Below are 144,179 nucleotides of genomic sequence, written 5' to 3'. Positions count from 1 at the left end.
AGTTTTAACTTCCCCCACTGTTTTTGGTTCTTTCTTTTTCAATTGCAATACAGCCTCAAGATCCTTTGGGTCAATCTCAATGCCTTCTCCTGACACCATCCGACCAAGGTATCTGACCTGCATCTTGAAAAGTTCACATTTTTTTGTCGGAGTTTGATACCATACTCACGCATTCAGCAGAGCACTTGCCTAAGGTCTTCGACATGCTCGTGAAATGTTTTGAATAGCAAAGCACATCATCCAGGTAAGGAGAACAGCATTTGTCTCTAATGCTCTCTAGAACACACTCCATACACCTCTGGAAGGCTGCTGTAGCATTAGTAAACCCAAAAGGGATACGCTTCCTCTCATAGAGTCCCCAGGGGGTGCTAAATGCCGTCATCTGCATTGACTCCTCATCCACAAATCCTTGATGATATGCACTACCTTGATCAAGAATGGAGAACTATGTGAATTCTCCTAGACTGTCCACCAAATCTTGTGTCCTCGGTAGTGGGTGTCTATCTGGAAAAGTCTTCCGGTTCAACTCTCGAAAGTCAACACATAGCTGAAAGATACTGTCCTTCTTCCGGACACAGACTACTGGTGAGGAGCACGCCAAGGAAGATTTCTGAGTCCTTGCTTCCCTTTTTATACCACAGATGTACCACATTTCCTCTGAATCTGCTAATTGAACAACATCATTCACAATATTGTTAGCTATGCCCTGTCTTACATTCATGACTTTACTCTGCAGAATGCTTAGATTTTCAGTGCTATTTGGCTGGTCACTGCTTCCTCTGATCAATTCTTCAATGGCATTAAAACCCATGGAAAAGGTTCCAAATCCATTACTGTTGAGTTTAGAGAGTACTTCAATCCATCTAACAAATGGAATCACACAGCCATCAACAGCAGTGATTAGAAGCTGATGGTTGGAAAGTAAGTCTTCTATAGGCTTGATAGGCACATTTGTAAGGAACTTTTCTACTCACGTCTTTCCTACCATGCTTAAATGTGAGCCCTTGTGTCCCACAGCATTTCAGTAAGAACCCCATTTAACCAACATGACAGCATACATTTTCTGCCAATCAGTTGTGCTGCTTGTTTTTTTGGTGACTGACGGTTTTTCCAACGTAAATTTTTAGAATGGTGTGTAGGCACACAGTTAACTTTTACACGGGACAGACAGCTTGATGTGGTCACTGGTTGTCCTGTACCAGTGACTGCCTCCTGTTTCCCACCTTCGTTCCCTTCTTTAGGCAACCAACTGCTCTGTGTCCTGCCTGGCCGCAGCGGAAGCAATGGCAGCAGTCCTGATTTCCTTGCCGATTTACGCTTGCTTCCAGGTTTGTCTGAAACTTTAATATTCATTAATGGTGCAGCAGTTTGGCTTTCAATTCCAGCAGAGGGTCTCATCATCTTTTCAAGGTTTATAGTGAGAGCAGAAACCTGAGCTATCAGTTCCATTAAGGCAGTGCGATTTGCTCGAGCTTCTCCTTCCATTCTCTTTTGCAATGTGTCATAGCTTTTCTCACTATCCTCTTCGGACTGGGAGGAACTAACAGTCAGGAGTTAAGTGCTAAGATGCTTCTGTCTCTCCGCTTCCTCATTAGCTGATTTAGTCAAGCCAAGTCAACTTTTATTTATATAGCACTTACATTGTGTCAAAGCAACTGAACAACATCCATTAGGAAAATATTAGTGTCACTAATGCAAAATGACAGTTAAAGGCAGTTCACCATTGAATTCAGTGATGTCATCTCAGTTCAGTTTAAATAGTGGCTGTGCAATCATTTGCAATCAAGTGAACGATATCGTTGTAAATGAAGTGACCACAACTAAGCAAGCCAGAGGTGACAGCGGCAAGGAACCAAAACTTCATTGGTGACAGAATGGAGAAAAAACCTTGGGAGAAATTTAACCATAGTCAGAATGTTTACCGGGAGCCAGAGTGCCTGACATTTTGGCAAGTTTAAAAGTGATGGCTAATGCTAAACGTAAATATAGTAAGATTGTTAATGCCGGCGCTAATGATGATCACTAAAAATAACATTAAAGAGGTGTGTGAACTTGAAAGCACGATGTCAGACACTGTAATATGCTCTGGTCCCCCCACTGCTTACCGTGGTGACGAGATGCATAGCAGATTGTCATCACTCAATGGCTGGATGTCTAAGTGGTGCCAGCAGAATAACATAGGTTTCATAGACAATTGGACAAGCTTTTGGGGCAGAAATGAACTGTTGAAAAGAGATGCTCTTGGGGGGTGACGTAGCAACCACGAAGCTATAAAGGCACGTGCCACGCAGCTTACTTCAGCTTCGAGTAGGGAAGCAAGCACTGGCAGGGGTGCCGGGAGTATGGCTCTGCGATGCAACGTCTCGTTCCTTCGAGGAACTAGGGTTACATTCGTAACCTAGAGACGTTCCTCTTCAGGATGTGCCAACGCTGCCAGACTACCAAGCCCCTGCTTAGTGTGTATCCGAGGTGCACAGCTAAGAGAAGAGGACAGAAGAGCCAGGAGCGGCTCCCATATCAAGATTGTAATATCTGGCATATGTAGAGGGTGTGGACCATCCCACAGCATTGCAGATGCCCAAGAGGGACACACCTGCTAGAAAGGCCTTAGAGGCAGCCATACCCCGAGTGGAGTGAGCCTTGGCTCCCAAACCCTTAGCTCCCAAAAACAGATTTTCTCCACTGCTCTGTGGATGTATGCGTTCAGTGCTTGAACTGGACACATACAGTTTAGCTTCTCCTGGTCTGGCTCCCGAAAAGGAGGAGGGCAGAAGGCCTGCAGTACTATGGGTTGTGGCGTAAGAGAGGGAACTTTAGGAACATAACCCGCTCGAAGGTATAAGAATGCTTTGGCCATACCAGGGGCAAAGTCTAAGTAGGTAGGGGCCACCGAGAGGGCCTGAAGATCTCCAACTCTCTTTAGAGAAGTAATAGCCAGTAACAGGGCAGTCTTAAGCGTCAGACGGGAAAGGGTCAGACGGGAATTACCCATGGGGGAATACGGGACCGTACTGGAGGTCTCAGCCTCAGTGCACCGCGGAGGAAACCTGTAACTAGGGGCTGGCTACCCACTGACTGACCGTTGAAAGCGACGTGGTAAGCAGCTATGGTGGAGTGAGTTAACCCCACAGAGAGCCTAGCTTGGAGAAACTCAAGAACTGTACCAACTGGGCAGGGGCCACAACTTCCCCAGCTCCGGGCGAGTGTGGATTATTTTCCCCTTTGCCCCTGAGAGAGTAGATCTGTCCTGGACGGAATCTCCCATGGAGAGCCGTTGAGGAGAGAGATCAGATCTGCAAGCCATACTCAGCCTGGCCAGAACGGGGCTACTAGCAACAGACGGACCCTGTCCTGGCATACTCTCGCCAGAACTCCCGGGAGCAGAGCAATGGGGGGAAAGGCATACTGACGAAGCCTCGGCCAGGTCTGTGTCATGGCATCTAGTCCCAGTGGAGCTGGGTGAACTAGACAGAACCAGAGGGGACATTGCGATGTCTCTTGAGTCGCGAAGAGGTCCACCTGAGCTTTGCCAAATATCTGCCATATCTGCCAATATCTGCCATTCCCCGGGCCTCGGCCCCTGTCTCGACAGCATGTCTGCTCCCACATTCAATCTCCCAGGAATATATACTGCTCTTAATGAGAGGAGTTTGCCCTGGGACCACAGTAGGATCTGGTATACCAGCTTCTATAAGGGGCGTGAACGCAGACCTCCCTGGTGATTGATATAAGAGACCACCGATGTGTTGTCGGTGCACACCAACACATGACGGCCTCTCAGGTCTGGGAGGAAATATCTCAATGCTCGATACACTGCTAGCATTTCTAGACAATTGATGTGCCATGTCAGATGGCGACCGCTCCACAGACCGCGGGCAGGGTGGCCACTCACGACCGCACCCCAACCAGTGAGGGAAGCGTCTATCGCTAGCGTTACACGGCAAACAAGAGCTCCCAGCACCAGGTCCTGATTCAAGAACCAAGGTTTCTTCTCATGTGCAGGGGTCTCATGTGCAGGAGCCCAATGGTATCACATTGGACGCAGCTGCCATAAGCCCTAACAGTCTCTGAAACTGCTTGACAGTGAGTGCCTGGCCTTCTCTAACTCTCTTGACTGAGGTAAGGATTGACTCGATCCGAGCAGGAGACAGACGTGCCTGCATCGTGGTCGAATCCCACACTACGCCTAGATAGGTGGTTCTCTGAACTGGAGAAAATACACTCTTCTTGGCGTTCAGTCTCAATCCCAGCTCCCCCATGAGGGCGAGAACGACATCTCGATGTCGTACCGCCATCTGCTCTGATTGAGCTAAAATTAACCAATCGTCGATATAGTTCAGAAAGCGGATGCCCTGCATACGTAGGGGTACCAGAGCCGCATCTAAACATTTCATGAAATGCGGGGTGAGAGTGCAAGGCCGAAGGGAAGTACTCAATATTGGTATGCTTTGCCCCCGAAAGCGAACCTCAGAAACTTCCTGTGTTGTGGAAGGATGGATATGTGGAAGTATGCATCTTTGAGATCTATTGTGACAAACCAGTCCTCGGATCTGATTTGAGCTACAACCTGTTTGACAGTGAGTATTTTGAACTTCAGTGACATTACTGAGAGGTTTAGATGAGGTAAGTCTAAGATTGGATGCAACCCCCCATCCTTCTTTGGAACTATGAAAAACCAGCTGTAAAACCCGGACTCCCTGTCTAGAGGAGGGACCACCTCGATGGCCGCCTTCCTTAATAGGGTATTCACTTCTTGTTCCATCACCAGAGCCTGCTGGGGGCCGACTACTGTCGGTGCAACCCCACTGAACATCGGCGGTGGACGGCCGAACTGAATGCAATAGCCTCTTTCTACTGTGTGCAGGACCCATTGAGATACATTTGGCATTAGATTCCACGCTGCTTAATAATGTACTAAGGGAAGCAGTCTCTCGAGACTGACCTCTGGTGTAAGAGGCCCCCGAAGGGGTGACCGCTGCGCCCTGAAACACTGGCAGGGTTGGCAGACCGGTCTCCAGAGGGCACTGAGGTGAGACGGGCACCGTAAAATGAGGTGGACACTGCTCTACCCCAGTGGGGGCTACTGTCTGGGTCACTGCGCCTCTGGCATCAGGACCTCTTTGTCAAGGACTTCCTAGCTTCGATAATTGCACGAAGATCTGATTTGGCTTTGGAAGTCCCCGACTCAGAGCGTGGCGATGCTCTGCTTTTGAGCCTCGCGGTCTGAGGAGCTTGCTTGGGGCGTGGGTATCTCCCGCCCAGATAGCCCACGAGATCAATGAGGGAGGAAACTCTGGAATGCCGCCGTCTGTTTACGTGCCTCCTGGAACCTGTCGACGACAGTATTGACTGTGTCGCCGAACAGGCCCGAGGACTGAAGCGGGGCATCCAGGAGGCAGACCCTGTCACGTTCTCTTATTTGAGACAGGGTCAGCCATAAATGCCTCTCCGCGGCCACCAAGGCTGCCATAGACCACCTAATCGCACGAGCGGTCTCTTTGATGGCGGGGAGGGAGAGATCAGTGTTCCTGAAGAGGAACAAATGTTAATGATAAATCCCCTGTGATGTTTGTACTGACTACTGTATACAGGCCACCAGGGCACCATACAGACTTTATTAAAGAGTTTGCTGATTTTACATCCGAGTTAGTTCTGGCCGCAGATAAAGTTTTAATAGTTGGTGATTTTAATATCCATGTTGATAATGAAAAAGATGCATTGGGATCAGCATTTATAGACATCTGAACCCTATTGGGGTTAGACAACACATTTCAGGACCTACTCAATTATACTCTAGATTTAATACTGTTACATGGAATTGATGTTGATGGTGTTGAAATTTTGCAACCAAGTGATGATATCTCAGAGCATTATTTAGTTTTGTGCAAATTCATATAGCCAAAATTGTAAATTCTACTTTTTGTTACAAGTATTGTAGAACCATGACTTCTACCACAAAATAATGCTTTGTAAGTAATCTTCCTGATGTATCTGAATTCCTTAGCATATCCAAAACCTCAGAACAACTTGATGAAGTAACAGAAACTATGGACTCTCTCTTTTCTAGCATTTTAAATACAGTTGCTCCTTTACACTTAAGGAAGGTTAAGGAAAACACCATGTGTTACGGGCCGTCGGACACCACCCTTAACATATAGGAGAGACGCACACAGATCAGCTCATATCACAATTAGGGGTATGTTTATTTAACAGAATGGGTATCAAATGATAGGTTGGTTAACGATAAAGAGACAACCACGAAGGCGGAACGTTTTCTACTGCCGGGTGGATGACTAGACGACAATCTCTCAAAAGACAGGAAGCATGGCTGTGCATCGACTCTGTTCTCAGTCTCTGGGTGCGCGCTCAGGAGCGTAATGAGAAGCCTTTTATAGCACAGGTTGGCTTCGCGCAGGTGTGGCTCGTCATCTGTAATTAAGACAAGGGGAAGGGACATTGCACTCATACATGTGTAGGAACAAACACCAGGGACGTAACACCATGGTATAATGAGTACACTCGCACCCTAAAGAGAGCAGCCCAGAAAATGGAGCGCAGTTGGAGGAAAACAAAACTAGAGGTATTTCGTATTGCTTGGAGGGACAGTAACCTATCCTACAGAAAAGCATTAAAAACTGCTAAATCCGATAACTTTTCTTCTCTTTTAGAAAAAAACAAACATAACCCCAGGTATTTATTCAATACATGTGTTAAATTAACGAAAAATAAAGCATCAACAAGTGTTGATATTTCCCAACATCACGGCAGTAATGACTTTATGAACTACTTTACTTCTAAAATCGATACTATTAGGGATAAAATTGTAACCATTCAGCCGTCAGCTACAGTATCGCATCAGACAGTGCACTATAGATCACCCGAGGAACAGTTCCACTCATTCTCTACTATAGGAGAGGAATAATTTTATAAACTTGTTAAACCATATAAAACCAACATTTATGTTAGACCCTATTCCATCTAAGCTCCTAAAAGAGGTGCTTCCAGAATTTATAGATCCTCTTCTGACTATTATTCTCATTGTCATTAGGATATGTCCCCAAAACCTTCAGACTTGCTGTTATTAACCCTCTGGAGTCGATTAACGCAGATACGCGTTTTGAGTCATTTTCTCCTGATAACCCCGAAAAGAACTTAAATTACACTTTCAGTTTAAATCGTACAGATAAGAGCAATACATCAATCGAATCTGTAAAGGGTCTACTTTTTTTTGGATACAGACATAATAACAAAAAACTTTGTGCACTTATAAAATAAAGATAACAACCAAGGTGTGCTGTCTGCAGCCTTTGTCTGCGCTGATCTTCATTTACAAACACGTCATTAAAATGAACTGTAACTCCGTGAATACTCAACGAAGAGACATGAGAGAGATATCTATAGAAAGCTTTACATGTCTACTTTTAAACTAAACAAGTGCCGCCGAAAACAGATATTCTGTGATAAAGTAATCCATATGAGAACAACGCGATGTCTGTTTTTCATGTATCCCTTCATTATATCTTATGTGACCATGCCCCCGCGCTGAACACGCTATTCAGATTCAAACTGAAGCGCGCGGCTTGAATACGCCCACACAGAAGAAAAAGCAGCCAGACTGTTCTTCAAGTTTTTATTTTACTGTTTGCTTCACGATGAGAGGAATAAGACATAATTCACCCCAAAAAGATGTCATGTGGTTGAGGATTTGAGAAATGGATCATAAACATGAGTAAGTCTCTTTTTATTTATTTATATACTTGTACTAGTTTTCACATATAGTGTAAACATTTTACTAGTTAGACTTTTTCCAAAGACTTTTTCCAAACTATAATTCCTGACTAAATATATAATCAAGTGAAACATTATGAAGTTTCAATAACAATATACAATACTATACCATTCAAAAGCTTGATGTAAATAATATAAATGTAACAAATAAATAACTGTAGGCTAACAAATGTAAAAACAATGCTGTTCTTTCAATTTATTCCCCCTAAAAAAAACTAAAAAATATTCTCAGCTCTTTTCAACATTAGTAATAATAATAATAATGATAATAATAACAACAATAAATGTTTTTTTGTAGAAAAAAATATAAGAATTTCTGAAGGATTGTGTGACTGGAGTAATGATGCAAAACAGCTTTGATTGTTCCTGATAAACTGTTTAACTGCTCCCCCAAGTGGATATTAAAGTATGTTGTGGGATAATTAAATATATTCTAAATAAACTACAAACATAAAATTATATAGATTTATTTTGTCTTCACATTCTCTCTTGTAACTCTTCCCTCTCAGTGGCACAGATGACTGAATGGCTCTTTATGCAGCTCATTATGCAGGCCTTTGTCCTCTCAGGTGTAAATCACAATGATATTCATGATAGTTGATGCCTACTCGCATATGATTTTTACCAACAAAAAGTGTCTTAGAAAATTTAAATCAATATATTGTTTTCTGTGAGTGAGTAAACAAGATGATTTTCACATCATTTAGAAAGAAAAATTCTAGGCTACAAGCTCCAGTTCTCAAAAATCCCGGGAACCATTGTTCTTTATGTGTTTTATGGCCTTATTCAAGTGATTTAACATTTTTAGTTTTTCACTAACCACTAACATTTTTTTTCTCAAAAATACATCCATGTACATGCATGCATTTCACATATTATTATAGCCCAGTTTGTGCTGATTACAGTGAGATTAGACTTTACCCATTTAGATATTTATAAGAAACTGAAAAAAGCACAAATGTCAGGTCAGGGCATGACAAAACTTCTCCAGGCCCCAAAAATACCCTTAGACTCTCATAAAAAAAACTTGACCCCAAAGAACTAGTTAATTATAGACCGATCTCGAATCTTCCTTTTCTGTCCACGATTCTAGAAAAGGTAGTATCCTCACAATTATATTCCTTCTTAGAGAAAATGATATCTGTGAGGATTTCCAGTCAGGATTTAGACCGTATCATAGAAATGAGACTGCTCTCCTTAGAGTTAAAAATGACCTGCTCTTATCATCTGATCATGGTTGTATCTCTCTATTAGTGCTATTGGATCTTAGTGCCGCGTTCGACACTATTGACCACAACATTCTTTTGCATAGACTAGAACACTTTGTTGGCATTAATGGAAGTGCATTAGCATAATTTAAATCATACTTATATGACCGCCATCAATTCGTAGCTGTGAATGAAGAGGTGTCAAATCGATCACAAGTGCAGTATGGAGCAGAGGTGTGGACTCGAGTCATGTGACTTGGACTCGAGTCAGACTCGAGTCGTGAATTTGATGACTTCAGACTCGACTCGACAAAATGTACAAGGACTTGCAACTCGACTTGGACTTTAACATCAATGACTCGTGACTTCACTTGGACTTGCGCCTTTTGACTCGAGAAGACTTGCTACTTCACATGAAAACCTGGGGGGAAAAAAATGTTCACACAGCCGCGCCGCACTCAGTGTATCTGCATCTGTGAAAAAAATTTGCACCACCTGTATGCATGCAGAGAGCACGCGCCCTGCCTGCATGACGCCTGTTTCACACATACTCCGTCTGCGGTGCGTATGCGTTGCGTATTTCTTTACGCATCCACGTTAACGGATTCCAGAATTCACACTGCACACAGTTGCGGTCCGTCAGTGCGTTCCAGGAGCAGTGCGTCTGCAGCAGTGCAGCGATCGTTTACGTACCGAGTCTATTTTTGCTGTGCTGCACGCACTGAATTAAAGTGACAGCGCATTGTTCGTGGTAAAAATGAACAAGGATTGACACGGAAATTCAGTCATTTCACAATAAATTAGAGACTACTGTGTTTCACACGCAACACATGGGTTTGTGCTAGATTTAAAACAAGAAAAAGAGCAACTTTAGAGAAACAAGGCAACATTATATATGCACTTTTATAGAGGCAGAAAAACATTATTAAAAGTTATTTAAGACCCATTGGATTGTGTGTAATAAAGATTTAAATGCAAAACGCACGAGAATCGACTGTTTCTGTCAGTGGTGAATTTTAATTTTAAATGTTTGTCAATGTCAATGTCAATGTCACCTTTATTTATATAGCGCTTTAAACAAAATACATTGCGTCAAAGCAACTGAACAACATTCATTAGGAAAACAGTGTCAATAATGCAAAAATGATAGTTAAAGGCAGTTCATCATTGGATTCAGTGATGTCATCTCTGTTCAGTTAAATAGTGTCTGTGCATTTATTTGAAATCAAGTCAACGATATCGCTGTAGATGAAGTGTCCCCAACTAAGCAAGCCAGAGGCGACAGCGGCAAGGAACCGAAACTCCATCGGTGACAGAATGGAGAAAAAAACCTTGGGAGAAACCAGGCTCAGTTGGGGGCCAGTTCTCCTCTGACCAGACGAAACCAGTAGTTCAATTCCAGGCTGCAGCAAAGTCAGATTGTGCAGAAGAATCATCTGTTTCCTGTGGTCTTGTCCTGGTGCTCCTCTGAGACAAGGTCTTTACAGGGGATCTGTATCTGGGGCTCTAGTTGTCCTGGTCTCCACTGTCTTTCAGGGATGTAGAGGTCCTTTCTAGGTGCTGATCCACCATCTGGTCTGGATACGTACTGGATCCGGGTGACTGCAGTGACCCTCTGATCTGGATACAGACTGGATCTGGTGGCCACGGTGACCTCGGAACAAGAGAGAAACAGACAAATATTAGCTTAGATGCCATTCTTCTAATGATGTAGCAAGTACATAGGGTGTTATGGGAAGTGTTTCCGGTTCCGGTTTACCTAATTAATGCAGCCTAAAAATCCTTTAACGGATTTGGATAATAAAAGCATATTAGTATGTTATGTGTATGCCAGGTTAAAGAGATGGGTCTTTAATCTAGATTTAAACTGCAAGAGTGTGTCTGCCTCCCGAACAATGTTAGGTAGGTTATTCCAGAGTTTGGGCGCCAAATAGGAAAAGGATCTGCCGCCTGCAGTTGATTTTGATATTCTAGGTATTATCAAATTGCCTGAGTTTTGAGAACGTAGCGGACGTAGAGGATTATAATGTAAAAGGAGCTCATTCAAATACTGAGGTGCTAAACCATTCAGGGCTTTATAAGTAATAAGCAATATTTTAAAATCTATGCGATGCTTGATAGGGAGCCAGTGCAGTGTTGACAGGACTGGGCTAATATGGTCATACTTCCTGGTTCTAGTAAGAACTCTTGCTGCTGCATTTTGGACTAGCTGTAGTTTGTTTACTAAGCGTGCAGAACAACCACCCAATAAAGCATTACAATAATCTAACCTTGAGGTCATAAATGCATGGATTAACATTTCTGCATTTGACATTGAGAGCATAGGCCGTAATTTAGATATATTTTTGAGATGGAAAAATGCAGTTTTACAAATGCTAGAAACGTGGCTTTCTAAGGAAAGATTGCGATCAAGCACACCTAGGTTCCTAACTGATGACGAAGAATTGACAGAGCAACCATCAAGTCTTAGACAGTGTTCTAGGTTATTACAAGCAGAGTTTTTAGGTCCTATAATTAACACCTCTGTTTTTTCAGAATTTAGCAGTAAGAAATTACTCGTCATCCAGTTTTTTATATCGACTATACAATCCATTAGTTTTTCAAATTGGTGTGTTTCACCGGGCTGCGAAGAAATATAGAGCTGAGTATCATCAGCATAACAGTGAAAGCTAACACCATGTTACCTGATGATATCTCCCAAGAGTAACATATAAAGCATAAGAGTAGCGGTACTGAGCCTTGAGGTACTCCATACTGCACTTGTGATTGATAGGATACATCTTCATTCACTGCTACGAACTGATGGCGGTCATATAAGTACGATTTAAACCATGCTAATGCACTTCCACTGATGCCAAAAAAGTGTTCAAGTCTATGCAAAATAATGTTGTGGTCAATTGTGTCAAACGCAGCACTAAGATCCAATAAAACTAATAGAGAGATACACCCACGATCAGATGATAAGAGCAGATCATTTGTAACTCTAAGGAGAGCAGTCTCAGTACTATGATACGGTCTAAATCCTGACTGGAAATCCTCACATATACCATTTTTCTCTAAGAAGGAATATAATTGTGTGGATACCACCTTTTCTAGTATCTTGGACAGAAAAGGGAGATTCGAGATTGGTCTACAACCCGAATTCCGGAAAAGTTGGGACGTTTTTTAAATTTTAATAAAATGAAAACTAAAGGAATTTCAAATCACATGAGCCAATATTTTATTCACAATAGAACATAGATAACGTAGCAAATGTTTAAACTGAGAAATTTTACACTTTTATCCACTTAATTAGCTCATTTAAAATTTAATGCCTGCTACAGGTCTCAAAAAAGTTGGCACGGGGGCAACAAATGGCTAAAAAAGCAAACAGTTTTGAAAAGATTCAGCTGGGAGAACATCTAGTGATTAATTAAGTTAATTTATATCAGGTCTGTAACATGATTAGCTATAAAAGCTTTGTCTTAGAGAAGCAGAGTCTCTCAGAAGTAAAGATGGGCAGAGGCTCTCCAATCTGTGAAAGACTGCGTAAAAAAATTGTGGAAAACTTTAAAAACAATGTTCCTCAACGTCAAATTGCAAAGGCTTTGCAAATCTCATCATCTACAGTGCATAACATCATCAAAAGATTCAGAGAAACTGGAGAAATCTCTGTGCGTAAGGGACAAGGCTGGAGACCTTTATTGGATGCCCGTGGTCTTCGGGCTCTCAGACGACACTGCATCACTCATCGGCATGATTGTGTCAATGACATTACTAAATGGGCCCAGGAATACTTTCAGAAACCACTGTCGGTAAACACAATCCGCCGTGCCATCAGCAGATGCCAACTAAAGCTCTATCATTCAAAAAGGAAGCCATATGTGAACATGGTCCAGAAGCGCCGTCGTGTCCTGTGGGCCAAGGCTCATTTAAAATGGACTATTTCAAAGTGGAATAGTGTTTTATGGTCAGACGAGTCCAAATTTGACATTCTTGTTGGAAATCACGGACGCCGTGTCCTCCGGGCTAAAGAGGAGGGAGACCTTCCAGCATGTTATCAGCGTTCAGTTCAAAAGCCAGCATCTCTGATGGTATGGGGGTGCATAAGTGCATACGGTATGGGCAGCTTGCATGTTTTGGAAGGCTCTGTGAATGCTTAAAGGTATATTAAGGTTTTAGAGCAACATATGCTTCCCTCCAAACAACGTCTATTTCAGGGAAGGCCTTGTTTATTTCAGCAGGACAATGCAAAACCACATACTGCAGCTATAACAACAGCATGGCTTCGTCGTAGAAGAGTCCGGGTGCTAACCTGGCCTGCCTGCAGTCCAGATCTTTCACCTATAGAGAACATTTGGCGCATCATTAAACGAAAAATACGTCAAAGACGACCACAAACTCTTCAGCAGCTGGAAATCTATATAAGGCAAGAATGGGACCAAATTCCAACAGCAAAACTCCAGCAACTCATAGCCTCAATGCCCAGACGTCTTCAAACTGTTTTGAAAAGAAAAGGAGATGCTACACCATGGTAAACATGCCCCGTCCCAACTATTTTGAGACCTGTAGCAGAAATCAAAATTGAAATGAGCTCATTTTGTGCATAAAATTGTAAACTTTCTCAGTTTAAACATTTGCTATGTTATCTATGTTCTATTGTGAATAAAATATTGGCTCATGTGATTTGAAAGTCTTTTAGTTTTCATTTTATTAAAATTTAAAAAACGTCCCAACTTTTCCGGAATTCGGGTTGTATAATTAACTAGTTCTTTGGGGTCAAGTTGTGGTTTTTTGATGAGAGGCTTAATAACAGCCAGTTTGAAGGTTTTGGGGACATATCCTAATGACAATGAGGAATTAATAATAGTCAGAAGAGGATCTATGACATCTGGAAGCACCTCTTTTAGGAGCTTAGATGGTATAGGGTCTAACATACATGTTGTTGGTTTAGATGATTTAACAAGTTTATACAATTCTTCCTCTCCTATGAGAGAATGAGTGGAACTGTTCCTCAGGGGGTCTATAGTGCACTGTCTGATGTGATACTGTAGCTGACGGCTGAATGGTTGCAATTTTATCTCTAAAAGTATCGATTTTAGAAGTAAAGTAGTTCATAAAGTCATTACTGCTGTGGTGTTGGGAAAAGTCAACACTTGTTGAGGCTTTATTTTTCGTTAATTTAGCCACTGTATTGAATAAATACCTGGGGTTATGTTTGTTTTCTTTCTAAAAGAGAAGAAAAGTAACCGGATCTAGCAGTTTTTAATGCTTTTCTGTAGGATATGTTACTTTCCCGCCAAGCAATACGAAATACCTCTAGTTTTGTTTTCCTCCAGCTGCGCTCCATTTTTCGGGCTGCTCTCTTTAGGGTGCGAGTATGCTCATTATACCATGGTGTCAAACTGTTTTCCTTAACCTTCCTTAAGCGTAAAGGAGAAACTTTATTTAAAGTGCTAGAAAAGAGAGAGTCCATAGTTTCTGTTACATCATCAAGTTGTTCTGAGGTTTTGGATATGCTAAGGAATTTGGATACATCAGGAAGATAACTTAAAAAGCAGTCTTTTGTGTTAGAAGTGATGGTTCTTCCATACTTGTAACAAGAAGTAGAATTTACAATTTTGGCTATATGAATTTTGCAAAGAACTAAATAATGATCTGAGATATCATCACTTGGCTGAATAATTTCAACACCATCAACATCAATTCCATGTGACAGTATTAAATCTAGAGTATGATTTCGACAATGAGTAGGTCCTGAAACGTGTTGTCTAACACCAATAGAGTTCAGAATGTCTATAAATGCTGATCCCATCCTGTTTGTGATATCCTAACAAGAAAAGTAGGCTAATGTTGTGTTTAAATGTGTTGCAGCTTGTTTCAAACCTAGCAGTCAAATGCATGAGTAATAAGTTGTTTATATTTGAATTTAAATATGTCAATAAAAGATACTGTACTGTGATGAAAGAGTATCACAATGCTGAAAAGCTTTGTGAATTTATTATTATTTTTTTTTTACATGATTTGATATCAAAATAATGGAAAAATTTGTGTTTTGTGGCTTAAACAGCCGCGGATCAGTAGCAGACTGTTAACGCGTCATGTGTGAAAGCACAATGAGTCCGTCCTCTTCAGCACCACATACATAACGCACATGGACTGCAGACACACTGCAGATGGATTATATGTGAAACAGGTGTAACATCTAATCACTGTAGTCCCACGTTGGTTTGATTCGACAGCATCTAAGCAGGCACATTGTAAGACAACCACTGAAGCGCAACAAGCAACAACGCGCTGGTTGGCAAAATGATACCAAAGATAGTTCCGTTTGGCTATAAAAATTACGAGGTAGTTGACAAAAAATTGAGTTGCAATTTGCAAAACATGCGGGTCGAAGATTACAGACGGAGCTGCCACAACGTCCAACTTTGTTCAACAACTGAAGTTGCACAAAGAAAGGTAAGTTTTGAACGAATGCTAAGCACCTTATCGGATGTACCATACTGTATCAACGAGACCGTAAACGCACGTCTCTCTTGCTGGTTCATGCTAACAAAAATAGGGATTATATGAGGTACATGAGTGTAGCTCACTCAGATGGAAAACCTCGCCAACATCATGTCAACGTCCGTTTTAAAGCCGTTTACCATTTCTACCTTGCTGCTAGACGGATAAAGACAAATGTATATCTCAGTCTCTCCAACACACATGAGACAAAAACATGCCATTGTTCTAGTGCAATATGCTGTTGAAATACAAGCATTTTTGTGAAAATTTTAATGTTCCGTTTTTTACTGTATTTGATTAATGTCATTGTATAAAAAGAGGTTTAAATAAATACAAATCTTACAAACATACATGATCTGTATAAATTTTATTTCTGTGGTAAGAGGACTTGAAATGACTCGAAACTAAAATGGTAGGACTTTGGACTCGACTTGAGACTTGTTGGCTTTGACTTTTGACTCGACTCGGGACTTGCCTCATCTTTGACTCGACTTGACTTGGGACTCGAGGGCAAAGACTTGAGACTTACTTGTGTCTTGCATAACAATGACTATGTCCCACCTCTGGTATGGAGTACCTCAAGGCTCAGTACTAGGGCCGCTACTCTTCACGCTTTACATGTTACCCTTGGGAGATATCATCAGGAAACATGGTGTTAGCTTTCACTGTTATGCTGAGGATAGTCAGCTCTATATTTCTTCGCGGCCCAGTGAAACACACTAATTTGGAAAACTAATGGAATGCAAAGTCGATATAAAAAACTGGATGACCAGTAATTTCTTACTGCTAAATTCTGAAAAAACAAAGGTGTTAATTATAGGACCTAAAAACTCTGCATGTAATAACCTAGAACACTGTCTAAGACTTGATGGCTGCTCTGCAATTTTTCTTAGAAAGCCACGTTTCTAGCATTTGTAAAACTGCATTTTTCCATCTCAAAAATATATCTAAATTACGGCCTATGCTCTCAATGTCAAATGCAGAAATGTTAATCCATGCATTTATGACCTCAAGATTAGATTATTGTAATGCTTTATTGGGTGTTTTTTCTGAACAGCTCTGAAAGACAGTGGAGTCCAGGACAACTAGAGCCCCAGATACAGATCCCCTGTAAAGACCTGGTTTCAGATGACCACCAGGACAAGACCACAGGAAACAGATGATTCTTCTGCACAATCTGACTTTGCTGCAGCCTGGAACTGAACCCTAACCCTCCAAGTGAGCCTGGTTTCTCCCAAGGATTTTTTTCTCCATTCTGTCACCGATGGAGTTTCGGTTCCTTGCCGCTGTCGCCTCTGGTTTGCTTAGATGGGGTCACTTCATTTACATCGATATCATTGACTTGATTGCAAATTATTGCACAGACACTATTTAAACTGAACTGAGATGACATCACTGAATTCAATGATGAACTGCCTTTAACTGTAATTTTGCATTATTGACACAATGTTTTCCTAATGAATGTTGTTCAGTTGCTTTGACGCAATGTTTTTTGTTTAAAGCACTATATATATATATATATATATATATATAGAACCCGAATTCCGGAAAAGTTGGGACGTTTTTTAAATTTTAATAAAATGAAAACTAAAAGACTTTCAAATCACATGAGCCAATATTTTATTCACAATAGAACATAGATAACATAGCAAATGTTTAAACTGAGAAAGTTTACAATTTTAAGCACAAAATGAGCTCATTTCAATTTTGATTTCTGCTACAGGTCTCAAAATAGTTGGGACGGGGCATGTTTACCATGGTGTAGCATCTCCTTTTCTTTTCAAAACAGTTTGAAGACGTCTAGGCATTGAGGCTATGAGTTGCTGGAGTTTTGCTGTTGGAATTTGGTCCCATTCTTGCCTTATATAGATTTCCAGCTGCTGAAGAGTTCGTGGTCGTCTTTGACGTATTTTTCGTTTAATGATGCGCCAAATGTTCTCTATAGGTGAAAGATCTGGACTGCAGGCAGGCCAGGTTAGCACCCGGACTACGACGAAGCCATGCTGTTGTTATAGCTGCAGTATGTGGTTTTGCATTGTCCTGCTGAAATAAACAAGGCCTTCCCTGAAATAGACGTTGTTTGGAGGGAAGCATATGTTGCTCTAAAACCTTTATATACCTTTCAGCATTCACAGAGCCTTCCAAAACATGCAAGCTGCCCATACCGTATGCACTTATGCACCCCCATACCATCAGAGATGCTGGCTTTTGAACTGAACGCTGATAACATGCTGGAAGGTCTTCCTCCTCTTTAGCCCGGAGGACACGGCGTCCGTGATTTCCAACAAGAATGTCAAATTTGGACTCGTCTGACCATAAAACACTATTCCACTTTGAAATAGTCCATTTTAAATGAGCCTTGGCCCACAGGACACGACGGCGCTTCTGGACCATGTTCACATATGGCTTCCTTTTTGCATGATAGAGCTTTAGTTGGCATCTGCTGATGGCACGGCGGATTGTGTTTACCGACAGTGGTTTCTGAAAGTATTCCTGGGCCCATTTAGTAATGTCATTGACACAATCATGCCGATGAGTGATGCAGTGTCGTCTGAGAGCCCGAAGACCACGGGCATCCAATAAAGGTCTCCGGCCTTGTCCCTTACGCACAGAGATTTCTCCAGTTTCTCTGAATCTTTTGATGATGTTATGCACTGTAGATGATGAGATTTGCAAAGCCTTTGCAATTTGACGTTGAGGAACATTGTTTTTAAAGTTTTCCACAATTTTTTTACGCAGTCTTTTACAGATTGGAGAGCCTCTGCCCATCTTTACTTCTGAGAGACTCTGCTTCTCTAAGACAAAGCTTTTATAGCTAATCATGTTACAGACCTGATATCAATTAACTTAATTAATCACTAGATGTTCTCCCAGCTGAATCTTTTCAAAACTGCTTGCTTTTTTAACCATTTGTTGCCCCCGTGCCAACTTTTTTGAGACCTGTAGCAGGCATTAAATTTTAAATGAGCTAATTAAGTGGATAAAAGTGTAAAATTTCTCAGTTTAAACATTTGCTACGTTATCTATGTTCTATTGTGAATAAAATATTGGCTCATGTGATTTGAAATTCCTTTAGTTTTCATTTTATTACAATTTAAAAAACGTCCCAACTTTTCCGGAATTCGGGTTGTATGATGATATCTTATGATATCTCCCAAGGGTAACATATAAAGCCCCAGTACTGAGCCTTGAGGTACTCCATACTGCACTTGTGATCGATATGATACCTCTTCATTCAGAGCTACGAATTGATGGCGGTCATATAAGAATGATTTAAACCATGCTAATGTATTTCCATTAATGCCAACAAAGTGTTCTAGTCTATGCAAAAGAATGTTGTGGTCAATAGTGTCGAACGCAGCACTAAGATCCAATAGCACTAATAGAGAGATAAAACCATGATCAGATGATAAGAGCAGGTCATTTGTAACTCTAAGAAGAGCAGTCTCAGTACTATGATACGGTCTAAATCCTGACTGGAAACCCTCACAGATACCATTTTTCGCTAAGAAGGAAAATAATTGTGTGGATACTACCTTTTGTAGTATCTTGGACAGAAAAGGGAGATTCAAGATCGGTCTATAATTAACTAATTCTTTGGGTTAAGGTGTGTTTTTTGATGAGAGGCTTAATAACAGCCAGTTTGAAGGTTTTGGGGACATATCCTAATGACAATGAGGAATTAATAATAGTCAGAAGAGGATCTATGACTTCTGGAAGCACCTCTTTTAGGAGCTTGAATAGGGTCTAACATACATGTTGTTGGTTTAGATGATTTAAAAAGTTTATACAATTATTCCTCACCAATAGTAGAGAATGAGTGGAACTGTTCCTCAGGGGGTCTATAGTGCACTGTCTGATGCGATACTGTAGCTGATGACTAAATGGTTACAATTTTATCCCTAATAGTATTGATTTTAGAAGTAAAGTAGTTCATAAAGTCATTACTGATGTGATGTTGGGAAATGTCAACACTTGTTGATGCTTTATTTTTTCGTTAACTTAGCCACTGTATTGAATAAATACCTGAGGTTATGTTTGTTTTCTTCTCAAAGAGAAGAAAAGTAATCGGATCTAGCAGTTTTTAATGCTTTTCTTTAGGATAGGTTACTTTCCAGCCAAGCAATACGAAATACCTCTAGTTTTGTTTTCCTCCAGCTGCGCTCCATTTTCTGTGCTGCTATCTTTAGGGTGCGAGTGTACTCATTATACCATGGTGTCAGACTGTTTTCCTTAACCTGTTTAGTAACCTACTCTAAGATGAAGTCATCAGTCACTGTCAAGTCAGAGATGTGAGGCTTAATGTCCAATCTGATATTACCATTTTTCTCATTTAGCCCCTGATACAGTGTATGAAAGTACACTCCCTGCACCCGTCTTTTGTCATAGTTAACCTCTTAGCCAGCACCCCGACGCCCTCGTCCTGAAAGCCCCTAAACTCGCACGTGTCAGTGTTTATGAATAGATTAAATGAAATGGGACAAATTAAATCTTGACAAACTATGTATCATTATAAATATCTAAGCCTAAGCCTTGACAAACTATATATCATTATAAAGATCTTAGCCTCAAGCATCGATGACAGATTGCTGTTTTTCAATGGAAAGCTTATAAGGAATGTATTTGCTACATTTTTGTAAGCAGTACACATACAAACATGAACAATGGAAACGCTGTACATACCAGATCCGTCGTGATAACGAGTCATAAACACATCCACAGCTGTGAATCCCGGTTTAGTTAGAAAGGTAAAGGTCCACTAAACGACATCTCATGGAGCACGTTTGGTCCAACGAAGCAATAACGTTGTAATATGGATCATAATTCCTTTGTTTACGTTTCAGTTCTTCAGCGACAGAACTGATTGCGTCCGTTATGGAATAACTCACGGTCGGAAACTGCGTCTTGGTAGTAAAAAAACGGCATAGTTTTACAGCGTACAGTGTCACAAATAGAATGAGATGATCCAGCGGAAAAAAGAATGAATGAAAGATAGTATACTTGAATTTTCGTGCTCCCTCCTGATGGCTCGTGACTCGCACGAATTTATAGCGATCGCCTTTTTGTTTGTTTTTTTTTGTTTTTTGTTTTTTTTCAGTTTTTATATATGTGAGAGTGTGTGTTTTATGTTGAATGTGAATGTATCTGCATGATTACCATCTGTTTGAGTGCAAATCAGCCCTAATCAGCTCGCTATTACTGTATAATCACGGCTATCAAAGTGAACGCGTCTATATGAATAGAGAGAGTGGATTATTTACTCTATGGCACATTTGTGTTATTACCATTTGTATAAGTGGGCATCAGCACATCAGCACTTATTTGCATCGTAATTCATTGTTAATGTTGCATTTCTAGCAATCTCAGGATTTTCTGTAATTGGCAAACAAAGTTAAATATTTTTTTATTTTTCTTACTTAAATTATTCTTATTATATTTTTCTAGTGCTCAAATAAATCATTTACATGATGTCTAAGTTTCTGTCTAGTGTTTTATAATTGGAAAAAAAAACTATGCAGTGGTATGTTTTCTGACTAAATAGTTTGTAGAAGCCTTCAATACTATTGGGAAATAGATTTAAATTTGGGGGGTGGGGGGTCTAGACATAGTCTCACAAAAAGACAAACTGCTGTGGGGTTTCTTTATCGTGCTGCTTAGCATTGCTAAGCTCCTGAAACAATTCAGTGCTACTTCATTTTCTCATAGAGACTTTAAGAACGGTTTAAGTTCTGCAACAGTGAGATCATCTTTGTTGGTAAGCATATATTTAAAGTTACCTGGTTCGATCATTCTTAACATTGTGCGTATGATTTCTGATTCAGATAATTTTTCTTTCAAACCCTCATCAATTAGTTTGCATACACTGTTGTAACTCATATCTGAACTAGCATCTGAAATTGCATTTTGAAATCTCTGCGGGGCAACAAAGCAGTAACATCAGTCAATGTAACCAGCCCAGATACCTATTCTGTCATTGATGACCCATCACTAACATCTTTACCATTGTTTGCAGTGTCCATGTATGATTCACTCCCTTTGCTGGATTTTAGTTCATCTATCTTGTCTTTGATGATCAGCAAACAAGACATACCTTTATCTTCAAGTGTTCTAAGTTGATCGCTTTTCATGTAGTCCACGATGAATTAAAAAAGTTCAGGTTCATTGGTACCTGTCACTTTAGGAACCTCCAAGCCTCTTTCGTCATGCAGTGACGAAGCAAGACTATACAGCTGTTCTTCACTCAGCAGATGAAGCTGTTTTTGGATAACCCATAGCAACACAAAAAGAGGAGCTGAAGACGCCATCTTGACTGGAACCCAGAAGGCTTGCAGTCACAAGGTTTACTGTGATACCAATACTGGTTTCGTCCGGTCAGAGGAGAACTGGCCCCCCAACTGAGCCTGGTTTCTCCCAAGGTTTTTTTCTCCATTCTGTCACCGATGGAGTTTCGGTTTCTTGCCGCTGTCGCCTCTGGCTTGCTTAGTTGGGGACACTTCATCTACAGCAATATCGTTGACTTGATTGCAAATAAATGCACAGACACTATTTAACTGAACAGAGATGACATAACTGAATCCAATGATGAACTGCCTTTAACTATCATTTTTGCATTATTGACACTGTTTTCCTAATGAATGTTGTTCAGTTGCTTTGACGCAATGTATTTTGTTTAAAGCGCTATATAAATAAGGGTGACATTGACATTGACATTGACAAACATTTAAAATTAAGATTCACCACTGACAGAAACAGTCGATTCTCGTGCGTTTTGCATTTAAATCTTTATTACACGCAATCCAATGGGTCTTAAATAACTTTTAATAATGTTTTTCTGCCTCTATAAAAGTGCATATATATAAATAAAGGTGACATTGACATTGACATTGACAAGGTGAACAAACTCACAGCATTCCTTGTAGCTCAATCCAGCGGGTCACACTGGTCTCCCACGTCATCAGTCTCGAAGCTGATACCAAGATCCTAATGGCCGGATGAGCCCCCAAAATGTTACCAGTCTCAACAAAGAAGGATGATATATAGTAACTGTATAAAATGATGAGAAAACACACATTAGTGTCTGCAGCGTTCTGACGCTTTGTTTTAATGACTTTTCCCTTTGACCCTAGCGTCATTCCTCATCACTCTAGTGCAATGCGCCACCAACAGGCCTCTTTCAGAATACACTTTATTTCTTTGTAGCATTAGAATAACTTTTTAGACTCTTTTAAATACTTGAACTGAAGAAAGGGAGCAAAAAAAAATTTTGGGGTACCTATTATTACTCAATACTTTTATCTTTCACTGTAATATTTTCAGTCCGCCACATACTAATAATAATTTAAGTACATACCCGGTCTGACCTACTCTTCTCTTAAATTTCATATAGAATTTAGGCTACAACACAGGGTTGAAACACAGGGTTTGCTAGCACAGATGCAGGAGTCGCTCCTCCAGTGAAATCTACAGAGTGTTCAGAGTTTGCAGCAGGGCTTGTGTGTTCACGGACAGCTCACCTCTGAGGAAACGTCGTCAAGTTTGCTAGTAAGAAACTCACAGCGATTGGTCTCATTGGCATGCTGCTTGTGATGGTGATGTCACGACTAACCAATGTAAGGTGGTCCTGACCTTTTCAGCCCACGGTTGCTTTAAACATGAACTGAATACTGAGGTGAACTATTAAGGATATTAGCTATTTATGCCAAATCAGAAACAAGTAACAACACAAGGAATTTTCATCAAAAATTGTGCAACAGACAAGGGAACACATATCTAGCTATCAGTTACCTGTGTCATATCATATGTAACTTCTAAACACTAATGTGTTTAAAAGTCTGGTTGTGTATGTGTGTGGGCAAGATCTTATTCTGGTAAGACCAGGCCTATTAGTATGTCTAAATAATGATATGCCTCTCTTACCTTAATGAACTGCTACAGACGTGAAACAACTGTGTGTCAGAAGAAAAACTGTATGACAACCTATTGTTACAACTCCAGTGGATCTGAAAAGAAGATTTGTGGGGTGTGTTTTTTTTTTTTGACATCTGGGACCGAGTAGAAAGTTTTACACAGAAGTCTCTAACTGTTTCAGACTTTTAGACACCCATGGAGCTTTATTTGCTTACATCTGCAACCCTTTTATTTATTCTGGCAAAGTTTTTTTATTTGTTTGTTTTTATATATTTTGTTAAATTATTATGCTTATTTGTGTTTGCTAGTAAAATGATTTTGCAGATGAGCTTCTATGACATTGCTAGAAAATGACAAATACAAGAATGCCATACATTTTGGTAACAAGAAAAGCGACCTTATATATAATTATTATTTATGTAAAAAAAATATAAATAATATATTAAATAAAGCAGTTTGCAATGTTTAGTTTGATGTAGATTCTTATTCATGAATTGCAGGCTCTCTTGTGAAATCTTTATTTTTGTCTCTGCCTTTTACACTGTTTCCTTTTGAAAATTGAACAACATTATGATTTTTATACAAGTTTTCTCACCCCTTCTGTTGTTCTTCCTCTGACCATGCAATGCTTTACTTTTAAAGCAATGCTGGTGCTTAGCAGCTAAGAAAGAGATGAGCACAATGCCAAAAATCCTGTGTGGGCATCGTGTGTGTGTGTGTGTGTGTGTGTGTGTTTGTGTGTGTGCTTGTGTGTGTGTGTGTGTGTGTGTGTGTGTGTTTGTGTGTGTGCTTGTGTGTGTGTGTGTGTGTGTGTGTGTGTTTGTGTGTGTGTGTGTGTGTGTGTGTTTGTGTGTGTGTTTGTGTGTGTGTGTGTGTGTGTGTGTGTGTGTGTGTGTGTGTGTGTGTGTGTGTGTGTGTGTGTGTGTCTGCATGTTAGTCACTTTCACAGAATGTCAGATATTTCTTAAAAACTGTCCCATTTTAAGGCATTCGCAGATTTGGATGTTGACTGTTAATTGCAGATTTTATTGAGGAAGAGATGAAATGAGATGTAGAATTGTCTAGGGTGAGCATATAATCTCTTTGTGTGTGCTACAATTAGACTGTGAAGTGACAGACATTGTATTAGCTTCTGAGAGGCACTCAATTACATTTCAAAAGCATGCGTGGATGCTTGACTGGGATTTCATCCTGGTATGAAGACGCTGAAGGGCTGAGTTACATAAACACAGCACAAAGGCTGGATACATACGAGGTCTGATGTGTGTGTGTGTGTGTGTGTGTGTGTGTGTGTGTGTGTGTGTGTGTGTGTGTGTGTGGTGAAGTGTGGACGAGGCGAGGAGAGTGAGGCAGAAGGCTTCATTCTCCCGTGATGTGTGGTGTGGAGCGGCCCGCTGCTCTCAGGGTCCCCAGACTTGCCTGAGCAGGCGGCCCAATCACAGCCTCCCGTGTGTGGGGATCGATGGTGGTCCACACCCCCATCCTCACCCCCTCCAGCCTCTCCTCCATTAAAGCCAAGTAGGCGGCGAGGAAACTGTAATTGGAGAGAGCCACAGGGAGTGTGTGTGTGTGTGTGTGTGTGTGTGTGTGTGGACTCAATAAGATAGAGAGCCATCCCTTAACACTAATGTTTTCCATTATGTGTCTTCTGTTGCAGAGAAAAACAGCCTGTTGTAGCAGTGTGTGTGTGTGTGTGTGTGTGTGCTCTTGTTTTTGTGTCATATCAGGACACAACTCTGTATAATGTCATGCGTATGACACAGGTATTACAAGGAGAGGGTGACTTATGAGGACATAACCCATGTCCCCATTTTCCAAAACGCTTATAAATCATACAGAATGAGTTTTTTTGAGAAAGTAAAAATGCACAAAGTTTCCTGTGAGGGTTAGGGTTAGGTGTAGGGTTGGTGTAGGGCCATAGCATATACAGTTTGTACAGTATAAAAACCATTACACCTATGGGATGAACACACTTTACACAAAAACAAACGTGTGTGTGTTCGGATGTTGATAGATATGTGTATTACTAATTCTTGAGTTGAGGTGGAAAAAATGTTGTGTACCAAGGAATTATTCTTGATTAAATATGCAGTATAATAAACTGAAATATAGGTGATACACTTACATTTAAATTGGTTTAACACAGTCAGATACAAAAATAATGTTTACTCTTATGTCAAGTATTTGTTAGAAGCATCATCAACTCATTCACTTTGATGGATGAATGAATAGAGAACACATGATGTTTCAAAGGATTTTCAGTTCCGTCCACTGGATAGTCTGGACTGGCAGCTTACTTCATATTTTGTATTGCACACATGTATTAAATGAATTCTTGTACTGATTTTGTAGAATGTTTCTAGATACTAATTGAACAGAATGATCTCAAATTACGCAAAGCTCTTTGTATAAGGTGTTTGCGGTGTATGTAAATGTATTTGAAGGTGGGATGTTTGTCCATGTAGTAGCTAATAGCCGGCAGTTTTCATTGATCTCTCTCTCTCTCTCTCTCTCTCTATCCCTCCGTGTTTACAGTGAGATCTGTTTGAGTGTTTCTTTTCAGGCTTTTTAGGTTCAATAGTGGAGAGAGACGCAGTTGTTTACTTGCTTTTAATGGACAGATATGATACTTTCAGCTTTATTTTAACACAAACTATGCTAAAGAATGAAACAAACATAAACCTGTTTATAGCTTAGTAAAGAATAAATCATACAAAAAGTGACACAGTTCTATTAAAGCATAGAAATATAAAGGAGAAGAAGAGTATGGACCAAACATGCAGTGGAAGGACATCACTTTATCTACAGAATGATTGATTGCCAACCCACTGCTCTTATCAGTCAGTTTCATTTACTGTCTGAGCAAAGTGTAACACACAAGCATACTGTATCTTAAGAAAGTTCATGTATATCCTCAGACATTATTGCCATCTTTCAGATATTGTGTTCAAATCACAACATTTGCATGAAAAGAGTACTGAGAATGAATCAACTGTGTTAGAGAATTAATAGGATTTTAGTAACACTTTAGGATACCGTTGCCCTGTTAATGAATAATAACAAATTAGTAATGTGATATTAGCATTCTAGTAACTAATAAGTAACAAGAAACTAACTCTCAGCTCTCAGTTTAATAGGGTAGTTGATAATTAGCTTATCAGTTTTTTCATGTCTACCAAGAAATCATAAAAGGTTTCAAAATGAATTTGAAACGAATCAGTTACTAATGTAGAACAAATTAATTTGGTTTTCTCCACTTCTTTAAATCAACATTTAAACACTTACAGAATCAATAGGTAATTATATGTTACTAATTGTTATATTTGGGATAACTATAAAGAGGTAGCCTCACTCCTGTGGTCAGTTTTCCCGCATCCCTCTGAACTTCACACTGTATGAAGAATTTATTTGTTTTTCACATTATTATTACAGTACTTAAATGAAGAGACGGCAGCTTAGAGTCATCCAACCGTACCCCAGATGATTAATAAAAAATAAAAACTAACCTATAAAATTATTATTTATTTATTTATTTTACATACCTCACAGAGAAATAACATGAATATATAGAAGATTTGGTTTCACTTTATTTTGATGGTCCCTTTAGCACATTCTGTTGAGGAACTTTGCAGCTTTATGTCTACTAACTTTCACTAGGTTGTTAGTAGAGCATTAGTAGACTGGTAGGGTTAGGAATAAGCTGACATGAGTGCTTAGTCAGGAGTCTGGAGACAAAGTGACTTAGGAGTCAGGAGAAACTCTGTGGGGATGACTGAAGTGTCACTATCTGGAACAGAAGGCAACTCTGAAGTGAAGATCATGGTAACCCAGTAGTAATGCCTCAATGTTACCAAACCCATTCACTTCGGCTTTTCACTTTAGAAAACTGTTCTAAATAGTTAGTCATTCCAACTGAAGGATTAATACTTTAGAAATAATTATGCATTATGGATTATTTGCATTAATTCTGAAACTGTGTAGATTTCTTTGTAGCTTTATGGCAGATATGAAAGGTAGTAGTTATTTATTAGAAAGGGCATTCAGCTGAGTACTATTACTTGTAAAAGTAGATATTAGAATGATAATATTGTACTGTGATATGCACACTGCAAATTTTGCTAATTATTTCCTGCAAATTATAATATTGTTTTCCACTACAAACATTTAACATTCTTAAATCAAGATGCATTTATTTGAAAAGCAAATTAATAAAAAAAAAAAAGTTTTTGCTTATTACAAGAAAAAAATATCTACCATTTGTTTTTCAGTGCATTTGTTTCTGTGTAGTTATATAATTAGTGACACATGGTCCCCAGGATTCCTTAGCATCTATTTTATTTTATTTTATAATTTTTTAAAAATTGGCAGATTATGGCTTTAGGTGAGAACATATCATTGCCCCCCATCTCTCCCCCCCCCCCCCCCCCCACACACACACACACTATAAACAAAAACAGTTTAACCTGGCCTAGGTTCAAACATAAATTCTTGTTTATTACTTTAATCTTTAAGTATTGCTAGGACAATACTGCCATCTACTGAACAATAATATATTACCCCGCATGACAGCAAGCTTAAATTGAGACTGAGTAAAATGACCAGCCACTTTGACTTATTTTACCTACCTACTTACCATAGCAGTGACGGGTCAAGTGGCAGGTCTTTGTGGCAGATTTACATTACATTTACATTTAATCATTTAAAGAGACTTACAAATGTGAACAATAGAAGCAGTCAGATCAACAAGGGAACAACAACAGTATACAAGTGCCATGACAAGTCTCAGTTAGTCTAGTACAGAACACATAGCCAGGGATTGAGCTTGGACAAGAAGTTGTGTTGCTTGCTCTGACAGGAAGGGTCTAATCTTCCTAATGTTGTATAAGGCAAACCTGCAGGACCGGGTCGTTGTAGCAATGTGGTCTGTGAAGCTTAACTGATGATCCATCACAACTCCTAGGTTTCTAGCTGTCCTCGAAGGAGTAATGGTTGATGAGCCCAGCTGTATAGAGAAGTTGTGATGAAGCAATGGGTTAGCTGGAATCACCAGGAGTTCTGTCTTCGTAAGGTTAAGCTGAAGGTGATGGTCATTCATCCAGCTAGAGATGTCACTCAGACAGGCTGAAATATGAGCAGATACCCCTGCCTTGCAAAGATTTTACCCTTACTACATAAAGTTGAACAGGAAATTTATAGGAAAGTAATTTTAGAGTGTCCTTTTATTGTGGCTAGTCTAAGGCACACATGTGCAATAATCATGCTGTCTATTCACACCTGTGAGGTGGATGGATTATATCGCCAATGGAGAAATGCACACTAACACAGATTTAGACAGATTTGTGAACAATTTTTTAGAGAAATAGGCCTTTTGCGTACATAGAAAAAGTCTTAGATCTTTGAGTTCAGCTCATGAAAAATGGGGGCAAAAAAAAGTGTTGCGTTTATAATTTTGTTCAGTGTAATTTGGTTGATGCTGCATCACTCATGATGTGTGACAGTGTTACACTAAAGCTATAAAGGATACACTAAATGAAGCAGTGTCAGCTTCTGATTGGCTGAAGGAAGTCAATCACAGGCAAGCTGGGAACCATATTTACAGTCATTCCTGAGATGTATGCCTTTGAACTAAATGCTGCTATTTAGAGGTTCTCTGTACATAAATCTCAAGGGGCCTCACATTGCGTGGTAACTTTAGTCTCTCTAGGTCCATTGACAAAGGAAGAGGATGGAAGGCCTGTAGAATTGTATACTGTGTGGTATCTGATGGTCTATGGCAGGGGTCAGCGAGTAAGTAAAAAAAAAAACAAAAAAAAACAAAACACTAGATGGCAGGCCAAAACATAATCAAAGGATAATTTAAGAAATTAATTGATGAAAAATGCAACTGGAATTACCCGTCACAGACTGTTACAGTGTCTTTTGTAACTGGTAGTGAGCTGTTACTGTGTTAAATCCTGTAGGAGGATAGTCATTAACAAAAAGCCACATTTGTGTGGCAGTGTCCGGCAGAGTATGTGTGCTGAGTGGGGTCAGCAATTTCCCCTCCACGCGCTGAGCATTTACTAATCAATCTGCTCCGGGTTCACTATTTCCCGTACCACTCCTCGCAGAAACACAGCTCTGTCACAGTTCTTTTCATGACGTATATTAAAAAATACAATACATAAAATAACAGCAAAATGGCTTACTAGACCAATAGTTTTAAAACTTTTTTCCTACCACATGACAAGCTAATAACATGGTTGTCAGCATTAAAATGAAAAAAAAAAGTGCTTTTTGCGGTGCAAATTTTGTTTATGATAAAATAATTTGAAACAGTTTGTTTTCATCAGTTATTGTACCTACAGTAAAAAAAAGCTTTAGTAATTGACAACTTAAGTAATTTAAAGGGAACCTTCTTTACTTGCTTTTAAAGTAGGGTAATATCATAATGGCCTAAAAAAATCCCTGTTTTTTTTTTATTTTAGGGGAAAAAAATCTGATTTATGATTTAAACCGATTTTTTAATTAATATTCAAATGACGAAGAAATTTTACAAAACAAGTTTTAATATAGTTCTTTATCATTCATTTAGCAGTCAAATTTATAACTGCAACAAGATGATTAAAGAAACAGTACTGTTATTACCTTAATGCTGGAAAGACCTTTATTTTATTATTATTATTTTTTTATTTGTTAATACTAGCCCATCATGCATCTAACCATCCACTCAGCTTTAAGAGCTGTTCAGATTGCTCCGCAGTGAGTCAGTGTCATGGACGGAGGACCTTTTCATATTTTTTCTAGTTTATATTTCCATCTCGTTATGCCACTGGTTTAGATTTTTTATTTTTTTTAGAACTTATTTGTAAATAGAGCAGTCACTGTCTGTGTCTACACCGGACGCGAAAGTTGTCATCTGTGCCCCACAGCGAAAAGTGTGTCTAAACTTGATGACATGGGGGAAGTCGTGGCCTAATGGTTAGAGAGTCGGACTCCCAATCGAAGGGTTGTGAGTTCGAGTCCCGGGCCGGCAGGAATTGTGGGTGGGGGGAGTGCATGTACAGTTCTCTCTCCACCTTCAATACCACGACTTAGGTGCCCTTGAGCAAGGCATCGAACCCCCAACTGCTCCCCGGGCGCCGCAGCATAAATGATGCCCACTGCTCCGGGTGTGTGTTCACAGTGTGTGTGTGTGTGTGTGTTCACTGCTCTGTGTGTGTGCACTTCGGATGGGTTAAATTGCAGAGCACAAATTCTGAGTATGGGTCACCATACTTGGCTGAATGTCACGTCACTTTCACTTTTCACTTTCACTTTCACATCACACTGTAGTGTCAAATCATCAGTGTCAGAACATTTCATCATAAACAGAACGAGCATCAGTTCACTGATGGGGATCGAGTCCATCACTGTGTTCTGCTGTCTTTTGTTGGATCGTTCCACTTGTGTCCGGTGTAGACCTGGCGTGCGTTTTTTTATTGTTTTATTTTACAGCCCTGCTTGTTTTAATGTTTTTATTAAATATCTGAATTGACTGCATGGTCATATTATCGAATTATTTACTGCCATGATGCGACCTACAAAAGTAAAGCTTGGCGAGTGGATGAACGAGCATTGCTGCAGGTTGATTTTCGGCGGATGTGCTGTGCTTGTGTTCCCGCGGTCGTCTTCATTTCATCGGGTGAAATATGGGGTTAGATTTCAGTCAGAATTCTGCGCGCGCAAGATCACATTTTGAGAATGCAAATATGTCATAATTCCAGCCAATCAGAGATGAGACTGCTCAATTCTGATTGGCTGGCTTGAAAACCAATCACAAGACTGCCTGCATCACTGACTGCGGAAAAGGGTAAATGCCTGTGGAAGAGATATATGTCTATGGGTGGAAGAGATGTTTGTTTGATAACTTTCATCAATTCAATTTAAGTTAAAATGTCTACCATTCGAAGACCACACGTAAGTAGCTTAATTCTTTATTTTTAAATCAAAATCTAATCGTACTATTGCTGTACATAATGGCATGTCCGAGACATAGGCTTCAATTTATGTAATTAATATTAGTGAGGGGTTTTATAAATTGTTTTGCAGTGAGGGAGAATAAGCCTGCATCCCAATGTGCATACTATCCATACTAAATAGTATTTAAGATTACTAATCCAGTCTATTTTTTTTTACAGTAGACTAATATACACAATTAATGCAAAACCGGGCAGCTAATTGTTTACATTGTCATGTTTGCTATTTTGAGTATTATATGACAAATATACACGTGTAATTTTTAAGGCAAATGTAATTTGACAAACATAATTTGACCTTTATTTCACAGGATATTCTGAAACAGCAGTTTCTTGAGAGACTTTTAAACAAATTGCAATCTGCAATAAGTCAGCAACCACTTAACCTTGATTACTTAGAGTTCATGAGCCACCATGAGCTTGTTATACTTGAATCATTTTCTGGACAGATAGACATTCCCCCAGAGATTATAGATGGAGTACGAAATCTTTATCACCTGGTAAGGTCTGAGATTGAATCTGGTTTCAATGGGACACCGTGTTCAATGGTGGAGAATGATGGCATCCATGCATAGAGTCGATGCAGTGGGTATCTTTTCGCGGCTCACACAACTAGGATGTGTAGTACGGAGAAGCTATTCTGTGCGAGGCCCCCTTTCCTTGGTCATATTGATACCAATCATAAACTGATAAGGTATAGTATAATTCCAATGTAAACAGTAATGTATGAAGTAGATGTTGAGGGCATAATACATCTTAAGTCTTTGAGTGTAATATTGTATTTTACTGGTGGTGGAAAATTAGAGGCTACGGCTAGTCAAGTCTAGTTAAAAATCAAAGGACTAAACTTTTGCCTAATAATTAATTTATTCTTATTTTCATCCCATGTAGGTACAATATTGTTGTATTTGGTGGAGTAGATGGCTACTCACGGAAGGTAAGCATTCATGATTTGATTGTTCAATTTTTAAGTCCATTACTGTTTTTTAAGATTATTTCATTAGGGCCCTCAGGGCCTTCGAAATCCACCTCAATTGTGTTTCAAAGAGGAAAATAAGTCATATAGATTTGAAACACAAGGCTGAGTAAACTTTGCCACTTTTCATTTGTTATATAACTGCAGATTATGTACCTGGACGCTGCTACGAATAATAAAGCTTCAACAGCACTCTCATTTTTCCTGAAATCTGTACACCTCCATGGTTTGCCATTAAGGTATTTGGCTCAGTTCAGAAACATAATTGAAATTATAAAATATTAATAAAGTCACAGATTTACATAGTTTTATAGTCATAAAACCAGCATTAATGGCTTTTTTGTATAGTGCACCCAAAATTCTTCCTTACTAGTTTCTGTTTTGTAGGGTTAGGGGAGATCAGGCAGTGGAAAATGTTGACATTGCTCACTACATGTTTTCCACACGTGGAACAGGAAGGGCAAGCTTTATTTCTGGAAAGAGCGTTCACAATCAGCCGTATTTTTTTGCATCCTTTAAATTATTGGCCTTGACAAATTCAGATTTGTATTATTAGCATTAGGAATTTCAAACAGTCCTTCCCTAAAATCTAATTTCAATAAATTAATTTAATTTTAGTATCGAGCGCCTTTGGCGAGATGTCTGGGTGGCTGTCACAAGCAAGTACTATGATGTCCTGCACACTCTTGAGGAGGACGGGCTGCTGGACATCTCGGACATCTTCCACCTGTTTGGGGTACATTACATCTTTCTTCCCCGCATTAGGTTAGACCTTCATTGCTTCATTGAAGGATGGAGCAACCACCCTCTGCGGACAGAAGGACATCTCTCTCCTGAACAACTATGGCTATTGGGAGATGCACAAGATCTGGAAGAGGAAAGACTTCAGGTCCCAAATTTTCTATATTTTGTTTTTACTTGGTTAACCCAAAAATTAAAATTGTAATTTACCCACCCTTAAGTTGTTCCAAACCTAAATGAGGTTTTTTTTGGTTATTTTAAAGAATCTTGGTAACCAGACAGACAGTTGATAGTAGCCATTGACTTCCATAGTATTTTATTTTCTCCTACTGTATAAGTCACAAGTTTTCAACAAAAAGAAAAAAACATGCAGGTTTGGAACAACTTGAGAGTGAGTAAATTATAGAATTTAGATTTTTTTTTTTTTTTTGGGAAGTTGAACTAATTAAATTGAATTTTTTTAAAAGTGATATGACACACAATTGTAAGGCTTTTTAAGCTACATATCAGCAGACTAGAAATTTAAACCAGTAGTTGAGTCTTTAACCATCAGTGAACTATAATATTACTCTATTTTTCTATGAATTTATAGGATCTTCAAGATCCAGGCATAGACTGGGAAAGTGCCATACTGCAAGAGAATGCTACTGATGCAGTTGTGGTCCCTGAAATTGAATGCCCACTTGACGAGCAAGCATTGACCGAGCTGCAAAGAGTTGTTGATCCTCTTTCTCCCTCTCCTTCACATGGTCGAGACTTGTACATCCAATTTCTCAATAGTATAGGTCAATAAGGAACTACTACACACTTTTTTCATACAAACACTGTTTACTTTTTGTTCAAAAAGACTTCTCAATAGTGGTCATTTGAAAACAGTTGTAAAAAAAAAAGAGTTTACAGACCTAAATAGTTTTGGTCAAGGCACATGAATGTATATAGTTAGAGCAGGTCTAATTTGCAGTGATTTAAGTAATGCAATCTCCAGCAATGCACATCTCCAAAGACCTATTATTGTATTAACCACAGAAACAGGATAAAGTGCAACATTGTCTAAAGTGTTTTTTTGTTTTTTTTAACAGCAAAAAAGAAATGCTTTAAAAAGCAAAAAAGAAATGCTGTAAACAATGAGCGGTGTTGATGGATCTGTCTGCCTACGCTGTAAACTCTGAAAAATCCTCAATATCTCACAGCATTACTCATAATTCTTCTAAACTCCTGGTATGTGCTCAACAGGAAATGTTACAGAAACAGGAAAAAGTGCAACATTGTCTAAAGTGCTGTTTTTAAACAGCAAAAAATAAAATAAAATGCTGTAAACAATGAGCTGTGTTGATAGATCTGTTTTGACTACTATGCTTTAAACTTTGAAAAAGCCTCAATATCAAACAGCATTACTCATAATTTGTGTTTAACAGGAAATGTTATAGAAACAGGAAAAAGTGCAACATCATCTAAGTGCTGCTTTTAAACAGCATAAAATAAAATAAATTTTGTAAACAATGAGCTGTGTTGATAGATCTGTCTGACTATGCTTTAAACTCTGAAGAATCCTCCTCCATATCTAACAGCATCACTCATAATTCTTTTAAACTCCTCGTATGTGCTCAGGTGTTTAACAGGAAATGTTACTGTACAAGTGCAGGCACTAACAACTGGATAACATACAGAGTGACTTCCTAGTCTTTCTATGCAATCATGATCAAAATGACATGCTATTTTAAACCGTCTCTTTTCATCTGGAAGGATGGGAATGTGGGACTGCCCTGTCATCCACTGGAGCACCTTTTGGACAGAGAGCGGTTGTGTGTCACCCAGAACTGTATCTCCATCATCAGCAATGGACGCATCAACTTCAAATAGAAAATCGGAACAAAGTTCTTGCTTTAGGTCTTCAAACAAAGCAGTACAACTTTGATAAAAGTAGTGTCTAACCTCGTTTTACATAAAGAAATCAGTACATAAGATCAGTCTGCTAGAAAAGTACAGCAACTACTTACTAATTAAACTAATTACCTGCCACTTCAAGCTCTTGCAGGAAGTCTTGAAGGAAGTCAGTCACCTTCCTCTCAATTCTTTCTTTTGACGTTCCCTTCTCACTGTATAATGGCTGACAGTTCATCATGATGAAGTCTGCATCAGGCTATACAAATAAAAATTGGTTATTACTTTTCTATAAATACAGAAAATTGTACTGGAATTGAAACAATAAAAAAAGGTTAAATACTTGTGTTATCTCTCCCGGAACAAACAGTGGTTTGCATAATTCAGGGTTTTTACTCAATTGAGCCACCAGGCCATACAATTGCATGCCACTCTGAAGCTGCTGGAGAATTGGAATTAGCCTTGTTGTAGTGTGTAAGACAATAGCCCTTTAAAGAAAACAGATAAACACTTTTTAAAAACTAATAAATTACCAAAAAAAAAAATAATAATAATAATAAAACCTCACCGAATGATGCTCTCTTTCTGTTCATGATTGATCGGACTAGTGTACCCACAACTAACAATTTCATCAGCCAACATCATTAGAGATTCTGTATCTGCAGCATCTTCAACCTGCAAAATTCAACAGTGGAAGAGATGGTTAAGATTCATAACTATAATATTAACCTGACACACACTCAACAAATGATTACTTACCCTACAGATGAGAAGAGAAGATTCCAGATCCATTACATCCTCCTTGCTCAGACATCTGAAGTTAACTTCTCCTGCACAAAGAAAGTTGTAGCACCACTCCCTCAGGAATGCAGGAGCAGGGCCCCCTTGTGCAAGACTGACACAAAATATTTCTCCAACTATTCTGTTTTTAAAAGAAAAACCAAAAGAACCAATTATAAAACTACAAAACCCGTTTCATCTTTACAATGTGTTAAATTAACTCTAATAAAAGACTGTTACCCACCTGAAATTTTCATCATCAAGGTCAGTTAACGAGTATTTGGGATTTTTCCCCTGGCTGCCAGCTCCCTCAAAGAACCGTGTTTCAATACCTGAAATCATGTCTTAAGCAAAGAGAAATCTTTTTGTTAATTGCTTTGTTACATCAGATAAAAATATAGAAAATAAGAAAATAACTCACCAGTAAGAAATTCCTTTCTGAGAGCCCCAGTATCAATCCCTGACTCTCCTATAAAGACTGCCTTGAGCAGACTGACAGGAGATGCTTGTTTTTTTCTCTTCCATTGAGCGATGCCTCTCTCTGGAAGACAATCTCTGTCGACACACAACTTGAATTCGGTTGTTGTTTCAACTCTGTCTTTAAGGATCGTCAGAACCTCTTCAAGGCTGTGAAGAACATAATATTAGACCAATTACACATTTCTAAATGTAAATCAAATGATGTGTATTTGGAGTTATTAAAGATATGGTTACTTATGTAATATTAGTGTATAATGCATTGATTAACAGCCTAACTTTTTTCTTCAATGAAAGGAAAGACATGGCAATTTACAAAACCTCTTACCTTTTTGGTGTATATGCAGGTGTGTGCACTGTAATAACTTCATCAGCGCAAGTTGCTGCAGAAGTCACTGTACACAAACTATATAAAACCAAATGCAAAAATACATTCGTAAATTAATTTAGGCAGGCACACATACAAACATGTTATATAAAACACCACAATGCAAATCACCTCTCTCCACAGACACTTGCATGGAGTGTAATATCCTCTTTCAGGAATTCTCTGTAGCAAATTGGACAAGACACCTGAATGGTTTCCCATAAAAACAAATTAAAAAAAGGAATGCATTACAAACAATGACAGACTTGAGAATACTGGCCCAAATAAAAAAACTTCACTTTTAATACTATTGGGCCATTTTTCACAGACAGGGCATAGATTAAGCCAGGATTAGGCCTTAGTTCATAGGGCATTTAAAGGGATAGTTCACCGAACGTTTCACCGAGTTTCTTTCTTCTGTTGAACACAAAAGATTATATGTTTTAAACATTTCTTTGAGCAAACCATTAATGGACCCCATTGACTTCCATATTATTATCCCCATAGTTTGGAGGTCAACACATCCTTGGGTGGTTGTCCATATTCTTCAAGATACCATGTTTTGTTTTCAGCAGAAGAGATTCATTCATGTTTGGAAAAACATGAGAGTGAGTAAATGACAGAAGCTTCATTTATGGTGGAACTATTCCATTAAGTAGCTTTTATAAACATGCCTTAGATAAAAACATTACTGATATATTTTTTAGATTATATCAGTTAAAACATCTCAAACATTAAATTTTGTCTGGGACTAGCTTAAGCATTGTCTGTAAAACTGGAGGTCAATGTGTTGAGATTACATCTTCGGAGGTCTGCAGGATTAAAGACAATTCTTACACTAAAAATCTGTTGCCAGTAACACAAATTAAAAAAAGAGGTTACTTTAGTTGTTCTCACCTGATCCTCATCAGAGGACAATTTTCCAATGCAGGTTTTTATGTGCACTGCTATAATTTGCAGTCTTTCCATCTTTGGATATGTTTGAGTTAGTATTCTTGAGATCTTGAATAATTGCAAACAATATAAAAGAGGTCAAAGAAATATAACAGGATTAAAGGTTGCTTTAATTTATGAGGCATTACATTTAGGCCTGGTTTCATAGACAGGGCTTAGCCTAAACCAGGATTAGGCCGTAGTTCAATTAGGACATTTAAGTAATTTTTATAAACATGCCTTAGAAAAAAACATTACTGGTGTGCATCTTGAGACAAAACAAAGGCACTGATATATTTTAAGATCAATCAGTACAAGTTTCTTTCATTTGAAACAACTCAGACTTGCATTTTAGTCTAGGACTAGGCTTAAGCCTTGTCTGTGAAACCGGGGGTATATGTCCCACAATGTCTCAAAGCATTTTAGTAAACTGTACCTCTGCATGGTCACTGTCTTCAGAAATGGAAACGGTCCGTCTTCCCATCCCTGCTTGCAAGAGTTCAAGCTCCTCATTTGGCAGTGGTGTAATTGAAGTGTTTTTTGGTAGCAGGTAAAAATTTAGTGAAATCACCTTACTTAATTTACTTTGCTTAGGGAAAGATAATGCTCTCTTTTTGGCCCGCTTTATGCCCGGCCTAAAATATCCCGGAAAAGACCTGAGGAAGGAAAATACATGAGGAAGTGCAAATATACATTGTCAATGTTGCAAGAAGACATTAAAATAATGTGAATTACAGTCTTCTTACAGTCTAATAGATCCAATATCAAATTGGAAAAGCATAACCATGTTTCTAAACATTAAAACATTGTTTACTAAATTAGGTTATGAAATATTCCTTTCCTTTCAAGTAAAGCTCAAACTTCAGTGGGACTTCTAAAGTTAATTCTCTCTGCAGAAACTAAACGCAATGTTGACTAAGCTCATAATATCCCTTCAGAACAAAGTGTGAGCATGAACCTAGCCATCTCCTCCTGCACTGTCACACTTGGGCCTGGTCTCTCAGGTTCTGCTGCCTGCATGTCAGAGCTCACTGAGTTGAGTAGCAACGACACAAGGTTCCTTGCTGCTGACTCGATTTCTCCAAGCCCCTAAATCATTTTGATTGACCATTATATTAAAATTATGCAACAAAATGTTCGGTAACACTTTACAATACGGTTCATTAGTTAACATTAGTTAATGTAGCAACTAACATGAACTAACCATGAAAAATCCATTAGTTACTGTATTTGTTCATCTTTGTTAACGTTAGTTAATATAAATACAGCTGTTCATTGTTTTTTTCATGTAAGTTTACGGTACATTAATGTTAACCATATTTAATTAAAGTAACGTTATTAGTAAATGTTGAAATTAACATTAACAAAGGTTAATAAATGCTGTATAAGTGCAGTTTATTATTAGTTCATGCTAACTAATGTAACGTTACCGTTAACTACTGAACACCGTATTGTAAAGTATAACCAAATGTTCCATAACTGCCGAAAAAAAATTTATCTTTACAAGTTGAAAGATATAGCAGCTAACAGGATACTATAAGCTAATCATAAAAATCGCAGTAACGTTACTCATCTGCTAACTTAACTAGACAGCTAGCTAACGTTACCCAAAAGTAAACAAACCAACAACTCACTTGGCGCTGCGGTGTATTACCCTCCTGGTTGGACATTTTATTAGATCGTCTCTCTCCTTTTCTTCTTTTTTTTAAATTAGCACATTAAAATTAAACTCTCCTTTTCAGCACACGTTCTAGCTGGTTCTCGTGTTGTGTGTGTGGGGGGCTTCCTTTTCCGCAGTCGGTGATGCAGGCAGTCTTGTGATTGGTTTTCAAGCCAGCCAATCAGAATTTAGCAGTCTCATCTCTGATTGGCTGGAATTATGAAATATTGTAACGCTGGGTTTGTGTTGAGCAAGCGAGCCGTCTGCGCTTGGAGAGCGCGCACGGCTGGTATGACTGGAGCAAGAAAGTGAAACTTTGCACAGGTGAAAGAGAACGTCCGCGCATATACAAATACTCATTTTAAATACAAAACTGATTTTCGTTCGCTCGTAATATTTTCTTATTTGCGAGACGAAAATTTCTCCGCACAACTCAGTTCACGCGCGTGCGAAATGCCATTTTGCATTCTCAAAATGTGATTGTGCGCGCGCAGAATTCTGACTGAAATGTAACCCCATAGTGAAACATCTCTCTCACTCCGCAGCAGAGTCTGTGAGCAGCAACAACTTCCCCTCCACGCGCTCTGATACCAGAAACACGCTTCACCTTCACTCCGTGAATAAAGTATTTCTGTATGTTTGAAATATTATGTTCATAACATAGCATATAAAATAATAATTAAAAAAAAAACAATAACAGGAGAGTTTCAAAGTGGCTTAAGCTATTTTGTGTAAACTTTTTTCCCTATATCATATGTCAAACTAATAACAATGTAAGCATTACATCTTTAATTGCTGCTTTCTGCTGTGAAAATTTTGTTTGGGATGAAAATAACAGTATATTTTGTCAGTTATTTTATCTAAACAGATCGATTGACTTCTTCAAGATTTCAAAACAGATAGCATGCTGATAATGTAGCACTGTAAGATTACATTTGTTTGAACGCATTATTGCGAAAGCGATTGAGTGTGAATCTGTTTAAATCATGCTTTAACCCGAAAATAATCAGTAAAAGAAAACAGACAAACTCTTAACATCCCGCTGGACTCTTGCAGTCATTGTAACCTTCTGATCAAGCTAAATATGTTTAACATGAATTCTTGCTGAATATGCAGTTATATGGCTGTTGGCATGAATTGTACTCTGATGGAGCTCTTGGAGCGGGTGGAAACCACGATTCATATTCAAGTGTTTGTGCAAAAATTATTAATTAACATAATATCGTGGTGTCTCACATACATTAAAAATATATCTACAGAAAGCTTGAAATGTTTTTAGACGAAAAGGAATAGTGTAATGTGTGAATGTTGCATTTCTCTCGTCGGAGAGAGCCAGCACTGTGAATATAATCAAAACTACAGTCGTATAGAAAACGGTTCAGCAAGTGAAAGCCTCTGTCCATATGAAAGAGCAATTCACACTTTTATCTCGACCCCCACACCCATGAATAACTACCCAAAACCCAACCCCCTCCAGCTGAACAGAATTCGGTCTGTGTTTTGGCTCTGAGGAACAGTGTGTTACTGGGCTGAAACATGCTTGCACTCAGAAGTACTCTTTGTATTCATAATTTTCCTCGCAGCCCATATTATTATTTTCACAAGACCATAATGATAATAACAAATCATCAATTAATAATTAATCATTATTTTACGAAAATCATTGTTATTTGTGATCGTGGATGTTTGCGGGAGGCTTTAAGACCAAGCGGAATCCTCTGTTCCCGCCTCACAGCGAGTCCCGCGCGCTCAGTGATGCAGCTTCACTGTCTGCGGTTTGACTTTACTAGGGCTGCAACTAACGATTATTTTGATAATCGATTAATCTGTCGATTATTTTTACGATTAATCGGTTTATGTACTTATATTTTAGTTTTTTCCATTTTTTCCCCAAGTAAATTATTAATAAATGGTCTTTATCCTTCAGCATAGATTTTTAAGAGATTTTAACCATTTTGCACTGTCATATCCTCATCAAAAATATACCTGGAGTTGTTTTATTGTGTTAGTGATCCTTTGTCGAACTCTTCTGCAATCAGAACACTGACCCATACTCTAGCAAATTTCACAAGGAGATTTCAAATAATGTTTTCACCATGGCAGTCCTTAGAGCTCCTAAAGTACTTTAACATCCCGAACAAAGCTTATTAAGGAATCTTTCAGAACATATTTTCACGAAGAATAAGGATAAAACAGAATAAGATTGCAGTACATTGCATTTTATAATTTACTGGGAAACAGCTTTATAGCTTATGCTGTGAAATTGTAAACAATCCTTCGAATAAAGTGCCAATGGCATGAAACCTGAATGGAACTCACAATTTAAAGTAAAATCCATCAGAAGGTTGTCCAGAAAAAAAAATCGGACACAAAAAAACTGCTGTGTGAAAAAGAGCAGTGAATACTTAGAAAAAAAGTGCATTTCAAATATCTTTAAAAATTTACCCCTCTCATTCAGTCATAATTAGGCTGCACGACTGAATTATGAACTGTTAAACGACAAACTGATCACAGAACATGTTTGTAAAGCTTTAAATGTTAACTGTTAAAAAGCAATGTTATCAGCTTTTACGACTAAACATTTGCAAACAACATTGTACTGGAGAATCTGCACAAATAAAAGTCTTAGGGGCCGTTCACATATCGTGCCTAAAAACACGTGGAAAACGCTAGGCGCACCGTTTTCTCCTCCTTTCCAAAGCGCTCGGGCAGAAGCGCCCCTGAGGCGTCTGCCGTTGCTAAGCAACCATGACGTGCTCTCTCCTTGAAGACACGGAAATTTCAGCAAAGGATAAATGGATTTGCAGCTCAAAAAATCGCTTGCAGTAGCTCTGCTACTAAATTTATTTCAAAATGGAAATCCATATACAACTATGATCAGCTGTTCCTTTCATCTTGACTGAGCTTTTAACGTTGTTACGGGAAAGGATGAAGCTGATTGGTTAGTTCTTGTCACATGACCCGCGGTGCGCTTGCAGCATTCTGAAAAGTTGAGATGTTTTTAACTCGATGCGGTGCGGTGTTGGAAATAACGAACTTGAGCGCGCAAAAGACGCAATATGTGAACGTCCCCTTAAACAGTTCAGTAGTGCAGAGTTTACAGGTTACTCTTCTTTTTTGAAGGCGCAAAGTAAAGTACTCCCAGTCTCCCACATCCCGCTAAATGCTGCAGAGACGCTGTTCGGGAAGCACGTGACATAAAACAAGGCCAGCTATTGGCTATTCGCTACTTCTCCTGCTGTACTGGCTGAGTAAAACCTCCGGTGGCTCATTACTGCCACACTTTGGTCACCGCAGATTTGAAATATGCACGAAATGAGCCGCTTACGGCAAATAAAAGTTATTTAGCAACGAATCGATGAATAAATTAGTTGACAACTATTTTAATAATCGATTTTTATCGATTAAATCGATTCGTTGCTTCAGCTCTAGACTTTACTGAATCAGATTGAGGCCAATACAACTTATTGATCATGAGACCAACATTAACAAGCAGGAAAACATTCATTCTACCTGAAGGAAGATGTATATCATTGAGCTAATGCTGTTAAAGAGAGAGAGAGAGAGAGAGAGAGAGAGAGAGAGAGAGAGAGAGAGAGAAACTAGTCTAGGGCTATTCTTAAAACTTGGAGCTCATTATATTGAAGTACAAATCCAAACACCAGAAACGTTATGCATTTTATGAATAATGAAATGTTATGAAAAGTATGCATTTTATTTATTCACATGCTGTATGGTTGAAATAATATTTTAGTTCACAACTTTAAGTTCCGTTGTTTAAAAAGAATTGCTTTACTGGCTAATGTTTCATAAACCTTCGGTTGTTATGCTCTAAAATCCATGCCTTTATTAATTTCACAGTATTTTTACCACCTAAATGACTAATCTTTAAAGTCACAATTCTATAATCGTCAAAATTACTCAGGCCAATGGTATTTTTAATGACATTATTTTATTATTTTTTATTTTATTCTTTTGAATAATTGTAGCTTACATAAATAGGTAAAGCAAAACACATATTCGGATTGTCCCTTATTTTTTCCCTTATTTTCTTAAAGAATAAACATGTATTTTTTTACAAGAATAAACATGATAACATATTATTAATTAATTAAAATTATTTAAGCAATTAAAACCTTTTTTAAAAAAATTCTAAATGAACATTCTAAATTCTGAAAATTCATTCTAAATGAACTTGTGTTAATAATAATAATAATAATAATAATAATAATAATAACCTTTATTTTCTATAGCGCCTTTAAATGTACATCTCAAAGCGCTGTACAGAAACAATTAAAACAACAAAGAAGAAAGAAAATACGGCACACAAATAGACATAATACACTGTAAAATAAACATAAAAGACAATAGATCAATTAAAAGCAAACTAAAAAAAATGAGTTTTAAGCTGTGATTTGAAAATACCAAAAGATTTAGCTTGCCTAATCTCGATCGGTAGAGAATTCCAAAGTTTTGGAGCTAATGAAGAAAAAGCCCTGTCTCCCATTGATTTTAAACGAGTTGAAGGAACAGTTAAAAGACCAGATTCCGAAGAACGAAGATCACGTTTTGGAATATATGGAGTTAAAAGCTCGGTCAAGTATTGAGGTGCTAAACCATGCAGTGCCTTGTAAGTGAGCATCAAAATTTTGAAGTCCACCCTAAACCTAATGGGAAGCCAGTGCAAAGACTCCAAAACGGGAGTAATATGATCATGTATATTAGTTCTAGTAAGGATTCTGGCAGCTGAATTTTGTAAAACCTGCATTCTGTTTAAGGTAGCTTTTGACACGCCAGCTAACAAGGCATTACAGTAATCAATACGGGAAAACACAAAAGTGTTTATCAATCTCTCAGCAACAGTAAACGATAGCATTGGACGCAATCTGGCAATATTTCTAAGATGGAAGAATGAAATTTTAACAGTATTCAGAACATGTGGCTCAAACGTTAGATTGGCATCAAAAATTACTCCTAGATTCCTCAATTTTGTTTGAAACTCCACATTTGAGCCATCAAGAGTTAGAACAACCGGCTCTGATTTGCGTAGATGGTAGGGTGAACCAACAAGCATAATCTCAGTCTTTTCACTGTTAAGACAAAGAAAATTATCCGTCATCCATTCCTTCATCCTAGAAATACACTCAGAAAGAAAATTAACAGGCACAATTTCATTAGGTCTAAAATGAATATAGATCTGGGTATCATCTGCATAGAAGTGGAATTTTAGACCAAGAGATCTCAAAAGCTGGCCAAGAGGATAGACATAAATATTAAAAAGAAGAGGGCCCAAAATTGACCCCTGTGGGACACCAGACTGCACAACATTAACCTCAGATCTAAATCCACCCATGGCAACGAACTGCTTCTGATCAAAAAGGTAGGACTTAAACCAATTAAGAGCAGTATTTGAAACCCCAAAAACTGTTTCAAGACGAGTAATTAAAATTGAGTGATCAACAGTGTCAAAAGCGGCACTGAGATCAAGTAGGATTAAAACTGAAAGACAGCCAGAATCTGAGGCGATTAACAGGTCATTGGTGACCCTAACCAGAGCTGTTTCTGTACTATGTAATTTACGAAAGCCTGATTGCAGAGGTTCAAAGAGATTGTTCTGAGTTAAATGAGAAATCAACTGAGAAGCAACCACTCGTTCCAAAATTTTTGCAAAAAAAGGGAGATTAGATATGGGACGGAAATTAGTGAAGTTCTCATAGTCAATATTTGACTTTTTAGGCACTGGGGTAATTGCAGCGGTTTTAAACGCTGTTGGTACAACCCCAGTACACAGAGAGTCATTTATAATGCTCAGAACAAAGGGACACAAAGAAGCAAAACATGATTTAAACAGACCAAATGGTATGGGATCTAGTAAAGAAGTGGCTGCTTTCATTTTTGAAACCTCTGCTAAAAGACAATATGAGTCTATTGTACAGAATTTAGACAACTTAGTACCAGAATAAGAAGGAATATGAACAGCAGAAGACAGTAAAGTAGAGGTACAGAAATCTCTACGAACATTTTCAACTTTGGTGACAAAAAAAATCCAGAAACTTATTACAGAGATGATCAGAAGCAGTAACATGAGAGACAGTTTTATGATTCAACAATTTGTTAATTGAATTAAAAAGTTGTCTAGAATTACCCTGATTGTCATCAATCATTTTAGAAAAATAGTCAGATCTGGCAGACACAATTCCAGCCTTATATGCTTGTAAGCAACCCTGAACTTGTGTTAATGAACTTGTGTTAACAATATAATTAGAACTAACAATATAATTCAATTTTATAAAATGAACAATTCCTGTATAAAATGGGACAGCAACCTTTATATCAGTGGTTCTCAACCTTTTTTTCCAGCGGGCCGCACTATGGTCTAAGTGCAAGTCTAATCATATAATTTAAATATTACGTCAGCAATACAAGCCAACCTGATTTATAATATTATAACCTAACTATTATGATATATAATCTATTACATTCATTGAAATAAACAATTCTACTCCCCATAAATAAAACACCTGATGCTGTCGGGAGCTGACCAATTTTGTGAGATTCAGCTCGAAAGCAATAACACATAGAAGTTGTGATTGTAACGCCTGTGTTATACTCTCCGCATGAGCAATCCGGACGCAGACACGGCCAGCGCAGACGCAGACTTCTTCAATTTATACTTCTGAATGCGCAGGCTGATGGTTCGCTCTGCAACAAACATGTTAACAAACAATTGCCCAGAATTATTGCACATCTGACTGTCTTTATATTGTTTTATTGACGGATTGCACAGGTTCGAGTAGCAATGAGCTTCTTCACACTACCTGCACATGTGCAATTGTGCTTTTGAAGCCTACTGACCACGCGCACCTGTCCGCACTGTCATCTGCTCAGAGCCTCGGCACACACTCTCCGATGACGATAAGGATTGTTACATAGTGTATGGTGTTTCCATTTATCTGAACTTCTTCAAGTGAGTTGTGGGGCAAAAAAACGAAAATCCAGCACTTCTCCTTCAATACTGATACTGCGACTATTCACAGTTTGTACATGTTCATTAGCTGGCATTTTTTAATTACTTTTTTTTCTCCCTTAAAAAACAAATTTGTCCATTCTGATGCGCAATTTTACTTTAAAGGCAATTTACCTAATGGCTGCTGATGACTATTTGAATTGAATTCTGCCAAAGTGCGCGCTTGTATGTGTTCGTTAATAATAAGCATAATTTTACAAACTGATAAAGTTTTTTTTTTTTTTATTCAGCATGTGGTGCGGGCCACATTTGAATTCGTGACGAGCTGCGGGTTGAGATCCACTGCTGCTGCATTTTGGACTAGCTGTAGTTTGTTTACTAAGCGTGCAGAACAACCAACCAATAAAGCATTACAATAATCTAACCTTGAGGTCATAAATGCATGGATTAACATTTCTGCATTTGACATTGAGAGCATAGGCCGTAATTTAGATATATTTTTGAGATGGAAAAATGCAGTTTTATAAATGCTAGAGGCATAACTTTCTAAGGAAAGATTGCGATCAAATAGCACACCTAGGTTCCTTACTGATGACGAAGAATTGACAGAGCAGCCATCAAGTCTTAGACAGCGTTCTTGAGTATTAAATGCGAAGGTTTTTGATCCAATTATTAACATCTTTTTTCTCAGAATTATCAGTAGGTAATTACTAGTCATTCAAATTAAATGTAGAAATTAATGCAGCCAGAATTCACCAGATAAGTGAACACGGTCTGGATGACAGGCTGAACTTTTAATAAGCTCCAGTGGGGCTGGATGCCATGCTGCAGATGCGGTCAAGGCTTAGTCTGCACACTTTTCCTTGATTTTTAGATGGTGACAGACAGCTGAGGCCAATCTGCAGGCTCCGAACTCCTTTTTTGCACATTCATAAAATGGACTTCAATCTAACAAAATTACGTTCTTGTTTCCAGCTGTGTGAGGATGGGCCTGTCTACCTGACAGTGTTTGTAGAGCGGTTTCTACAGATGGAGTGGCTGTGTCTTTGACGGGTTTTCCATTTGGGGTCCTAAAGTTTGCACTCATTTGGGCTCTATGGCATATGGGATGTTCCTTGACACGGGTTGCTTGCTGTACTCACTTCATGAGCGGACTCCTTTGGTTATATCAGTTTTACTCTACTGTTCATTCTGTTTAGATTGCTGGGTCAGACATATCTATATTCTCTTGTCAGACTATATATTTGACTGAGATAGAATGATTGTTTGTGAAAAAAAGATGTGTATTCTGAATTATCTGTAATTAGCCAGTTCTTTTATGTATTTTATGTTTATTGTTGATTGTCAATCACTTTGAGCATTGGAAAAGATAAATAAAAATTTTACTTAATTATTATTATTATTATATAAAGGTGACTTGACTTATTGTGCACGGCTACTGGGCCTTCTGATAGGACTGACACATATAACCCTGACAGTGGAAATGAGACTAATGAATGAAACAATACAGCCTTTGCTGTGTATTCTGTATTCTATACATAGAAATGAGGAAACCCATTCAACAGAAGGTACTGAACTTTTCCAGTCATAAGTTCTCTAAACAAGAAGAACAAAAAAAGACAATATCTAACGAAGAAAGACAATGCAATGAGGAAAAGACAGAACTTAAATACACAGATTAAACCAGTTAATGAAATAAGTCACAAATGCAAACACTAATCAAACAGTAAAACACCACAGGAGCAGATGAAAATCAAGGAATCATAGACTGTAAAAAAAAGATGGACGACTCGCCTTCGCTCTCTTCCATTGGTCAAAACTGAAGCCGCCAGTGTCCCGATATGGCGCTGACATCTTGGACTTGCGCCTGCGCAGATAGCGATCTAGGGACCAGTTCTGCGCAGTAGCTATGCGCAGTAGCAAGCAGGAAGTAAAGCCTTAAAGCCGCGAAATCAACGGCCCCGCCCCTGTGCCCCGCCCTCACTCTCCCTCGCAGAATGCACATACCGTAATCTGCACTGTTTTGGAAGTGGAGTCCTGCTCCTGTGAACTCTGTCTGCTCCGTTCCACTCCAATCTCATTAAAATAAGGTAAATACAAGTACCCTACTAACCAGACATTTAAATAGGTCATATTTAAAAAAAGTAAAACATGAATAAACTGTAAAAACACGAGTACTCGTATTACTACAATTAAACTATTATAAACAATTAATCTCAATCTAGCGGACAGCTAAATCAACTTCATATTTAGCTCATGAAGTCTGTTTTAGCCAGGTTAGCATCCTATAATTTATTGTTAACATGCATGCAATATGTTAGCAACTAGTTTATTAATGCAACTCACTTCTGCTTTTTCATACAGAAGCAATATTTTATTGTATTGTTAGTCATTTTCTTAAAAAACTTTTTTGGTATCCACATTTTAGACAAAAATGGCATTAAGAGACACAACATCCTCACAATCATTAATCTGCACAGAGGCCAAGAGTAAGTAAAACTTAAGCGGAAATATCTATAAATAAAAATATTGTATTGTGATTTCACCATGAGATTTGTATTATGAGAATGATCTAAATAAGCAGTAATTTAAATCCAGTTAAAATAATTTAAATAAAATAATTACTGTATATTTGATCAAATATTAAATAATAAATATAATTTAAGTTACATTTAATATTACTCCAGATCCATTTTTAAAAGGTAATGTTGTTTTCTTTTTATTTTTTAATAAACAGGTCCCAAAATATACATTATTGGGGACAGCTACATTCGCCGTGGGGAAAAACGTGCGAGGGAGACCATCGGGACCAACCTTGGCCTGAATGCCCAGGTCCGGTGGTTTGGCTGGGGTGGCATGGTTTGGAGAAATCGCCTCTCCTTCTTCAATCAGTGCCTTCGAGGACGAGCTGTGCCAGATGTCCTGTTGGTCCACTGTGGCGGCAACGACCTTGGGACCACCAAGAGCGTGAAGCTTGTTGTCGGTATCAAGCAGGACTTGCAAGACCTCCATCGGCAGTTCCCTCAGATGAAAATCATCTACTCTGCCATCACCCAGAGATGCCGCTGGAGGTCTTCTCAACCCAAAAAAATGGACAAATCCCGGCGCTATGTTAACAGTGTGATGACTTCTTTTGTTTGTACTCTTGGAGGAAAGATTGTACATCATCCTCAGATAAAGCATAGAGATCCTACACAATTTTTGCATGATGGAGTTCATTTCACCCCTTGGGGAAATGATTTTTTTTTTTTAAATATTGGCCAGTGTCTGGAAGACCAAATCCAGTAGGGTGATGCTGGATTTGGATTTACCACAAAAAAGTTTTGGTATCAAAAGTAGTCAAGGATTTTTATACTTTATGTGATGATTTATGTGCACTATTTTGTTAATGTACAAAGGAAGGCATTACACTGTTCTGTCACAGCTCTTTCTCTCTATTCCTTTTCCTCCTCCTCTAAACCCCTTGCTTTACCCCAGCCATTGCACCTGATACTTGACTTCCTCAATTGTTTCCCCATGGTGAATGTAGTCAGAAGTTTCTATGTAATGCAATGCAAAGTGCAATAAATTATTTTGTGATTTTTGTTTTAAATAAATACTGTGTATATTTGAACTTTTAAGTCTCTTTATTTTTTATTCCAGAGTAAATGTATTGGCTCAACATAAATACCTCCACAAGAGGTTTTATTATCTTCTGTCTGTCAAAGAAAGCATACATTACTAGTACTTTAAAGAAAATCTATTTCTCATACTCCTGGAATGAAGACAAGATGTTCTTGTCTCAGATTAACTATAGGATAAGAAAAAAATATATAAGTTTATGACATTTTTATAATTATTGAATCAGTATCAACTGTTATCTATGTGTAACTTACTACACATATTGCAGGTTTAAATGACAATACATTGTGTGGCTTTTTAGAATATGTTTTTTTTTCCATTTACAAACAGATACTCCAATATAGAGTATAAAGTCCTCCATGTTGTCACGGGCTTGTAGTCTTAGGTGTGTGGTAACTGATGTTACCAACTGGACAGGTTGCATGAATCTGAGAAGCATAAATCAGAATGTTTTTTCTGAGAGTTTGCAGATCAGTCAAAAATGCAATAAGGATTAGTCAACCCAAAGATATATCATGATTAACTCACCTTCATTAAGTATACTTTCTCTTTAGCACCTCCAATGAACCTAAGATGGGAACAGAAACATTTTTAAAATTTTTACACACCAGATCCAACAAACATTTCAACATACAGTAGGTGGCCTGTCTCAGTTGAAAGCCCACTCACCACGACAAGGTGCAGGCCATGAGTGGGAACACAAAACAAGACATACTTGACAAACAAGACAAATGCAGATGAGACTAAATACAAATATATAAATTGAAAGTCCTAATTACATACAAAAATATAAACAATACAACAAAAATATAACATTTACATAGACGTAACATAAATAACGTGAACATTTTCATTTTATCAAACTCAAATGAAAGGAACGCTTATTTTTTTTGGTATAACTTTTATTTATGAACATATAGCCAAGTATAAACAGTAGAAACTGGTGGTTACAAAACTCATAATGTACTCTTAAACTTGAAACTCTTGAGTACAAACTGTATTTCGAAATATACTGTCAAACTATACATTTTAACTTTAGAATAGTATATAATTACATTAAACTTATTTACATGGAAGTGCAGTAAAAACATTAATTCATTCACAAGTGCTTTCTGTACATTTGAGTAATCTAGTCAATGGTTCAGTCCTGTTTAGCGAACTGTAAATCATCACCAGCAGCAACAGAGCTTCAGGAGGATGTGAACCCCCTTCACACCACAAGCAACAATGATGCTTTTATAATGGCTATATGTCTCTAGTGGGATTCTAACAAATATATAGCTGTATAGCATGCATAAGAATTATTTAAATTATTTATATATTATAATATATATAATATATTTGTAATATACTTAATTTATAATTTACTTATTATTGATTTAATTGCATTATTAATAATAACCTATGTGAAAACATATGTATATTCTAATACATAAATAACTAACTTGGCGTCATTACCATGATTGCATGCTCATGGTGTGAATGGGGCTGAAATGATCACTAGCAGAGGATGAATTTGGTAGGTGGTGACAGCGAAAAATATTCTGAAATTACTCGCCATAAAAATGGATCAATTTAGTCAGCTGTCTGCGAACCATCTTGCCAGATTTTGCTATTTCAGTTTTCCTTCTTGCAAAGTGATTAAATCTGACTTTGCAATACCACAAGGAGGCCATCTTCACCAGAACATGAATGTGGTTCACTTCAACACATGTATCAAACATATGGTTGTGGAGATGTGGAAAAAGATCTTTATCTGCACAATCTGCAAGAACCTGATTGACAATGGTCAATGTGACTCCACGTCCACTGGGAAGCTCACCTCCGTTTGTATTGATCCTCCTCTGAATGCATTTCTCTGTGGCCAGACACACAGACACCATGCCTGGTGATGGTTTCTGCAGACCACCTCTGTCTTTTAGATGAATGAAGTCATGTTGAGCACCATCAGTTGTCAATGCATGTGTGCAAGGCAAGCAGGTGATTTTCTCTTTCAATCTTCGGGCAACATTTACAGCTGCAGGTGTTGAGTACAGCATGTAAGTGTTGTCTCGAAGCAAACAGTTGCCTGTGCCTGTTTTCACTTGGTGCCTCACAAGTAGGCGTTTGTATGCTCCCCTGAACTGCCTGGCATTGGGGTTGTCATTGTGCCCCCCCCCCCCTTGCTCTTATGGCTGAAAAGAAGAGCTCCAAGTGGTCCTGACTAAGTTTGTAGGTCAGAAGATATCTACATGGTGCATCAGCCCTCTCAACAAGATCATGGTAGACGTTTAGTGCAATTTTGCCATTAGAAATAAAGCCATATATGGCAGTCTTCTTTTTTGTTGTGTGAAGTGGCACCATCTTGTTGTACTGCTGAACCTTCAACCCACGGAGCAGAGTTTCTGCCTGCTTCAAAATGGTCTCAACGCGGTCTTTAGTTGTGGGCTTGATTGGGGCTTTGAAACCTTTTCCGAGAGGATTACGGCTGTTTAGTACATCAAAAGCTGCATCTACAGTGCGAATAAACTGCACAGTTGCAGCACAACCCTTGAACTCCTCTAACTTCAAGCCTTGCTCACAGAACTCCATAGCATCTGCCACACTGCTGCTGAAGAGCTGTGCTGCCAGATGAACTTTCATTTTTTGCTTCCTCCACTGTATATGAGCCATCTTTAGCTTGTTTCCAAGTCGCAGACCTTCTTTCTCCTGAAGTTCATTGAGGGCTTCAAAGTACTTCCATTTAATCTTACTTCCATCTTCTGTCTCAAATTCCAGTGAAGATGCAAAGGCATTCCGAAGAAGCTTTAGCATGTGGCATTCATCCAAGAACACATGTACTTTATGTGCAGGGTCCTCAGGATGCAAGAAGTAGGGCTTCATGTTGTTGATGTTTAGGTCAGCGCCAAGTTCCCTTATCATGCTCAAGTTGCTTGTGGGGGCATCACATGTAAGTGAGACAACCTTAACACCAACCTCATGAAGCCTGCTAAGGCTCTCCCTTACGACATTTGCCTTCTCTTTTCCATCCATACCTGTGATGAGGAAGTATGCTATAGGAATTTTCCATGACTCGTTGACAGCAACAACCATGAGTACCAAGGCCTGGGTGGCCATTGTGTTGTCAATTTCTCCAGTCCCAATGTCCACATAACCATGGAACTGGTCCCCTGCAAATTCAGTCATCTTGTGAATGTACATTTCATCCATCATTAGGGCACAGACAGTTTCTTTTCCTAACTCTTTGTTTGCCCGTACATGACTTTGTAGTGCTGTGAAAGACGCCACAGTAAAACCAGGATCGGCTGAGATGCTGCTGTACCAATTGCGGATGGTGTGACTATGAGGCAGAGCTTTTTGAAAATTGTCAAGGACATACTCATAAGCCTTTGGGGAATAAAAATGCAGTGTGGTGGCAAACTGCTTCAGCTCCTCTGAGTACTTTGCTGACTTTTTCCCTTGCTGTATTGTCCGCAAGATGTGTTTCGGCACTTCATTAATGGACTCAAGCAAAGAGGCACATTGATTTGATATTAACATCTTCTTCCTGAGTTCTTTTGTGACCCCCTTTAAGGTGCAGACTTTTTTTTTTAAACGAAGCATTGTCTTCTCAGCTTTTTCCTGTATTTTTCAAGAATTTGCTCTGTGGCCTGATTTTTCCATTTCAAAGTCCTTGGAGACTCTAGGTTGTAGCTGTGATCTTCCTGAAAGTTGTTGCGTTTTGCATATTTAGCAGTTGAAGCTGCATAACTGTGATCCACGGTATTTATATCCACTGTTACAGCAGTGTCAGCTTGAAAGATGTCATTGCCAAGCAGGATGTTACCATTGGCATTTTCAGTCAAGGTGGCATGGCTGTAATCGGCAGCAGATTTCACACTAAATTGGCAGTTGTCAACCGTGGAATCCTTTTTGTCCCCTGACATTTTGGACAACAAAGGGGCACTTACCTCTGTATTATTACTGCCTAAAATCTTGCGTCTTACACTCTTACCCTTGGACCTCACTAGATGAGTTGTGAAGATGGTTGGGACTGCTGTGCTCTTAAGGCGAAGATTTCCCTAAAGAACCAAAATAAGGAAGATAAGAAAATACATAAAAATATTCAAATATAATTATGTTTGTTGAACCATACTACTCTAGATGCCATTGAAACGTGTTCTCAGTCTCATATGAATGTTATATTACATGTTAATGTAATTTTAAGAAAGGACATGGATTAGTTCTTTTCTTTTTATTTTGATTGTTTTTTTTTTAATTACTTCACTTGTTAATTTACATAAAAATGTTGACAAAATTATGTCTACTAACAAATGAGGATGTCAAATGCAATTTTGAATATTCTTCAAATGTACAATAAAAATGCCCTATCAAATGCTTAATTGTGTCTTCAGATTTTGCCACCCTAATAACGCTCGAGTCTGTGAGACTATTGAGTTTGTAGGAGCATACTATTGTTCCAGCATTCACACAGTGTTAGGCTTACCTAAGCCTTTAATTAAAATATATTGTAGCGTTTAATTTATCCTTTTCTTTTCTTCACTTAACTATATATATTTTTTTACTTTATCATTGTACACACATTAGTTAACAGCAAAGTACAACATTTATGCGTGTCTCAAACTGGAAAAAAAAAAAAAAAAAACAGGTTTAGGTAGGCAATTTGTTTTACCTTTGAGTCCTTGGTGAAGTCATGCTCTTCAAAATGAGCACTGCAAAGACGGGATGATCTTGTTGGTCTCCAGTTCATCCATCTCATGTTCACCAACCACTTTTTAAGTCGTAATGCTTGATGCTTACCTAAAGGAAAACTGCGAAAATATGTTTTTTTTTTTTTTATGTTTTTATTAGATGCCTTCCTGGAGAAATGCACAATGCAAGATTTGGTCATTTGTAAATATAAGAATTTACATTGTTTTAAATATAAGGTTAATCCAAGTAAAGTACAATTAGGTTAGCAAACGTAAAAACATAAGTAGCTGCCACACAGCAGGGTATTTACGTAACACATGCGATAAAAAAAAAAAAAAGATTTGATCACCGTAGGCTACATCTTAAAAGCAATTGCATCTGAAAAAAGGGACTGATAAAATTAGATTATTTTACTAATTTGGATGCATTTAAACTTATTTTACCGTTTAATCAATACTGTTATCTTCACTCTTATGTTTATTATGTTAATTCAGATTATTATTATTAATTTCAATGTAGGCTACATAAATGTTTCTGGAGCGGCAATAATAATCTTTATAACCGCAAATTCACCAACCTTATTATAAACAGATGTAATTTTACTCTATAAACAGAGTAATTTTTACTCTATAAACAGAGTAATTTTTACTCTATAAACAGACTAAAACAGAGAGATTTTACTCTATAAACAGAGTAAAATCAAGTCCAGGTACAGTACAACCTTTGCTTGTTAAACCTAGACGATATGTTATAGCCTAACTTACATCATGTTTAACCTTAATTTAGAATAGGGCTAATACAAAATAATAGTTATACGATCTAGCTAACGATCACCTGCTAGCTATTAACGTGGCTATTAACGAGGCTTTTTGTCTTTTAGCTAACGTTAACGTTAGCTAGCCTATGCTACATTGATTTACTAATTAAATAGCTTGTAAATTAACTTACCGAAAAAAATTCAAAGATCGATTGGAAATGCCAGATCGGTTAGCACAATCTACTGCAGAACAACCCATTATGTCCGTGTGAAATTATAGAAATTATAGAAATTTAGAGATTAAATTTAAAGCTCCAATCTCCTCAGTCCTCCGAAGATCATGAAAAAAGCCTGTTGACGCTTCAGTGCCTCCTCGGCTCAGAGAGCTGTCAATCACAGCTGTCAATCACAACGTCACACCACCGTTTTTAGAGCATTAAATAACTATCTAAAAAACAACTTATTTTAAAAACGAACACTTGAATTTACATTAGCGTGATACAAACTACAGTAAATACAGACAAAAAACAGCTTCGGAAAAAAGATATTTGAAGGGTAATTTAATTGTTTAGTTGGTCTCGCGTCCCATTGAATAACATGGGGAGGCGGGGTTTATGACCTATACTAGGACCACTCACCAGGGGGCGATCGAGACGTTTTGGCTTCACTTTTCAGGGCTTGTGCAGCACGCTTGCAAGGAATCTACCTGAAGACACAGGAAACTGACTGAAAACTGAGACACATAACTGAAAAAATTATGAGTTTGATACTTACATCTTAAGACAAATCTGTATTGGAAACAACACTGAAAGGCTTAAGTGTTAGAAGTACTTTAAAGAGCAGATCATATCAAAAAATTTTTTTTTGCTGTTTGTAAGGTAGCTATCCTTCAATATAAACAGACTGTGAAGTTGTTTATCAAAAAAAGTGCACAATAAAGATACTGTCTCTCAAAAGAGAGTCGACTTGGAGTCGCCTTAACAAGTCATTATATTTAAGAATCTTCTGTACTGTATACGTCACAAGGTAATACATCGGCATAATCCCTGCCGAACACTCTGACCTGCTCACACACTGCAAAGCTAGTGTGGTTACATCATGTCGAGAAGAACCCGTGTTTTCAGCCTCACTGGGCATTCTTACACAGTTCCCACATGTGCACCTCAAATAAGTAAATAATAATAATGAATGCAATAAAACTGCTGTCACATCAGGTAGAGTACCACATGCAAAGTTTAAACTTACCACTGAGAACCGTCCTGATCAAGTCGTGCTTGTGATGGAGTTTCCGGTCGAGCGACTGCATCAGTATCATCCTCGGGCTCGGGCTCAAATTGATAAGGTAATATCGATGCAATTTTTATAACCTTATAGCATCTTTGTTTATAAGTATCCCATACGTTACTATTGAAGAATAAAACGTCATCAGCATGCGCTAAGAGCATGTCGAATCACAGTTTGGCAGTTGTACTATTTATATGTGCTGAAAAAAAGAGGAAGCTGTGAAAGAGGAGAGGAAAAGAGATTGAAGTAAGCAGCTTTAAGTTTTAGCTCCATGTCTCGTTGATCAACAAGCCATTTCATGTTGCATTTTCATCGGCTGGTCAGTAAACGTGGGTTGTAGCAGCAAACACATTGTGATGATCATGCTGAATTTCTGACACTGTCAGAACATTATCTACGTAGGACTACCGATCAGAAGCCACAATTACAGAAATCGCCACGATTGTTTCACGATGGCATTCTTATCTCTAGGTCAGCTGAAAAGTAGATCACTGTGACCCTTGATAGCAGTGGTTTCTAAGATTATAGGAACATCTGTACTCTTTACATGTTTCCAGATGGTCTGCTAAATTTGTTAGATCAGCTGCACATATTTTAAAGTGTCACCTTGCAGATTTTTTTCACCTGTCATTTTCTTGCGGTTCAATTGCTTGTATAGAAATGTGAAAAAGAGTGCAATTTTCAATGGTAGAGACTGAATAACTATTGGCCAATTTCTATTATCAGTTCTATTGCAACATATTTATTTTTTTATTTTTTTATTTTTTTTGAGAAACTTATTTTTAACCAATTATCACAGTGCATTAATTCATTCAATATTTTATCCCCATTCAAGTCTGGTTTTGGATCTAACTTTTAGACTACCACTTCTTTTCTAAAATTGACAAATTATATATTTTCATCCTTTAAAAAGGACAATACACAGGTGTAAATTTCATTGATCTTTCCCAGGCTTTTGATCTCCTTCTCGATACACTTAATTCTACTGGTTTACTAAAGATGCTTTTCCTTGGTTTAATGCCTACCTTCATTATAGACATCAGTGTGTTGCTTTTTAGGGCTATATTTCGATTTAATTGCTGAAAAGTGTGTTCCACCAGGTTCTACCCTAGGTCCTCTATGTTTTTTTTCGGTTTTTATCAATGATTTACATCTAATATTTTCAAATTGTACATATTTATGCTGATGACACTGTTGATATGTTACAAATCCAGAATTCATTACAGTCTGACTTAATCCTGGTTCAAAACTGAATCATCTCAGATTTTGGATTGACCCTGAACTTTCCTTTAAGCCTCACAATGATATTATTGCACTTAGTATAGATGCACTTAGTGCCATCTAGTGTCCAGAAGTGTCAGTTCAGGCTGGAATCTTACAGGTAGTGTTGTAACAAAAGCACAGGGCCGGCCCTGACCAATTTGCTGCCCTAGGGAAGATTTTACCTGGCGCCCCATGCACCACAGCCCATTTCACCCTGTCATTGTGTTCATGATTTAGCATATATATATATATATATATATATATATATATATATATATATATATATATATATATACACACACATTACAGCAGAACTGTTTCCAACACTCATAATAAATCATTATATTAGAATGATTTCTAAATGATCAAGTGATAGACCGGATGTCACATGTGACACTGAAGAATGGAGTAATGATGCTGAAAATTCAGCTTTGCATCACAGAAATAAATGATAATTTAAAGTATAATAAACAAGCGTGCCGCACAAGCCCTGAAAAGTGAAGCCAAAACGTCTCGATCGCCCCCTGGTGAGTGGTCCTAGTATAGGTCATAAACCCCGCCTCCCCATGTTATTCAATGGGACGCGAGACCAACTAAACAATTAAATTACCCTTCAAATATCTTTTTTCCGAAGCTGTTTTTTGTCTGTATTTACTGTAGTTTGTATCACGCTAATGTAAATTCAAGTGTTCGTTTTTAAAATAAGTTGTTTTTTAGATAGTTATTTAATGCTCTAAAAACGGTGGTGTGACGTTGTGATTGACAGCTGTGATTGACAGCTCTCTGAGCCGAGGAGGCACTGAAGCGTCAACAGGCTTTTTTCATGATCTTCGGAGGACTGAGGAGATTGGAGCTTTAAATTTAATCTCTAAATTTCTATAATTTCTATAATTTCACACGGACATAATGGGTTGTTCTGCAGTAGATTGTGCTAACCAATCTGGCATTTCCAATCGATCTTTGAATTTTTTTCGGTAAGTTAATTTACAAGCTATTTAATTAGTAAATCAATGTAGCATAGGCTAGCTAACGTTAACGTTAGCTAAAAGACAACAAGCCTCGTTAATAGCCACGTTAATAGCTAATAATATTAAATTAAATGTAACTTAAATTATATTTATTATTTAATATTTGATCAAATATACAGTAATTATTTTATTTAAATTATTTTAACTGGATTTAAATTACTGCTTATTTAGATCATTCTCATAATACAAATCTCATGGTGAAATCACAATACAATATTTTTATTTATAGATATTTCCGCTTAAGTTTTACTTACTCTTGGCCTCTGTGCAGATTAATGATTGTGAGGATGTTGTGTCTCTTAATGCCATTTTTGTCTAAAATGTGGATACCAAAAAAGTTTTTTAAGAAAATGACTAACAATACAATAAAATATTGCTTCTGTATGAAAAAGCAGAAGTGAGTTGCATTAATAAACTAGTTGCTAACATATTGCATGCATGTTAACAATAAATTATAGGATGCTAACCTGGCTAAAACAGACTTCATGAGCTAAATATGAAGTTGATTTAGCTGTCCGCTAGATTGAGATTAATTGTTTATAATAGTTTAATTGTAGTAATACGAGTACTCGTGTTTTTACAGTTTATTCATGTTTTACTTTTTTTAAATATGACCTATTTAAATGTCTGGTTAGTAGGGTACTTGTATTTACCTTATTTTAATGAGATTGGAGTGGAACGGAGCAGACAGAGTTCACAGGAGCAGGACTCCACTTCCAAAACAGTGCAGATTACGGTATGTGCATTCTGCGAGGGAGAGTGAGGGCGGGGCACAGGGGCGGGGCCGTTGATTTCGCGGCTTTAAGGCTTTACTTCCTGCTTGCTACTGCGCATAGCTACTGCGCAGAACTGGTCCCTAGATCGCTATCTGCGCAGGCGCAAGTCCAAGATGTCAGCGCCATATCGGGACACTGGCGGCTTCAGTTTTGACCAATGGAAGAGAGCGAAGGTGAGTCGTCCATCTTTTTTTACAGTCTATGATAATAAATTGAAAACAAATTATTTTAAATTATAATAATATATCACAATATTACATTTTTTTCTGTATTTTTGATCAAATAAATGCAGGCTTGATAAGCAGAAGAAACTTCTTTCAAAAACATTAAAAATAGTAATGTTTCCAAACTTTTGGCCTGTACTGTATCCCCCCAAAACTGCAGAACTGTAGACTAAAACATTAATAAAAAAGTGATAAAAAATGCGTCTTAAAACTGACATGATTTTACAAAATCACAGTCTGGGGACTCAGAACTCAGAACAACTGCTAACATTAAGTTTAAGGTAAAAATAACAGCCATGAAATTATAGTATCTTACTCCTATGCAATAAATTGTTCTTTCACTACATCTCTTTACCTCTGTCCTTATCCTCTTCTCTTCTTTTTGGCACTGTATCTATCGCAGACTATGCTCATTTATAATGTGCCATGTAAATTCGGCCTTCCGTCACAATCAGGAAACTTTCACCGTGTCTAGAACTGGCGCGAGCTGCCAGGCCCGTTTCTACGAGCTGTGTGTTAACAAAAGCAGTGCTGTCTATATTGGATGCGGTGTCGGGCACGCTACACAACAAATTACCAACAACTGATCGTGCGCGCGCTCTGTTTCTGACGCACTTCAAGCACTCGATGGACGGGGCAAGATTGAAGAGCCGGACTTTTTTTTTTTATGCTTTATTTGGTAGTATTTCGAACTAATGGTTTTTAAATAGTAGCCTATTATAAATAAAAAAAAAAAAAGTAAAAAAAATAAATAAAAATTCACTCGTTCACTCATTCTGGCGCTCCTATGGATGAGTGGCGCCCTTAGCATTTGCCTATACCGCGGGCCGGCCCTGCAAAAGCATGTTGTGTATTTGACACTAATTTACATATAGTAGTTTAGGGATTTTACTTTTCACATTGTCAAACTATGATCCTAAGAATAAATAGCAATGGACTGAACCGCATAACATATTCATAAAGATGATGATACTTTTGTAGTATTGCTCTCTCTCTCTCTCTCTCTCTCTCTCTCTCTCTCTCTATCACACACACACACAAAAATGCAGTATTGTCATTGGCCCACAGTCTCAGTGGGTTGACTGATGGTCAGTGTTGGTCAGATCATCAGTATGACACGTCTCTCGGGAACTGCGTGACCTAGGTGAGTAACTTCTTGTGTCTTTCCTCTTTGGTATAATTGCCTTTTTGGAAAGTTGTCTGTTCGGTTAGGTTAGGGAACTGCATTAGAGGTGTCATGATTTAAGTTCGCAATTGAAAAAAAGTTAATATAAATGCATGTAAAGTCATCTGGCAGTAATATAATTTGTGTTAAGTATCATATTTTCCTTTTTGTTTGTTTGTTATTTTAAATACAAACATATTTTAAACCACATCTTTGTTGTCTTAGCTTCAGTAGCTCAAGCTGTTAAATAAATTAAACCTTGAAAAGATGTGAACCCATTAGAATCATTTACATTTAGATACTCTACATTAATGTTTTACCATGTCTGGTCTTATTCACAAACATACTGTATATAAGGAAAACCTTAACAAGCATTCTAACAAATGTTTTAAAGTGAATGATTAACAATATGTATAATTCATATTTAGTACACTGGCAGTGATCTCTGTACAATTCAGTTTTTTTTATTATTATGTGTGAATATTAATATCTCTTTTGTATATTTTGTATACTTCAGTCACATAATAATTATTTAATACAAACATGGCAATACAATATTATCATCAAATAGTTTATTATTATATTCTGATTTGAAACCCTCTCCAGGTCACAGCCTCTGTCACAGAAGACACGTGTAACGGCAGTACCACCCTCCTCTCCTCTCTTCTACTCTCCTTCTCCTTCTCCTTCTCCTCTCCTCTGCTCTTCTCTTCTCTTCTCTTCTCTTCTCTTCTCTTCTCTTCTCTTCTCTTCTCTTCTCTTCTCTTCTCTTCTCTCCTCTCCTCTCCTCTCCCTCTTCCTCTCCTCTCCCTCTTCCTCTCCCTCTCCTCTCCTCTCCTCTCCTCTCCTCTCCTCTTCTCTCTCCTCTCCTCTTCTCTCTGCTCTCCTCTTCTCTCTGCTCTCCCTCTCCTCTCCTCTCCTCTCCTCTCCTCTCCTCTTCTCTCTCCTCTCCTCTTCTCTCTGCTCTCCTCTTCTCTCTGCTCTCCCTCTCCTCTCCTCTCCTCTCCTCTCCTCTCCTCTCCTCTCCTCTCCTCTTCCCTCTCCTCTTCTCTCCTCTCCCTCTTCCTCTCCTCTCCCTCTCCTCTCCTCTCCTCTTCCCTCTCCTCTCCTCTCCTCTCCCTCTCCTATCCTCTTCTCTCTGCTCTCCCTCTCCTCTCCTCTTCTCTCTGCTCTCCCTCTCCTCTCCCTCTCCTCTCCTCTCCTCTCCTCTCCTCTCCTTTTCCCTCTCCTCTCCTCTCCTCTCCTCTCCTCTTCTCTCTGCTCTCCCTCTCCTCTCCTCTCCCTCTCCTCTCCTCTCCTCTCCTCTTCCCTCTCCTCTCCTCTCCTCTCCTCTCCTCTTCCCTCTCCTCTCCTCTCCTCTCCTCTCTGCTCTCCCTCTCCATCTCCTCTCCCTCTCCTCTTTTCTCCCTCTCCTCTCCTCTCCTCTCCTCTCCTCTCCTCTCCTCTCCTCTTCTATCTCCTCTCCTCTCCTATTCTATCTCCTCTTCCCTCTCCTCTCCTCTCCTCTCCTCTCCCTATCCTCCCATTTCCTCTCCCTCTCCCTCTCCTCTCCCTCTCCTCTCCCCTCCTCTCCCTCTCCTCCCCTTTCCTCTCCCTCTCCCTCTCCTCTCCCTCTTCTCTTCTCTCCCTCTCCTCTTCTCTCTCTCCCTCTCCCTCTCCCTCTGCTCTTCCCTCTCCTCTTCCCTCTCCTCTCCTCTTCTCTCTCCTCTCCTCTCCTCTCCTCTCCTCTCCTCTCCTCTCCTCTCCTCTCCTCTCTTCTCTCCCTCTCCTCTTCTCTCTCTCCCTCTCCCTCTGCTCTTCCCTCTCCTCTTCCCTCTCCTCTCCTCTTCTCTCTCCTCTCCACTCCTCTCCCCTCCCTCTCCTCCCCTTTCCTCTCCCTCTCCTCTCCCTCTTCTCTTCTCTCCCTCTCCTCTTCTCTCTCTCCCTCTCCCTCTCCCTCTGCTCTTCCCTCTCCTCTTCCCTCTCCTCTCCTCTTCTCTCTCCTCTCCTCTCCTCTCCCCTGCCCTCCCCTCCTCTCCTCTCCTCTCCTCTCGTCTCGTCTCGTCTCCTCTCCCTCTCCCTATCTCATCCTCTCCCTCTCCTCTCCTCTCCTCTCGTCTCATCTCGTCTCGTCTCCTCTCCTCTCCTCTCCCTCTCTCATCCTCTCACTCTCCTCTCCTCTCCTCTCCTCTCCTCTCCTCTCCCCTCCCTCTCCCCTCCTCTCTTCTCTTCTCCTCTCCTCTCCCTCTCTCATCCTCTCCCTCTCCTCTCCTCTCCTCTCCTCTCCCCTCCCTCTCCCCTCCTCTCTTCTCTTCTCCTCTCCTCTCCCCTCCCCTCCCCTCCCCTCCCCTCCTCTCCTCTCCTCTCCTCTCCTCTCCTCTCATCTCGTCTCCTCTCCCTCTCCCTCTCTCATCCTCTCCCTCTCCTCTCCTCTCCTCTCGTCTCATCTCATCTCATCTCGTCTCGTCTCCTCTCCTCTCCCTCTCTCATCCTCTCCCTCTCCTCTCCTCTCCACTCCTCTCCTCTCCTCTCCTCTCCCTCTCCCCTCCTCTCTTCTCTTCTCCTCTCCTCTCCCCTGCCCTCCCCTCCCCTCCCCTCCCTTCCTCTCCTCTCCTCTCGTCTCGTCTCCTCTCCCTCTCTCATCCTCTCCCTCTCCTCTCCTCTCCTCTCGTCTCATCTCCTCTCCTCTCCCTCTCTCATCCTCTCCCTCTCCTCTCCTCTCCTCTCCTCTCCTCTCCTCTCCTCTCCTCTCCTCTCCCTCTCCACTCCTCTCCTCTCCTCTCCTCTCCTCTCCTCTCCCCTCCCCTCCCTCTCCACTCCTCTCCTCTCCTCTCCTCTCCTCTCCCCTCCCTCTCCCCTCCTCTCTTCTCTTCTCCTCTCCCTCTCTCATCCTCTCCCTCTCCTCTCCTCTCCTCTCCTCTCCACTCCTCTCCTCTCCTCTCCTCTCCTCTCCCCTCCCTCTCCCCTCCTCTCTTCTCTTCTCCTCTCCTTTCCCCTGCCCTCCCCTCCCCTCCTCTCCTCTCCAGAATGCTCTGGATCCCTGCCCACAGAGGTGCTGACACACTGCAGCCATTGATGTGATACAGCTCCACACAATGCCACTTTCACACAGCAGTGAATGGCTGATGCAATGCTTTGTGTGTGGGTTAGCTTGGGCCGAATGTAAATCTTCACCAATATAGTAATACTCAAATCACCTACAACCAGCCACAAAAAAAGTTACTGTCAGGCTTTTGGTTCAGGAAATAATATTATTAACTTATTAATTTTTAAAAAATAGTAAATTAGGTGGGTATTGTTCGCAAGATCTACTGTGTAGTCTCAATGTGTTCTGAACTGTTTTATGCTTTATTTCCGTCTCTTTTCAAAGATGTGCATCTTAAGATGACCTCTGCTATGTCAGACTGATGGTAAGTTGTTTCTTCTTCTCTCCTGCTCTGTCTGTTGTGTGTGAAATCCTAATATAGTCAGTGTGCTATGTATTGGGTTGCTCAGTTAAGAAGGATATGTTGAGGATTTTGTCTTTTCCTTTCTAAATATGAATCTTGACTAATAAATAATAATAATAATAAACTTTATTGTATAAAGCGCCTTTAAACACAATGCTTTTTGAACACAATATAATCAATACAGTAAAAAACAATATAAAATCAACAAGCAAATACAAGTAAAAATATATATATATATAAATATATATATATATATACAGAAACAGGACAGGAGCACAGAAAGAGAAAGCCTTTTCACCCATAGATCTTAGACGTGTTTAAGGAACAACCAACAAGTTTGACTGAGAGGAACACAAACTATGACTAGGAGTGTATAGATGTAACACTTCTGTAAGGTAATGTGCTGCCAGACCATGTAGTGCTTTAAAAGTAAGCATCATAATTGTGAAATCCACTCTAAACCTGACTGGGAGCCAGTGCAGGGATTCTCACACTGGAGTAATATGACTGCCAATCCTAGTCCTAGTTAAGATCCTGGAGGCTGAATTTTGTACATATTGCAATTTATTAAGTGTAGATTTAGAAGCTCCAGCTAAAAGAGTGTTACAATAATCCAACTATGAGACGACAAAGGAATTTATCAGCATTTCTTCGATTGAAAAATTTAACATAGGACATAATCTTGCAATATTTCTGAGGTGGAAAAAAGAGGCTTTAACAGTGCTTTGGAAGAAAGAATCAAAATACATAGTTGCATCAAAGTTCAATGAAGCATGATTGTTCTGGTCTTCTCTTTAACATTCATTTACTGATCAATCAGACTGATACAATGCAAAGTCAAGGCTGATGTGTCAGTGTAAATGGTGCTGCTAAATTAATTATAAAGTCATGTTGGTTCAACATCACTTCTTCAGCTGCCTCATTTAATGCTGAAACTATGTTGAATCACTGTGGATCTCACTGAATCAGAGTTACTCCGAGATGTTCACTAAAATCAGCGGTAGTCACATTATTTTTTTATTTATTTATATAATGCTTTAAACAAAATGCATTGCGTCAAAGCAACTGAACAACATTAATTAGGAAAACAGTGTGTCAGTAATGCAAAAAGTACATTTAAAGGCAGTTCATCACTGAATTCAGTGATGTCATCATCTCAGTTCAGTTTAAATAGTGTCTGTGCATTAATTTGCAATGAGGTCAGCGATCGGTGTAGATGAAGTGACCCCAACTAAGCAAGCCAGAGGCGACAGCGGCAAGGAACCAAAACTCCATCAGTGACAGAATGGAGAAAAAACCTTGGGAGAAACCAGGCTCAGTTGGGGGGCCAGTTCTCCTCTCACCAGACAAAACCAGCAGTTCAATTCCAGGCTGCAGCAAAGTCAGATTGTGCAGAAGAATGATCTGTTTCCTGTGGTCTTGTCCTGGTGGCCATCTGAGACAAGGTCTTTACAGGGGATCTGTATCTGGGGCTCTAGTTGTCCTGGTCTCCGCTGTCTTTCAGGGATGTAGAGGTCCTTTCTAGGTGCTGATCCACCATCTGGTCTGGATACGTACTGGATCCGGGTGACTGCAGTGACCCTCTGATCTGGACACAGACTGGATCTGGTGGCTACGGTGACCTCGGAATAAGAGAGAAACAGACAAATATTCTAATGATGTAGCAAGTACATAGGGTGTTATGGGAAGTGTTTCCGGTTCCGGTTTACCTAATTAATGCAGCCTAAAAATCCTTTAACGGATTTGGATATTAGAAGCACATTAGTGTGTTGTGTGTAAGCCAGTTTAAAGAGATGGGTCTTTAATCTAGATTTAAACTGCAAGAGTGTGCCCCCGAACAATGTTCGGTAGGTTATTCCAGAGTTTAGGCGCCAAATAGGAAAAGGATCTGCCGCCTGCAGTTGATTTTGATATTCTAGGTATTATCAAATTGTCTGAGTTTTGAGAACGCAGCGGACATGGAGGATTATAATGTAACAGGAGCTCATTCAAATACTGAGGTGCTAAACCATTCAGGGCTTTATAAGTAATAAGCAAGATTTTAAAATCTATACGATGTATGATAGGGAGCCTGTGCAGTGTTGACAGGACCGGGCTAAAATGGTCATACTTCCTTGTTGTAGTAAGAACTCTTGCTGCTGCATTTTGGACTAGCTGTAGATTGTTTACTAAGCGTGCAGAACAACCACCCAATAAAGCATTACAATAATCTAACTTTGGGGGGTTAACATTTCTGCATTTGACACTGAGAGCATAGGCCGTAATTTAGATATATTTTTGAGATGGAAAAATGCAGTTTTACAAATGCTAGAAACGTGGCTTTCTAAGGAAAGATTGCTATCAAATAGCATACCTAGGTTCCTAACTGATGACGAAGAATTGACAGAGCAACCATCAAGTCTTAGACAGTGTTCTAGGTTATTACAAGCAGAGTTTTTAGGTCCTATAATTAACACCTCTGTTATTTCAGAATTATCAGTAAGAAATTACTCGTCATCCAGTTTTTTATATCGACTATGCATTCCATTAGTTTTTCAAATTGGTGTGTTTCGCTGGGCCGTGAAGAAATATAGAGCTGAGTATCATCAGCCTAACAGTGACAGCTAACACCATGTTTCCTGATGATATCTCCCAAGGGTAACATATAAAGCATGAAGAGTAGTGGCCCTTGTACTGAGCCTTGAGGTACTCCATACTGCACTTGTGATCGATATGATACCTCTTCATTCACTGCTACGAATTGATGGCGGTCATATAAGTACGATTTAAATCATGCTAATGCACTTACATTAATGCCAACTAAGTGTTCAAGTCTATGCAAAAGAATGTTGTGGTCAATAGTGTCGAACGCAGCACTAAGATCCAATAGAACTAATAGGGAGATAAAACCACGATCAGATGATAAGAGCAAGTCATTTGTAACTCTAAGGACAGCAGTCTCAGTACTATGATACGGTCTAAATCCTAATTGGAAATTCTCACATATACCATTTTTCTCTAAGAAGGAATATAATTGTGAGGATACCACCTTTTCTAGTATCTTGGACAGAAAAGGGAGATTCGAGATTGGTCTATAATTAACTAGTTCTTTGGGGTCAAGTTGTGTTTTTTTGATGAGAGGCTTCAAACAGCCAGTTTGAAGGTTTTGGGGACATATCCTAATGACAATGAGGAATTAATAATAGTCAGAAGAGGATCTATGACTTCTGGAAGCACCTCTTTTAGGAGCTTAGATGGTATAGGGTCTAACATACATGTTGTTGGTTTAGATGATTTAACAAGTTTAACAATTCTTCCTCCCTTATAGTAGAGAAAGAGTGGAACTGTTCCTCAGGGGGTCTATAGTGCACTGTCTGATGCGATACTGTAGCTGACGGCTGAATGGTTACAATTTTATCACTAATATTATACATTTTAGAAGTAAAGTAGTTCATAAAGTCATTACTGCTGTGATGTTGAGAAATGTCAACATTTGTTGATGCTTTATTTTCTTTTTATTTAGCCACTGTATTGAATAAATACCTGGGGTTATCTATGACTTCTGGAAGCACCACTTTTTGGAGCTTAGATTGAATAGGGTCTAACATACATGTTGTTGGTTTAGATGATTTAACAAGTTTTCTTCTAAAAGAGATGAAAAGTAATCAGATCTAGCAGTTTTTAATGTTTTTCTGTAGGATAGGTTCCTTTCCCACCATGCAATACAAAATACCTCTAGTTTTGTTTTCCTCCAGCTGTGCTCCATTTTTCGGGCTGCTCTCTTTAGGGTGCAAGTATGCTCATTATACCATGGTGTCAGACTGTTTTCCTTAACCTTCCTTGTACGTAAAGGAGCAACTGTCTTTAAAATACTAAAAAAGAGAGAGTCCATAGTTTCTGTTACATCATCAAGTTGTTCTGAGGTTTTGGATATGCTAAGGAATTAGGATACATCAGGAAGATTACTTACAAAGCATTCTTTTCAAGATTCAAGATTCAGGATTTTTATTCATCACATACACAATTATATAGAGCATATATAACCAGCAGTGAAATGTGGGTCAGGTCCGCTCCATGGACAGTGCAATTATTAAAGAAAACAACAAAGATGAAAATATAAATAAATATAGCTATATAAGAATGAAATAAAAGTAAACAATACAAATATAAGAATAAAATATAAAAAAGATGTATATTGTAGAATTAAATATAGAATGCAAAATAATGTGCATGAAAGTAAACTGTAGTCTTAAATATTAAGATATACAGGGATGTACAATGTGCATATGTGCATTATACTGTAGTCTTAAATATTAAGATATACAGGAATGTACAAGAAGCAAATGTGCAAACAGGGTGACACTGTCAGTGTGTCAATGTGAGGCAGTGAATGATGAATATCTTACTGATAGAGTGTACATTAAGTGGAGGCATAAGGATGTTAAGAGGCTGGTTTTGAGTTTAGGAGCCTGATGGCCTGGGGGAAGAAACTCCTCCTAAGTCTCTCAGTTTTTGCCATCAGGATACGGAAGTGCTTACTAGATTACAGCAAAGTGAAAAGATGGTTACTGGGGGGGGGGGGTGGAGTCTTTGATGATTTTAGCAGCTCTACTTCTGCAGCGTTTGAGGTAGATGTCCTGCAGAGAGGGGAGAGCAGACCCTGAAATGCGCTCAGCTAAGCGCACAACTCTCTGCAGGGCTTTGCAGTCTTGACTGGAGCTGTTCCCATACCACACTGAGATACACTGAGTCAATACACTTTCTATAGCCCCAGAATAGAAAGTTTTCAGGATTGCTGGTGAGACCCTGAATTTCCTCAGCTGTCGCAGATGGTACAGTCTTTGCCTGGCTTTATTAACCTGTGTTTGAATGTGTGTAGTCCAAGTCAGGTCCTTGGAGATGTTTACACCAAGGTACTTGAAGCTGCTCACCCTCTCCACAGGGGTCCCGCTGATCATAAGAGGAGTATAGGGCTGCTGCTGTCTCTTCCTGAAGTCCACAATCAGTTCTTTAGTTTTGCTCACATTAAGAGAGAGACAGTTGTCCTGGCACCATGATGTTAATTTCTCTACCTCATCCAAGTATGCGGTCTCATTATTATTGTGAATGAGGCCCAGAACCACAGTATCATCAGCAAATTTGATTATAGATGTGGAGCTGTGCGAAGACACGCAGTCATGTGTGTAGAGAGAGAAGAGCAGGGGACTCAGGACACAGCCCTGTGGGGCTCCTACGTTCAGGGTGATGGAGTTAGAGGTGTACTGGACTACTTTCACCACTTGAGGTCTGCCGGTGAGGAAATCAAGAATCCAGTTGCAGAGTGAAGAATTCAGGCCGAGGTCTATGAGTTTAGAAGCTAGCTTTATGGGGACTATTGTATTAAAAGCTGAGCTATAGTCAATAAATAGCAGCCTTACGTAGTTCCTGTTATTGCTGTCAATGTGAGTGAGAGAAGAGTGCAGGATGTGAGAGATGGCATCATCTGTGGATCTGAGAACACAGCCAGAAATCCCATCAGGTCCAGCTACTTTCCTTACATTCACTGGCTTTAGTGCCCTCCGAACCTCGTCCTCCGACACAGTGATCACATGATGATCGCTGCTCTGACTGCTGCTTCCTAACGCGCTAATCGACAGACTCACACTGTTTAGATTGCTTTCAAAGCGGCCGTAGAAAGTGTTTAGCTCGTCAGCCAGCGACGGATCTGCTCTCACCTCTGCAGAAGATTTATGTCCAAAGGCACAGATGGTCCTTAGTCCTTGCCACATGCGTCGGGAGTCATTTAGCTGGAAATCTGACTCTATGCGCTCCCTGTATCTGTGTTTGGCGGCTCTTACTGTGCGTCGGAGAGCATAGCACGATGCTTTGTACTCGCTCATGTTTCCCGACAGAAGACCAGCGTTGTAAGCAGCAGTGCGTTTGTTTACTGCTGCATGGATTGATCTGTCCACCCACGGTTTCTGATTTGAGAATGTCCTTATAGTTATTGTATCCATAGCTTGTTCAGCTAGCGTGTTTACAAAGCTTAATGCTACATCCGTGAACTCGCTGACGTCAGATGAACTTGCGCGAAACATGTCCCACTCTACGTCATCAAGAGCAGCTTGTAGCATTGCTTCTGATTGGGCGGACCATCGCGTCACCACCCTCTGCACCGGGGGATCTTGAATGAGCCGTTGTTTATATTCTGGTGTGAGGAAAATGGCGGCATGGTCCTATTTGCCGAAAGCCGGTAGTGAGCGAGCTTTGTAGGCATTCTTAAACTGAGTGTAGCAATGATCCAGTGTATTCGGTCCTCTGGTTGGACAGGATACATGTTGATAAAAATTAGGCATGACTTGCCTGAGTTTGGCTTTATTAAAGTCCCCAGCGATGATAATAGCAGCGTCAGGATTTTTTGTTGATGTTGCCGCTGAGCGCATCGTGAAGCTCAGACAAAGCCAGACCGGTGTCTGCTTGTGGTGGGATGTAAACAGCAGTTATGATGATCGATGGAAACTCCCTAGGCAGATAGAATGGGCGAATAATGGATAAATGTTCCAGATGAGGTGAGCAGGAGCGCGACAGAGTGGAGATATTCCTGGGGTCACACCATTTCTTGTTAATCATGAAACACACTCCCCCGCCTTTGGATTTGCCGGCCTCGGCTGTCCTGTCCATCCGTAAAACAGATAAGTTTTCAGACGGCGTTACAGCAGCGTCTGGGACCAAGGGCGTGAGCCACGTTTCAGACAAACAAAGGATGTTACAGTTCCTAATGTCCCGTTGGAAACTTATCCTGGCTCTAAGACCGTCCATTTTATTCTCCAGAGACTGGACATTGGCGAGCAGAATGCTCGGTAAAGGAGGGCTGTCTGCTCTTTTCCTTAGTCTGTTGCGAATCCCAGCACGTTTCCCGCGGTGTTTCTTTGAACCGTCGCCTCAGGTGGTTATTCAGGTGGACATTGTTCATCTCGGCGTTCCGGAGAATCTCAGATGGCCACGATGGGTTGGAGGATAAAGTGTCCTGAAACAGGTCAGTGAAGCGGTGTCCAATGTCCCAAAGTGTTTCTTTGTCGTATATGATCAGTGCAGAGGTAATGTGTGTAAAAAGAGAAAGCAAAAGTAGGTAAAAAAGTAAATAAAAACATAATCTATGCGGAGCGACCTGGATGGCAACCGGACTAGGCGGCGCCATCTAGAACCACCATCTTCTTTTGTGGTAGAAGTGATGGTTCTTCCATACTTGTAACAAGAAGTAGAATTTACAGTTTTAGCTATATGAAGTTTGCACAGAACTAAATAATGATCTGAGATATCATCACTTGGCTGAATAATTTCAACACTATCAACATCAATTCCATGTGACAGTATTAAATCTAGAGTATGATTTCGACAATGAGTAGGTCCTGAAACGTGTTGTCTAACACCAATAGAGTTCAGAATGTCTATAAATGCTGATCCCAATGCATCTTTTTCATTATCAACATGGATATTAAAATCACCAACTATTAAAACTTTATCTGCAGCCAGAACTAACTCGGATGTAAAATCACCAAACTCTTTAATAAAGTCTGTATGGTGCCCTGGTGGCCTGTATACAGTAGCCATTACAAACATAACAGAGGATTTATCATTAACATTTGTTTCTCTGGATAATGTTATATGAAGCACCATTACTTCAAACGAGTTATACTTGTAGCCTGCCCTCTGAGAAATCCTGAAAACGTTGTTATAAATTGAAGCAACACCTCCACCTTTGCCTTTTAGACGAGGCTCATGTTTATAACAGTAATCTTGGGGGGTGGACTCATTTAAAATAATGTAATCATCAGGTTTTAGCCAGGTTTCTGTCAAACAGAGTACATCTAGATTATGATCAGTGATCATATTATTTACAAAAAGTGTTTTCGTAGAAAGGGATCTGATATTCAATAAGCCAAGCTTTATCATTTGTTTATCCATATTGCATCTGTTTTTTATTTGTTGAACCTCAATTAAATTGTAACTCTTAAATTGGTTTGGACATTTTTTGTATTTTCTAGCTGTAATGCTGTTGAATCATGGTACATGCTGTATGTTAATATAATGTTATTGCTAAAATGACATCTCAGTTGTATTTACAATGTTCTTTTGACAAAAGTGATCGAGAATCAACACTGCTTTTTAACATTAATTGAGTGGCATTAGTATTGATTTTTTTATTTCTATTTTTTTGTATTTAGTCACTATTAAATGTTCTTGTGGACACTAATTTAAGTGGTGTTTAGTAAATTATATAAATGACTGGAGCAAACTGAAAACATAATTCACCAGAGACTAACGTACCACACATTTTGAAAATGGAAATAAGTACATAAACAATTTATGCAAATAGTCTGTTGATTGTATATTTCCTTAACAAACTAACCCCAACCTTTGATCAACATACTGCCATGACCACTTCTCTTTTACTTCCACACTAAATTCCAACTTTATAGCCTTTTTTTGACCCACACATCCAGTGATGTATGACATATGTCTTGGATGTGGTTCTTGTGGGTCTCAGTGCTGTAATTGGGCTCTATAGCTCCTAATTAGAGCAGTACATCAAAATGGTTACACAGAGTTAAACATCAGCCAGAATGCAGAAGCAGTCATGACTGTGTGTGCTGAACTCTAGAGTGATCATGAGGAGAGGAGCAGCCTGCAGGAGCACCAGCTGGAAGCCACACAGTCTCTAGAGCGACACTCCTGCGGTGGCAGAGACGCTGCTCATCATCTCATCACTCCTGCAGTCCACCTAGCACACGCATCTGTGAGTAACCCCTCCCTCTCTCTGTGTGTGTATGAGTGAATCAACATAATAACACTGCTAACTCCTTTCCACTAGAGGGAGCTGTTAGTCAAGGCTTCTTTCACCAACAAGCGCTGTCATAGTTTTTCAAGACTATTTTTCATCCTCTCTGACCTTTACAGTTTCCGTTATAACAACCATTAAGCAATACTTAAAGTACTTTTTCTAAACTCTTTACAGCAACATACCTACATTCCACAATTATCCAAATAGTAAATTTTCCTGGCTAAAACCACATTTTGTTAAATAAATACAATCACTTTATTTCAAAATGTTGAATATCTTTTTCTACATACACTAACTATATCAAAACACAGCAAACACAATTCAAAATCGAATCATTTGGACAAAACATTAGCGCTTCTCCTCTATCCAATAGGAACATGTAGTCAATCATAGCACCGTGACTGACACAATGCTAACAGTCGATGGCTTTACAAAAACTGCATTACTTTCTTCTACATGTTTCACATACATGTTTCAGTTCTACTTGCATAGACAGTATACAAATCCATTGTTTTTTGTAATTTAGTTACCTTCAACTGAAACCCATTTTACAATTTTAAGTGTTGAATGAGTTCATTCTTGGCAACTGTCTAAAACTGAGCAAGTCATTATAGAAAAAATAGGGTAGGAAAAACGGTAATTGTGAACTTATCTCACAATTTGTACTTCTGTTCTTGAAATTGCGAGTTTACATCTTGCAATTTAGACTTTATCAGAAGTGTGAGACAAATTCACAATTGCAAGAAATAAAAGTCAGAACTGTGAGATGAAACAAAGTCACAATTACCCTGTACCCTTTATATTCCACGGCAGAAACTAGCTTTTACAGGTTCCACATATGGAAGAGGGAAAAACAAAGAAAGAACTACTAGTCCAACTACTCCTTTTCCTCTCCCATGCATTATTTTCTCTCTCTCTGATTCTTTGTGTTGTTCTGCATCCACAAAACCAATTCAAAGAGCTCTTTTTACTTATTTTTATTTTTGAGGTAATGGAAAGAGCACCAACACCTGACTATTCCTCCAACTGAGACTGGAATCAGCTATTTCTAAATAGTTTAGTGATCTGTTACTAAAATGCTTATCAGTATCAATATTTCATTATTTTATATAGTGATATTTTTTCAATACTTTTGAGTTGCTGTTGCTGCAGAAGTAGAGGCTTTATACTATACTTACAGTAAAATGTGGAACATAAGGTCTTCACATCTGCCATGCCGTGTTTAAGCATTTGTAAAAAAATAAATAAATAAAATAAAAAATAATAAGAAGAAAGATTTATCGTTTTCATATGGGGTATAAGCTTATGTGAAGAAAAAATGTGAGCATTCTAGAAACATGCTAATTTACTGAATATTGTGTGAAAACAACATGGATTGTGTTAAAGGTATGGTCACAACAGACCCATGTTCTGTTAATTGTGTATAGTGTTTTGAAAAAAACTACAGATTGGACAAAAGGATGTTAGCAATTGAAAAAAAAAAACTTAATTTTAAGACTATATCCAACACACAAAAGGCCACACATCTCTTGCTAAATATCACAGACACATCTCAAATGCAAACATTCGTCTTACATTGCAAACAGTTTAGCCATAATATTATATTTTTGTATATATCATATACCTGTGTGTATATGATATACCCAAAAATATAATATTATTCAAAAACTAAATATCGTCTTTTACAAGCTCCTGTACACATTTCTGTTCAAGATTGAAGGTTATTTGCAGAGAGATGTGTAGTTGTTTATAGGCCTGTTCCGAAGCCACGATTGCTTGGTGTGAGGAGTTAGTGTGAAGCAATGATGAATTAATGTGCTGTTTTGATTGGTGTGTTTGAAAAAGGAAATCAAGAAACTTCCTGTTAGATGTGTGAGTGTTACACAGAGAATTGTGTGTTGTGTTTTGCAAAAAGTGTTTTATGAAATTGAAAACCAAAGGCCAATAATTAATGTGTGCTTCTGCTGTTTGAGAGTCAGCTTTCAGAAACTGTGTGACAAGTAAAGATTTTGTGCTTAAGCAGTTGAAAAGAACTTCAATAAACTGAGGTGCATATAGCATCTGCGACTATATGCAATAAGTATAAATAAAACCTAACACTATTTACAAAGTGCAAAGCAAATACTTTTTTAAAGGCTTAACTATAGTAGCTATAAGCAATAGAAGTGTGTGGCACGTGTGTGTGTGTGTGTGTGTGTGTGTGAGAGAGAGAGAGAGAGAGAGAGAGATGGGGCGTGAGAGAGTGTTTTCTGCTCTTGGTTGTTTAGTGCGTGTCAGTCAGGATGGTCCAGCGATTCAGTCTCCGCAGACAGTACTCACAGGTAACTCTTTCACTTCGCACCTGTGTGTATGTGTGTGTGTGTGTGTTTGTGTGTGTGTGTGTGTGTACTGTATGTGTGTGTGTGTTTATAAGCATATGCATATGCAGTAAACCTTTGAAAGTTTTCTTTATTGAGGAGTGCAGTGATCTAGTCTGAGACAGAGAGAGAGGGCAGCGTGTAGATGTGGACTATATAAAACAGCAGTCTTTTTCAGAAAGAGGGTTTTATGTCACTTTCTATATTATTAACATGTTTATTTTGCCTGAAACCTATTTTATATTATTTTCCTCAAACATTAAGGCTAAGGAGACCTGATTATTAGTTGTTTCATTCAAAGGATTGTCTGTTAAGGCAATTTTTAGTGGTATTTTTTTTTAAGCAACAATTAAAAAAAACACACAGGGACAGGCAATAAACATACGGTTTCAAAAATATAGCCACAAACCTTTTTAAGATTATAAACTATACTTGGTACCAGATAAACCAGGTAACAGGCCTTTTCTCCCAGGAGGAAGATATGAAGCATGCACCATTGCTTGCTCTTTTTAAAAAGGAACACTCCACTTTTTTTTTGGAAAAAGGCTAATTTTCCAACTCCCCTAGAGTTAAACAGTTGAGTTTTATGGTTTTTGAATCCATTTAGCTAATCTCTGGGTCTGGGGGTAGCACGTTTAGCTTAGCTTAGCATAGATCATTGAATCTGATTAGACCGTTAGCAACTTTTCATTTACTGTTGGTCTTTGTACACAATGTAACTACAGAAGAGTCAAGTTTTAAATAGCAAAAATATAGAAACTCTTTGTTCATTTTTGAGCGAGATGCCAAATGTCTATTCAGATTCAATGATCTATGCTAAGCTAAACTAAAAGTGCTACCACCATACCCGGAGATCGGCTGAATGGATTCGAAAATCGTAAAACTAAATGTTTTAACTCTAGGGGAGTTGAAAAATAAGCCTATGTAGCGAATCAGCTCAAAGGGGAAATATAAATAATCCATCATAACTAGTTCTACCAGAAAGTCTCGGGAGATAAAATGTACGAAGCATACATTTATTGACAACTCAGCAAGCATAATTATAAATTTCTTTGGCGGAAGGCCCCGTCCATGGTTCGTAATCCGAGGGTAGCGGACCTGCATTTCCTGCCTGAAGACGAAGGCAGGGGGGCTAGCCGACCCCCCTGGAAGGTAAGGACAGGACCATCCTGGTGGTGTTGGGGAGGGTGGAGGTTGTTATCACGTCGGCATCTGTGAACTCAAACATGTGTGAGTACGATCTTTTATACCGAAGTATAGAGACATGATTGGATAATGATGAAGGTAATAAGTGACAAAGTAATTAAGTCTTCCTGGCAGAACTTAGGCTAAAGCTTTCATTTATGAGTAATTATAAATATTTAGATCCGCTGTAAGTATTTACTTGACCTCTCAGTGTCAACTATGTGTCAATTCTAAGAATGTTAATTTCCTGTTTAAGGAAACTAACTTTTTTACTGTACTACTCGGAGCATGTAGCAAAAATCTGCATGATTCGGGACTTCAGTAATGAGCAAACAACCTCAAGTGTTATACGAATAAGACTTTATTAACTACATAAACACTTAAACTAGTCTAACACACACACACACACACACACACACACACGCATACAGTTGGCATAGAAAAAAAGGGTTAAAGCTTAAGCAGTAAAAAGAAAAGAAATAAAGACATGGAGCTATGGTACAGTTTGATGTTCAGCAAATCTACATCCTGAAGGAAACATCAGTTTCTTAGTTCAAACACATCTTTGTCAAAGGTGCATATGATACTTAATGTATCAATTAATAAGACTAAGTTAGATACTTGCACATCTCGCCTGTTTGATAAAGAGTCCTGATGCACTTTGGGGCTCCAGTTGGTCTCTGCTGAAGTGAATAGATGAGACCAGTTCGAATCAGAGGATCTTGATTAATGAATAGTCAAGGCCGAAGCCTGGCACAAGCTTAGCATGGTTTTGAGAGCTCTTAGCTCAGCATCTTCTCCTGGAAATCCTGAATCTAAAAGAACCGCCCTGATCTGATGATCAGTGATCTATATAGGGGGATGATGTCATACCCTCAGGATTTGAGTGAGCGAATGAGGAATGGTACCTTTTGGAGGGAAGTTTTACAACCTTTTGTTTCACATATGGTCTTTCATTGGATGTTGATGAAGAAACTATTAAAGATTCTGGTAAAACAAATACCTTCCATAAGTACCAACATATAATATGAATGACCATTAAAAATGCAGCCGAAAGATACCAAGCATGGCATACGTGTGACCTCTGTTAACAATAGTGTGCAATTCTAAAATGTTAATTTAAAAGATTTTTTGTCAATACATAAGTGAAACACTTTAATAGGAGAAATAATGAAATGGATAAATTGGTAATGTTCCTACATTTCTCAAGTGGTTATATCTAGAGGGGGATATAAATTAGGATGGACTGTATAGTAAAAGGGTACATTTGCCTGTTTCAAAGTGAATTTATGGCGCTTTTCCACTACACAGTACCAGCTCGACTCGACTCACATTTTTTTTTCGCCTCGGTTTTCCACTGTGTAAAAGTTGTACCTGTACCTGCTTCCATGTACTTTTTTCGTATCACCTCTGGCAAGGTTCTGAGCGAGCTGAGGCAATACTAAAATGTGATGTGAAAACACGGCAGACTGCTGATTGGTCAGAGAGAATCGTCACTATTCACTGCGTCATCACTGCACGCGTCAGACGGAGTGTCCTGAATAACCCCGCCAGCACTGTTTCATTCTGCTGCCCTCAGCCTCTCCTGAAACAACGTTTGTCTTCTTGCCACATCCCGAGGATCAGCATACACTTGATTTCCTCCATTGTCCTGAGTGTGTGTCGCGTAGAAGATTACGTCAAGGCAGTTTGCTCCGGCGTCGCTATGACGACCAGGTACTATTGTGGGGTTCTATCTGCAATGGAAAGCGGAGCGAAAAGCAAGCCGAGCCAAGTCGAGTCGAGTTGAGCTGGTAATGGTAATGGAAAAGGGCAATTATAGAGTGAAAACTCTACATTCCTTCGTGGATCTTATCTTGATGTGTGTCTTTGTTACCATGGTAACCAGAGGCCTGTTCTGCCCTTTTTGAGGACATAGTTGCATTTCGGGGGAAAGATCCATAGACCCTATTGTTAGATGAGGGGGCATCAAATAGTTGTGTGTCTGATTGGTCCAAATGCTACACCTATTATCAAAAAAGTGGAGTGTTCCTTTAATCCACAGCCACCTTGACAGCCACTCTCCTTTCCTGTGATATCAAGGAGGCTGAATGACCGATGTAAAGACTGCCCTGCCCATGTCTCCCACAATCCTCTCTGGTTTGAGATATTCCCCACTTTTATGTTCATAGGCCTCTTTCATCTGGTCCTTCCAGGAGACATGAAGTTCCAACATCAGCATTTGCTCAGAACAGTCAGATGTTAAGACCCAATCTGTCAAGTCAAGTCACCTTTATTTATATAGCGCTTTAAACAAAATACATTGCGTCAAAGCAACTGAACAACATTCATAAGGAAAACAGTGTGTCAGTAATGCAAAATGATAGTTAAAGGCAGTTCATCATTGAATTCAGTGATGTCATCTCTGTTCAGTTAAATAATGTCTGTGCATTTATTTGCAATCAAGTCAACGATATCGCTGTAGATGAAGTGACCCCAACTAAGCAAGCCAGAGGCGACAGCGGCAAGGAACCGAAACTCCACCGGTGACAGAATGGAGAAAAAAAACCTTGAGAGAAACCAGGCTCAGTTGGGGGGCCAGTTCTCCTCTGACCAGACGAAACCAGTAGTTCAATTCCAGGCTGCAGCAAAGTCAGATTGTGCAGAAGTATCATCTGTTTCCTGTGGTTTTGTCCTGGTGGTCCTCTGAGACAAGGTCTTTACAGGGGATCTGTATCTGGGGCTCTAGTTGTCCTGGTCTCCGCCGTCTTTCAGGGTAGTAGAGGTCCTTTCTAGGTGCTGGATACGTACTGGATCCGGGTGACTGCAGTGACCCTCTGATCTGGATACAGACTGGATCTGGTGGCTACGGTGACCTCGGAATAAGAGAGAAACAGACAAATATTAGCGTAGATGCCATTCTTCTAATGATGTAGCAAGTACATAGGGTGTTATGGGAAGTGTTTCTGGTTCCGGTTTACCTAATTAATGCAGCCTAATAATCCTTTAACGGATTTGGATATTAAAAGCATATTAGTATGTTATGTGTAAGCCAGGTTAAAGAGATGGGTCTTTAATCTAGATTTAAACTGCAAGAGTGTGTCTGCCTCCCGAACAATGTTAGGTACGTTATTCCAGAGTTATTGACAGGACCGGGCTAATATGGTCATACTTCCTGGTTCTAGTAAGAACTCTTGCTGCTGCATTTTGGACTAGCTGTAGTTTGATTACTAAGCGTGCAGAACAACCACCCAATAAAGCATTACAATAATCTAACCTTGAGGTCATAAATGCATGGATTAACATTTCTGCATTTGACATTGAGAGCATAGGCCGTAATTTAGATATATTTTTGAGATGGAAAAATGCAGTTTTCAAATGCTAGAAACGTGGCTTTCTAAGGAAAGATTGTGATCAAATAGCACACCTAGGTTCCTAACTGATGACGAAGAATTGACAGAGCAACCATCAAGTCTAAGACAGTTTTCTAAGTTATTACAAGCAGAGTTTTTAGGTCCTATAATTAACATCCCTGTTATTTTCAGAATTTAGCAGTAAGAAATTACTCGTCATCCAGTTTTTTATATCGACTATGCATTCCATTAGTTTTTCATATTGGTGTGTTTCACTGGGCCGTGAAGAAATATAGAGCTGAGTATCATCAGCATAACAGTGAAAGCTAATACCATGTTTCCTGATTATATCTCCCAAGGGTAACATATAAAGCGTGAAGAGTAGCGGCCCTAGTACTGAGCCTTGAGGTACTCCATACTGCACTTGTGATCGATATGATACATCTTCACTCACTGCTACGAACTGATGGCGGTCATATAAGTACGATTTAAACCATGCTAATGCACTTCCATTAATGCCAACAAAGTGTTCAAGTCTATGCAAAAGAATGTTGTGGTCAATTGTGTCAAATGCAGCACTAAGATCCAATCAAACTAATAGAGAGATACACCCACGATCAGATGATAAGAGCAGATCATTTGTAACTTTAAGGAGAGCAGTCTCAGTACTATGATACGGTCAAAATCCTGACTGGAAATCCTCACATATACCATTTTTCTCTAAGAAGGAATATAATTGTGAGGATACCACCTTTTCTAGTATCTTGGACAGAAAAGGGAGATTCGAAATTGGTCTATAATTAACTAGTTCTTTGGGGTCAAGCTGTGGTTTTTTGAGAGGCTTAATAACAGCCAGTTTAAAGGTTTTGGGGACATATCCTAATGACAATGAGGAATTAATAATAGTCAGAAGAGGAAATCTATGACTTCTGGAAGCACCTCTTTTAGGAGCTTAGATGGTATAGGGTCTAACATACGTGTTGTTGGTTTAGATGATTTAACAAGTTTATACATTTCTTCCTCTCCTATAGTAGAGAATGAGTGGAACTGTTCCTCAGGGGATCTATAGTGCACTGTCTGATGCGATACTGTAGCTGACGTCTGAATGGTTGCAATTTTATCTCTAATAGTATCAATTTTAGAAGTAAAGTAGTTCATAAAGTTATTAACACTTTTCGTTAATTTAGCCACCATAATGAAAAAATACCTGGGATTATGTTTGTTGTCTTCTAAAAGAGAAGAAAAGTAATCGGATCTAGCAATTTTTAATGTTTTTCTGTAGGATAGGTTACTTTACCGCCAAGCAATACGAAATACCTCGAGTTTTGTTTTCCTCCAGCTGCGCTCCATTTGGGGTGCGAGTATGCTCATTCACTAGTTCACGCTTATATATAATTAGCTGAGGTATGGTATGCGTATTTGGCGTGCTGTCCGGGGAAGGGCTCCGAGCTCGGGAATGGCCCGAACCTAGAGTACCCCCCCTTCCCCGTCTATTTATAAAGTGAACTTAAAGTGAGGAGATGGGGTGGAGGAGGGATGCTGATAAACCGTCAATGGATAGAGGGAAGTCAGCGATATTTATACTATGGGATTGATTACTTGATTATGGTCCACCTGTGTTGATTAGGCTAAGTATCTGACGCGCTCCTCCCGAATCTTATTAATAAAATTTTATTTCACTAGTTCACGCTTACATATAATTAGCTGAGGTATGGTATGCGTATTTGGCGTGCTGTCCGGGGAAGGGCTCCGAGCTCGGGAATGGCCCGAACCTAGAGTACCCCCCAAAAAAGCAAATGTACAAGAGGACAGCCGCCAGTTTAAAGAATGCCCCCCCCCCCAAAAAAGCATAGAGTACTGGCGGGGGCTGATTTGGTTTCCTGAGAAGTCGTTTCGTTGGCAGGCTGGAAGGGCCTACGTACTCCAGAGGGAGCGACTTGGGCGTTGGGAGAGTAGGCCCTACTGGCTGCAGCTAGTGAACTACGTAGTTGTTGGCGCCCGGTCGGTAAGGCTCGAGCCGATGCTCAACTGGAGCTTGTGGCGTTGGAACGGTGAGCCCTACCGGCCGATGAGGAGGAGCAGCGTGGTTGTGGTGCCCGACCGGGAGGACATAAGTTGCCTCGACCGGAATAGGTCACGGTGTCGGCGTACAGGCCCTACTGGCTGATAGCCCCTGCTATTCAGTGGGTGAAGGGCCTAATGCTGACCGAGAGGGCCCATGAAGCCTCCGACAGGAGATTGAGACTCAGAATGACGGACGTCTGGGTCCTCTCGGTTTGGCAGATAAAAAGCTTTGGGCTGGCCGACAAGGAGGACTCTGGCAACATCCGAAGGGAGATCCCGACTCACGGCATCGGATGGATGAGACTTGCTTGCGGCCGGCAAACATAGGCCCGACCGGGAGAACTCTCCCCAGACGTCTGAAGGGAGCACACGCATCAGACGGGTAAGCATCGCCGGACGGGGAGAGTGGAAAGGAAAACCCGACTGGGAGGACTCTCGTGGCATCCGATGGGGCATTAAACTCAGAACATCGAACGGGTAAGCCTCGCCAGGTGGGGTTAAAAGATGTGAGGGTAGCTGAGGGCAGCTGAGAGTTGTTGGGGTTTTTTTTTTTTTTGCAGGATTTGGCGAGAGGACGAGACTCGTAGCGTCGGACGGTTAAGCCTCGCCTACCGTCAAATGCAAAGGTAAGTTGCATGGCCGAGAGACTGTTACCGACGTCCGAAGGGAGCACACGCATGGGACGGGTAAGCCTTGCCGACCGTAGAGTGGAAACGTAAAGCAAGTCTGTCCAGGAGGCTCTCGCCAGCGTCCGAAGGGAGCACGCGCATCGAACGGGTAAGCCTCGCTGACCATAGAAAAGGAAAAGGTAAGGTTGTCTAACCGGGAGGCTCTCGCCGGCGTCCGAAGGGAGCACTCGCATCGAACGGGTAAGCCTCTCCAGATGTGGGACAGAAAAGGTAACGATAGGTGGCCAGGAGGCTCTTGCCAGCATCCAACGGGGACTTCCTGTTCCCCAATACAACTGGGTGAGCCTCGCAGGCCGTAGGATGGAAAAGGTAAGTTTGTGTGGTCGTTAGGCTGTCGTAGGCGTCTTATGGGAGTTTGCTACTCATGGCAAGAGACGGGTAAGCCTTGACGACCATAGGAAGGAGGGAGGATTTATTTGTGTGTTTGGTACCTGCGGCATCGAACGGCTTGCTTGTAGGTTTTGTAACCTAAACCACGTGGAATGGTCGTGGTTAGCTGGCCAGGAGGCTCTCGCCAGCGTCCAATGGGAGCACTCGCATCGAACGGGTGAGCCTCGTTGGCCAAGGATGGAAAAGGTCAGGTTGTCTAGCCGGGAGGCTCTGACCGACGTCCGATAGGAGCTTAGCTCCAGGAATCGAACGGGTAAACCTCTCTGGCTGAAGGACGGAGAAGGTTGTCCAGCCGGGAGGCTCTTAACTTCGGCCGACAGGAGCTTAGCTCCCGGAATCGAACGGTTAAGCCTCGCTGGCCAAAGGACGGAAAAGGTAAGATTGTCTAGCCGGGAAGCTCTCACCTACATCCAATGGGAGCCTTGACTCCATGCATTGGATGGGTAAACCTCTCCGTACGTAAGACAGAATGGCAAAAGGGTAGCCGGGGGCTTTCACCTACGTCCGAAGGGAGTGTGAGCTCCTGGCAACGAACGGGTAAGCCTTGCTGGCCGCAGAATGGAAAAGGTGAGGTTGTCTGGCCGGGAGGCTCTCGTCAGCATCCGATGGGAGCTCGAGCTCCTGGCATCGAAGAAAGAAGCCTTGCCGGCCATAGGATAGAAAAAGGTAAGGTTATCTGGTTATCGTCGCTGGTGGTCGGATGGAAAGTCCCAGATTGCTTAAGCGGGAAAGCATCTGACAGGAGTTTTATACTCATGATGTCATACGAGTAAGCTTTGCTGATAGTTGAACGGAGAAGGCCAAGGTTGGCTCAACCGGGAGCACTCTTGCAGCGCCTGACAGGGAGTTCGATACTAAGGAGGATTTGGTTGTCTACAAGGGTAGACGCTGTGAGGCTTACTTGAATAATTGTTTAGCGAATCCAATAAGCTGCTTCCGATAATGAGTCCGAAAATTTTGGTGCAGTCGTTGTATTCGAAATTAAGCGTGCAAAAATAAATTGGATTTCCTGTGCCAGTGTACCCCAAATAGGTGCCATGTATCGGCGATGTGGTCGTTGTCGAATTGTCATATTGTCAGCACATGAGATCGATGGTACATATCGACGATGTAATCGTGCATGGGTGGAGTAAGAGAAAGATTCTTTATACTTGTCTGAGCTTACTATTTGCCATTTTAACCATGCAGTTGCACGAAAGAGCCTATGGAATCACCAATAATCGAAAAAATATATATTTTTCGGACGTGCTGATAAACTGGCATTAAATATAAAATACTATATTTAAAACCGCTAGTTCATGTAGTCGGCACTACTGTCATCTCGCTTGTCCTGTTAATTTATTTATTTATTTATTTATTTTTTACGATAGTAGATTCCATTTAAAGTCCAACGATTTAACCCTAATATGGACGTAAACAAATGCCTTAAATATAAGGTATTCAAAAGCCGGTAAGAGAACCGGGGAGCTCCTTTAAAATATGGCACGTATCGGATTTACCTGTTAAAGTACGATGGAATACCTTATATCTGCTAACGATGCATGTCTATTTGTGGATGGAGACTTCTTTGCCACCTACAGGCTCACATCATCCTTTGAGAGCATGTGCGAGCGCGTCTTGGCTATTGTCGATACATGATGCTATCACCGCAACCTAGGATGCATGGCATACCTATAAGCGGAGGTGATGTGTGTGTTTTTTTTTTTTTTGTTTTTTTTTTGCGTGTGAACAGACGCTACTGTGGCAGCGGGGAGATACGGGAAAGGCTCCATGCAGGAGCAGACACTGCTGCGGCAGCGAGGAGGTATAGGAAAGGCTCCTGCGGGAGCAGACACTGCTGCGGCAGTGAGGAGGTATAGGAAAGGCTCCTGTGGGAGCAGACACTGCTGCGGCAGTGAGGAGCTATAGGAAAGGCTCCTGCGGGAGCAGACACTGCTGCGGTAGTAAGGAGGTACAGGAAAGGCTCCTGTGGGAGCAGACACTGCTGCGGCAGTGAGGAGGTATAGGAAAGGCTCCTGCAGGAGCAAACACTGCTGCGGTAGTAAGGAGGTACAGGAAAGGCTCCTGCGGGAGCAGACACTGCTGCGGCAGTGAGGAGGTACAGGAAAGGCTCCTGCGGGAGCAGACACTGCTGCGGCAGTGAGGAGGTATAGGAAAGACTCCTGCGGGAGCAGACTCTGCTGCGGCAGTGGGGAGATACGGGAAAGGCTCCTGCGGGAGCAGACACTGCTGCGGCAGTGAGGAGGTACGTGCAAGGCTACTTGCTTCGGCTGCTGTAGATGTTGGCTGTGGGAAGAGAGAAAAAAAAAAGGGGTTAGTGACATTTGATGGGGCAAGCTAAAAATGAATGGGTAGCCTACTGTGTCACCAGCTCAGCAATTGGTTGCCTGATTTGACAATTCCTCAAGCCTCAAGCCAAGTCCACATTATTATGTTCCTGTTGGAAAAGCATCTTTCCTCTCATTTGGCCTCCGGGCTCTTTAGACGGTCTCCCGAGAGGATACGTTTGGAACGCTGTTTTCACGTTGTAGTATGGACTGTGGAAACAGAGGCTTTTGGAAACGATGAAGCATGTTTAGTCTTGTAAGACGTTGTACCAAAAGACATGATTACAGCAGTAACGTTAACCCCTTACCAGTCACCCCCCATTTTTGGCATGGAGACAGAAATTACGTACCCAAGATAAAGATGTTTCTGCTCATGATTCTTTCTGACTAGATCCATGATCAACATTTGTCCATGAGCTAACACTTCGGCGTTTACCATTCGGGATTGGAATCGTTTTCCTGACATAATTACTAAATAACTGTCACTGAAATGATGTTTTATCGAAATATTGGTCAAATATCAAAGCCAAAGTCTTTAGACTTTCAATTGATGCAGGGTTTATCCAGATCAAGTAAGAGAGTGATGTTTAACGTGCTGTGAAAGTGAAACGATAATAAACTGGGGCCGTTGGCGATGCTTGCAAGCAAATGGGTTAATAGCGAGCGCCAACCTCCCGCTCTCTCTCGTGAGGCCAATAAGGAAGTGACTAAAACTGCAATTCATCGACTGGCCGCTTGAGGCTGGCTGCAAAAGGGAGTCAGTCCCATAGACTCCCCATGTTAAAATGCCCAACTTTACAGCAGGAAAAAACATGTTTACAGCCTGGTTCAAAAAATGATTTTGGTCTAAATAGCTAATTTTGCCCTTCATGACAACTGTGAGGGGGGTGAAATTTTTTTTTAAATTTTTTTTATAACTCATCCGTTTAAATTATATTAAGACTTAAAGTTCTGCATAATTAAGGGCGTAGCCACTTGAGTGACGGGTGGATTGCCGCTGCTGACACTGCCGTCGTGCTAGGTGGGTGTGGCTACAGCAACTAGCTCCCGCCTTTTTGCCCATGTTTGATTGTCCGGGAGAGTCGCGCGGTGACGCACTGCCAAGATGGCAACGGCCCGCTCTACACACTTTAGGCTTCAAAAACACACTTCAGGACTCTACGGGTGACGTCACGGACACTACGTCCATGTTTTTATACAGTCTATGGTTAATAGCAGTTATGTGCTATTCGCTTCCACGTGGTTTCTAAAGATATTTACTTGCCAGTTTTTTCGTATTACGGTCCTTAAAGTCCCCTTGAACGGAAGTTGCGAACGACTTTTCTCCAGTGTTGTGACGTATTCCCGAGAGAAACGGAATAATACATGAGGAAAATAGTGGGCGTGGCTTATTTTCCAACTAGCACCTGATTGGATCTAGATAAGTAGGTGTTTAATTAAAAAATGGAGGCAGATCTAAACGCAAGTTTACGATCGGTTGTTGAGGATTACTCGCCACCTGAATCACCGCAATTTAGTTTTCAGCAGGAGGAGGAGGAAGATGAAGAACAGGAACACGAGGAGGATCATTTACAAAAATGCACCTCCTCGCCATCTCTCCTTTCACGCGCTGTCAATGCTCGCAAACACACAGGCAGCCTGTCTACTGTCAGTGTCAGTTGGAGGGGCATGGTTACGGATTAAGCAGACACCAAATTCCTCAAGCCTACGTCATCAGTGAAGGTCCTCCAATGCAGAGGGGAGGGGCATTTTTAGATTTTGATTAAAGATTATGAAGCCAAAATTTTTTTTTTTTTTTTTTTTTTTTTTGTGGTGTGGATTGGCTCGCATGGATGAATTGTTCAGCACGAAACGATCAATTTAGGCGAACAAAGTAAATATAGTCAATTTTGATTTCCTGTGGACTTTAAAAGGCGACAGTTATTTTACTCACACTTGCTATCCTGCGTCGAAACACTAGGGCAGATGCGTTTTAGATGAATTTTGAGTGATCACGCCGGTGAATGGTGAAATAGGTCCCTAAATGATTTGGTCCTACCAGAAAACTTGCATGGAAATTAAAATTTAAAATTAATTAAGCATTTAGCAGAGACGCTTTTATCCAGAGACTAACAAGCTTTTTTTTTTTTTTTTTGTATCATTTCAGGTTTAAACGTGCGCAGTAAGGCGAATGTAATGCGTTTGCTTCGTGGTTAAAAGTGGCATCATCATCCGATGGAACGTTTGTATCTGTAGTCAAAATCCATGCGCAATCCACACTCCAGATCAGCAGGTGGCGGTAATGCACCTTTACGCTGGTTTGCCAAAACACTAGCAGAAGAAGACGGAACTGCGTCATGACGTCGTTTAACAAACTTTAGCCACGAACCTGCTTTTAGATGCAACACTTTGGATGCCAACTGCCGAAAAAAATCCAATGATGAAAAAGAAGAACCTGTTTTTAACGTCTTCGCCTGAAAATGTTTTAGTTAGCGTCGCGCGGTCTGCGCCGCTAGAGGAAGCGGCCTCAAACTGCCACCCGGCCGGAACGCCGGGGTGAAAGGCTGAGCCGCGGTGAGAACTGGGGCTCGGCCCAGGCTGGTTGGCTTCTTTCTGCTGCAATCCAGCGCTCGGGGAGAGCTCGGTCTCGGGCGGCACGATCGTTGTGTCGAGCAAGGCGAGCTCGGAGCTTGCACGGTCTATTGGCCGCGACGTGTGGCTTGGCGAGGAGAGCAGCTGTCACGATGACACTTAATAATGCTCAACGGCCGTGTTTGTCTGGGTAGAAATGATCTCGGGTCCGGCAAAAGCAACAGGTCTTATAAATCCCCTGTGTAGCTCTCTTCGTTGGTACGAAAATTGGGTCTGTGGTAAGGTGACAGACAAAGCGAACCAGCATGCTGATAAACCGTCAATGGATAGAGGGAAGTCAGCGATATTTATACTATGGGATTGATTACTTGATTATGGTCCACCTGTGTTGATTAGGCTAAGTATCTGACGCGCTCCTCCCGAATCTTATTAATAAAATTTCATTTATACCATGGTGTCAAACTGTTTTCCTTAACCTTCCTTAAGCATAAAGGAGCAACTGTATTTAAAGTTCTAGAAAAGAGAGAGTCCATAGTTTCTGTTACATCATCAAGTTGTTCTGAGGTTTTGGATATGCTAAGGAATTCGGATACATCAGGAAGATAACTTAAAAAGCTGTCTTTTGTGGTAGAAGTGATGGTTCTTCCATACTTGTAACAAGAAGTAGAATTTACAATTTTGGCTATATGAAGTTTGCACAAAACTAAATAATGATCTGAGATATCATCACCTGGCTGCATAATTTCAACACTATCAACATCAATTCCATGTGACAGTATTAAATCTAGAGTATGATTTCGACAATGAGTAGGTCCTGAAACGTGTTGTCTAACCCCAATAGAGTTCAGAATGTCTATAAATGCTGATCCCAATAGATCTTTTTCATTATCAACATGGATATTAAAATCAACAACTATTAAAACTTTATCTGCAGCCAGAACTAACTCGGATGTAAAATCACCAAACTCTTTAATAAAGTCTGTATGGTGCCCTGGTGGCCTGTATACAGTAGCCAGTACAAACATAACAGGGGATTTATCATTGTGACGAGTGGGGCGGGGCCGAGAGACGTGGGAACAGGAGCGAGGCTGGTGGAGTGATTGGGAATGAGAGACACCTGCTCGACCCAGCGGTCTCGAGTCCCACGGAGGAGATGGAGGGATTTAATACCGGAGCGACGACAGTGACGGAGGAGAGAGGACCAGGCTTGGGTTTTAGTTGTGTTTGGTATTTATTTGTGTTTTATCTTTATTTTGTCATTAAAGTTTATATTTGATTGTCCGCCGGTTCCCGCCTCCTTCTTCCCGTGATCATGGAGTTTTTATCGTTACAATCATTAACATGTGTTTCTCTGGATAATGTTATATGAAGCAGCATTACTTCAAACGAGTTATACTTGAAGCCTGCCCTCTGAGAAATCCTGAAAACATTGTTATAAATTGAAGCAACACCTCCCCCTTTGCCTTTTAGACGCAGCTCATGTTTATAACAGTAATCTTGGGGGGTGGACTCATTTAAAATAATGTAATCATCAGGTTTTAGCCAGGTTTCTGTCAAACAGAGTACATCTATATTATGATCAGTGATCATATTATTTACAAAAAGTGTTTTCGTAGAAAGGAATCTGATATTCAATAAGCCAAGCTTTATCATTTGTTTATCCATATTGCATCTGTTTTTTATTTGTTGAACCTCAATTAAATTGTTAATCTTAACTTGGTTTGGGCGTTTTTGTATTTTCTAGTTCGGGGAACAGACACAGTCTCTATAGTGTGATATCTAGGTGAAAGAGTCTCTATGTGCTGAGAATTAACTGACTTCTGTGACATGAGGCAGCTAGCAGACGGTCGGTTTAGCCAGTCTGTCTGCTTCCTGACCTGGGCCCCAGTTAGTCAAGTATAAACACTAAGACTATTTGCCATATTTCTAGAGAGAAGAGTGGCGCCACCCCAGGAGGGATGAAGACAATCTCTTTTAAACAGGTCAGGTCTGCCCCAAAAGCTCGTCCAATTGTCTATGAAACCTATGTTATTCTGTGGGCACCACTTAGACATCCAGCCATTGAGTGATGACAATCTGCTATGCATCTCATCACCACGGTAAGCAGGGAGGGGACCAGAGCATATTACAGTGTCTGACATCGTGCTTGCAAGTTCACACACCTCTTTAATGTTATTTTTAGTGATCTCCGACTGGCGAAGTCGAACATCATTAGCGCCGGCATGAATAACAATCTTACTGTATTTACGTTTAGCATTAGCCAGCACTTTTAAATTTGCCAAGATGTCAGGCGCTCTGGCTCCCGGTGAACATTTGACTATGGTGGCTGGTGTCTCTATATTCACGTTCCGTACAATAGAATCACCAATAACTAGAGCACTTTCATCAGGTTTCTCAGTGGGTGCATCACTGAGTGGGGAGAACCTGTTTAATGTTTTGACCCACGACTACGCCCTAGCATTCTTAGGGATAGATAAACTGTACATGTGGCAAGAGGTGCAAATAACAATAGCAGGAGAAGCCATTACTCACTGTGCTTGATGAAATATTCTTACTGCGGTTGTTTGATGAACTTGTGAAAAACTGAAGCGAGAGAGACGAGAGGAGAAAAGAAAACAGCGATAGGTTCGAATGAAAACGCTAATGACAAGCTAACGAGTGCTAACGCTTTGCAGGTGTACTGCACTCACGGATATAAAATAAAAGTGAACGATCAAAGTTAATCTGATAAGATTGATCGATAATATCAGAAATATGGTGTGAATTAAGTTATATTTTATCACTTTAAAAAACTGAGTGTGATAGTAAGATAAAGATTCTAGAGAAAAAAATAAATAAAATAAAAACAGCTACACGGAGCTATGATTAGCTACAGAAGGCCAACAGGAAGTAGAGAAAACACTGTCTAAGAGCGACACCCGCAGTCAGGGAGTCTGTCCTGAGTGTCCTCGCAGTGAGTTCCAGAAATTTCACCTGCTTCCCTGTATAGACCTTCAGCTGCCAGTCATGTGCTGAGGCTTGTAGCCCAGGTGAGGCCCTGGTCTTTACCGGTTTACCGGTGGTCTTTCTCTGTCCATGACAAAGGTGATGCCATGCCTTGTTGGAGGCTGGTGTTTACTGGCTTCCAGTGCTGATGGTCAGCTACTGCCTTCAGCTCCTGTCATGGTGCCATCTGTACCTCCCCTCTAACAAGGTTTTCAGGCAGCAGCTCAAAATGTGCGCCAGGGAGCCACAAACACATCCAATTCTGTTTTATGACCACCCATATACCAGATGTAGTGTGTCTGTGATTTATTTGCATCAGTTAGAGTGAGTCGAAGTTTTGCACGACTAAACACAGCCTTTAGCTCACAACTCTTTTATTTTGCAACACTTTAGTTTAGGGACCAATTCTCGCTAATAACCACTTTATTAGCATGGATATTACTAGAACATTTGCTGTTTATTTGTATTCATAAAACACCTATTCGGCGTGACCATGTTCTACATCCCTAATCCTACCCCCATACCTAAAATTAACAGCTACCTTACTAAGCAGTAATTAGGAGTTTATTAAGGCAAAGCCATAATCAGTAGTGAGAATTTGACCTTAAAATACAGTGTGAACAATTTTTTTTCATGTCCACATTTTTATTTTGCCTTCTCCACTGACTTCTGCTGTCAGTGGCTCTGTCTGATCCTGGTCTCCATGGAAACGGAGTGATGTGTACTCAGAGGACAGTGTTAATGGACACAGGTGTGAGTGTGAACGAGTCAACAACATCCACAGTGTTTGTTAAATGCAGAAGCTGCACGCTGCACTGCTCGCATTGACTTGACTTTGCAAAGGATTCAAGCTTCTAAAGGTGATGTTATACCTGAATGTGCCCTGCGTGTTGTTTTCACCACGCTTCATAAGATGCAACCATAACATTGATCATTGAAGGTGTGAGAAACAGTCAGTTACAAAACCTCAGACCATTTCCTGCTTCCTGTGTGGGAAAACACTAGCAGCTGTTGTTGGAGCTGCTATCATCTGTGATTGAGCCATGTAACTTCATCAGTTTTGCTGTACGCATGAGTTTGTGCACATATGTGTACTTTGATGTTATCACTGTTTCATCTGCATGTTTAACAAATATTCATGACTAGTTATTTATGTAGGCCATTGCTCTTATCCAGGTCAGACAGTGCTCAGATCATCCTTGTATATTTGACCCAAAAGCACAGAGAGACAGTACTCTGTGTTCTTGCTTTGCTTTGAGGTCATTTTAAGGCAGTTTCCACGATACTGAGCTTGAAAGAGAAGAAAGAATCCAAGAAAGAAGAAAGAAAGTTATTTTTTTACCAACTGGTCAACATTTGATTTAGCAAACTGAAAGGAAGTGCTTAACCTCGAGGCAGTATTGATCATTAGTCTAAATGTGTTTCCTGTTTTCATTGGGATGAGCTTTGCAGCTTTTGAACCACTTTTATTTTTGTTTATGAGATGGCTTCACAAATACCTAATCCATGTGTGTAACCATATTTTAAGGACAAATTTGTATGTGAGGTAAATCTAACAAAAAAAAATTATATTTATAAATAAACACACAGATAATATATAGCGAGAGAGTAACAATTTTTAAATGCTGTAAGTTTTAGAGAAATCTAAGAAATATATATGCACTTTCATGTCTCTGTGTGCATGTGTGTGCACAAGCACACACACACATACACACAGACCCAAGACACAAACACACGGACGGGCCATAAAATCTCCCCACCGTAGATGTCTCAAAGAGGAACATCACATGTACATCAGCTGGAGTCTGTGGTCAGACCTGCCTGTAGTTGATTGTTGTTGTGAGGACTCTCGTCTCCCTCTAGTGGTTGTTTAGTGTCATGTTGTTCATAGCTCAGAGTGTGCTCGCCTGTTACCCATCCATTGCACTTTGACGAATGATTCAGTTCAGAACTACCAACACACTCAGAATTCGTGCTTTGCATTTAACCCATCCAAAGTGCACACACACACACGTGGTATTGAGCATGGAGAGAGCGCTGGACATTCACTCCCCCCACCTACAATTCCTGGTGGACCGAGACTCGAACCCACAACCTTTGGGTTAAGAGTCCAAATCTCTAACCATTAGGCCTGACTATATGTTGCTAAAATTGTTTTAGACACCTGTGTGAAGGTAAACATCTGAACATCTTGTGCAGCAAAATTCATTCCTATATCAGAAGAAATGTGTTCCATGTTAGATTAATTTCCTTACCATGGGGATGCAGTGCTGTTCTGACCTGTTCTGTTTTTAACTGCTCAAACCAGTTTGACTGTTTTTTTTTGTTTGTTTGTTTTTACTTTGTATGACTGTGGGTTAATTTTAGCTTAGGATGTTCTGTATTCTGCTGAGAACATAATGTGTTTATGATTAAAATACTCAAATCTCTTGAGATAAGACAGCAGAATATTCCACAACAAACTCTAGATTCAGAAGCACATGCTCAGGGAATGTGCAGTATTGAGCTTTCTTGATTAAGATAACAGTAGGGCGGTCTCACAAGATCATGTCCAAAAACTAAACAAACACAGAAGCTGTATGATATCATATGTTGTGACATGAAAATGAAGCCTATTTTGAGGAGCACTGATTGTCAGTACTGACACTGTCACATACGAGCTGGAGTTGGCAGTGGAAATGACTGGAGATTAGAATCTAGTTTGTTTGTGTTGTGCATGAGCATGTAATGTTGGAGTCATTAACTGGTCCAGTTTGGGATGAAAGAGTGATGTTTTGTAAGAATGCACTCTGATAACCACATTCTAGATCTTTCTGGAATGTGTGTGTGTCTCTGTGTGTGTGTGTGTGTGTGCGTGCGTGTGTACGTGTGTGTGTGTGTGTGTGTGTGTGTGTGTGTGTGTGTGTGTAAGTGTACGTGTGTGTGTGTGTGTGTGTGTGTGTGTGTGTACGTGTGTGTGTGTGTGTGTGTGTGTGTGTACGTGTGTGTGTGTGTGTGTGTACGTGTGTGTGTGTGTGTGTGTGTGTGCGTGTGTACGTGTGCGTGTGTGTGTGTGTGTGTGTACGTGTGTGTACGTGTGTGTACGTGTGTGTGTGTGTGTGTGTGTGTGTGTGTGTGTGTGTGTGTGTACGTGTGTGTGTACGTGTGTGTGTGTGTGTGTGTGTGTGTGTACGTGTGTGTGTACGTGTGTGTGTGTGTGTACGTGTGTGTGTACGTGTGTGTGTGTGTGTGTGTGTGTGTGTGTACGTGTGTGTGTACGTGTGTGTGTGTGTGTGTGTGTGTGTGTGTGTGTGTACGTGTGTGTGTACGTGTGTGTGTGTGTGTGTGTGTGTACGTGTGTGTGTACGTGTGTGTGTGTGTGTGTGTGTGTGTGTGTGTGTACGTGTGTACGTGTGTGTGTGTGTGTGTGTGTACGTGTGTGTGTGTGTGTGTGTGTACGTGTGTGTGTGTACGTGTGTGTGTGCGTGTGTGTGTGTGTGTGTGTGTGTACGTGTGTGTACGTGTGTGTGTGTGTGTGTGTACGTGTGTGTGTACGTGTGTGTGTGTGTGTGTCCTATTTGGAATGAACTGGTGCTGCCAGTGAGAAAAAGCCCAGGTAAATCAGCAGCTGGGTGACATCTCTTACCTGAACAATACATCTCTTTGTTATGCGAGGAATGTGGTTTGTGTGCTTGTCAGCTGGTTGTGAATTTTGCATATTTATAGAGAATAATGTGTCTCTACTAATGGTACTGAAGGGGAACTAACCTGGAGGAATCCAAATATGGAGGTGAAATATAGAAATCAAAAATCGAGTTCGAAGCAAGTGCTGAGCTTCATTCATTGAAAACAGCCTCTCTCTGTCCCGTTCACACTGACTGAATGAGGCCTGGTGTTATATAAGACAGTTCTCACCTAAAGCACAGCTTCCTCTCTCTCTCTCTCTTCCATTGAGAAGAGTTTTGGCAGTTTCTCGTCTGCCCCTCTTACGCACCCCATTCCCCTTCTGCGCGCACACACAGACACACACACACACACACACACACAGTGGCAGGGCTATGGCTCAGTAGCTCGGGGAGTCAGTAGTGTCACACAGCAGTGTGGATCTGTAGAGCTCATGTTCATCACGTCTGTATGCACTGATTTTATAACTGAAGGCAAAGCCATTCATTAGTCTGGGCACAGTGGATGGTTATGATTGGTTTTAGGGTCTTTGTCTGTGATTGGTTGAGGTTGGTTGGCCACCATAACTCATTGGCTAAGCTCTTGAAGCCCCTTAAACCCGTGAATGTATTTCCTCATTAGTTGTCCAACACGGTTCTGTTGGCCAAAAGAGTCCTGCCGAGACAAAGCCCTTCTTATGGGCTCTGGCTCTGCCTCTTTCTCACACACACTAAACGTTCACACTGAGCTTTTGGGCTTTTCATTCACTGTGTGAACTCTGAACACTTGATTTCTCAAATCTGACGTTTCCACTGCAGCTTTTTACAGCTCGACGGTTAACTTTTCTGAGCGGTGTAAAGCTCAGGCCTCATCGTTTTTGTTTGAAGAACATGGACACTGTTATTTTCTCTGTTGTTTATCATGCTGTAATGGTAAAGCACGGACACTCTGGATGCTCAGATCAAAACTCAACACACCTGAGTGAATGAACGCCTCGTGACTTGTCTGCTGGCTCAATGATTTCTCCAATGGACATCATTCTCAACCTGATAACGCCAGAGTCCTCGCCATCCACCTCACCCACCAACACCGTGAGTTCAGAAAGTTTAAATTTGCTGAATTAGAATATTATGTGCATTGGTTCTCTTATAGACTTCATGATATGTTCGCATTATTAGGAAACTGGATTTGAATTTGAATTTTATGGTTTGTATGTTGCCATGTTTTCACTCAAAATTTCATGATTCGCAGAGCTGTTCCAAACTTGTATGACTTGTTTTCTTTTTCTGAGGAATGAGGTTTATCATGTTTAAGCTGATATTTTCCATGAAAGTGAATGGGGACCGGGGCTGCCAAGATCCAAGTCCTCTGTATGACTTCTGAAGCATGCAATCACTGTGAAAAACAGACCAAAATATAACAGTCTCATACATCTCTTTCATGTAAAAAATTAAAATATATATAAAAAAAAATATATAAAAAAAAAAATACAAAAATTGGTGATTTAACTTTGCTAAATTTTGGTAGGAAGAGTATGAGTGTGAATCTGCTCAAAAGCTTATAAGAGACTTTCACAAATACCGTTTTGACATAATTACTCATGAAAGACTCTCTTGTAGTTCTTGACCCAAGATAACCAGGGATTTGTTTTCTGAGTTTCTGAGTTTCACAACAGTAACATTAGTACAGACAAAGCTAACACTTGTGTGCACATAACAGTAAGGCCATGAAGTACACTCAAATGTATAATGTGTTTAGTTTGAAAGTTAACCGCTACACAGTTTTAGCATGTGTTATCCTTGTTTTGTGTGTGTGTGTGTGTGTGTGTGTGTGTGTGTGTGTGTGTGTGTGTGTGTGCATGTGTGTGTGTGTGTGTGTGTGTGTGTGTGTGTGTGTGTGTGTGTGTGTGTGTGTGTGTAGAGTTGTGTTTGCATATGAACTCAGGTTAACATGTTCAGTTATGTAATTGTCCACTGCTGATGAATAAGTCATTGTTAGTGGCTCCAGTCTCCCTTAAAGCAGCAGTAAAGAGGATTTCCACCTCTCTGAAACTGGCCTTTGTGTAAATATGAAGGGATTTTACTGCCACAATCAGCTAGATAAAGAAACAGGAAGAAAAACAAAGACATGTAAAGTAATATATATATACTGACATGTCCCTGATTCCAGACCTGCAAGCCTTCAAGGCTGGTGCAGAACCCATTTTTCTGGCCATTTTCTGTGGTTTCTAAAGTATGGAAAGTTTCAGAAACTAAACTAATCTGTGGAAACTGAAGAAGTGTGAATCAGCAGAATTGAAATGCTCTCTGTTGTTCAAATCACAGATGCCCTGCTCTGAAATGTCTTCATTTATGAAGCGTTTGACTCCTGCTTTCAGCTATCCTTGCTCAGCTTTGTTCAACACATTTGACTGTTTATAAATTCACTGCTCAGAATTCTGCAGATTTTACCACAAAGCCAGCAGAAAATGTGTTTAAAAAGGGCAGACTGGAAAATCATACAGTCAGTGAATAACTGTTACCAAGTCCTTTGTAGTCATACTATATGGGGGGGGGGGGGGTGATGCTTCATCGAGCCCCTCATGAGTGGACAGCAAACCAAATAAATGTACACACAATTTCCTTAAGATTATATGGGCAAACAAACTTGTTAAGTGTAGTAATGATTAGTCAGCCAGACAGTATTGTAAAACAAACTCACTTCAGTGTTACACAAGGCTTGATCATGCTGTTGTGTTTATTTTCCCAAAAAGCCGGGCTGACTGTACATTATTGCTTATATAATCTATTGACACCTGTGTGACTTCAATGAATATGAATAACTGAATTGCTAATTGATTACTGTTTGTGTGCTTGTGATGGGCTTTATGGCTCCTGACTGGCAGAACGGCTCAGTCTGTCTCAGTTTGTGTGTTTGTCCTCAATCACCCGTCCCAGACGGGCCGTCCCGTTCAGCCTGCTCTGTATCTGAGATTACAGACCTCATAAACACTGTGAGCTGGATTTGTGCTGGACTGTAAACAGATAGTGTTAGTGACTAAGAAATTTGTTGTTGTCTGGTTAAATCACTGCATGAATCATGGTCTTGTGTCATCATACGCAATTATGCAATGCATTTTCATAATGTTGTTTTAGATAATGACTCTGCAAAAGGTTATTTTAGTATGGCTTTATTTACACTTTGTTATATACTGTGGTGATCTAATTCATAGGTAAAGAAAAGCAAAAAAAAAAATATATATATATATACAGGTGCATCTCAATAAATTAGAAAGTTGTGGAAAAGTTAATTTATTTCAGTAGTTCAAATATTTTTTTTTAACTTGTGTAATAAATAAATTAAGTGCTCACAGATTGAAGTAGCTTAAGTCTTTAGTTCTTTTAATTGTGATGATTTTGGCTCACATTTAACAAAAACCCACCAGATCATCTCAACAAATTAGAATATGGTGACATGCCAATCAGCTAATCAACTCAAAACACCTGCAAAGGTTTCCTGAGCCTTCAAAATGTTATCTGTTTGGTTCACTAGACTACACAATCATGAGGAAGACTGATCTGACAGTTGTCCAGAAGACAATCATTGACACCCTTCACAAGGAGGGTAAGACACAAACATTCATTGACAAAGAAGCTGGCTGTTCACAGAGTGCTGTATCCAAGCATGTTAATAGAGAGTTGAGTGGAAGGAAAAAGTGTGGAAGAAAGAGATGCACAACCAACAGAGAGAACCACAGCCTTATGAGGATTGTCAAGCAAAATCGATTCAAGAATTTGAGTGAACTTCACAAGGAATGGACTGAGGCTGGGGTCAAGGCATCCATAGCCACAACACACAGACGTGTCAAGAGATTAGCTGAACCACAGACAACATCAGAGACATCTTACCCGGACTAAGGAGAAGAAGAACTGGACTGTTGCCCAGTGGTCCAAAGTCCTCTTTTCAGATGAGAGCAAGTTTTGTATTTTATTTAGAAACCCAGGTCCTAGAGTCTGGAGGAAGGCTGGAGAAGCTCATAGCCCAAGTTGCTTGAAGTCCAGTGTTAAGTTTCCACAGTCTGTGATGATTTGGGGTGCATTGGGGTGCATGATTAGGGGTGGTGTTGGCGCAGTGGATAAGACACACGTCTTTGGCGTGAGAGACCCGGGTTCGAATCCATTGTAAGACACCAATGTGTCCCTGAGCAAGACACTTAACCCCTAGTTGCTCCAGAGGCGTACGACCTCTGACATATATAGCAATTGTAAGTCGCTTTGGATAAAAGCGTCAGATAAATGAATAAATGTAAATGTGCAATGTCATCTGCTGGTGTTGGTCCACACAAGAATGTTTGGAGCACTTCATGCTTCCTTCTGCTGACCAGCTTTTTGAAGATGCTGATTTCATTTTCCAGCAGGATTTGGCACCTGCCCACACTGACAAAACAACAACAACAACAACAACAAAAACACATCATTTTGTATATTTGGCCAAATGGTGTTCATGTAGGGTTTCATTTAATGAAATCCTAATTTATGCTTTTTTAATATTTTTAACAGTGCTGTTATACTCATTTCTAGAATAATTTACTACATTCTGTTAAAATTGACTGAACAGATCTCCCATGTTGAAATATCACTATAATCTGCATTTTTCTGTATATTAAGAAATTCTAATGAATCCATATTCTCCAAGCATTCTCTGTTATTATATGTTTATTTGAAAAGTGAGTCCGTTTCGAGAACAAAAGCGAGAGACAGTAAGACTGGAATAAATAGGTCTGAATGTTTCGTTCACTGAAGCCAGTTGTTCATACTGAATCAGCATTGGTTTCAGGGATGATGTCATGTTTAAAGCAGCACGCGGGAGGAGCTCGAGCTCGAGTTCAGCTGCCGGTGAGATCTCCGAACGAGCGCGTGAGTGAGTGAGTGAGTGGCTCTCGAGGAGGAGATGCACTGGGAGCAGCTGCTGCGAGCGCGGAGAGGGAAGGTGAGTGAGGGAGGACTCGACACGCTTTATAACCCGTTATAACGCTCTGAAGACGAGTCTCGCGGAGATCACGCATCATTGTGTCATTTCAGCCTCCTGCTGCACTGTTTCCCTTCACGTCCGGTTAACACACTCTCTCTCTCTGCTGAGCTTGAGTAAGATCAGATCTGTTTGACTGAATATCATTTTAGTGCACTTTTCCCACTCTAAATACGAACATGTTCCTTTTGATCGGTTTAACAAAACAATATTATATTATCTCATGCCTATATCAAATCTTCATTTTAGTGGTTACTGTCTTTTCACAAAGCCCTTGTTTAATGGAGTTATTATTGCTGATATATAGGTCAGATTGAACAGAGCTGGACTATATGATCAGACAGACCTCACTGTTCAGCTCTTTCTGATTGTTAACTATCAGGCCGACGCATGTGTATAGTTGCAAATGTGCTTTTTCCAGTGTTAGATAGGAGGAGTATCTTTGTCTTGATTTTCCCTGTTAAAAGTGTTGAAACATCCTTTAAACGGGTTCAGTTTACTGTGAGACCAGTTTCAGCCAATGTACTTCACAAAAACAAGGCACTGTGTTCTCTTTATTAGAATAAACGCAAGCGTGTGTGTGTGTGTGATGGAGATGTTGACCTTTAATAGCCTCCGTCTGCATGTTTGCGATTGCAGAAGCGGGCGATTGCTTCATTGTGTCAGCAGAAAGACACGGAAAGACCTATTTTAAGAAGTGACATGACTTTTCTCGTCTTTGTCCCTGCCTCGGCTTCCTCCTGGCCGTTTCTCTGTGTTTCTCAGATCGAGAGGCTGGAGGGCGATCTGGCGGCGTCCTACGGGGCGGACGGTTCACTGCTGGGCTCGGAGGACGCCGGTCTGGACCCCCAACGCACACGGCAGGCCATCGCACAGCTGCAGCAGAAGATCCTGAAGCTCACAGAGCAGCTGCGCATCGAGCAGGCGGCCCGCGACGAGAATGTGGCCGAGTACCTCAAACTGGCCAGCAATGCCAACGACAAACAGCAGAGCGCCCGCATCAAACAGGTACCATCTCACATATGAACCAGCCTGCTGTCTTTTTATCTATGCATGCATGCATCTTCAAAACAAGATGGCTAGAAATAATATTCAGCATGAAAATGAATCTTGCATTTGTATTATTATTATTATTATTAATATTATTTATTTGGCAAATGCATAGTATAGACCTTTTTGTAAACAATCTGTGCACGTTTGTAATGTTTAATCAAATTGTCTAGAGCTGGTTTCTCTGGTGAAGTGGCATATGCAGGACTTATCCAGTCATTTAGTACTCTAAAGCTCCAGTCATACTAGCTCAGGCTCATCTGAGAGCCACGCCCACATCTGACCATCCAATCAACAACTGATGCACAGAACTAAATCCTGCCCTGCATTTATATTTTCTGTAAATCTGTCATATTTGCTGCATCCCAATGTGCCTACTTATACTACGCACTTAAAGTATGTATTTTTTTTTGGTGTGGAAAAAGTACACACTACAGTGTGTAATAGAAGAGTAGGCTACTGTAGACAGGCTTTACAAACTATCATGTCATGGATGCTGTGTTGTACAGTTACACACACCCTGTCACTATAAACTGGCCTGTCATCTTGTCACAGTTAACATCAGTGTTAATTTCGTTGATGAAGATGATGAATAGACTAACAAAACATTAACTAGCGATCTGAAACAATGGCCTCAGCACCCAAAAGGGTAGGGATGAGGTGACCAGACATGTTTAGGGCAGGGTACCGAACTTCGATGCCTTTATGGTATCAAATGAAAAACTTTGATACTATGAGTATCGAAAAATAATTGATCTTTCGTTGCCAAATTTCTTTTTCTTTTTTTTTGCCAAGCGGCTGTGTCTGCGTGAGCTTGTAGCATGTAAGGACCTAAATTCGCCGTGATTGGCTGTCCACCACCACGTAATGTGACGGGGAGGATTTCTGAAGATACTCGCAGTCAAACAACACAAGTGTAGTTGTTTTTTCTCAAAACGTTTCCGTTTTACAATGCCAAAGAGGTCTAAAGTGTGGCTACACTTTATAAAAGTGGATGCCGAGTCAGCAAAGTGCAACAAATGCGATAAGAGTATTGCAACCAAAGCTGGCAATACCACCAATTTAATGAAGCATTTGTTTGGATGAGTGTTTTGCCTTCCCTCCCTGTTTTGTTTGGTCTACTCCATTGCGTATCTTGAAACACGCCCCCTTTCACGTCGTCTAAAAAACAGAGAGAGAGAGACAGATTTATCCGGTACAGCGAATTTCTCTAAGCAGCAGGTCACTGTATTCATTCAGAAGTTACGATACGCGAAATATGAATTCATTCTCTGCACGCGCATTGTCTGAAATGCTGCTCACAGCTCCGAATGCCCGCGAATTGTTTAAAACGCTTGAATCAGCAATATTTAGAAACAAGTGCAAACGATCAGCTACGATCCGTTTCACCCCTTCAAGCGAGTGAACAACGTGAATCAAGTTAGGAATTTTACATCACTATTCACGATAGCCCATCGGACTGGAAAACACAATAGCCCCGGGACGTGGGGCTAACGATTTTGCGAGCCCTGCACCTCAGATCTATCCAGTTTGTGAAACACTGGTTTCCAAACTGGTTTCATTAAACAAAATAAATTATTATTTTAAAAGATTGACTCGAATAAATAAAGACTTCAAGTTCATCTGTAAAGCACATAAAGCTATTGTTTGAGTTTATAAACTTCTATTTCATGCATGATTCGTATGGATCTGCTAACTGAATGCAAAGTGTGAGTTCTAGAAGAATGTTTGTGTCTTGATGAGCATGTATCGCTCACTAGGAGTCGCTAAATGAACAGCTGCTGTTTTTTTTTTTCAACAGAGGATCAGTTGCCCTATTGGTAAAAATCCCCAAACTGTTTACTTAAATATTAAATTAATAAATGACATCAAAACAGGGGCGTTTGCATTATGATGTGGTGGGCTGCTGTGGGCCAGAAAGTGCAGGGCAACTTTTTGGTCCCAGTCCGCCCCTGAATGGCGCACCCCTATCTAAAAAGCACAACCAGTTGTATTACCAGAATTTGTTTTAATTAAGGTGAAAAATAAAAGTTTTGTGTTTAATGTTGAATGTTGATGTTGAAATGGATTTTAAAACATATGGTATAGAAAAAAGTATCGTTAGGAACCGGTATCGAAACTGAGGTATCGAAATTGGCACCGGATCGAAAGATTTTGAACAATACACAGTCCTAGCCATGTTTGTAGTTTTTTTTACAGTTTTTATTCATGTTTGTAGTTTTGAGCAGAATCCTTTACCAAAGCGCAATGGAAATTGGCACTTTATTTGTGGGGCAGGTTGGGGCAGGTCATTAAAAACAAAATAAAATAAAAATCCATGTATGTTGCGAGCAATTTCCTATAGCCTATATTAAATATTTGGAATATCTATTTTAATATTTTATTAGGCTCTTTGATAAGGTTACAATAAGAAGGCCTACTTAGCAACGTAACTTGCATGATGTCCCCAAACCTTTGGTGTCATGTGACACGTCATGAAAGCGCCAAGCACGGACAAGATGTGAAGATGGAAGACGAGGTGCGGGAGAAATTGAGGTCGGGAAACATAATTAAACAACATTTACATAATTAAAAGGAAAAAGGTCAGGCTGCCAAATCTAATGTTTGGGACCGGTTCTCAGAAATAGTTGCAGCAGGAGACAACAGCAGTAACGGCTACGTGAAGTGCAACTCGTGTGAAAAAATATACAAACACAAGAGCCACAAAACGGGCACTTCCAGCATGTCAAGACATATTTGTGGGGGGTCTAAGAAAAGTGACGGCAGTGAAACGTCTCACAATATTACCGCTTTCTTCAAAAGTAAAGTACCAGCACATGTCAAGTCCGAGGTCACAGACGCTTGTGTTGAATTGTGCTTTCAAGATCTGTGGCCCTATATCTGGAGATGGATTTCATATCGTAGCCCAGTGTCTAATTAACATTGGTTCATGTACCGGACGTGTGGATGCCCGCAGTGTACTTCCTCACAGGCAAAAAAAAGAAATCCTCTCAAAAAAGCTCTGGATTGTGGCACAGCTATTACCACTGACATGTAGACTGATGAGTTCAACAAATGAGCATACACAGCGTTTACTGGTCACTTCATTAATGATGAATGGAAATTGGAGAGTTGTGTCATAACCACAGCTGAATTTGACTCTTCTCTCTAAAAGACAGAGCACAACTGTTACAGAATACCACAGGAGGCTGAGGAATAACAGAAAGACAGTTTATTAAGGCACAAGCAGAGGAGCTGGTAGTGCTGGGTAGAGTGATGTGGAGTATGGCAGTGATGAAGGGATCCGTAGTAGCAGGGGAGGTGTACCACACACACGCATGCACAGAGAAGGCCTTGGAGCTTCGGGGGGTCGCTGGAGAGAGGTAAGTAGAGATAGAGTTAGTCCTTAGAGTTAGCATACAGGTAAAACCTTGTCGCGAACGAGACCGGACTCTGACTGAGTGCGTGTGTGTGGTATTTGTAGTGCAGAGGTGATTGGATGATGATGAGGGTCAGGTGGAAGTGCTCAGTATTCTGGTGTGAGTGCGTGTGATGTGAATGAGTGGAGGTGGAACCTGGCGTGTTTGTAACAGTACCCCCCTCCCCACGGCTCGCTCCTGAGGGCCGAGGACCCCGACGACGTGGTGGACGTCCTCTTCCTCTGGGAGCTGGTCGGTTGGGATGATTGGAGTGGAAGGTGTTTAGTAAGTTCGAATCCAGGATCGTTCCTATGGACCAAATCCTTCCCAGTCCACTAGGTATTCATGTTGTCCACCACGCCGCCGGGAGTCCAGGATGTCTCTTACTTCATAGGCAGCACCATCTTCTAGGAGGAGTGGAGGGGGGGGCTTCGGCTTTGCCAGGTTCTGTAAAGGGAGAGACAGAGGGATGGTGAGGTTAAAGGAGGAACACATGGAAAGTGGGGTGAATCCAGTACTCAGGAGGTAATTGCAGTTTGTAAGTGACCGGATTGATCTGCTGAAGGATGGTGAATGGGCCAATGAATCTGGGACTTAGCTTGCGGCAGGGCAGGCACAGGCGGATGTCCTGGGTGGTCAGCCAGACCTTCTGACCGGGTTGGTAAGTAGGGGCCTCGGATCGACGAAGGTCGGCTGTCATTCTGTGCCTACGTAGGGCCCGCTGCAGTTGGTGGTGGGCCGCGTCCCAGACCCTCTCGCTCTCCCAGAACCAGTAGTCGATGGCGGGGACATCCGAGGGTTCACCTGACCAGAGGAAGAGTGGAGGTTGGTAGCCGAGTACGCACTGGAATGGAGTGAGTCCGGTGGTAGGTTGTCGCAGGGAGTTATGTGCGTACTCGGCCCATCCTAGGAACTGGTTCCAGGAGTTTTGGTGGCCGTGACAGAAGGTACGGAGGAAGCGTCCAATCTCCTGGACCTTCCTCTCCGTCTGCCCTTCCAACGGGCGATGGTATCCGGAGGACAGACTGATGGCCACATCTAGGAGTGAATGGAATGCCTTCCATACCCGGGAGATGAACTGAGGACCTCTGTCTGAGATGTTGTCTTCTGGGATGCCGAAGCACCTGAAGACATGGTTAAATAATAACTCAGCCATTTCCATGGCCGTGGGCAGACCTTTCAGGGGGAGAAGATGACATGACTTAGAAAATATATCCACTATGACAAGAATGCAAGTATTATTATCTGAAGGAGGAAGATCAGTAATAAAATCCACCCCTAGGTGTGACCACGGGCAATTAGGGACGGGCAGAGGATGGAGCTTGCCTGATGGTAGATGGCGTGGGCTTTTGGAGACGGCGCAGTCTGTACATCCGTTCACGTACCTTCTGACATCCGAGGCCATGTTGGGCCACCAGAAGCGTTCCCTAAGCAACGAGAGGGTTTCATTGACCCCCGGGTGACCAGTGCCAAGAGATGTGTGAGCGGAGTGAATGAGTGGAGTGCGCCGTGTCCTGGGGATGTAATGGTGTCCCGGTGGGCAACCCGGGGGGGTGTTGGTAGCAGGATCGTTTGGAGGAAGGGTCTCGGCAGACCAGGTAATGGGGCTGATGATGACCTTTTCTGGGAGAATGGTTTCGGGTTCCTCAAGATTTTCTTTGGGGGCTTACGAGATGGTAAAGTGGAAGCGGGTGAAGAATAGTGCCCAGCGGGCTTGTCTCGGATTTAACCTCTTGGCGACCCGAAGATACTCTAGATTCTTGTGATCTGTGAGAACCAGAAAGGGGTGTTTGGCTCCCTCCAGCCAATGCCTCCATTCTTCCAGGGCCAACTTGATGGCCAACAGCTTACAGTTGCCGATGTCATAATTTACCTCCGCCGGGTTGATCTTCCGGAAGAAGAAGGCGCATGGGTGGAGGTGACTGGGATTCCCCTCCTGCTGAGATAAGACCGCTCCCACTCCGGTAGTAGAGGCGTCGACTTCAACGACGAAGGGTCGGTCGGGGTTAGGATGGACCAGGAGTGGAGCGGTCGTAAATACCTTCTTGAGGGCGTTGAAGGCCTCTGTGGCAGCTGGAGACCAAGAGAGTGATTTAGGTTTATTTCGGAGGAGACGAGTGAGAGGGCTGGTGATGGCACTGTAGTTCTGGATGCACCGTCTGTAGAAATTGGCAAAGTCAAGGAATCGTTGGAGTTCTTTGGTGGTAGGAGGGGGCCAATTCCTTACGGCATTCACCCTCCCCTTGTACATCCAGATGTCACTGCTGTTGATGTTGTAACCAAGGATCTGCACTGAGGGCTGATAGAAGGAGCATTTCTCAGCCTTGTGGTAAACTGAAAGGCCCTCAGGCGTTGCAGGACCTCCGCAACGTGGCGACGATGTTCCGCTAGGCTCCGGGAGTATATGAGGATATCATCAATGTAGACGAGGACGAACTTATGGAGGAACTCCCAGAGCAGTGATGCAGCTCTTGAAACAGGACTTCGCTCGTTTTCCAGGAGATTACAGGGTTGTGCTGCTCCAACCATGGGCGCCCTAGAATGATGTCAGCTGTGGATTCCTCCAGAACCAGCAGATGGATCTCCTTGTGGTGGAGTAGTCCGGTTTGGAGGAAAATGGGACCCACACTATGACGCACACATCCTTTACTCAGCGGCCTGCCGTTATTGTGTGGACCTGGTAGGCTGATGGCGTTGCCATGGTAGCGACTTTGAGTTGACGGCAGAGGGCGCCGGAGATGAAGTTGCCGGCTGACCCAGAATCGAGGAGGGTGGAAACTGGAAGAGAGATGTCAGCGGCAGTAAGTGTCACAACAGTGGTGAGTGGTTTCATTTTGGTACTTCGAAGGGAGAATGGCACTCACCACTCACAGTAGAGGCATAGATTCTGGGCCAGCCATCTTTGTCTTTCAGCCAGCGAGAGTCGATAGGAGTCAACTAACATGGGTTCGTTGGCTGGTTCTGGGGAGCTGACGGCCTCTGGTCGGCAGAGTGGCGAGGTGGAATACGCCTGGCCCTGGTGCTCTTCTAAGCACATCTGCATACGGGTTAGTTAAGTTAAGTGGTTATGTAGCGTAGGCTGTAAACTGTAGGCCTATACAAATCTGAAATAAAAAAAATGTTTAATCTATTAGATGAATACAAATGCTGCTTTGAAAATGTTGAAAATGTTTATAATTGTTATTAATATGACTAGATTTATGGTTCAAATTCATAATATTGCCTGTTTACATGCCGATGTTTCAAAGCACTTTTTAAGGTTGAAATAAAGGCTGTTTTCATTCACATTACAATGTCTAGTATGTCTATTTAATGCTCGCAAGTGTGGGGCAGGTTATAAAAATAGATACAGTGGTGCAGGGCAGGCTAGGGCGGGCCAAATAATTTCATAAAAGCAGGACCTGCGGGTTGGAGAAAAACTCAACCCCTAGTATGCACAGATCCACACTTCAAAAATCTACCTGAAATAGTATCCGGGGACTTCTTGCATACTCTTTTCAAGGTACTTGCACAACAACATACTCAACATTTACATGATTTGGGACGTACTTAATCTAATCTCACATACTATTTAGGCTGCATAGAATGAACATTGGGATGCAGGGATTCAGATTCAGTAGTCTGTTTCTACTTTGTGACTTTAAGCAACCGTGAAACAACAGCCTTGGGCCAGTATTGCCACCTTTTGGCAAAACTAATTAGTGCAAAAAATTAAAAGCAGGTGTGTATGTGTGCTTAGAAAAATTAGGTTGTGCACACATCGTCCTGATGGCTGAAGTCATGTCATGCGTGCTGTACACATAAAAACCAAAGTACAGTTTGGGCTTTACTCTTAAAGGGTGTTCAGACTGACAGCTGCACTGCAGTGACTGGAGGTCATCTGTTTTCAGCTAGAGTTAGCTCTTTCTTGATTCAGTTAGACAGAGGTTCGAAATGCCTCATAAAGTTCCTCGCTCTCCCTTCATCTCTTATTCTACTTCCCTGTTCATGTTTCATTACCTCTCTCAATTGCTCTTCCACACACCCCCACATTGTCTCCATCTTCAGGTGTTTGAGAAGAAGAACCAGAAGGCGGCAGCGAGCATCGCTCAGCTGCAGCGTAAGCTGGAGCATTACCACCGGCGTCTGCGTGAGGTGGAGCACAGCGGCGTGCAGCGGCAGCCCAAAGACATGCTGCGGGACATGCAGCAGGGCCTGCGAGATGTGGGCGCCAGGGTCATCACGGGCCTCAGCGAGGGGGTGGTGGACAGCGTCAAGGGTGGACTGTCCAGTTTCTCCCAGGTCACACACTCAGCCGCTGGGGCTGTGGCCTCCAAACCTCGCGAGATCGCCTCGCTGATCCGCCACCGCTTTGGCAGTGCCGATAACATCAGTGTGCTGAAGGACGGCACGGAGGATGCCGAGGATGATGTGGCCGCTGCTGGACGCTCTCTGGGATCTGCCGGCGGACACCTGCAGTCCAGCCCGAAGTTCGGCAGCGATGAGGACTGTTCGAGCACGACCTCAGAATCGGTTGGAGCCAACAGCTTGACGGGGGCCCCCGGGGGCCCGCCCAGCTCCAGAGGAAACACACTAGAACGGAGCCACAGTGGCAGCCTGGACATGTTGCTACAGGAGCTGCGAGATGCTCAGACGCGACTGGAGGAGACGGTGGAGAGTCTGAAGAGCGGGTATCTGAAGGAGTGCACACTACTGATGCAGGCGCTGCAGGAGGAGCGGTTCAGGTACACACACACACACACACACATACTCTCTCACACACACACACACACACACACATACTCTCTCACTCACACACACACACACATACTCTCACACACACACAAACACACACTCACACACACACACACACACTCACACAGACACACACACACACAAACACACACACTCACTCACACACACACACACTGCAGGTCACTCACACACACACAGACACACACACACACACTGCAGGTCACACACACACACACACACTCACACAGACACTCACTCACACACGCACACTCACGCAGAAACACACACACACACACACTCACTCACACACACACACACACACACACACACACACACACACACACACACACTGCAGGTCACACACACACACACACTCACACAGACACTCACACACACACACTCACGCAGAAACACACACACACACTGCAGGTCACACACACTCACACAGACACATACACACACTCACTCACACACACACACTGCAGGTCACCCACACACTCACACACACACACACACACACTGCAGGTCACACACACTCACTCACTCACTCACACACACACACAGACACTCACTCACACACATACACACACACACACACACACACACACACACACACATATTGCAGGTCACACACACATACTCTCACACACACACATACTCTCTCACACTCACACACACACACACACACACACACTCACTCTCACACACACACACACTCACACACACTCACACACACACATATACTTCAACTAAAACTGCTTGAGCTGTAGTAATGAACCCTCCTCACTCGATGAGGTCTGGACAATTATATGCCTAAAAACATGAACTGATGGTTTTTACCTGACCTGGGTATCTGCAGGATTTTAAAGCTATAATTGAAAACCTGCACAAATAAAATAAAAGTGCATGATTTACAGTTCAGACACATTTTCACAAATACAAAAGTTATATAGATAAATTTCACATTTCAGCTTTTAAACCATGTTTTAAAGAAAATAGAGTCAAAAGTATCACTTGCTATGAACGGGATAATGTTCATCCAGCCAGCTGTTCTCTCAGAATAAACCTGACGCTCCAGTATCAGCCTGAAGGGGTTTATTCTGAGACAACAACCAGCTGGATGTACATTATCCTGCTTTTACACAAAGATTAGTTTTTACCATGTATGTTGAAATGAATGCTGAAGTCTTCCATTGTAAGATGCGGTGGTTAAGTGTTTTCAGTCACAAGATGACGGAGTGACTTGTTAAGACTAGTAACCGGATGAGCGGTATGTTATTCAGTTTGATGCTTATTATCTGGGAATAACATACCATTGGGCGGTGCGATTGACCAATCAGAATCAAGTATTCCACAGAGCCGTGTAATAAATGTAATCAATGTTGATAAATTGTTATTAGTTAAATAACATAAATATATGTTTTACTGTCTTAATTGTTTAGATTATTGTAAAACATAATCTTCTTGTATATCCACCAGTTAATATTTACAGCCCTGCGTGTTTTCTGAGTAAAAACAAGGGTGTTCACATCGGTCTGAACAAAACCAGCAGACAGACTGATTGAAAACATGTTCATTCTCTGCCTGCAGGAGGCACTGTCAGAACGGTTTCCACGGTAACAGCCGTACAGGAAGCAGCAATGCTCATATTTATTCAATGAAATTACAGCATTTTGAAGTTACATCTTCACATTCAGCCGTTTCGCAGTTCTGGTCTTTCTCTTCCCAAATGTAAGACCTCTCGAAATCATAACTAAGTCTTTCTTGTACCATTTAAGAGTTTTTATGGTGCCGTAGCACCCAAGCAGCTCTGCTGAGCTAACCTCGTTATAAATTTGATTTGATTAAATAAATGACAAACTCTGTTTTCTATTTATTTCATGATGTCAAAAGGCTTCATGGTCCGGATTCGGACTGGAGTCCATCAGCTGGCGAGCCCTGGCCTAAAGTGTCATTCATTTTATTAAGAGGTTTTGCTATATAATTTATATCGGTTTGAAATCATTAACAATTTAGATTGATAGAGAAACACGGATGAATGAGAAAATAAAGTGTGATTTGCTTGATTAAAAAAAATAAATAAATAAATAACTTTTAAGCATAATAAGTCCATTGCTCGCTGTCTGCCAGGCAGCTTTCTGTGCACTTTTACCGTGGTAGTTTAATTACTTAATTGCTGACGTTAAATTTGGACTGTACATTCAAAAGAGAACTGATGCTTGGACAGTGGTTTCTCTACTTCCTGTTGGCCTTCTGTAGCTAATCGTAGCTCCGTGTAGCTGTTTTTATTTTATTTTTTCTCTAGAATCTTTATCTTACTATCACTCTCTGTTTTTTAAAGTGATAAAATATAACTTTAATTCACACCATATTTCTGATATTATCGATCAATCTTATCAGATTAACTTTGATCGTTCACTTTTATTTTATATCTGTGAGTGCATTACATCTGCAAAGCGTTAGCACTCGTTAGCTTGTCATTAGCTTGTCATTAGCGTTTTCATTCGAACCTATCGCTGTTTTCTTTTCTCTTCTCCTCTCTCTCGCTCCAGTTTTTCACAAGTTCATCAAACAACCGCAGTAAGAATATTTCATCAAGCACGGTGAGTAATGGCTTCTCCTGCTATTGTTATTTGCACCTCTTGCCACATGTACAGTTTATCTATCTCTGTCGCAGATGAGGGATTCACATGTGATAAATGCAGGGAAATAGTTAGGCTGACAGAGAAGATTTCAGAATTAGAGACACGCATCCAAACTTTAATTGAGGATAGTAAGAATGTTAGGGCTCTAGATACGGCTTTGGATGCGTCTAGCTCAGAGATTCCTGTACATTGTTCGGTTCCGGAAACAGAGCCCCTACAGCAGGGCAACTGGGTGACAGTGAGGCAGCGTAGTCGTGGGTCAAAACACAGCTCTTCTGTTCCGATCAAAACATTTAACAGGTTCTCCCCACTCAGTGATGCACCCACTGAGAAACCTGATGAAAGTGCTCTAGTTATTGGCGATTCTATTGTACGGAACGTGAATATAGAGACACCAGCCACCATAGTCAAATGTTTACCGGGAGCCAGAGTGCCTGACATCTTGGCAAATTTAAAAGTGCTGGCTAATGCTAAACGTAAATACAGTAAGATTGTTAATCATGCCGGCGCTAATGATGTTCGACTTCGCCAGTCAGAGATCACTAAAAATAACATTAAAGAGGTGTGTGAACTTGCAAGCACGATGTCAGACACTGTAATATGCTCTGGTCCCCTCCCTGCTTACCGTGGTGATGAGATGCATACCAGATTGTCATCACTCAATGGCTGGATGTCTAAGTGGTGCCCACAGAATAACATAGGTTTCATAGACAATTGGACAAGCTTTTGGGGCAGACCTGACCTGTTGAAAAGAGATGGTCTTCATCCCTCCTGGGGTGGCGCCACTCTTCTCTCTAGAAATATGGCAAATAGTCCTAGAGTTTATACTTGACTAACTGGGGCCCAGGTCATGAAGCAGACAGACTGGCTAAACCGACCGTCTGCTAGCTGCCTCCCGTCACAGAGGTCAGTTAATTCTCAGCACATAGAGAATCTTTCACCTAGATATCACACTATAGAGACTGTGTCTGTTCCCCGAACTAGAAAATACAAAAAATGTCCAAACCAAGTTAAGATTAACAATTTAATTGAGGTTCAACAAATAAAAAACAAATGCAATATGGATAAACAAATGATAAACCTTGGCTTATTGAATATCAGATCCCTTTCTACGAAAACACTTTTTGTAAATAATATGATCACTGATCATAATATAGATGTACTCTGTTTGACAGAAACCTGGCTAAAACCTGATGATTACATTATTTTAAATGAGTCTGCCCCCAAGATTACTGTTATAAACATGAGCCACGTCTAAAAGGCAAAGGGGGAGGTGTTGCTTCAATTTATAACAACGTTTTCAGGATTTCTCAGAGGGCAGGCTTCAAGTATAACTCATTTGAAGTAATGGTGCTTCATATAACATTATCCAGAGAAACAAATGTTAATGATAAATTAACCCTTTGATGTTTCTACTGGCTACTGTATACAGGCCACCAGGGCACCATACAGACTTTATTAAAGAGTTTGGTGATTTTACATCCAAGTTAGTTCTGGCTGCAGATAAAGTTTTAATAGTTGGTGATTTTAATATCCATGTTGATAATGAAAAAGATGCATTGGGATTAGCATTTATAGACATTCTGAACTCTGTTGGGGTTAGACAACATGTTTCAGGACCTACTCATTGTCGAAATCATACTCTAGATTTAATACTGTCACATGGAATTGATGTTGATAGTGTTGAAATTATGCAGCCAAGTGATGATATCTCAGATCATTATTTAGTTGTGTGCAAACTTCATATAGCCAAAATTGTAAATTCTACTTCTTGTTACAAGTATGGAAGAACCATCACTTCTACCACAAAAGACTGCTTTTTAAGTTATCTTCCTGATGTATCCAAATTCCTTAGCATATCCAAAACCTCAGAACAACTTGATGATGTAACAGAAACTATGGACTCGCTCTTTTCTAGCACTTTAAATACAGTTGCTCCTTTACGCTTAAGGAAGGTTAAGGAAAACAGTTTGACACCATGGTATAACGAGCATACTCTCACCCTAAAGAGAGCAGCCTAAAAAATGGAGCGCAGCTGGAGGAAAACAAAACTAGAGGTATTTCGTATTGCTTGGCGGGAAAGTAACCTATCATACAGAAAAGCATTAAAAACTGCTAGATCTAATTACTTTTCTTCTCTTTTAGAAGAAAACAAACAGAACCCCAGGTATTTATTCAATACAGTGGCTAAATTAACGAAAAATAAAGCCTCAACAAGTGTTGACATTTCCCAACACCACAGCAGTAATGACTTTATGAACTACTTTACTTCTAAAATCGATACTATTAGACATAAAATTGCAACCAATCAGCCGTCAGCTACAGTATCGCATCTGACAGTGCACTATAGTCCCCCTGAGGAACAGTTCCACTCATTCTCTACTATAGGAGAGGAAGAAATGTATAAACTTGTTAAATCATCTAAACCAACAACACGTATGTTAGACCCTATACCATCTAAGCTCATAAAAGAGGTGCTTCCAGAAGTCATAGATCCTCTTCTGACTATTATTAATTCCTCATTGTCATTAGGATATGTCCCCAAAACCTTCAAACTGGCTGTTATTAAGCCTCTCATCAAAAAAACACAACTTGACCCCAAAGAACTAGTTAATTATAGACCAATCTAGAATCTCCCTTTTCTGTCCAAGATACTAGAAAAGGTGGTATCCTCACAATTATATTCCTTCTTAGAGAAAAATGGTATATTTGAGGATTTCCAGTCAGGATTTAGACCGTATCATAGTACTGAGACTGCTCTCCTTAGAGTTACAAATGATCTGCTCTTATCATCTGATCGTGGGTGTATCTCTCTATTAGTTTTTATTGGCTCTTAGTGCTGCGTTTGACACAATTGACCACAACATTCTTTTGCATAGACTTGAACACTTTGTTGGCATCAATGTAAGTGCATTAGCATGGTTTAAATTGTACTTATATGTCGCCATCAGTTCGTAGCAGTGAATGAAGATGTATCCTATCGATCACAAGTGCAGTATGGAGTACCTCAAGGCTCAGTAATAGGGCCGCTACTCTTCACGCTTTATATGTTACCCTTGGGAGATATCATCAGGAAACATGGTGTTAGCTTTCACTGTTATGCTGATGATACTCAGCTCAATATTTCTTTGCGGCCCGGTGAAACACACCAATTAGAAAAACTAATGGAATGCATAGTCGATATAAAAAACTGGATGACTAATAATTCCTTACTGCTAAATTCTGAAAAAATAGTGGTGTTAATTATAAGACCTAAAAACTCTGCATGTAATAACCTAGAACGCTGTCTAAGACTGGATGGCTGCTCTGTCAATTCTTCGTCATCAGTTAGGAACCTAGGTGTGCTATTTGATCGCAATCTTTCCTTAGAAAGCCACTTTTCTAGCATTTGTAAAACTGCATTTTTCCATCTCAAAAATATATCTAAATTATGGCCTATGCTCTCAGTGTCAAATGCAGAAATGTTAATCCATGCATTTATGACCTCAAGGTTAGATTATTGTAATGCTTTATTGGGTGGTTGTTCTGCACGCTTAGTAAACAAACTACAGCTAGTCCAAAATGCAGCAGCAAGAGTTCTTACTAGAACCAGGAAGTATGACCATATTAGCCCGGTCCTGTCAACACTGCACTGGCTCCCTATCAAACATCGTATAGATTTTAAAATATTGCTTATTACTTATAAAGCCCTGCATGGTTTAGTACCTCAGTATTTGAATGAGCTCCTTTTACATTATAATCCTCTACGTCCACTACGTTCTCAAAACTCAGGCAATTTGATTATACCTAGAATATCAAAATCAACTGCGGGTGGCAGATCCTTTTCCTGTTTGGCGCCTAAACTCTGGAATAACGTACCTAACATTGTTCGGGAGGCAGACACACTCTTGCAGTTTAAATCTAGATTAAAGACCCATCTCTTTAACCTGGCTTACACATAACATACTAATATGCTTTTAATATCCAAATCCGTTAAAGGATTTTTAGGCTGCATTAATTAGGTAAACCGGAACCGGGAACACTTCCCATAACACCCTATGTACTTGCTACATCATTAGAACAATGGCATCTACGCTAATATTTGTCTGTTTCTCTCTTATTCCGAGGTCACTGTAGTCACCAGATCCAGTCTGTATCCAGATCAGAGGGTCACTGCAGTCACCCGGATCCAGTACGTATCCAAACCAGATGGTGGATCAGCACCTAAAAAGGACCTCTACTGCCCTGAAAGACAGCGGAGACCAGGACAACTAGAGCCCCAGATACAGATCCCCTGTAAAGACCTTGTCTCAGAGGACCACCAGGACAAGACCACAGGAAACGTCTCGGTTACGTCTGTAACCTCGGTTCCCCGAGAAGGGAACGAGATGATGCGTCGATAACGCTTTGGGAACGCATTCTGCGTGAGTGCGTCTGAAGCATCCATGTCAACTAGTCCAATGGCGAGAGTGAGCGTCAGGAGTGACGTCACGACCAGGAATTGATAAAAACCCCAACCGGAGCAACCAGTGTTAGCTTCGACAGTGCCAAAGCAAGTCGATCACAGGAACGAAGGAAGTATGGCAGGGAGACGCATCGTCTCGTTCCCTTTTCGGGGAACCGAGGTTACAGACGTAACCGAGACGTTCCCCATCGAGGGAGAGACGATGCATCGATAACGCTTTGGGAACGAGAATACCCAAACCGCCATATTACAAGTGCCTGAGTGTCAGCCAGAAAAAACCAACGGCTCAAGAATTAAAAACCTGAGACCTGGGAGTAGCGTCCAGGTCTAGGCTATAAAACCTGACGAATGTGAGTGGCGAGGACCAGCCTGCCGCATCGCAAACATCCTGAAGAGAGGCCCCAGATAATAAGGCTCTAGAGGCCGCCATACTCCTAGTAGAATGAGCTCTGACCCCCAAAGGGCACGGTAAGTCAGAAGACTCATAGGCAAGAAGGATAGCCCCAACTATCCACTTACTAAGTGTCTGTTTAGTGGCAGGAAGACCTATCTTAGGTGACCCGAAACAAACAAACAGCTGATCGGATTTCCGAAAAGAAGAAGTCCGATGAACATAAGTGTCCAATGCTCGCACCGGGCACAAGAGGTTAGACTTTTCCTGGTCCTATGATGCAAACCGGGGAGGACAGAAAGCCTGCAGAACAATAGGTTTCGGAACAACGGTCGGTACCTTAGGGACGTATCCCTGCTTAGGGTAGAGAAATGCTTTGACCATCCCAGGTGCAAATTCAAGGCAGGTGGGAGAAACCGAGAGAGCCTGAAGGTCTCCGACTCTTTTTAGGGACGAAATAGCAAGGAGAAAAGTAGTCTTAAACGAAAGAAACTTCTCAGAGACAGAATCTAGGGGTTCAAAAGAAGCCCTAGAAAGGCCTTCTAAAACTATAGCCAGGTCCCAGGTCGGCACTCTAGTACGAGTTGCAGGTCTCAGCCTCAAGGTGACACGAAGGAAACGAGAGATAAGAGGGTCATGACCCAGAGATGCACCACCCACTGGGGCATGGAAAGCCGAAGTGGCCGCCACGTAAACTTTTAAGGTGGATGGACATAGACCAGAAGTGAAGCGGTCTTGTAAAAACTCAAGAACTGAGGAAACAGAGCAGTGGACGGGGTCACACTGATGTTGGTAACACCAAGAAGAAAAAACCTTCCACTTGAGTCTATAAAGTTTCCTCGTAGCTGGAGCTCTGGAGCTAAGAATGGTCTCCACAACCTCAGTTGAGAGACCACTCTCTATGAGTTGCGCCCCCTCAGAGGCCACACCCAAAGCTTCCAAATCTCTGGCCGGGGGTGAAATATAGTGCCCCCGGCCTGAGATAGAAGGTCTTTCCTGATCGGGATCTCCAAGGGAGGACCGTCGAGGAGATGAACCAGGTCCGCAAACCAGATTCGACTCGGCCAGTGTGGAGCTACGAGAAGTAGACTTACTCCGTCCTGGCGGACTCTCTCCAGAACTCCTGGGAGCAGAGCAACAGGGGGAAAGGCGTACAGACGTAGCCTCGGCCACGTCTGTACCATAGCATCCAACCCCAGGGGGGCTGGATGAGTAAGGGAGAACCATAGTGGACAGTGCGTCGTGTACTGAGACGCAAACAGATCCACTTCTGCTTGGCCATAAGATTCCCATATGAGCTCCACCACCTCGAGGTGAAGCCTCCATTCCCCTGACCTCAGCACCTGCCTCGACAGGGTGTCTGCTCCAATATTCTGAGTCCCTGGTATATACATTGCCCTCAGAGAGCGTAATTTCCCCAGGGACCACAGGAGGATCTGGTGCGCTAATTTGCAGAGTGGGCGCGAGCGCAGACCCCCCTGACGGTTGATGTAAGAGACCACCGATGTATTGTCTGTGCGGACCAGCACATGATGGTCCCTCAGGTCTGGCAGGAAGTGCCTCAAAGCTTTGAAGACCGCCATCATCTCCAGGCAGTTGATGTGCCAAGAGTGATGATGGCTCTCCCACAGACCCCGAGCTGAGCGGCCTTCCATTAACGCTCCCCAGCCGGTAAGGGAAGCATCTGTCGAGATGGTAACCCGATGACAAAGAGCTCCCAATACTGGACCCTGGGACAGGAACCAGTGTTTTCTCCATATGACCAAGGCGCGGAGACACCGCCGCGTGATCTTGATCGTACGAAGTGGGTTTCCCCTCGGGGAGAACCCTCTGGTCCTGAGCCAGCACTGTAAAGGTCTCATGCCCAGCAGGCCAAAGGGGATCACATTGGACGCTGCTGCCATGAGACCCAACAATCTCTCGAACTGTTTTACAGTGCGTGACTGGCCTAGCTTTAGCTCTGATGTGGCTGTGAGGATGTTGGCTACACGAGCGGGCGAAAGAGCGGCTCGCATCGTGACCGAATCCCATACCACCCCAAGAAAAGTGGTCCTCTGTAATGGAGATAGCACACTCTTCTTGGTATTGAGCCTCAAACCCAACTTCTGCATATGAGCGAGGACGACATCTCGATGCCGAACCGCCAACTGTTCTGATTCCGCTAAAATCAACCAGTCGTCCAAGTAATTCAGAATACGTATGCCCTGCAGCCTGAGCGGGGCCAGAGCTGCATCTACGCATTTCGTGAATGTGCGGGGTGAGAGAGCTAGACCGAAGGGAAGTACCCGATACTGGTATTCTTTGCCCCCGAAAGAAAACCTAAGGTCTTCCTGTGCTGAGGGAGGATGGAGATATGGAAGTACGCATCTTTTAGGTCTATCGTGACGAACCAGTCCTCGGATCTGATTTGAGTCACGATCTGTTTGAGTGTCAGCATCTTGAATTTTAATTTCTGAACTGTACGATTCAACAGACGAAGATCTAAAATGGGACGCAGCCCTCCATCCTTTTTTGGAACAATGAAATAACGGCTGTAAAAACCCGATGCCCTGTCGGGAGGATACACCTGCTCTATAGCATTTTTCGCTAAAAGAGATTTCACTTCTTGCTCCATGACCAGAGCCTGCTCCGGATGCACTACTGTGAGCAACACCCCGTTGTAGCGAGGGGGACGAGAACCGAACTGGATTCTGTAACCCTTCTCTACTATATGCAGGACCCATTGAGATATATTCGGCAGACTTTTCCATTCTGTCAGACATTCTACTAAGGGAACCAGCCTCTCGAGGCTGGCCTCTGGTGTAATTTGAACAGCTAGTGCAGGGACCTGAAGCCGAAACGCAGGAACCACCCGAGCTAACTGCTCTTGAACCCCCCTCAGAGGGAGCGAGCCCTACGCAGCGTCTGAGAGACACAGCGCCAGAGACCCGCTGGAGACCGCTGCGCCCCGAGGCACCAAGGGTGTCGGGGTTGGCAGGATGGCCCCGTGAGAGCACCGAGACCGGACAGGCACCGTATACTGAGGTGTACACCGCACCGTCTCGATTGGGGCTGCCCTCACAGGTCTGACCCATTTGGCACCAGGACCTTTTCTTCTGAGCCGAAGTTTTCTTAGCGAGAAGAACGGTCCTCAGATCCGGCTTCTGCTTAGATTGTTTTGGCTGTGAGTGCTGGCTCGGTCCCCGTGATTTTTGAGGAGGAGCGCGAGACGCAACACTCTCTTTTTGAAAAACACGATATGAGGAGCAAGAAGGCTGGGGCTGCCTTGCACGCCCAGCAGCATCAGGATTAGATCGGTGAGGGAGAAAACTTTTAAAAGCTTCCGATTGCTTTTTATTTTCTTGAAATCTTTCAACCACTTCATTCACAACATCACCAAACAGACCTTCATGAGAAATGGGAGCGTCTAAAAGAAAAGATCTATCTTTATCTTTAATATCTGAAAGATTAAGCCAAAGGTGTCTTTCTGTAGAAACCAAAGCAGCCATAGATCTACCAATAGCACGTGCTGTTTCTTTAGTCGCCCTGAGAGATAAATCCGTAGCCCGACGAAGTTCGCGAATTTCGTCACGGCTGACTCCCTCACTGTTATCTAACTCCCCCAGCAGCTCAGCCTGATAAGCCTGAAGCAAAGCCATCGAGTGAAGGCAAGCTCCAGCCTGACCTGCTGCTGTGTAAGCTTTACCCACTAAATTAGATGTGATCTTTAAAGGCTTCGTGGGCAAAGTCTGGTTCTTAATAGATGACGCTGAACCAGGGGAAAGATAGCTCGCGAGCGTCTGTTCCGCCCAGGGCATCGCTTAATAACCATTTTCTTTCAGCCCTCTTATATCAGAATAAATGCGCATTTGAGGGCTGAAAAGATGTGATGAATATGGCTTATTCCACGATCTAGACAGCTCACTGTGAAGATCAGGGAAAAAAGGGAGACCCCGTGATGTAGGAGATGTTTTAGAAGACAGAAAACGCTCGTCTAATTTGCTTTTAGGACGAGCGCTCTGTTTATCAGATGGCTAAGATATATGTCACTTATCTACAGCTCGTGTTAATACATCAACCAACTCCTCATATGCTGGGGAAAGAGATGGCGAATCCTCTTCCCCCCTGATTGTGTCACCTTCACTGCCCGTTACATCTAACTCCTCGGAGCTAGAGCAACGAAGCAATGAGCTCTCCCCCCGGGCGGAAGAAGCCACGGGGCGGGCTTCCGAAACCGGAGTTTGAGCTATGGATCTCCCAGGTAAGGGAGGAGAAAGAGCCCTCGGACCCGTCTCCAACCCCGCTGAGAGATCCATTTGCGAACCCCAGGAATGAATTCTCCGTTCTGCCTCGGCAGAAGCGGGTCCTGCACCCTGAGGAGCGCGAGGCTCGCCGCTCTTCTCATCAAAGAGTGACAAGCGGGAGCGGAGCATGCGAAGCGAAAGCTTCTCACAATGCGGGCAATCAGTCTCCTCGAAGGCTGATAACGCATGCTCCACTCCCAAACAAACTACACAAAGCTCGTGTGTATCCCCACCCGTTAAATAACGCGGGCAGGGAGAAGCACACGGTTTGAATAGTTGCTTCGCCATGATATATAAACTTTGAACAAGACAACAGTAAATATGACAGACAGGTTTGACACAGATCGCTTGCTGAGGCACAGAAAGCTAACACCGGTTGCTCTGGTTGGGGTTTTTATCAATTCCTGGTCGTGACGTCACTCCTGACGCTCACTCTCGCCATTGGACTAGTTGACATGGATGCTTCAGACGCACTCACGCAGAATGCGTTCCCAAAGTGTTATCGACGCATCGTCTCTCCCTCGATGGGGAACTGATGATCCTTCTGCACAATCTGACTTTGCTGCAGCCTGGAATTGAACTACTGGTTTCGTCTGGTCAGAGGAGAACTGGCCCCCCAACTGAGCCTGGTTTCTCCCAAGGTTTTTTTCTCCATTCTGTCACCGATGGAGTTTCGGTACCTTGCTGCGGTCGCCTCTGGCTTGCTTAGTTGGGGACACTTCATCTACAGCGATATCGTTGACTTGATTGCAAATAAATGCACAGACACTATTTAAACTGAACAGAGATGATATCACTGAATTCAATGATGAACTGCCTTTAACTGTCATTTTGCATTATTGACACACTGTTTTCCTAATGAATGTTGTTCAGTTGCTTTGACGCAATGTATTTTGTTTAAAGCGCTATATAAATAAAGGTGACTTGACTTGACTTGATGCTGTTGCCTGGTTTCTACTTATTTCTACTTATTCAAAATCAAATGGAGTTTTCTGGTTCCTTGCCGCAGCTGCCTTTGGCCTGAACACTAGGGGACTAGATATAGACCTGACACACTGTAGGTTGCACATCATAAGTGTTATGCCATGACTACCTTTAGTCCTCAGTTTAACCGCTTGAGGCGAGAGATGCAAAATGTTCACCAAATTGTCATGATCTTTCATAGTTCTCAATTTCACCAGATAAAGAATTAAGTGATTTATGTTATATAGCTAATATGGTCTGTGTGATTATTTATACAGCTCTAATCTAGAAAATGTGACTATAAGGCATGAAAATATTATAATTTTAATATAGATTTTTTATTATATCATCATCCTGGTTTTCTGTAAAGCTACTTTGAAGCAATATGTATAGTGAAAAGCACTTCAGAAAAAGGTTTGACTTGTACTTGAATAACTCTGTCCATGTTAGTTATTAATATCCCTTTCTCCACATCTGTATCAGAAACTGATTTTTGGGTTGCGACCCAGCAGATTTGTGTGCCTGAAATAGACTCAGATTAGACTTTTTCCTCTTAAATGGTAAAAGTTTGAGAAGGGAAATGAAGGAGTGGGGGAATGTGAGTTCAGAGAGAGAGAGAGAGAGAGAGATGAATAGAAAAACATATTTCTGCCCTAAATGTCCAGCTTGTAGTCAAGCATTTTATTGTTGGCTTGTAATAACAGAAGCACAAAAATATAGCTGAAAAATCCACATGCTGTCAAGCTGATATATAATATAAAATATAAAAGCAGTGCTAACCCTCTTTTAAAATTAGATCTGGCTATTCTTGATCTAAATATTAATGGCATTTCAGAGCTTGGATCATATTTTTGTTGAGCCTTTCAGCTGTTATCACTATTAACAGTTTTTGTATAAAAAAGAGTTTTGTGAAGATTCTTTCTGCTTTTGGAAGATAAATGAGTGAATTTATGTTTTCTTCCATTCAGTGCATTTAAATTGAGTGTTGAAAGTTTCAAACGAGTCCATTAGTCCATGGTCAGTGTTGTCAACTCTGAACTGTTGGTTCATCAAACTTTTGAGATGATTAAGTGCTTCTGAGTAAAGACCAAAAACATGCACAATAAACACTCTGGAGCAGAGAGACGTATTGTACAGGAAGTGACCGTGTCTGTGGTGTTGTGTTTCTATAGGTGTGAGCGCTTAGAGGAACAAGTCAATGATCTGACGGAGCTCCACCAGAACGAGATCCTGAACCTGAAACAAGAGCTGGCCAGCATGGAGGAGAAGATCGCGTACCAGTCCAACGAGAGGGCCCGAGACCTGCAGGTGTGTGTGTGTGTGTGTGCTTTACTCTACGTCCTGCAGTGGTGGCCTCACAGGTCAGGATACTAGTTATGCATGGCTTGATCAGATTTGTAGAAATGTAGCACTGCAATTGATGAGACACTAATGCAATGCTACATTTCTAAAAACCTGATGAAGAAACAAACTTATCCTGATCTCTGATGAACTGAGGGTGAGCACATCTTCAGCAGATTTATATTTTTGGATGAAGTATTCCATAACTTTTCTCAGCAAGTCCAAACTTCTCCAGAAATTAATATATGTCATTATTGTCACACAATGAAAGAGTTAAAGGTAAACAAAGTGGCATATTAACACAACATTACAGTAATATTAGACTATTTTATTGCAACTTTTAAAAGGAATTTGTCATTGTGTTGCTGAGATATTGTGATTTTATTTGTCATTTGGCACTGATAGTGATGAAATCCTGATGTTTTTGAGTGTTGTGAGACTGACCTGCAGTGTGTGTGTGTGTGTGTGTGTGTCAGGAGGCTCTGGAGGCGTGTCAGACGCGTGTCTCTAAGATGGAGCTGCAGCAGCAGCAGCAGCAGGTGGTTCAGCTGGAGGGTCTGGAGAACGCCACGGCTCGCACACTCATGGGCAAACTCATCACCGTGCTGCTGGCCCTCATGGCTGTGCTGCTGGTCTTCGTCTCCACCGTCGCCAACTGTGTGGTCCCGTTGATGAAGACACGCAGCCGCTCCGTCTCCTCGCTGCTGGTCTTCCTGCTGTTCGCTGTGCTCTGGAGGAACTGGGAGGCTTTCTCAGGACACACCTCCCGCCTCCTGCACGTGCCCTGATCAGCGTACACAAGACTCGCTGCTTTCACAACATTTTGCACAGTCTTTCCCCACTGAATGCCTTTGGAGCATCTCTCTGGAATGAGATTCATATTAATATTATTCATATTTCTAATATAATTTTAGTTGAATGTAGCATTACCTCACACAAAAATGAAATTCTGTCATCATTCCTCAGTGTTGTGAGTTAACGCCTGCATGCTGCAAAGGAAGAAGTGTTGAGGTCCTAGTGACATAAAATGATGATGAAGGTGTGAACCGAGCTGCTCCTCCTTCTGTGTTCAGCGAAAGAATAACATCATGCATGTATTAGATATGAGCGGGAGTGAGGTGGATGTTTGGCTGAAGCGTTCGTTCATCAGGTTATCTGAGGTGAGGATTTGAGCTGGAAGACATCATCCTCTGCTTTCATTATGCATCATTGTCAAAAGGTCAAAGGATGTTGCCATTTACTAGCATTATCTGATGTAAAACAAAGTTTTAAATGAAGTATTAATTTATTGAATATCCCACTGCCTTACAGGACCAGTGACAACTCCAGTAGTGGCTGTGACTGTTTATTTCTAATGTCTATAATATGAAAGTGCAGTGTTTGAGCATTATGATGGAGAGGGGTCTTTTGATGATCTGTAGGTTATTATGTCTACTGTAGTGAATGATGGATCAGAACTGTTCTTATGATTGGAGACGCTTGTGTGTTTGATCAGAAGCTGGACTCAAGCTGACCGAATCTACTCGCACTCGTGTGTCATTCAGATCTTAGGAGCTGTTAGCTCAGTCGTCTAACTGTACAGTAATCGTGTTTAATAGATCTGTCAGTCATCTAATAATCCTCAGGGGATGTCCTCTGCTGAAGCTGTAGTGTGTGTGTGTGTGTGTGTGAGAGAGAGTGAAAGAGAAATGTCTTAAACCACTGTAGTGCCTTCAAACACATGATCTTGATATCTTTTGTAATAAAGTTCATTTCTGACTAGAGCTTTAATGTGCACACACTTCATACTTTATTACAATTAAAAATGTCAATCCTAATTTCAGGAAACACTAAAGAAAGTTTAGAAAACATGAAATTATGAGAACACAATAGACATGAATAAAATAAAACAGTTAAGTCCCATCCAGCTAAAGATATGCCTACGCATAAAGCAGATAATGTCCATCTTCCTTTAGGACTGCGTCAGATCCAGACCGTCCCCAGCGTAGGACCTTCTGTGGTCTCCGGAGTCATAGCGGATGTCTTCACCGGTCTGAATGTCCCATGTGGCCATGGAAAGTAGGACCACAAAGTGCAGTCTAGGACTGAGATTGGTGCATTTGTCCAAGTGGTTTATTTTTAGATTAGATTAGATTAGAGTAGATCCAATTTTATTGTCATTATGCAGAGTACAAGTACAGAGCTAATTTTACATGTTTCACAGACAAAATTTGAATGCAGTCGCAAGCGCTCCTCGTGAGCATCCAAACACATGTCCTGTCCGTTCTTGCAGGTGAAGAAAAACAGATGTCCACTGGAGATCAGGCGGTGTTGGTGACCACACTGAGAGCTTGGCCTTCTCTGTCCATCAGCAGCCGGCCTCTCCAGCACTGCCTGCGGCTCAACAGACAGGTCGCTTCACTCTCTGTAGGTGTCTGGATGCTTCGTGGAGGCACGTTCTCCATCCATCCCTGCTTCTCCATACAGCTGTGTACTCTGCCCTTGGATTGCTGATGTGCGCCAAATGTATCTGCAAAAACAAGATGAAATTAGCTGTGCATGTGACTTCCAGCAGTGGAAACTTTTAGCAGTGTGTAAGTCTTGATGAGAGGTGCGCAAGTCTGGCCAAAAAATGGAAATGGCATATTCCAGGATGAAGATGCTGTGATTCATCAGGCTCAAAATGTGGAAGTGTGGAGCATGAGAATCATTACACACAGAAATCTGGACATTTTAATCACCTTTTGTGATAGTTTCATAACTTTCCTGTAAATTTGAGAAAGTTCTGGAGCAAATTTGGAATCTATAACTCTAGCGCCAACAACTGTCCAAAATTGCACTTATGTTTATGCTAATAACTTAACTATGAGGACTAGGAACTAAATTTCCTCTCAAAAGTCAGCTAGTGTTTAGCATGTAAGTAAATCTGAGTCTGAACTTTTGCGAGTGACAGCACCAAAGATACACAATAGTTTAAGTTTAGACAGGAACCACTTTGGTAAGTTACTTGAGTTTATTGAACACAATTTATGGGTGTTTTTGATCCCAAATTAATTGAACATACAAGAGTTTAAACATTAACCCCCCAAACATAATGAGATGTATTACTGCCTGAAGAAGAACCCCCCAAAACCATCCTTGTTCCATTCATGTAAAAGAGAAAAGAAAATGTGATTGGGATAATCTTAATGCAGCCTACTGGCTAGCAGAGGGGTATTCTGCCCTCTAAAGGAGGGAAAGAGTAGCGGGCCCTCTTTAATTTAAGTAGTGAAGGGTGTTCATCCTCTGAGGGGATGAACATCAGGTCCCTGTGGTTATAGTAGGAAAGGGTGTTCTCTCCAGCGGGAGAAAACAGTAGGCCCTTTTTCTTTTTGAGGGGTGTTTGTCCCTTACTGAGGGATAGAACAGCAGGCCCCTACAGTTATGGCAGCAAGGGTGTTCTCTCCAGTGTGCGAAAATAGCAGGCCCAATTTATTTTTATTTTTTTCTTCTCCTCCTCCTTCTCCTCCTTCTCCTTCTCCATCTCCTTCTTCCTATTCTTCTCCATCTTCTCCTTCTCCTCCTCATTCTCATTCTCCTCCTTCTCCATCTCCTTCTTCTTATTCTTCTCCATCTTCTCCTTCTCCTCATTCTTCATCTCCTCCTCATTCTCCTTCTCTGCATTCTCATTCTTCTCCTTCTCCTAATTTTCATTCTTTTCCTTCTCCTCCATCTCTATCTTCTCCTTCTCCATCTTCTTCTTCTCCTTCCCCTTCTCCACTCCTTGGCAGTGTGCAGCAGTGGTGTTCTCTCCAGTGGGAGAACCACGTAGAGAGCTGCTCAAGCTTTTGCGCTAATATAACATCCTGAGTTGTAGGCCTAATGCATCGCTGATACGCTGATGATGACCATCAACCCATTGCTTTAAGGATGGGAATGGAGACTGTTAAAGCTGCAATGGTTGCTGTGCCTATGCAGAATGAATGGCTTGTATAAAGTAGGGGGTCCATACCACATGTCGTGAGTTGAAGTGGTCTAAGGGCCAAGACATGTGGTGTGGGAAAATGATGGCTACATCTTAACTGAAAAAAGGTGCCTTTGGAGGATGCATCCCAAGATCAGAAGGCATCAAGGCACATCCGAATTCAATGTTTCAGATCCTGTATCCTGAGATGCCTTCATCTGGCCGATTTTTTGAAGGCAGCATAGATGTATCCTTGCTTCCTTTGATATCCCACAATCCTGTACATTCAATTCTGTGACAGTTAAGCCAAAAATAAAATAGCATCTGAAGTTGTGGTCGGTGTCTTTTTTTTAAACTTTTTTTTATATGTACGTTTGTACAAAATATCCACTTAGTTATCACCAAAACTTTTTATATTTAGCTGTAGATCATGCTGTAGACTATTACTGTGCCTCAGAAGCCTGTTCAAAATCAGTTGGTGCCTTTGTGCAAAAAACTAGGATGAAGCCAATAACTTCTCACTAGTGATTCCCGATTATTTTAGAGGATAATTACTCCTTGTCGCCCCCTGTTGTTCAGAGAATAGTACACCAGGGTTCTTACACCTTTCAAAGTAAAAGCACTTCAAATACATTTCAATTTTCCAGCACTTTACACTGTGGTAAATTACCTGTTTACATACTCTTATCTTAGTTTAAAGCACACACACAGATACAAACACAGTCACACCTCACTTTGTAAATCGTTTGGATTTTTGAAGGCACATTAACAATTTGCATTGCTCTAAACAAAAATCAGCAAATTGCCAGCAGCGGCGCATTTGGACTGGTACAACAGTTTGTATGATGTTCTTACATTTGAATCTCCTTAGATTTTAGTGACAATGACGATAAATGTCGATTATGTTTTTGGTTGGGGAATGACACGTTATATTCATACATCCTTCAATAGGTAATTTTTTTGTAGCATGAAACAAGATGGTTATCCAATTCACACAGAACCGAGCAACACACATTCCTGATTAATGACTGATGATTGCACTGCATCTCGTGGACTACACCACAAATTAATTCTTGTTTACATCGTTTCCGCTGTTTATGATGACGATATTCGAGAGAGTCCAGTCCAGTGAGCGCATGATCCGCCGTGTGTGGTTAATTATAATACCAGTAAAACCTACCCTAATGCTGGGGAACCCTGCATAAAGATTGTATGCATTGAGTGCCGATCTTAAATGTATACCACAATAACACTTTCATTCATTTTCACTTTTCACTTTAATCGCAACAGTCTTAAGATTTAGTTTAACTGAGCAGGGACAATTTCAAGCACTTTATCTAAATCCAAGCATTTTAAAAAAATTCAACTTTGAAAACTGCATTAAATTTCAAGCATTTTCAAGGATTTCAAGCACCTGTATGACCCTTTACGTCGGCCAATGTGACAAGTATAAAGCCTAGACCGTTTGGGAAGGTGCGCGCAGTGGAGGCGTGCTGTGGAGCCATGCAAAAACATTAATCCCGCTTATGTAGCATGATATGATACTGGACGCTAGATAAGCCTCAAGCAAGCAAGCAGTCCCAATACCCTGATAGCTTTAAGTAAAGGCCTTCTGAAGTGCATAGAGTGGCACAGCATCCCCTTACAGAAGAATAGAAGTAGCGAAGGGTTCTCTTTTATAACAGCTAAAAAGATCAGCATGTCCCTTTAACAGTATGGCATATTGTCAATACTCAAATTTAGGCAACATAAGCCCTTGTCCAGATAATGTTTAGCATTTATACGAGAAAATTTACGATGTGGTTATTTAAGTATCAAGCACTTCATTGATACACTAGTTAGCTTAAGCAACAACATATCACTGATTTAAACACAGTGTGTTGGAAATAGTCGGATAAGTTTAATGAAAGTATCCCAAATAGATGAGCCTGAAGCAGCAGCCCGTTCATATATCGACAGCCTTGACCACAGATTAACAATTAAGGCTCATTGGTAAATTTAACTGGTAGTGTTACCGGTGGATAGCATGCCTCGCAAACTTAACTGAACAATTAGCTTTGTACAATGAGCAATGTCTGTAGCATGTTCGCCAACATAGCACTACAGGCAAAAAAAAATGAAAGAAACTTTGCTTAGCTTCATGAAGATGTCCCTAGATGAATTAAAGGTGAAATGGCCAGTTGTTCATGGATGCTTAGATTCTTCTTGAATATCTTACTTCTTCCAGCGGGGAAACAGATCTCGTATAAAGTTGTCGGGTCAGTCGTATTAGTACAACTTTGGCGATGAATCGTGGGCAAAGTGTCTATATCGAGTGCTCGCTCATATCACTTTCAGTCTATCACCTGACAAACAACGCGGCGAATTTGCTTAAGTTCACAACTTGAAATCTGGTGAGATAGACTACTCAGTGGGAATCCTGTCAAAAAATCCTGATTTAACGCTTACTATGGAGATGGACTCGCCATCTGATTAGTTCCTGAGCGATGCGATAGCTCTTGCGAGCAGTTCGAGCCTTGCAAGCCGTTTGAGCATACTTACCGAGCAGTAGTGTCACGTATATATGTCCCGTGTCTAATAGGAGAATGGTAGTGATTCGAGCTATTTGAGAGCTGACAGCATCAGCTGGTTGCAGCCTATTCCTCCATGGCCTGACTGAACTAACACTGCGCTAGATTAGGGCAAAGATGAAACAGATGGCTGAACTTTGGACAGAACTTATCTTCTTTTTCTCACACAGTAATAAATGAAGTCGTCAAGTCAAGTCACCTTTATTTCTATAGCGCTTAAAACAAAATACATTGCGTCAAAGCAACTGAACAACATTAATTAGGAAAACAGTGTGTCAATAATGCAAAATGATAGTTAAAGGCAGTTCATCATTGAATTCAGTGATGTCATCTCTGTTCAGTTTAAATAGTGTCTGTGCATTTATTTGCAATCAAGTCAACGATATCACTGTAGATGAAGTGTCCCCAACTAAGCAAGCCAAAGGTGACAGTGGCAAGGAACCGAAACTCCATCTGTGACAGAAGGGAGATTAAAACTCTTGCAGTTTTAATCTAGATTTAAACTGCAAGAGCGTGTCTGCCTCCCGAACAATGTTAGGTAGGTTATTCCAGAGTTTAGGAGCCAAATAGGAAAAGGATCTGCCGCCCGCAGTTGATTTTGATATTCTAGGTATTATCAAATTGCCTGAGTTTTGAGAACGTAGCGGACGTAGAGGATTATAATGTAAAAGGAGCTCATTCAAATACTGAGGTGCTAAACCATTCAGGGCTTTATAGGTAATAAGCAATATTTTAAAATCTATACGATGTTTGATAGGGAGCCAGTGCAGTGTTGACAGGACCGGGCTAATATGGTCATACTTCCTGGTTCTAGTAAGAACTCTTGCTGCTGCATTTTGGACTAGCTGTAGTTTGTTTACTAAGCGTGCAGAACAACCACCCAATAAAGCATTACAATAATCGAACCTTGAGGTCATAAATGCATGGATTAACATTTCTGAATTTTACGTTGAGAGCATAGGACGTAAAATATGCTGTTCTACAAATGCTAGAAACATGGCTTTCTAAGGAAAGATTGCGATCAAATAGCATACCTAGGTTCCTAACTGATGATGAAGAATTGACAGAGCAGCCATCAAGTCTTAGACAGTGTTCTAGGTTATTACAAGCAGAGTTTTTAGGTCCTATAATTAACACCTCTGTTTTTTCAGAATTTAGCAGTAAGAAATTACTCGTCATCCAGTTTTTTATATCGACTATGCATTCCATAAGTTTTTCAAATTGGTGTGTTTCACCGGGCCGCGAAGAAATATAGAGCTGAGTATCATCAGCATAACAGTGAAAGCTAACACCATGTTTCCTGATGATATCTCCCAAGGGTAACATATAAAGCGTGAAGAGTAGCGGCCCTAGTACTGAGCCTTGAGGTACTCCATACTGCACTTGTGATCGATATGCTACCTCTTCATTCACTGCTACGAATTGTGGCGGTCATATACGTATGATTTAAACCATGCTAATGCACTTCCAATAATGCCAACAAAGTGTTCAAGTCTATGCAAAATAATGTTGTGGTCAATAGTGTCAAACGCAGCACTAAGATCCAATAAAACTAATAGAGAGATACAACCATGAGATGATTTAAGAAGTTTATACAATTCTTCCTCTCCTATAGTAGAGAATGAGTGGAACTGTTCCTCAGGGGGTCTATAGTGCACTGTCTGATGTGATACTGTAGCTGACGGCTGAATGGTTACAATTTTATCTCTAATAGTATCGATTTTAGAAGTAAAGTAGTTCATAAAATCATCACCGCTGTGGTGTTGGGAAATCTCAACACGTGTTGAGGCTTTATTTTTCGTTAATCTAGCCACTGTATTGAAAAAATATCTAGGGTTATGTTTGTTTTCTTCTAAAAGAGAATAAAATTGATCGGATCTAGCAGTTTTTAATGCTTTTCTGTAGGATAGGTTACTTTCCCGCCAAGAAATACAAAATACCTCTAGTTTTGTTTTCCTCCAGATGCGCTACATTTTTCGGGCTGCTCTCTTTAGGGTGCGAGTGCACTCATTATACCATGGTGTCATACTGATTTCCTTAACCTTCCTTAAGCGTAAAGGAGCAACTGAATTTAAAATGCTAGAAAAGAGAGAGTCCATAGTTTCTGTTACATCATCAAGTTGTTCTTTTGGTTTTGGATATGCTAAGGAATTCAGATACATCAGGAAGATTACTTACAAAGCAGTCTTTTGTGTTAGAAGTGATGGTTTTTCCATACTTGTAACAAAAAGTAGAATTTACAATTTTGGCTATATGAAGTTTGCACAAAACTAAATAATGATCTGAGATATCATCACTTGGCTGAATAATTTCAACACCATCAACATCAATTCCATGTGACAGTATTAAATCTAGAGTATGATTTCGACAATGAGTAGGTCCTGAAACGTGTTGTCTAACACCAATAGAGTTCAGAATGTCTATAAATGCTGATCCCAATGCATCGTTTTCATTATCAACATGGATATTAAAATCACCAACTATTAAAACTTTATCTGCAGCCAGAACTAACTCGGATGTAAAATCACCAAACTCTTTAATAAAGTCTGTATGGTGCCCTGGTGGCCTGTATACAGTAGCCAGTACAAACATAACAGGGGATTTATCATTAACATTTGTTTCTCTGGATAATGTTATATGAAGCACCATTACTTCAAACGAGTTATACTTGTAGCCTGCACTCTGAGAAATCCTGAAAACGTTGTTATAAATTGAAGCAACACCTCCACCTTTGCCTTTTAGACGCGGCTCATGTTTATAACAGTAATCTTGGGGGCAGATTCATTTAAAATAATATAATCATCCGGTTTTAGCCAGGTTTCTGTCAAACAGAGCACATCTATATTATGATCAGTGATCATATTATTTACAAAAAGTGTTTTTGTAGAAAGGGATTTGATATTCAATAAGCCAAGCTTTATCATTTGTTTATCCGTATTGTATCTGTTTTTTATTTGCTGAACCTCAATTAAATTGTTAATCTTAAATTGGTTTGGACGTTTTTTGTATTTTCTAGTTAGGGGAACAGACACAGTCTCTATAGTGTGATATCTAGGTGAAAGAGTCTCTATGTGCTGAGAATTAGCTGACCTCTGTGACGTGAGGCAGCTAGCAGACGGTCGGTTTAGCCAGTCTGTCTGCTTCCTGACCTGGGCCCCAGTTAGTCAAGTATAAACACTAAGACTATTTGCCATATTTCTAGAGAGAAGAGTGGCGCCACCCCAGGAGGGATGAAGACCATCTCTTTTCAACAGGTCAGGTCTGCCCCAAAAGCTTGTCCAATTGTCTATGAAACCTATGTTATTCTGTGGGCACCACTTAGACATCCAGCCATTGAGTGATGACAATCTGCTATGCATCTCATCACCACGGTAAGCAGGGAGGGGACCAGAGCATATTACAGTGTCTGACATCGTGCTTGCAAGTTCACACACCTCTTTAATGTTATTTTTAGTGATCTCCGACTGGCGAAGTCGAACATCATTAGCGCCGGCATGAACAACAATCTTACTGTATTTACGTTTAGCATTAGCCAGCACTTTTAAATTTGCAAAGATGTCAGGTGCTCTGGCTCCCGGTGAACATTTGACTATGGTGGCTGGTGTCTCTATATTCACGTTCCATACAATAGAATCACCAATAACTAGAGCACATTCATCAGGTTTCTCAGTGGGTGCATCACTGAGTGGGGAGAACCTGTTAAATGTTTTGATCGGAACAGAAGAGCGGTGTTTTGACCCACGACTACGCTGCCTCACCGTCACCCAGTTACCCTGCTGCTGGGGCTCTGTTTCCGGAACCGAACAATGTACAGGAATCTCTGAGCTAGACGCATCCAAAGCCGTATCTAGAGCCCTAACATTCTTACTGTCCTCAATTAAAGTTTGGATGCGTGTCTCTAATTCTGAAAACTTCTCTATCAGCCTAACTATTTCCCTGCATTTATCACATGTGAATCCCTCATCTGCGACAGAGATAGATAAACTGTACATGTGGCAAGAGGTGCAAATAACAATAGCAGGAGAAGCCATTACTCACCGTGCTTGATGAAATATTCTTACTGCGGTTGTTTGATGAACTTGTGAAAAACTGGAGCGAGAGAGAGTAGCGAGAGAGGAGAGGAGAAAAGAAAACTGCGATAGGTATGAATGAAAATGCTAATGACAGGCTAACGAGTGCTAACATGATGCAGGTGCACTGCACTCACAGATTTAAAATAAAAGTGAAAGATCAAAATTAATCTGATAAGATTGATCGATAATATCAGAAATATGGTGGGAATTATTACATTTGTTATATACTGTTACTGGATGTGACATCTTCAGCAGGTAAAAAGCTGCATTCACATTCATCCATTTGGGCTTCAGCTGGACTAAAGAGACAAAAGTGCAAATCTCTGTGAGGATCCTTTGGTTTCTTCTCAATGCCTGTCCAGTCTTAAGAGCTTCTCATCTGTCAGATTACTGTTCTTCATGCCAGTGCATACAAAAGATCTGGCCATGCTGCTGGTGATGCTTGGGAGGCGGTACCTGCAGAACTGAATGAAAAATGGTTTTGCGAATAAATAAAATGGGGAGAAGAAAAAAAAAACACTAAATGTTTATTTTGAGGGCACTCACTTTGCATGTAGCTTATTTTGATCCTCAGAGGGATTGTCAACAGGATTCGCAGAAGACGATATGAAGAATCTCCTGTGCATCCTCCTGATCATTACTGAACACAGATAGTGACCATCAAACCACTGCATGATGGACAGAAGAGAACAGCGTGAGCTCCTGACAGATCCAAGCAGTTCACTGTAATATCATTTATTATTAATCTTACCTCTTCCTCCTCAGGACAAAGGCATCACATTGATTTACTTCCAACATGGTTCATTCATCATTTCCCTCAATGTATGTCTGCCGCAGCCAATCAGAAACCTGCAAACAGTACAAACAATAAGCCAAAATGACTCTCAATCAGACACTAAAACTGAGCAGATTTAAAGGTCGCATTTTTATGCTTTTTTGAAGCTTTGATTGTATTTACAGTGTGCAATATAACGTGTTCATGTTTCGCGTGTAAAAAAAACACAATTCACTTCACTTATTCACTTTCACTTATTCACAATTCACTTATCTGTATACCGCTGTTTTCACTGTCATAAAAACGGGCTGATGACTTTCTTGTTCTATAAAGTCCCTCCTTCAGAAATACGTGACGAGTTCTGATTGGGCCAGCGGTTCCTGTGTTGTGATTCGACAGCAGCTGAGCGCACGTTACCCTCCTGGAAACATGATTGGGCTAGTTTTGAGAAGCAAGTGTGCAGGAGCATGTGCTGGAGATGTACTTATAATCACAGGAGCGTTTTTACTGACGAGATGCGCATGAAAATCACATTCGATTTTTTCGCACAGCCCTAACATCTAGTTAACAAAGCTAAACAGCATTGCCCTTTGTGTAATAAGTTACAGAACTGTTAAATGTGGGCGGAGTTTAGTCAAAAAACTGTGTTAGTGACGTCATTACTGCAGGAACTAGAGGGATGTAGTCCAAACGGGTCGTTAGATGTAGGCGAATTCTGTTAAATAAAATATCTCGCTTGGCATTGAACTTTGAGCTTTAGAATTTACAGATATTATTTATACTCTAACAACAACATTACACACTAACTAAAGTTTGAAACATGGGATCACGAAGAATGGGACCTTTAACTGACCATGTCACTTCCTGTGGTTTACCAATACTGTGTTTAATTCAAAAGACTGAAATGCGAATAAATGCTGTGTATTGTAATGAACTCATACATATCTATCAAGAGAACAAAAGTAAGGTACATACCTCTCAGAAGCCATTTCCATGTCCAAATATCTCCAAATGAGGATTTTTTTTCCAGAAAGAAGATATGTCTGAAAGTTTGTCAAGAGACTTCAGTGAGTGGAGAAGAGATCTGCTGAAATAAATGATCTGAGTGGCTACAGACAGCCAATCCTGACCGGACCAGCTGACGAGCTCATTAGCATCTGAAGGCCTCTGCTCTTCTCTTCTGTAAACAACAGTGATTCACAGCCTTGAGCCAGCACGCTCATGGAGCAGGTGAAAAACTCACGTCAAGAAGCACGCACTAGAACGAGCCTCTAGGACAGTGTTTCTCAACCCTGGTCCTGGGCGTATGTCTCCATGCTCATCTGACCCCCAGATCAGGTGCTGGAGGTCCTTCTGATGACCCGTGGACTCACAATCAGGTGTGTTTGATTGGAGACACACAACATGTGCAGTGTTGTCCAGGACCAGGGTTGAGAAACACTGCTCTAGGATTTTCAGCATAAGAACAGAGTCCAGAAGTGTGTTCTGCAGAAGAGGTGTTAGTTATTAGCAGTAACATATGGTAAATCTGGTCAAATGAACTACATTTACAGTCAGGAGCTGCTACTGGTTTACACTGACAGTCATGTGAATCAAAACTGCAAACACCTATTACCATATAAACCTTGTGAATCAGACCGAAACATTTTGATTAATGTCTTTATACTTTTCAATTCTGATTTCACTATTTTTTGTTTTCAAGGTGAGCAAAACTGTATAAGACAACTTGTCTGTATAGTATATACTTATTATATACTTAAAATATACTTTATATATACATATATATATATATGTCTGACAGACAACACAACACTCTTCTGTTCACCATACCATCAGCTCTCAACTCCTTTTTTTCATTTTTATTTCAATCTTGATAAAGCATTACCTTAAAAACTGTTTGGAAGAAACTTCACTTGCTTTTATGTTAAAAAGTCCCACTGTTCATTTGATTAATAACAAATCCCCTAAAATAATGCTAAAATACAACACTCAATTATAATTATTCAGACACTTTACACTGTAGTATCCGATACCAGAACAGATCTACAGTGTAAACCATGTCATCAAGGCATACAACCAAAACACAGATTTATGGAAACAATTGTAATCATAGTGTGATCATTTCTTTCTTTGTCCTCCATATTTCTGTAGGAAGATGTCAATAACTGTCATTAGTCTGAGCTGTCTCTAATACACAGTTTAATGGTCAGTAGATCTGCTTCGCCTCGTCCGTCCAGCAGGTGGCGCGATGACGTCAGTCCCAATCGTCTGCTTCAGACTCTTTTTTTCTTAACATTGAAGAGGAAACCGAGCGAGTGCTAGTCTACAGGCCTGTGTCAGATTAAACTAGATCATTTAGAGCAAATGTGTCACTTTATCACACATGTAGCCTACTTCATTACACATATGCCAACAGGTTTCTTTAGGATTGTTTTGGTTTTATTATTGCTCTCCGACAACAACACTAGACTACAGTTCTTTTTACTTGACTCGAGACGGCCGGACCTGCAGGCGCGTGACCGCGGGGCGTTATCTGACCGGAAGCAGCTGCTCCGGTCGGCCGGAAGAGGAGGATGGTTTCCTACATTATCAGTTACTAATGTCATGGTGCTTAAAATGTATTATATAGCTTTCTGTGTAATAGTCTAAACCCTCTAAATATCTAGTCTTTAGTTCATCATATAAGTCATTAAATACAAAATTTACAAAGATTTTTGTGCCCATATTTCTTTTTTTGTTGTTTTTTTGGGGGGGTCAGACCACTAGTAAAAGTGTAATACTGAGAATTCTATCCAGTCTCTTTCAATCAATATCCCACATACTTCTGAAATGGATATATGGCATACATAAGCATATGGCATACTGTTCAATACAGTAACTGTCATCCAAAATGTTGCCATAGTTTACATCAGAACATCCCTCTAGAGGACACTGTTATACTAACAACATGACTAAGTGATTTGACTGTCTTATCCATAAACTATGACACAAGGACTTGTCATTCTGATGGCACTGACATGTTCATTGACACAGATATTTATTTTTGAGAGATGAACTAAGGATTTTCAGCAAGATTGGCTTTTGCAGGTAATCCATGGTGTTTTGCTCTTTGTACGAGATGTTTTGAGAAATGCATTTACTGTTTTGCAAATGTCAAGAATGATTCGAGAAATGTACCAAAGCAACAGAGAAAAACTGTAAAAGATGAACGAAAGATTTTGAATAAGTTACAGGTTTTTGCGGGTAATCCATTGTGTATGAATTGTTTTGAGAAATGCACATACTTTTATGCAAATATTAAGGATGATTTGAGAAATGCACCAAAGCGATAAAAACAGATAAAAACTGTAATAGACTCGACAGTCCGCACAAACCATGAATGTACCATTAACATCTAAAACTGATATTTTTAAATGGCAAAGTTTACTTTGTGAGTGCAGTCCCTGTGAAGTGTGTGTGTGTGTGTGTGTGTGTGTGTGTGTGTGTGTGTGTGTGTGTGTGTGTGGGTTTTTGTGATTTACGAGGACATTTTATATGAATACACGCCACACTACGAGGACATTTTGGATTATGAGGACAGTGTCAGTGTCCTCATAATTCAGACAACGTAGAAGTGCTTCTACATGTGGGAGGAGCTCAAATTCAAATTTTCTCCAAAAGTCCTTATAGTTCACAATCATCGGACTTTGTGTTAAGAGTGTGTATCGGAACTGCGCTCCTGCAGGTGGGTCTTGGTACTGCACCTCCTCATTAATATTCACACTTGTGAATGGAATCGCGGGTTTTGATTGGCTGAAAGGTGAGAAGTCCTTGTAAATTCGGGTTTTGTCTAACCACTGTGTTTTAGCCATTCACACAAAGGACAATAACGATAAAGATATGTTTGTAAAATAGATCTAAATATAAAGGAATAACAAAGTCCACACCACAACTATAAAAATAAAAACACAGAGAAGCAATATCATTGGAATCATTTTCCTACCCTCCCCCACCTCCGACCGAGTCTCTTCCGGCTGAGATAATCAGCAAGTCACCCTGAAGACACTTAAGGTAAGATTGATGATAAAACTCAATAAACAATAAAACAGTATATTATATTAGTTAACGTTATAAAACAGACAAACAGCTTTGGTCACGTTTGTAAGCTTTTATCTAGCGTTTCCTCACAAAATATAAGGAGTATAAGGATATATAAGGAATTAACTATTGACTTTCTAACGTTAGTCTGACAAATAAACAAGCAATAACTAAACCGCTTGTATTATGTATGTTTTGGGTTTAAAAGTTAATGGCTAATGGTTAAATAACTCATGATGCCAGATTGAGATCATATTTATTTTGCTATCTGGGCAGTTCAGTGTTGTGATAATGGGGTTAATCTATGAAAGGCCTAATGGACAAATATTGTAGTGTTTGATGTAGTAAATTGGAGTTTACTGCAGTATGTTAGTATAATAGTGATTACTACACTTTGTTAATGCACTTCAGTATCCTGTAATATTAGTGAATTGATAAACCATAGTATTCTTTAATTTTTACTATGGTAAGTTTAAAAAAACCTATTGTATCTAGGATTATTACTCTAGTTTACTATAGTACAGAAGTCTACTACATGTATTTTTCATATGGGAATGGTGAACTTGAGGTTTTTCAGGGCACACAGCTGTTTAGTTGTAAACTATTTGTGTGTCTGATCAGATCCTTTTAATAGAGCTCCGGGGGCTGACGTCATGCAATCTAAACTCCGCCATTTTGGCAGTCAACCAGGAGAGCACCAGAGCGGCTTTTGCGTTATCGATAGCGGTCGGGTCGAATAATAATTCAAAACAATTACTATTTCAACATGGTGGACAGCTGCTGTGTGCCTGGATTCCAGAACAGGTGGAGGAAAGCATTTAAAAGCATTTTAAATGCTTATGGAAAGTGTATGAAATTATTTTTTTTTATGTTCAGTCACAATTGTGACCGGTGGGATAATGTGTAAACTAATATCAGTTTATATATATATATATATAATATATCAATCAGATACATTATCCCACCGGTTTATGATTGGACATAAACTCACATTTTCACACACTGTCCATAAACATAAAAAAAAAACAGGCTTTTGTAGGCCTTTAAAGAGTCTCCGGAATAGGCCGAGGAAAAGTTAATGAAGTAACGTTAGTTATATAACGTTATATCAGGATACTGCAGTTCAGGAAAGCTATAAGTTCCTTTATTAATACACATGAAAAGCACCCCGGGGGCATTATAGGGATCTGTTATGTTTAATCTATTAAGTTTTGCTATGTACAGGTCTATATCTTTTTAATTAAAGTGCGCAGTGAACTCTGTTGCCTTAAAACTCATGCTGCCGTCATCCGTTCACGCTCGTCTCGTACGGCCTCTTTACTGCCAAAATGGCGGTGTAAACAGAATAGGTCACGTGGCGTCCGGAGCTCTATTGTTTACAGTTCTTTGTGAAGGTTATTCCTGTAATAGTACAGTAAGGGTAATCGGTGTTGTTTTATCAGACCTGCTGTTAGTTTTAACCTTGCTGTAGGTGTCTGTAGAGGTTTCATATACTGTATACAGGTCATTCTCAAAAAATTAGCATATTGTGATAAAGTTCATTATTTTCCATAATGTAATGATAAAAATTACACTTTCATATATTTGATTTATTGCACACCAACTGAAATATTTCAGGTTTTTTATTGTTTTAATACTGATGATTTTGGCATACAGCTCATGAAAACCCAAAATTCCTATCTCAAAAAATTAGCATATTTCATCCGACCAATAAAAGAAAAGTGTTTTTAATAAAAAAAAAAAGTCAACCTTCAAATAATTATGTTCAGTTATGCACTCAATACTTGGTCGGGAATCCTTTTGCAGAAATGACTGCTTCAATGCGGCGTGGCATGGAGGCAATCAGCCTGTGGCACTGCTGAGGTGTTATGGAGGCCCAGGATGCTTCGATAGCGGCCTTAAGCTCATCCAGAGTGTTGGGTTTTGCGTCTCTCAACTTTCTCTTCACAATATCCCACAGATTCTCTATGGGGTTCAGGTCAGGAGAGTTGGCAGGCCAATTGAGCACAGTAATACCATGGTCAGTAAACCATTTACCAGTGGTTTTGGCACTGTGAGCAGGTGCCAGGTCGTGCTGAAAAACAAAATCTTCAACTCCATAAAGCTTTTCAGCAGATGGAAGCATGAAGTGCTCCAAAATCTCCTGATAGCTAGCTGCATTGACCCTGCCCTTGATAAAACACAGTGGACCAACACCAGCAGCTGACATAGCACCCCAGACCATCACTGACTCTGGGTACTTGACACTGGACTTCAGGCATTTTGGCATTTGCTTCTCCCCAGTCTTCCTCCAGACTCTGGCACCTTGATTTCCGAATGACATGCAAAATTTGAGCAACAGTCCAGTGCTGCTTCTCTGTAGCCCAGGTCAGGCGCTTCTGCCGCAGTTTCTGGTTCAAAAGTGGCTTGACCAGGGGAATGCGGCACCTGTAGCCCAGTTCCTGCACACGCCTGTGCACGGTGGCTCTGGATGTTTCTACTCCAGACTCAGTCCACTGCTTCCGCAGGTCCCCCAAGGTCTGGAATCGGTCCTTCTCCACAATCTTCCTCAGGGTCCGGTCACCTCTTCTCGTTGTGCAGCGTTTTTTGCCACACTTTTTCCTTCCCACAGACTTCCCACTGAGGTGCCTTGATACAGCACTCTGGGAACAGCCTATTCGTTCAGAAATTTCTTTCTGTGTCTTACCCTCTTGCTTGAGGGTGTCAATGATGGCCTTCTGGAGAGCAGTCAGGTCGGCAGTCTTACCCATGATTGCGGTTTTGAGTAATGAACCAGGCTCAGAGTTTTTAAATGCCTCAGGAATCTTTTGCAGGTGTTTAGAGTTAATTAGTTGATTCAGATGATTAGGTTAATAGCTCGTTTAGAGAACCTTTTCATGAAATGCAAATTTTTTGAGATAGGAATTTTGGTTTTCATGAGCTGTATGCCAAAATCATCAGTATTAAAACAATAAAAGACCTGAAATATTTCAGTTGGTGTGCAATGAATCTAAAATATATGAAAGTTTAATTTTTATCATTACATTATGGAAAATAATGAACTTTATCACAATATGCTAATTTTTTGAGAAGGACCTGTAAAAGTCTGATAGCCATAATCATAATGTTTCTCTTTAGTGACAGTCACAGTGTAGTTGAGAAGGAGAAAAGCAGCATGTTTCAGATTGTTAAAAATACTAAACACATTTGTAAGGTCTAAGATGCTTTCCTGTTTCACTGACCTGCAAGTAGTACATAATGATCCCTATTGTTTATATTTAAGCCCTCTACAGCAAATAAAAGTATAAACTCATTGTTGATTAGGTCAGTGATGTCTAAAAAAAACATATAATTATTATAATTTCATCAAGTGACCAAATACATCATCTGGCTTTTGCAGGAAATGGCAGGAACAAGGTCCCGGAGGGCCAAACTAAAACCAAAGGATGAAGCTGCATATTTTTCATCCATGCTCAAAGATAAGGATGGATTTGAAATAAAATACATAAATTCATTTAAAGGTGAGTAACACAATTGTCTATGTTTTAAGTATTGTTTTAACTTCTACCCTGACTGATCTGCTCTTGGTTAGGTCGAGGAGTGTTCAGCTGTCGCCACTTTCAAAAGGGAGATTTCCTCATTGAATATCGAGGGGAAATCATATCTAAAAAAGAATATGAAAGAAGGCACAGAGTATACCATGCTGCACTTGAAGTTTTTTTATTTGAATTTCGTTGTGATGGAAAACAGTTGTGGTATGTATAAACTTTGCATTTCCTGATGCAGCAGTGGTAAACTAGAATTAACTTTTTATTATTATTATTATTATTCTGTGAAACTTTCCTATTGTATGATTCAGTCAATATTACACCGTGGAGATAGCACTATGTTCTTGCTGTTTCAGGGTTGATGCTGCCAGAGAAGATGCTTCTTTAGGGAGAATCGTCAATGATGATCATGTGAACCCCAACAGCAAAATGAAAACAATCAGAGTGGACGGAAAGCCCCATCTGTGCTTATTTGCAGTAAAGGACATAAGTCCTGGGGAAGAGATAACGTATAACTATGGAGATTCTGACTGGCCATGGAGAACAAAGGTATTAACAGATTGAAATAATCCTTTTACTTTAATTTAAAGACACAGTTTACAGTTACATGTGGAGAAGTGTTAGTATTTGATTTTGAACCCACACAGGTTTGTTCTGAGGTTGTACGAATTGATTTCTTTAAAATTTTCATAAAAAGTGTTTTATAACGTAGTATAGTTGACCTTTTGTCAATCTGATTACACAAATCTTTCATATTTCACAGGTTTGTTCTGAGACCGAACAACAGGTGCATGCTTTGGTCAGCTGTGCAGCAGGAGATGGGTCAAAGGAGGTAAGTGTGTGTTTCTAATGCTCAACAGGTAGTTAAATCTCCATTAACTTTGGTAAGATGATGCAAAATCCTTATAAACTATTGATTTCTTTAAAATTTCCATAAAAAGTGTTTTATAGCATAGTATAGTTGACCTTTTGTCAATCTGATTACACAAATCTTTCATATTTCACAGGTTTGTTCTGAGATTGAACAACAGGTGCATGCTTTGGTCAGCTGTGCAGCAGGAGATGGGTCAAAGGAGGTAAGTGTGTGTTTCTAATGCTCAACAGGTAGTTAAATCTCCATCAACTTTGGTAAGATGATGCAAAATCCTTATAAACTATTGATTTCTTTAAAATTTCCATAAAAAGTGTTTTATAACGTAGTATAGTTGACCTTTTGTCAATCTGATTACACAAATCTTTCATATTTCACAGGTTTGTTCTGAGATTGAACAACAGGTGCATGCTTTGGTCAGCTGTGCAGCAGGAGATGGGTCAAAGGAGGTAAGTGTGTGTTTCTAATGCTCAACAGGTAGTTAAATCTCCATTAACTTTGGTAAGATGATGCAAAATCCTTATAAACTATTGATTTCTTTAAAATTTCCATAAAAAGTGTTTTATAGCATAGTATAGTTGACCTTTTGTCAATCTGATTACACAAATCTTTCATATTTCACAGGTTTGTTCTGAGATTGAACAACAGGTGCATGCTTTGGTCAGCTGTGCAGCAAGAGATGGGTCAAAGGAGGTAAGTGTGTGTTTCTAATGCTCAACAGGTAGTTAAATCTCCATTAACTTTGGTAAGATGATGCAAAATCCTTATAAACTATTGATGTCTTTAAAATTTCCATAAAAAGTGTTTTATAACGTAGTATAGTTGACCTTTTGTCAATCTGATTACACAAATCTTTCATATTTCACAGGTTTGTTCTGAGACCGAACAACAGGTGCATGCTTTGGTCAGCTGTGCAGCAGGAGATGGGTCAAAGGAGGTAAGTGTGTGTTTCTAATGCTCAACAGGTAGTTAAATCTCCATTAACTTTGGTAAGATGATGCAAAATCCTTATAAACTATTGATTTCTTTAAAATTTCCATAAAAAGTGTTTTATAGCATAGTATAGTTGACCTTTTGTCAATCTGATTACACAAATCTTTCATATTTCACAGGTTTGTTCTGAGATTGAACAACAGGTGCATGCTTTGGTCAGCTGTGCAGCAGGAGATGGGTCAAAGGAGGTAAGTGTGTGTTTCTAATGCTCAACAGGTAGTTAAATCTCCATTAACTTTGGTAAGATGATGCAAAATCCTTATAAACTATTGATGTCTTTAAAATTTCCATAAAAAGTGTTTTATAACGTAGTATAGTTGACCTTTTGTCAATCTGATTACACAAATCTTTCATATTTCACAGGTTTGTTCTGAGATTGAACAA

At 40.6% G+C, this 144,179-nt stretch overlaps 1 protein-coding gene across 3 annotated transcripts; it reads left to right on the top strand.

The window, feature by feature from the left end:
- The first annotated feature begins 75,471 nt into the window (after window positions 1–75,471).
- On the top strand, window positions 75,472–124,750 carry LOC132115293 (transmembrane and coiled-coil domains protein 1-like). 3 transcript variants are annotated; one of them, XM_059523676.1, is made up of 5 exons: window positions 75,472–75,510; window positions 100,504–100,746; window positions 108,234–108,910; window positions 122,819–122,954; window positions 123,464–124,750. In XM_059523676.1, the coding sequence occupies exons 1-5, from the start codon at window positions 75,472–75,474 to the stop codon at window positions 123,773–123,775; spliced, it is 1,407 nt and encodes a 468-aa protein (XP_059379659.1). In that variant the 3' UTR covers window positions 123,776–124,750. The 3 variants fall into 3 exon arrangements, with proteins under 3 accessions (XP_059379659.1, XP_059379657.1, XP_059379658.1); XM_059523674.1 differs by lacking the exon at window positions 75,472–75,510 and adding an exon at window positions 95,393–95,822; XM_059523675.1 differs by lacking the exon at window positions 75,472–75,510 and adding an exon at window positions 99,582–99,699.
- Window positions 124,751–144,179: the final 19,429 nt, after the last annotated feature.

This window comes from Carassius carassius, chromosome 34, assembly GCF_963082965.1.
Source record: "Carassius carassius chromosome 34, fCarCar2.1, whole genome shotgun sequence".
Taxonomy (NCBI): Eukaryota; Metazoa; Chordata; class Actinopteri; order Cypriniformes; family Cyprinidae; genus Carassius; species Carassius carassius.
This window is presented reverse-complemented; position numbering and strand designations above follow the sequence as displayed.

Coding starts and splice junctions, on each gene's coding strand:
- LOC132115293 (XM_059523674.1), top strand. CDS start 95,748: ATGATTTCTCCAATGGACATCATTCTCAACCTGATAACGCCAGAGTCC. Junction 108,911..122,818: donor CTGCAGGAGGAGCGGTTCAG/GTACACACACAC, acceptor GTGTTTCTATAG/GTGTGAGCGCTTAGAGGAAC. Junction 122,955..123,463: donor AGAGGGCCCGAGACCTGCAG/GTGTGTGTGTGT, acceptor TGTGTGTGTCAG/GAGGCTCTGGAGGCGTGTCA.